This window comes from Moschus berezovskii, chromosome 13, assembly GCF_049115385.1.
Source record: "Moschus berezovskii isolate FMDL1 chromosome 13, NW_MosBer_1.0, whole genome shotgun sequence".
Taxonomy (NCBI): domain Eukaryota; kingdom Metazoa; phylum Chordata; class Mammalia; order Artiodactyla; family Moschidae; genus Moschus; species Moschus berezovskii.
This window is the reverse complement of record NC_142472.1, coordinates 74,383,534-74,527,712: the sequence shown is the minus strand read 5'-3', so window position 1 is coordinate 74,527,712 and position 144,179 is coordinate 74,383,534. Positions and strand designations below refer to the sequence as shown.

Here is a 144,179-nt window from a genome sequence, read left to right as displayed (position 1 = left end):
AAAGCAGATTACTGTCTGTAATGGGGGTAGGCCTCATCCAATCAGTCAAAGGCTTTAAGAGAAATGCCTGAGATCTTCTTAAGAAGGAAGGAATTCTGCCTCCAGATTGCTTTTGAACTCGATGACAACATTGACTCCTGCCAGAGTTCCAAGACTGCTGGCCTGTTCTATAAATTTCAGACCTGTCAACCTCCACAATTACATGAATCAAGTCCCTAAAATAAATCAATAAATCTCTCTCTCTCTCGCTACACACACACACACACACACACACACACACACACACACACCTCCTATTGGATCTATTTCTTTAAGAACCCCAACCAATACAATTATTGATGTGTGTAATGGCTAAATGTCTTTGCTTCCTCACTAACATTTGCATTTTAACAAGGGCTCAAATTTAAAAAGTGAGGAATTGTGAACATTGCTAAGTACTGTTGGAGAGCAAGTAGAGGGTACGGAGGTCCTTCCCAGTGACTTTGAAATCATTTCATACAGGTGGCAGCCTATTCTTGAGATGGGCCTGGGCTAGTCCATAAATGGATTTATTTCCTTCTCCTCTGAAGTTATGCATGGACTATGTGGAAATGACTTTAGCTATAGACACATACCGCACACATTTATTTTAGTCTGGGTTAATATTTGGAAATCATCTATAAATAAAAGGTCTTCATATTGCTTTGTGCATCTGCTGTGAATGTCGGTGTAATTCACCTATTTATCATAATCATAACAGCAAGGTAAACATGAATCACTGTCTCCTTAAGAGTGGAAAGGAAACAAATATTTCTCTGAAATTTCTTAGAGGAAAGTCAATCTTCTACCCACTACATTAAGGCAGAAAAATCAATCAGCGCCAAATCCAAGTCCTTTTCTTTTTTAGTTTTTCATGTGAAAGACACATCAATAAATCTTCCAGAGGCGTCACTGTTCTTACAAAGGTAATATCACACACTTTCAGAAATGGCTGCTGCTGCTGCTAAGTCACCTCAGTCGTGTCCGACTCTGTGTGACCCCATAGACGGAAGCCCACCATGCTCCCCTGTCCCTGGGATTCTCCAGGCAGAACAATGATAATGTAAGGGCAAGGTGGACTTTGGGAAAGAAACGAACCTGCGCTGTGATAAAATACCAAATGCTTCTGGTTCCTACAATGCAGACCATTATTATGGCGATGATGCTTCCTCAGCATGAAAATGTAGAAAATTGGTATTCACTGATGGAAGACAGTTGGTGGCTCAGAGGTTAAAGCGTCTGCCTCCAATGCGGGAGACCCGGGTTCGATCCCTGGGTCGGGAAGATCCCCTGGAGAAGGAAACGGTAACCCACTCCAGTATTCTTGCCTGGAGAATCCCATGGACGGAGAAGCCTGGTAGGCTACAGTCCACGGGGTCGCAAAGAGTCGGACACGACTGAGCGACGGAACGGAACTGATGGAAGACAGTTACAGTATTTCTTCTTACGGTTGGTGTTTTGACAATCACTCACCCTCACCCATTCTTGCCCGCTTGCCTGCTCTCTCCTCCAGTTTCTGGTCCGCCTTGTGAGATCATAGATCTCCCATTCTCTAAGAAGCCGAGGTGGTGAATCTTATCTCAGAACAAGTAAAGCAGGCAACCTTCTCTGTGACAATGAGAAAGAAAGTCTGCAAAAGAGGAACAAGGGGTAGAGAAATATTAAGGAAAGTTTACTGCCTTGGGACCGTGACTCAAGTCACCCTTACCCTAGAGGTGCTTAAGAGCTAACTTTTTGGAGAAGCTAACTTTTTTTGAGAAGGCTTGACTAACCCTAGAGCTGACTGGGAGGTAACTTGTCTGGAAGCCACTGAGAAAGTGAATGTTGGTAAGGGAGAGGCGAAGTAGGAGCAAAAGGGAAAAGTGTAAAAGGACTGGGGGTCTGGTCCTCAACCTGATTCTAAGGGGATGTGTAGGGTATCACCAAGTGCCATGGGGCCCGTGAAGAAAGAGCAACTGTTGTTTGATTAGAAATAATATGAAAGGTGAACCGTTGATTCGAAATAATACATTGGGATAATTATGCAAAGGACTGATTAGTAAGTTTCTCCCGTATTTCTGCACTTCAAAAATCCCTTAGGTTATCTCCTGAATGCTCCCCAAACCTGAAGATAGAGTCATTCATGGGCCGCCCACAGGGGCAGCACAAACAAGTCTATACACACCGGGCAGAAGCTAAGGAGAGACGAGAGTTTGGAAACCAAGGCAGGACGAGTCTCCCCAGCTCTCACAGACTTCGGGACAGATGCCTGCAGTCAGGAAGGGGAGGAGAAGGGAAGAGAGGGAGGGAGGGGGAGACGGGAGGATGGTGCAGCTCGCCCTCACCCACAACAAGGGGCTTCCTTTGAGCCAACGGAGCACTCGCTGGATGCTGCATGGCCCCTGAGTGGTCCTTCCCGCTGCTCTCCAATGGACAATGCTCTTCCCCTGACTCAGTTATCCTCAGGGTGATGTGAAGGTGGGGACAGTCTACCTTCAGTGGGACTGAGAAGGGACAAGATGAATCTAGATGAGGCTTTCTAAATTTTCAGTTCAGTTCAGTTCAGTCGCTCAGTTGTGTCCGACTCTTTGTGACCCCGCCGACCACAGCACGCCAGGCCTCCCTGTCCATCACCAACTCCTGGAGCTTACTCAAACTCATCTCCATTGAGTCGGTGATGCCATCCAACCATCTCATCCTCTGTTGTCCCCTTCTCCTCCTGCCCTCAATCTTTCCCAGCATCAGGGTGTTTTCAAATGAGTCAGTTCTTCACATCAGGTGGCCAAAGTTTTGGAGTTTCAGCTTCAGCATCAGTCCTTCCAATGAATACCCAGGACTGATCTTGAGTATGAACTGGTTGGATCTCCTTGCTATCCAAGGGACTCTCAAGAGTCTTCTCCAACACCACAGTTCAAATGCATCAATTTTTCAGCACTCAGCTTTCTTTATAGTCCAACTATCATGTCCATACATGACTACTAGAAAAACCATAGCCTTGACTAGATGGACATTTGTTGGCAAAGTAATGTCTCTAGTTTTTAATATGCTGTCTAGGTTGGTCATAACTTTCCTTCTAGATTTTGGTATTACTCAAATTTAGGGTTGAATAAATTTTTGCTGTACCGTTGTTCTGTGTATTGTAGGATATTTAGCAATACTTCAGAACTCTACCTACTAGATGCCAGTTACACCCCCAATTTCAGATGAAATAACCGTACATATCGCTAGATATTGCCCAGTGTTCATTGGAGGGCATCAGTGGCTGCCAGCTGAGAACCCTGGTCACCACTGAACCAGTCTGAAATCTCCCTCTGAGCCGCCATGGTATATATCTATTTTTTAAGTATAAGGTTCTTTTTTAGAAAATCGGAGTTTAATGGCTTTACAACATTGTGTTCGTTTCTGCTGCACAGCGACATGAATCAGCTATGTGTAAACATGCATCCCCTCCCTCTTGGAGATCCCTTCACACTCCCCACCCCACGCCTCTAGGTCAGCACAGCGCACGGAGCTGAACTCCCTGTGCTGTGCAGCGGCTTCCCACTAGCTGTCTGTTTTACCCACGGTGGTGTATTTATGTCGAACCTTATCTCCCAAGCTCATTCCACCCTGCCCTTTCCCCCTGTGTCCGCACGTCTGTTCTCTAGGTCTGCATCTCTATTCCTGCCCGAGAACTAAGTTCATCTGTACCATTTTTCTAGATTTGTCCTACATGCGTTTAATATACGCTATCAAATTCTTTCTCTTCATTCCCCCTCTCTTTTTTCCTCTCTTGCTCTGTCTCTTTCTCTCCTCCCGTCCTTCCCTCCCCACCTCCTCTCCATCTCCACCACCTTAGTCTCAGATGCAGTCTCGTTCAGCCTGCACAGCTGCTATAGCTTCCTTCCTAACTGGTCCCATCACTTCATGGGAAATAGATGGGGAAACAGTGGAAACAGTGTCAGACTTTATTTTTTGGGCTCCAAAATCACTGCGGATGCTGACTGCAGCCATGAAATTAAAAGACGCTTACTCCTTGGAAGGAAAGTTATGACCAACCTTGATAATATATTGAAAAGCAGAGACATTACTTTGCCAACCAAGGTCCGTCTAGTCAAGGCTATGGTTTTTCCCGTGGTCACATATGGATGTGAGAGTTGGACTGTGAAGAAAGCTGATCGCCGAAGAACTGATGCTTTTGAACTGTGGTGCTGGAGAAGACTCTTGAGAGTCCCTTGGACTGCAAGGAGATCCAACCAGTCCATTCTAAAGGAGATCAATCCTGGGTGTTCATTGGAAGGACTGATGCTAAAGCTGAAACTGCAATACTTTGGCCACCTCATGCGACGAGTTGACTCACTGGAAAAGAGTCTGATGCTAGGAGGGATTGGGGGTAGGAGGAGACGGGGACGACAGAGAATGAGATGGCTGGATGGCATCACCGACTCGATGGACATGAGTTTGAGTGAACTCCAGGAGTTGGTGATGGACAGGGAGGCCTGGCGTGCTGTGGTTCATGGGGTCGCAAAGAGTCAGACACAACTGAGAGACTGAACTGAACTGAACTAGTTTTCAGTATCCCCTTCACTCTCCAAAAATCAGTGTCCACCCTGAAGTCATGGTGATTAAAAAAAAAAAAATCTCTGTCCTGTACTTAAAACCCTGTGGGCCTTCCCATCTCCTTAGCTTCCTTAGGATGAAGACCAAAGCCTTTGCCATTTGACCCGAGTCTATGCGATCAGGATGCTCTGCAGACTCCTCACTCCATCATCATCTGGGCTTCAACAACCCTGCCCTTTCACTTTTCAGGTGGACCGTGATTCATTCGACCACAGGGCCTTTGCACACCCTGTTCTTCTGCCTGAGACCCTCTCCCTCAGTGTAGCCTCCTGATTAACAGGCAGTGCTTCTCTATCAGCTCAATCATCACTTCCTTGGAGAAGCCTCTGTGAATGCTCAAAAGGAATCAGGCTCGTTCTGCCAAATGTCCTCGTATTGGTGGGAAAGCTGCTCTGTAGCAGTTATCACGGTTGTGATTTTACACTAGAGGGCGGTAACCTCATTAATCCTATCTCCTCCTTCGAGCTGTAAGATGTGGAGACTAGTGCTGACTGACTTCCTTCCTGCCTCCCTCTCACCTTCTTTCTTTCTTTGCATCTCCCTTCACTTTCTGTTGGCACAAGTCTGCAAGGGTCAACTGAGCCCCCGTCTGTAACCCCCACACTGAACTCTCTAGAATACTACCTCTGTTCTTTCTGTTATTTATATTTTGGCCAATTTCTAGCAACCTACCATCAACTCTCTGCCTTTTTTGTGGGCTAAGTGTTTTGAAGGAATATTAAGTTGCTGAAAAGATGCCACTCAAGCTCTCTTTGTGGGTCCCCTCAAAGGCGCCCCCCGGTCTTTTGTTCAAAGCAAAGGGAATCCTGAGCCTTCCAGTCATGTCTCAGCCATTGCGCTGCCCAAGCCGCTAGCCTATGCAGCTGGTAATAAAAATGTTTTCTTAAAAATCAGAGACAGGCAGAAAAAGGACTCACTGCATTTGTCAGGCGAACTCTGCGTTAGCCGGGCTTTTGACAGTAGGCAAGAGAAAGCACAGTTAATGGCAATGACTGATAGCAGTATTGTGATGGGTCGTGAACTTATCTGGCTCCTCTGTTTCTGGTTTGTGGTTCTATCCCAAGTCTGTAATGACATATAAGATAATAGACTGCTTATCCCCGTCCTTCTCCTTCATCGCAGATCACATGTCTGAAGACAGTACCTGACATTTCCAGGATGTGAACTTGTCACTAAGCATGTGCATCATTCAGTAGGTTGCTACTGAATCAGGACATCACACCTCATGTTTAACTTAAACCTATTTCCTCCACCTGGTTCCGCTCGAAGCAAACTGTCCTTGCTTCCCTTTCATCTTTCTTCGGGCTCTTGAGACTGTTGAAATTCACTATTTTCGGAAGAAAAGGGCATTACTCTTTAGAGTAATGAGGCTGTGACCTCTTCCAGTCTTAACAAGACAGTGCTGGATATCTAGTAATCATAAGGCAGGGATATCAATGGGGATTGTTACAGGTCTCGACAGGGAGGAGACACTTTTCATGTCCATTATTGCATTGCAATGGTACTGGCAGGATCCAAAGAGAAAACTCAAGGCCCCAGGCAGAGACAGGAGAGATGTTCACCTCAGTCGGAAATTCTGTCTTACTAGGATTTCTACTGTAAACACCTGGAGCCACAGTCACGTTTGCTTTACAAACTCCAGGAGAAATGTTCACTGAGAAAATTCATAGAAGAGCTAGAGGGGAGAATTGGGCTGCTGTCCTGGTAATTGGTTTAAGCTCCATAATTGCAGCGACCGTCTGTTTTCTTCAACATCACATCCCTAGAGCCTAGCAGAGTTAATGTTCCCAGCAAATACCTGTCGATCTTCTGTGTGTATAACACAACAGGGAGATGGGTGGGATGCTTCCAGTGTTTACGGGAAGCAGGAAAGGAGAAAATGTGGAGAAAGAGGGAAAATGACAACAAATAAGCTTACATTTGTGTAAGCTTTATTTTCTTTAAAAATATTTCTTCTACCGTTATATTTTCCTGAGAATGTCTTTAAGATGCCTTCTTATATGACAGTTAGTATTTCCATTTTCTTTTTTTATAGCTTGAGAAGGAAAAACACAAAGTGTAGATTCCCTTGGGTCATGTGGTGAATCTATTTAACTCTCTTTCTGCTTTAAAATATGCTTGTTTCCTGGTTGATCTTAAGTAGGTTCATGTCTGTCTAAGATTATTTGTGTTGTGAAACAGGGACAAAAACCGTGCTACTGAAAAGTTTAGTCTAGTCTCATGTACCACAAGGTTACTTAGATTTAAGAAGAGTCAAGAGTTATTTGCATAAAAGGGGCAGCTACGATTACAAGAGTGGTCATTTCTCAACTTGAGTGAACAAGTTAAAATTCTCGTTTTGACTTTCCATGACACCAGAGGCCCTCGTTCTGCTGAAAGAAGTTTCCTGAGGTTTGGGGATAAAGGTTTATCCACCTTTTGTTTTCCTTTTCCCTAGCGTATGGTAGACAACGTAGCAGGAATATGTTGTAAGTTTTTTCTTAAGAAAGGAGTCTGTGAGGAGCTTTCCTGGTCGCTTAGTGAAGAATCCACCTGCCATTGCAGGAGACACGGGTTAGATCCCGGGCACAAGAAGGTCTCAGGTGCCGCGGAGCCACAATGGTTGTGTGCCACAACTACCGAGCCTAAGCTCTGGAGCCCACGTGCCGCAACTGCTGAAGCCCACATGCCTTAGAGCCCATGGTCCCAGCAAGAGAACCCGCCTCGGTGAGAAGCCCCCATCCTGCAAGGAAGAGGGGCCCCCACTCACCGTAACTTGAGAAGGCCCGTGTGCAGCACCAAAGACCCAGCACAGCCAAAAAGAAATAAAATTATTACAAAAAAGAAGGAGGTGAGAAAAAGACAGATATAATAGGATATCACTTAAATGCAGAATTTTAATTTATGACCAACCTAGATAGCATATTAAAAAGCAGAGACATTACTTTGCCAACCAAGGTCCGTCTAGTCAAGACTATGGTTTTTCCTGTGGTCATGTATGGATGTGAGAGTTGGACTGTGAAGAAAGCTGATTGCCGAAGAATTGATGCTTTTGAACTGTGGTGCTAGAGAAGACTCTTGAGAGTCCCTTGGACTGCAAGGAGATCCAACCAGTCCATTCTAAGGGAGATCAGTCCTGGGTGTTCATTGAAAGGACTGATGCTAAGGCTGAAACTGCAATACTTTGGCCACCTCATGCGACGAGTTGACTCACTGGAAAAGACTCTGATGCTGGGAAAGGTTGGGGGCGGGAGGAGAAGGGGACGACAGAGAATGAGATGGCTGGATGGCATCACCGACTCGATGGACATGAGTTTGAGTGAACTCCGGGAGTTGGTGATGGACAGGGAGGCCTGGCGTGCTGTGATTCATGGGGTCGCAAAGAGTCGGACACGACTGAGCGACTGAACTGAACTGAACTGAAGCGTATGGTTCCCTTGTTGAGCTGCAATGAGGATATGAAGCTAAGTATCTGGCTGGGGACAGGATATTTGCATAATAACAATGTTGAGGACTGACTCTACTTTCTGTCTACTTGGCGTCTTGCTGATGGTCTCTGCCACTCAAGCTTCTTACATCTGTCACTTACATTGCTTCAGCTTCCTTCTCTGATCCAATTCCCAGACTACGTCATGGCACTAAAGATACAAACTCCCCCTCACACAATATACACACAAGCAATTCCATGGCTATTCTTTTCAGATCTCACATTTTTTATTGCATGACCTAGCAGTAGTGATTACACTATTTTTTTTCAACAACTTAAAAAAATTTATTGAAGTGTAGTTGATTTACAATGTTAATTTCTTCTGTATAGCAGTGACTCAGTTATCCACACATATATATGTATAGTCTTTTTCATATTCTTTTCCATTATGGTTTGTCACAGGATATTGAATATAGTTCCCTGGCTACACAGTAGGACATGGTTGTTTATTCATCCTATTTTTGCTTGTTTGTTGTTTTTTAATTGGAAGCTAATTACATTAAGTCTGAATCACTCATTGTGAAATTGCAGGGTGATATCATTTAGATCATTAATCTCTCTGTGTCCATTTTTTTTACGTTTGCACCTTGAGAATGTTCTTGTTTACCCAACAATACGGGTCTAGAAGACTTCCCTGGTGGCTCAGATGGTAAAGAATCTGCCTGCAGTGCAGGAGACCAGGGTTTGATTCCTCAGTTTGGAAGGTCCCTTGAGTAATGGCTACCCGCTCTAGTATTCTTGCCTGGAGAATCCCATGGACAGTGGAGCCTGTGGGCTACAGTCCATAGAGTCACAAAGGGTCAGACACGACTGAGCAACTAAGCACACAGGTGTAGGTCCAGAGGAAGAAATACAAGGAGATACAAAGAGGATGAAGCAAGTCATGTTTCTATTCCCAAAGGAAATCCAAGTAAGTTTTCAATCGCTACCATATTTTTTTGAATCTGCCACCCTTAATTTTTAGCTGAGCAGTATTTCTGTATCACTAAGAAAAAACAGGGCTTCCCTGGTGACTCAGTTGGTAAAAAATTCACGTGCAATGCAGGAGACCCCGATTCGATTCTTGCGGGAAGATCCCCTGGAGAAGGGATAGGCTACCCACTCCAGTATTCTTGGGCTTCCCTGGTGGCTCAGATGGTAAATAATCTGCCTGCAATATGGAAGACCTGGATTCGATCCCTGGGTTGGGAAGATCCCCCGGAGGAGGACATGGCAACCCACTCAGTATTCTTACCTGAAGAATCCTCATGGACAGAGGAGCCTGGAGGGCTACAGTCCATGGGGTCGCAAAGAGTTGGACACGACTGAGTGGCTAAGAGCAGCACAGCAAGAAAGAGCAAGAAATGTTGCCAATTGAACGTGTTTTCTTAAAACATCAATTTTAAGATATGTATCAATGTTGGAGATGCTAAAGCACGAAAAAAGTTGACAAAACATGCATGTTCGGCTTATATCATTAGAGCCAGTGGTGTGCCATGAACAACCCAAGCCACATTTCAAAAATCATAAGGTAGGCATTACCGACTATGTGTGTTTCTCTTTTAGAAGCCCTTTTTTACTACAATTATTGTCATGTGAATCCTGAAAGAACTGAAAGCACAGAACTTCTGGGAGCTGTTTTCATGGGCAGTGGATGGACACCGTCTAATGCTCAGTATTTGACTTACAGTTTTATTCAGCTTCTATGACCCATTTATTTATTTTAAACCCAACATTCTTTCTCTGAGAATTTCTTTTAAAATAATAGCCACTCTTTGGTGCCTCCCACAAATAACCATCCTTGCACGCTTGCTGCTGACTCGGCACTGGCAGTTAAACACAGTCTGTTTCCCAGGGCTGTGTCGGCTCTCCCATCCAGCAGGGGGACGCTGAGACAGCCTGGGCCACAGCACTGTGACTCCAATTGGCCTCGGTTGTACAAGCTCATCAATCAGACTGTTGCATTGAAAAAGTATTGGGAGGTTTATACTTTCCAAGAGAAAAATCTAAATGTGTTGCCTCATCCTTTTTTCATTTTATAATACGAATCTTTGCTCAGTCAAGAATATACACATTCAAAGCTGTGAAAGGTGACTTAGGAGCCACTGTGACCATCTTCATAATGAACTGTAATATAATTTTGATGGTCTGCTTACACGTCAATCACTCCAATGTTTCTTTGAAAGCAAGGTAAGAGTGATCAAGACAGATGGGAGGGGTTATAGAACATTCTATATTCCTTTGTTAATATGTGCAACACTATTTTCTAAGTACTTCCTATGTGTCAAGCACTGCTGAAAGGAAATTAATAAGCTCTGGTGATTTATTTCTTGCAACATGTATACATCTCACAAAGAAAGAAACTGAATGTTGTATATCAATCTGCATCCCTTCAAAATTCATATGTTGAAGTCCAAACCCATGGTACGATCATATTTACACACAGTCTTTAATGAGGTACAGTATAGTGTATACATTCCAATCCCAAATTCCAACCCCAAAAAAGGCAATGCCCAAAAATGTTCAAACTACCACACAATTGAACTCATCTTATACACTAGCAAAGTAATGCTCAAAATACTCTAAGCCAGGCTTCAACAGTATGTGAACCGTGAACTTCCAGATGTTCAAGCTGGATTTAGAAAAGGCAGAGGAACCAGGGATCAAATTGCCAACATTCATTGGAGCATCAAAAAAGCAAGAGAGTTCCAGAAAAAAATCTACTTCCGCTCTATAGACTACGCCAAAGTCTTTGACTGTGTGGATCGCAATAAACTGTGGAAAATTTTGAAAGAGATGGGAATACCAAACCACCTGATCTGCCTCTTGAGAAACCTATATGCAGGTCAGGAAGCAACAGTTAGAGCTGGACATAGAACAACAGACTGGTTCAAAATAAGAAAAGCAGTCCGTCAAGGCTGTATATTGTCATCCTGCTTATTTAACTTATATGCAGAGTACATCATGAGAAACACTGGGCTGGAAGAAGCACAAGCTGGAATCAAGACTGCTGGGAGAAATATCAATAACCTCAGATATGCAGATGACACCACTCTTATGGCAGAAAGTGAAGAAGACCTAAAGAGACTCTTGATGAAAGTTAAAGAGGAGAGTGAAAAAGTTGGCTTAAAGCTCAGCATTCAGAAAACTAAAATCATGGCATCTGGTCCCATCACTTCATGGCAAATGGATGGGGAAATAGTGGAAACATTGGCTGACTTTATTTTTCTGGGCTCCAAAATCACTGCAGATGGTGACTGAAGCCATGAAATTAAAAGACGCTTACTCCTTGGAAGAAAAGTTATGACCAACCTGGACAGCATATTGAAAAGCAGAGACATTACTTTGCCAACAAAGGTCCATCTGGTCAAGGGTATGGTTTTTCCAGTGGTCATGTATGGATGTGAGAGTTGGACTATAAAGAAAGCTGAGTGCCAAAGAAATGATGCTTTTGAACTGTGGTGTTGGAGAAGACTCTTGAGAGTCACTTGGACTGCAAGGAGATCCAACCAGTCCATCCTAAAGGAGATCAATCCTGGGTGTTCATTGGAAGGACTAAAACTCCAATATTTTGGCCACCTGATGTGAAGAACTGACTCATTGGAAAAGAGCCTGATGCTGGGAAAGATTGAAGGCGGGAGGAGAAGGGGACGACAGAGGATGAGGTGAACGGATGGCATCACCAACTTGATGGACATGACTTTGAGCAAGCTCCGGGAGTTGGTGATATACAGGGAAGCCTGGTGTGCTGCAGTCTATGGGGTCGCAATGAGTTGGATACAACTGAGCGACTCAAATGAACTGAACACAACAGTGCGTGCATGTCCAACTTTTCAACACTGTGGGCTGTAGCCTGCTAGGTTCTTCTGTCTGTTGGATTTCCCAAGCAAGAATAATGGAGTGGTTGCCATTTCCTTTTCCAGGGGATTTTCCCAACCCAGGGATGAAACCTACGTTTCTTGCATTGCAGGCGGATTCTTTACCAACTGTGTCATCTGGAAAGAGGTAATCAAGTTAAAATGGGATCTCTAAGGGTGGTGCCTAGTCCAATAAACTGGTGTCCTCATGAGAAAGGAAATCTGGACTCAGAGACAGGATGAAGGGAGAGCCCCATGTGAACATGAAGACAGCCATCTACAAGCCAAGGAGAGAGGCCTGAAATAGACCCTTCCCTCACAACCCTCAGAAGGAACCAACCTTGCAGACACCTTGATTCCAGAGTTTCAGCCTCCCAAACCATGAAACAATAAATTTCTGTTGTTTAAGCAACATTCATGGTACTTTGTTATGGCAGCCCTAGTAAACTAGTCAAACCAAACGAATGGAGGTAATGCAATTTGCCAAAGATGGCTCATAGAATGGGGTCTGTAGCTCATATTTGCATTTCTGTACCTGAGTCCTGGGCTCCCCTTACCACCACTCCCTACAGCCTCTACTGAAGAGAGTGGACTCTCTTCCCTGGGCTTCATGCTCTGCAAAAACGGATGAGCCCATCAGTGACAGGCTGGTGGATCCTGTAAAACTTCTAATGTCACACAACCATTATTGCCCTGCCATGCCATACTACTGGTGAAATGCTGGTTATATTATTACTCCCCAGGGAAAAGTGAGAGCCAAACTGACCCAATCCATCTGTCCTACAGTCTGACAGTGGGGCCAGAAACAGTCTTCAGGGACACTCTTGTCCAAGTCATCTCCTGAGTCTGATCGTTAGGGTCTGCAACTCAGGGACACTGCCTGAAGATACATCAAATCTCAAAGTCCTGGTCGGGCCATTCAACTGCTCAGAAACCTGGATGACCATCTCCTGCCAGACTGTGTGGAATAAAGTCACTAATCCTCCAGCTCACGTAGGCTTTACCCTGGCCTGTGTTTCCAGACCTCAGTAGAGCACTGACCCCGTTCCTCCCCACATGTAGGCATGTGCAGGTGTGTGTACACACAGAGACACATCTGGGCCCACAGCCACGTTGGCCCACCCCCTTCATCCAGGACTCTCCATGCACTCTCTCACACCTGGGCTGTCAATCCAGGTCCTTCCTTGATCTGAAATTTCCTTCTTTTCCTTTGTTCATCTGTTGACACTCTGCTCATGACTGGCAAAGTCCAGTTCAAACCTCACATTAGCCAAAGACATTTCTTCTATCCCTTCAAACAGAACTATTTCCCCTCTAATTCAAAGTCCCAGGCCTATTTCCCAGTCTGTCTTCAAATGGGGATAATTATGAGTCTGTAATCCCATGAAATCTTAGGGGAGAGAGACTTTATTGTTTTGATTTTTCTGTGTCCTCCACAATACCTAGAAAGGACATCTTTACACAGTAGGTACTCAATTAGTTTTTGCTGGATTTACTGTAGGCTCCTAGGTTATCTCCATAAGGCTTCTAAACTAGCTCCAAAAACTTCACCAACCTTCAGGAACAAAAAGCAAAACCCTGGAGTCTTGCCCTTGGCTTTCATTTTAAACAGAGCCAGCTCATAAGGGCAGAGAAACTCTTTCTCATGTTTTTCCTGGAAGACAAAGTATGGGCCTGTGATCGCTAACTATGCTTTGTGGTCTCAAGTTCATTGTCTACCAACTCACAACATTTTATTTTGTTCCTAGACTTAACTACTTCGAACTCTAGGAGTTGGTAGCACAATACACCCAACAATTCCTTCCATTTAGGTCAGGTGACAAAATGACAACTCAGGTAACATGGTGGCCGCAAACAGAAATGACATGCAGTGTCAGAGTGGAAGCTGCATATGGTCAAAGTCTATGTCATTTCTCTAGGTTGCTTTCTTCTTAAGAAATGTGAAGAGAGCACAAAATAAATCCATTTCCCAGCTCACAGGCCTCATTGAGGCTGACTGTCCAGTTTAAAATCACACCAATTACAATTGCAACAACTTCATGAGCAGCATGACGAGAAACTTATCTCTTTCTCCTGCAGTGTGTTGCTTTTGAACTTGACGGCAAGCATTCAGTTCTCAATGGCACTTGTGCGTGTTCAGTTGCCCAGTCGTGTCTGACTCTTGGTGGCCCCATGTACTGCAGTCCACCAGGCTCCTCTGTCCATAGGGATTCTCCAGGCAAGAATGCCGAAGTGGGTTGCCATGCCCTCCGCCAGGGGATCTTCTCAACCCAGGGATCGAACCTAGGTCCTCTGTGTCTTCTGCTTTGGCAGGCAGATTCTTCACCACTGCACCACCTGGGAAGCTCTCAGCGGCATCTGGGTATAATTGTTCATTGCATGGTACCTGTAACCATCTGCCTCCAAACAAATCCTGGTTGTAGCACTAACTAAATCTTAGGGATCTTTGACTTTCTGGGCCTCAGTTTCATTATCTGTAAAATGGAGGCAGAGGACTGTTTTAAAGGAAAGTATGACGGCCTATTAACCGAGTCAATAAAGAGAAAGTTCACTGACTAGTAGCCAGAACATAGTCAGTGTTGGGTTTAATGTTCACTGTTATGATTTCAAAATGTTCCCTTCACCAGAGGCAGGAAGCAGCAGAGAATGTTATTGGCTTCTGTTATGCATGCCATCTCAAACTTCTTTCCTTCTGCTTTTTTTTTTCTTTCCAGAATATGTTGGAAGTTATAAGCAAACATGCAAGTGATGCGTGTATATTTTGTTTCACATACAACCTCATTGTTAGTTCCTGGCGTGCTTCCAAGGTATCTTACAAGTTATCAATCTCACCATGACAGAGTGTGTTTTCTGACCACTTCCCCTTTGCAATTAAGGACTCTGACCACTCGCTTACGCAGACTGAGACCAGCATCCGTAACCCCAAAGGAGGTCAGAAACCCCCAGCTCTTGCCGCCGAGGGGGCTAGCTGAGAACCCGACACTCTGTGTTTCAGGGCTGCGGCTACGACTGTGACCGTAGGAACTGGGAACACCCACCAACACCCTGTTTCCCCCAGCCCCACTTCCTTCGCTTCAGTGCCATTAAGTATGGTTGCAGTGCCTTCGTGAATGTTTTGAGTGGAGTTAGGTTTCTGGTGTTTATTATTGAATTGCTAAAGATTTGGAGAGAAGACAAACAGACAGTAAAGCAAGAGACAGAAGACACCCTTGGCGGACGAGCACTAAGTGCATATCTGGGGTCTGTGAAGGTCTGGGCTCTCACCAGAGCCCCAGGGTTTTGTCAGTTGCTCTGCAAATAAAACCTGCCCTAGACACACAGAGAGAGGCTCTATTTGCCTAGGAAACCTGCTACTCTGGCCCTGCAGATAGCAGGTCATAGTCAGGGGGTGGTGAGCTTTCCTGTTTACCTTCCACCTTCACAGAAGTATTGAATGCGGGGCCTGGGGAGGCTCTGGGAGGGTCAGCTCTTCTCTTTTCCAGACTGGGGTTTCGATTAAATCCCAGGCGTTGCCTCTTTGCTCTCTGTATCGCCTCTCCTCAACAGCTTGTTGAACACAGAGAAGCTAAACTCACAGAGACTTCTCTTCTGAGCATGTGGGAGGGCTTGAGAGTCGGGCTGGTCAGGCTGGCAGCTGAAAGGCCAGGCTGCACTGTGTCGTCCACAGGCTTTCCCAGCTGGGCAGGAAGCTTCCCCTCTGACTTCTTGGCGCCTCTTACACAAACTCACTCAGCCACAGGAACTAAATCCACGCAGGTGGAGGCGGTGTCTATGCTCTGCCATTTGCAATCCCAACATCTACCACATATGTGCCCGACACATATCAGATTCTTCGTGCATGCTCGTTGAATAATAAATAAATGTCTATTTTTTAACTTTTTATTTCATACTGAAATATAGTTGGTGATAGTTTCAGGTGTCCCACAAAGTGATTCAGTTATATATGTACATGTATCTATTCTTTTTCAAAATCTTTTCCTATTTAGGTTGTCACATAATATTGAGCCGAGTTCCCTGTGCTATACACTAAGTCCTTGTTGGTTATCCACTTTAAATACAGCGGTGTGTACATGTCAATCCCAAACTCCCTAACTATCCCTTCCCCTCTGGTAAGCGTAAGTTCTTCTCTAAGTCTGTGAGGCTCTTTCTGTAAGTTCATTTGTATCATTTATTTTTAGATTCTACTTAAAAGTGATATTGATAGCAATATCATGCAATATTTTTCTTTGTCTGACTTACTTCACTCAGTATGATGATCTCTAGGTCCATTCATGTTGAATAAATGTCTACTAATACAACTGTGATCTCCCAGATGTTCAAGCAGGTTTTAGAAAAGGCAGAGGCACCACAGATCAAATTGCCAACATCTGCTGGATCATGGAGAAAACAACAGAGTTCCAGAAAACCATCTATTTCTGCTTCATTGACTATGCCAAAGCCTTTGACTGTGTGGATCACAATAAACTGTGGAACATTCTGAAAGAGATGGGAATCCCAGACCACCTGACTTGCCTCTTGAGAAACCTGTATGCAGGTCAGGAAGCAACAATTAGAACTCGACATGGAACAACAGACTGGTTCCAAATAGGAAAAGGTGTACGTCAAGGTTGTATATTTTCACCTTGCTTATTTAACTTATATGCAGAGTACATCATGAGGAACGCTGGGCTGGAAGAAGCACAAGCTGGAATCAAGATTGCTGGGAGAAATATCAATAACCTCAGATATGCAGATGACACCACCCTTATGGCAGAAAGTGAAGAGGAACGAAAAAGCCTCTTGATGAAAGTGAAAGAGGAGAGTGAAAAGGTTGGCTTGAAGCTCAACATTCAGAAAACAAAGATCATGGCATCTGGTCCCATCACTTCATGGGAAATAGATGGGGAAACAGTGGAAACAGTGTCAGACTATTTTTTTGGGCTCCAAAATCACTGTGGATGCTGACTGCAGCCATGAAATTAAAAGACGCTTACTCCTTGGAAGGAAAGTTATGACCAACCTAGATAGTGTATTAAAAAGCAGAGACATTACTTTGCTAATCAAGGTCCGTCTAGTCAAGGCTATGGTTTTTCTTGTGGTCATGTATGGATGTGAGAGTTGGACTGTGAAGAAGGTTGATCGCCGAAGAATTGATGCTTTTGAACTGTGGTGCTGGAGAAGAATCTTGAGAGTCCCTTGGACTGCAAGGAGATCCAACCAGTCCATTCTAAAGGAGATCAATCCTGGGTGTTCATTGGAAGGACTGATGCTAAAGCTGAAACCGCAATACTTTGGCCACCTCATGTGACGAGTTGACTCATTGGAAAAGACTCTGATGCTGGGAGGGATTGGGGGTGGAATGAGAAGGGGACGACAGAGGATGAGATGGCTGGATGGCATCACCGACTCAATGAACATGAGTTTGAGTGAACTCTGGGAGTTGGTGATAGACAGGGTGGCCTGGCGTGCTGTCATTCATGGGGTCGCAAAGAGTCGGACACGACTGAGCGACTGAACTGAACTGAACTGAACTGAATAGACACAATTTGGTCATCTGCTGCACATAACTGAGTCACTTGAAAAGACCCTGATTCTGGGAAAGATTGAAGGCAGGAGGAGAAAGGGATGACAGAGGATGAGATGGTTGGATGGCATCACCGACTCAATGGACATGAATTTGAGTAAACTCCGGGAGTTGGTGATGGACAGGGAGGCCTGGCGTGCTACAGTCCATGGGGTTGCAAAGAGTCAGACACGACTGAGCGACTGAACTGAACTGAATAGACACATACACAACAACCGATATAGTCTAGACTTAAGATACCCAGTCCCACTGTCTTCATATGTACATTTATGTACAATCATGCTAGATTTTTGGTTTAGTCAGTATAGTCACTGTGTCTGTTTTCTCTTTTTTATTGTTGAAATGGGGATGGCAACCTTCCAAGGGCTGGGGAGAGAATACATTTGAGAGCATCTCATGATTTCCTGGGAGAATGGACTCCAAAGGCTTTCCATCATAGCTGAAAAGTCTTGAAGTGTGCAGGCTTCTGCGTCTAAGATAGACTATATATGCCCTGGGAATCTAGAATCTTATCATTCCTTTGAGACGGGATTAATGTTAAAAGAAACTGAAGTCACTGGATCTGGTGGGGGGGAAACTGAATGGCACACTTTAAGATTATGAAAGATCATGCTCTTTGAAAATGATGTTGGCTGCAAGAGTATAAATTATAGCTTAAAGAGCCTTAAAATTTTATCTTTTCATCTAAAAATTCTTCTAGGAATATAGCCTAAAGATATAATATGGAAATCAGCAAAAGATCCATACCCAGTAAAGTTCATCACATCATGACATATGAGAGCCAAAACCTGGAAACAATTTTAAAGTCCTGCAAGGGGCAATGGCTATGTAAATTATGGGGTGTAATCATTAAAGTGGATGACAGAGCACTTCTTTGTGGTCACGGATATTTTCTGTCCCTAGAGAACAAACTACTCAATTCATAATTAAAAAAAAAAAAGTGATGTACTTAACACTATTCCATCTCTGGAACACTACTTCTTCCTACTCTGACCCTAACCCCAGGACTTTAGGGATTAGGTGGATTTTAGAGATAGAATAAACCTATTTGATAATTACACAAATAATCTGTAATTTAAAATCAAAAGCTTAAGGATTTATTTTTAGTGTCACCAGATAGCTGTGGATGTTAAACGTGACAGCCAAAAAAAATAGGGTCCAACTTTTACTTATCAGGGTAATATTTATTTACGAAGAGGATTTATTCATTTGGGCTTCCCAAGTATCTCAAGGGCTCCCCTGGTAGCTCAGATGATAAAGAGTCGGCCTGCAATGCCGGAGACCTGGTTTTGATCCTTGGGTTGGGAAGATCCCCTGGGGAAGGAAATGGCAACCCATTCCAGTATTCTTGTCCAGAAAATCCCTTGGGATGGAGGAGCCTGGCAGGCTACAGTTCATGGAGTCTCAAAGAGTGGAACACGACTTAGAGACTAATACTTTCACTTTCACTTTAAAGTGGCTCAGTGGTAAAGAATCTGCCTGCCAATACAGGAGACGCAGAAGACAGGGGTTCAATCCCTGGATTAGGAAGGTCTGCTGGGGAAGGAAATGCCAACCCACTCCAGTATTCTTGACTGGGAAATCCATGGACAGAGGAGCCTGGTGGTACAATCAGTCCATGGGGTTGCAGAATTGGATATGACTGAGCAATCAAGCATGCATGTATTTATTTGTAAAAAGGAATACTTAAAACAATATCAAGAAAAAAACAAGATACATATGCACATGCAATGCAATCTAAATAATGCAGATATATTTATATGAGTATACAGATAGTCACATGCTAAATTATTTACGTGAATTTCATCAGTGAGATATGATGAGTGATTACTTTCTTCTTAATATTTTAATGTATTTTTTCATATGGGACACATCAGTTCAGTTCAGTTCAGTCGCTCAGTCGTGTCCGACTCTTTGCGACCCCATGAAAATTTATAATAAAAGTATTAAAATGACAGTGTGCTGGATTGAGTTAACTACCAAGGAGAATATATTGATGGAAAATGCTTTTAAATACTTGAAATGAGATCCTTGGGTAAAATGTGTGGCTACTTTCTCTGGAGAGTTATGGAAAAAGGATGCCCACTTTTCTCCCTGAAAGTTTAGTGAATCTGAGGGGTGGGTAATCTAGATCACTGATACTCTTGTGTTCTAAATATCTGTTAAATTACAGAGACAGAGCAAGGATAGTTTCGCATTGCAGCGTGCAATGATTTTTCTCTTGACCATGGTTTTTCTGGCAAGTGCTTTACTACTGACATGGCTTGAAAATTTATCCCAAGGACATAGCTCTATTGGTAAGTTCTCTATTGTTTCTACATTCAAGTCCCCTTTCAGTAGAAGCCTCTGTTATAGATGGGCTTCCCTGGTGGCTCAGATGGTAAGAATCTGCCTGCAATGCGGGAGACCTGAGTTCGATCCCTGGGTTGGGAAGATGCCCTGCAGAAGGACATGGCAACCCACTCCAGTGTCCTTGCCTGGAGAATCCCATGGACTGAGGAGCCTGGTAGGCTGCAGTCCATGGGGTTGCGAAAAGTCGGACACGACTGAGCAACTTCACTTTCACTTTCATAGATGGTAGAACCCTTGAGGGTTGAGTTCATCTACTTCTCCCAAGGCTTCCTATGCATTGTGCAGTGTGAGGATTAGATGGCAGCTTTAGATAACAAAGCCAGAAGCACCTTAAGCTGAATGTTTTTTTTTTTACCTTGCAATTGGCTGCGACCTCTACTCTGAAACCCTGAGGTCCAGCTTTCTCCGGGATATAGACCCAGACTAGGATAGGCATCAGAAGAGGACAGAAGAGTCTCCTAAAGCTTTCAGTTGCCTTTGAGGTTCTCAAAATATGGCCAGCTCTCTTTGTGACCCTCTGGACTATAACCCACCAAGATCCTCTGTCCATGGGATTCTCCAGGCAAGAATACTGGTGTGGGTAGCCATTCCCTCCTCCAGGGAATCTTCCTGGCCCAGGATAGAACCCGGGTCTCCCACACTGCAGGCAGATTCTTTACCATCTGAACCACCAGGGAAGCCCAATATGGCAACACTAAATAACAAATGGAATCACATACTTGGGCAAGAAAATACGTATCTCCTGAATAAAGTTAAAGGCAATATCATTCATTTCATTAATAATTTCGATTATTTGGAGACAGGACATGGAAGAGGGTGTGTTATGGAGCAGGAATTTTATTCCTGGGGATCCTGACAAAATACCACTTGGACCAGAAGCAGCCCATGGCAGTCTTTGTTTTCCTAAAGTCAACTTTGGGAGAATTGGCCTGAATGCTGGGGACCCCTCAGAGCTTCCCTGGCCTCTCCGGTGACCATCTGGATCCTGAAGATGCTTCCTAATTTATTCTGGACAATGGGAAAAGAGGGAGCCAAGGGGGAGAAGTAGCAAATAAATTGTTGTAACTGATTTGTGACATTTTGGATAAAGGTGTCCAGGGGAGGAAAAACAGTTCCCATCTTGGGCAGAGGAGTGCCTTGGTGTTTCTTCTGGCTGTGTGTTCATGATAGTAAAAGGAAGATGGCGGTAAAGAGGTCATATCCCTCCCAAGAAGTCTGTGGCCCTATACGGAGATGGAGCTGGAAGAGGTCTGTGATCATTTACTGGGGCTGCAAGGTACCATGCGGAGAAGGCAAAGGCAAGCCACTCCAGTACTCTTGCCTAGAAAATCCCATGGATGGAGGAGCCTGGTAGGCTGCAGTACATGGGGTCGCTAAGGGTCGGACACGACTGAGCGACTTCACTTTCCCTTTTCACTTTCACACATTGGAGAAGGAAATGGCAACCCACTCCAGTGTTCTTGCCTGGAGAATCCCAGGGACGGGGGAGCCTGGTGGGCTTCCGTCTAAGGGGTCACACAGAGTCAGACATGACTGAAGTGACTCAGCAGCAGCAGCAGCAGCAGCAAGGTACCATGAACTAGAGGCTTAAACAACAGAAATCCATCTTCTCACAGTTACAGAGGCCAGAAGTCTGAGATTAAGGTGTCAGGAGGGTTAGGTCCTTCTGAGGGCAGTGAGGGAAGGATCTGTTTCAGGCCCCTGGCTTTGGCTTCACACATCTGCCCTTTGTATATATTTGTATCCAAATTGTCTCTTCTTATAAGGACCCCAGTTACATCAGATTAGGGCCCACCCTAATAATTTCATTTTAACTTAATTACCTCTCTTCAGACCTTCTCTCTAAATATGATCACATTTTGAAGTACTGGGGGTTAGAGCTTCAAAAAATACGAATTTTGATTTGGTTTCTCTTCCATTCTAAGTAAGGTGCTTTTTTGTATAAGAGACTCATTGGAAAATACCCTGATGCTGGGAAAGATTGAAGGCAGGAGGAGAAGGGGGTGACAGAGGATGAGATGGTTGGATGGCATCACTGACTCAATGGACATGAGTTTGAACAGACTCCAAGAGGCAGAGAAGGACAGGGAGTCCTGGTGTGCTACAGTCTATGGGGTCGCAAAGAGTGGGACACGACTCAGAGACTGAACAGCAACTTGTAAATACGCTAGAGTAGAAGCACAGTGCCTTAGAAATACTGTTTTTCTTTTTTTTAAATGAAAACATTTTTATTTTTCCCAAGATGTAAGAGTTTTCCAAACTGAATAAAATTAGTGCTCTAATCTCAAAAAAATATAAATTTGGGAGGATATACAATTCGAGCCATAACGAAGCCCATTCATTTCTGGCTGTGGTAGACTCTGGCAGAGGAATATTTCTCAGTCTTTAGAGCCTATAGGTCTGGGGTTCTCCACTCTTTATATTAGTGGGAGAGGATGGAGAAAACCAACCAGCAAACACATCGCATGCTGTGTAAAACTTCAGTCTTACAACAGGCACTGCGTGAACCACCCACTCAACCCCAGCCTAGACTGGGGACCTGCTCGCCTTCTAAATGGAGCAGTTGCAGAAAAAGCAAAGTTCTATGGTGAATCCAAAATAGTCCGAAACTATGAAGCTGGGCAGTTTGGCTGTGTGGTGGAGCCCATTAATTATAGTGTGTCCTGATCCTGTTTATTTGTCTAAACTCTTCTCGATGTGGCAGAACCGCCCTGCTTAGGCATTAAGCAACAAGAAAGTGAGAGCCCGTGTAGTGATAGTCGCCTGCCCGCGGCTGCAGGTCTTGGTGGGGAGGGGTGGGAAGGCATGCTGCATCTCACTGGGCTGGGGCCCTGGGTGACAGAAGTTCAAGGGTCCCCTGGAGAGAGATGTTCCTGAGGGCTCTGGTGGGTTGCCCGGAGTGGTTGCCAAGACCAGCTGCCATCTTGTTTATCATCAGTCAAATGCTTTGCGAGCAAAAGTGATGGGTTGTGAGCCAGGGGGTTGGGTGACGAGGTGAAAGGAACACAAATCCTTTCCTAAAATGCCTTTTGTCCCTGACCCAGACTGCGGTAAAAGAGAGCAAGGACCAGCTGGCCAGACTTGTTTGTTTAAGCTGTTGACTAATCTCTGAGTTCATGGGCTGAGTTGGTTCATGAAGTTCTTGAACTTTTATTATCCTTGGACTTTTGGTGCAGTAAGAATGAAATAAGAAACTGGTGCTTTTCTTTAAAAGAAATGTATGGGATGGAGCGAATGAGATGTTTGAATTCAGAGACTCAAGGGATTCAAAGAAAATGTGCATGATGTTTCTCACAGATATGCTGTGTCAGGCTCCGTGCTAGGATACAGAACTGGAGTCAAGCTGAATTTTCTTCTCAACTCGGTCAAGAATTCTACTCATGTGGGCTGGCTCTAGAGTTATTGGGTCATAGCGATCCTGAGTTTCTGTGAAATGTTTTAAATGTAAAACACTAAGAAGCATTTCTAAGTCAGTGTTAAAGAAAAATGAATATAGATCTTTACTTTCCAATATGGTAGCCACCTATCTCAGTGGCTCATGAGGGGCTGAAGAAACTAATTTCCTCAATTGCACTAGCCACACTTCAAACGCTCCCTAGCTATACCTGCCTGCTGCTGCTGCTAAATCACTTCAGTCGTGTCCGACTCTGTGTGACCCCATAGATGGCAGCCCACCAGGCTCCGCTGTCCCTGGGATTCTCCAGGCAAGAACACTGGAGTGGGTTGCCATTTCCTTCTCCAATGCATGAAAGTGAAAAGTGAAAGTGAAGTTGCTCAGTCGTGTCCAACTCGTAGCAACCCCATGGACTGCAGCCTAGCAGGCTCCTCCGTCCATGGGATTTTCCAGGCAAGAGTACTGGAGTGGGGTGCCATTGCCTTCATACTTGCCTAATGGCTACCATATTGGATGACACAAATCAAGAACATTTCATCATGGTTGAATGCTCTGTTGGGCAGCACTGGTGTAGACAATGAACAAAGAAATACAGATTCATACGGAATATTTATCACTTCAAAACATTTTGCCAGCTATAGCCTATGACATCTCAAAAGGCCAGGTAAGATTTTACATTTATATCTCAAGACTGGAAACAACTTTAAAGATTACCTAGATCATCTGCCTAGCTGATGATTAATCCACTCTGCAACAATCCTCTGTCTATTATGGGCTTGAAAATTTTGAGAATAGACAATTGCTTTACAAGGCATTGGATTTTGTTCTGTGAATTCCCCCTACTCCAAAATGGCTGGTATAATTCAGTACAAGGCCCTTAGCAATGTTACTCTTTTCCTTTTAAAATATTAAAGAAGTCCATATTCTTATTAATACCTTTTATAGATGCCTCACACAATTTCATCACAATAGTGTATAGGAAGAATAAATGTCAAACGCAAATACAAATGTCAATAATAAAAGGAGATTATGCATCAACAAGGACCTACTGTATAGCACATGGATATCTGTTCAATGTTATGCGGCAGCCTGGATGGGACGGGAGTTTGGGGGAGAATGGATACATGTGTATGTATGGCTGATCCTTTCCCTGTTTGCCTGACACTATGACAGCATTGTTTGTTAATTGGCTATTCTTGTATACAAAATTAAAAGTTTTTTTTTTTTAAATGAAGTTATGCAATTGTCTGCTCTGTGTCCTATGATATCAGTTCAGTTCAGTCGCTCAGTTGTGTCCGACTCTCTGCAACCCCATGAATCACAGCACGCCAGGCCTCCCTGTCCATCACCAACTCCCAGAGTTCACTCAAACTCAAGTCCATTGAGTCGGTGATGCAATCCAGCCATCTCATTCTCTGTTGTCCCATTTTGCTCCCGTCCCCAACCTTTCCCAGCATCAGAGTCTTTTCCAGTGAGTCAACTCGTCGCATGAGGTGGCCAAAGTATTGAAGTTTCAGCTTTAGCTTCAGTCCTTCCAATGAACACCCAAGACTGATCTCCTTTAGAATGGACTTGTTGGATCTCCTTGCAGTCCAAGGGACTCTCAAGATTCTTTTCCAGAACCACAATTTAAAAGCATCAATTCTTCGGCGATCAGCCTTCTTCACAGTCCAACTCTCACATCCATACATGACCACGGGAAAAACCATAGCCTTGACTAGACGGACCTTGGTTGGCAAAGTAATGTCTCTGCTTTTTAATACACTATCTAGGTTGGTCATAACTTTCCTTCCAAGGAGTAAGCATCTTTTAATTTCATGGCTGCAATCAGCATCTGCAGTGATTTTGGAGCCCCCCAAAAATAAAGTCTGACACTGTTTCCACTGTTTCCCCATCTATTTCCCATGAAGTGATGGGACCAGATGCCATGATCTTTGTTTTCTGAATGTTGAGCTTCAACCCAACCTTTTCACTCTCCTCTTTCACTTTCGTCAAGAGGCTTTTTCGTTCCTCTTCACTTTCTGCCATAAGGGTAGTGTCATCTGCATATCTGAGGTTAATTGATATTTCTCCCAGCAATCTTGATTGCAGCTTGTGCTTCTTCCAGCCCAGCATTCCTCATGATGTACTCTGCATATGAGTTAAATAAGCACGGTGACAATACACAACCTTGACGTACTCCTTTTCCTATTTGGAACCAGTCTGTTGTTCCATGTATAGTTCTGACTGTTGCTTCCTGACCTGCATACAGGTTTCTCAAGAGGCAGGTCAGGTGGTCTGGTATTCCCATCGCTTTCAGAATTTTCCACAGTTTGTTGTGATCCACACAAAGGCTTTGGCATAGTCAATGAAGCAGAAATAGATGTTTTTCTGGAATTCTCTTGCTTTCTCCATGATCCAACGGATGTTGGCAATTTGATCTCTGGTACCTCTGCCTTTTCTAAAACCTGCTTGAACATCTGGGAATTCACGGTTCACATATTGCTGAAGCCTGGCTTGGAGAATTTTGAGCATGACTTTACTAGCGTGTGAGCTGAGTGCAATTGTGTGGTAGTTTGAGCATTCTTTGGCGTTGCCTTTCTTTGGGATTGGAATGAAGACTGACCTTTTCCAGTCCTGTTGCCACTGTTGAGTTTTCCATATTTGCTTGCATATTGAGTGCAGCACTTTCACAGCATCATCTTTCAGGATTTGAAATAGCTCAACTGGAATTCCATCACCTCCACTAGCTTTGTTTGTAGTGATGCTTTCTAAGGCCCACTTTATTTCACATTCCAAGATGTCTGGGTCTAGGTCAGTGATCACGTTATCGTGACTATCTTGGTCGTGAAGACCTTTTTTGTACAGATCTTCTGTGTATTCTTTCCACCTATTCTTAATATCTTCTGGTTCTGTTAGGTCCATACCATTTCTGTCCTTTATCAAGCCCATCTTTGCATGAAATGTTCCCTTGGAATATCTAATTTTCTTGAAGAGATCTCTTGTTTATTCTGTTAAAATTCCTTCATTTTTCAACGGTGAAATATTTTTGAAAAAGAAAATCATTGGGAAATGTGTAAGATCAGTATTAGTGGTAAGTCATTTGTTTGGTCGTTTGTGTTAGTATTCAAACCTAATTTTAAGTTGAAAGCATACCATAGGACCTAGTCTGTTGTTTTCCTCTAGGTTTGACATACTAACACGAATGACCAAACAGATGACTTACCACTAATACTGATCTTACACATTTCCCAATGATTTTCTTTCTCAAAAATATTTCACCACTGAAAAACAAAGAAATTTTCCAGACAAAAAGTTAAGAAGTTTTCTTTTTACAACTCCAACATCATCAGAATGAAAAATTCAAGCGTGATGGAAATGTTTCCGTAGAATGTCTAGGCTTAATTAAGCAGGGCATACTGACACAGCCAACTTTCTATGAGGGTCAGCCCTGGAGTACTGACCCTGGTCATCACACCCCCGAGGCTCACTAGCTGTGCAGCTCCGCAGCCGCTCTGCTGTGCAATCCTTACTTGTTCAGTCATTCTTCCAACTCTTTCACCGCTCTCACCAATCATTTCTAACTGCGCTTGGCCATCCTGTGCTACAAGGGAGATTTTCTTGTTTCAACGCTTCTGTGTCTTTTCACATGCACAGAATTTATGTTTGAAGATAAGAGCCTGAAACCACGATTCTTCTAAGATTGCTGATTACTGCTACTAAATACAGTGCGTAGGCTTTGGGACAGCTCTTTTTCCTACTGCCTGTCCTCCTACGTCCAGTCCTCACTGATGATGACGGAAATCTCCCTGGCTGATAAAGGATGCTGCATAGAACTCACAGCGATAATATCAAAAAGAGAGGAGGAGGTGAAGGAGAAGGAGGAGAAGGAAGAGGAGGGGGAGGCCAGGAGGGCTGACGGGGAGGAGCAGGAGGAAAGAAGAAGGAGGAGGAGAAAAACAGCAACATGCGTGGCACCGCTCACTTGCAGGAGACAGAAACCTGTGGGTATCTTTGACTCGGCCCCTCTTCCTCACGGTCAGCAGCCAGCCAGTCACCAAATCCAGTGCGTTCCATTTCCTAAATGGCTCGGGAACCCATTGCTTCTCTCTTCTGCTCTTGCCATCACCTGCGTACCCAAGTGGGCAATCAGAGAGGAGACCATCTGAAGACAGTATTAAATGGACCGCATCCACGCAGATAGAGAGAACACACGGACAAGGGCGGGGGAGAGGAGAGAAAGGGTGAGATGCATGGAGAGAGCAGCAGGGAAGCATCTATACCACCATATGCAAACAGACAGCCGAAGGGAATGTGCTGTGTGACTCGGAACGCACACTGGGGCTCTGCAATGACCTAGAGGGGTGGGAATGAACAGCAGGTAGGAGGGAGGTTCAAGAGGGAGAGGACGTATGCACGCCTGTGGTTAATTCATGTTGATGCATGACAGAAATCAAACTGATATTATAAATCATCAATCAATTAAAAATAAATATTTTTTAAAAGCAAAGTAAAAAAAAATTAGCATTAAAAAAATTAAATAAATAAAAGGACTCCATCCGAAAAAGGGCTTTCGGCCAGAGACAGACTGTGGTCAGAAGACAAGGGGATGTACTTATTAGCTGTAGAAACTGAGGGGGAGAATTATAAATATTTAGCCAGAGGAGGGGGAACAATGGAGGCAGTGAAGTTGGGGAGGGGGATAATGCACATTTTTTTTCTTTTTGCACTTATTAGGCTTCTGTTCTTTCAATGTAACTGTGACATCTGCCTTAGAATGTAAGCTCTATGGGGACAACATCATCCCTCCTATGCCTACCACAGTGCCAGACTCATTGCTGGTGTTCAGTAAATGCTTGTGGCATGAATAATCATCAGCATGAACAAAAATGCAGGGCTTTGAAATAAACAGCACAGTGCATAGGGAAATTATAACTTATTCTCTGTGTTCTACAACTAGAACTTTCAGTATAAGGCAGAGAGTGATGGGAGAGGAGGCTGAAGGCACAAGTGGGGAAAATTAAGAAGGCGTTTGCAGAGAGCTCGGAGTTTATCTTAGTGATCATAGGCCACCAACCGGTTTCAGATGAGAGAATGACACAGGCAGCTGCACGAGATAATTAGATTCTTCTGGAAACAGGCTTAAATAGCAGAAGGTTGGTGCCCGAAAGGACGACAGGGAAGCCATTTCAGTACGACAGGCAAGAACTGATAAAAGGCCGATTCAGAGACCAAGAGCAGGGAACAATCATTCTGGGATGATGGCAGCAACAGCAAATGTTTTTGTCACCCTCTGACTCTCTATAAAACAGATAATATGCAGGAGGTTTACCTGAAATGTCACATCCTGAGGACTCAGCAGAGAAGCATGGGCTAGTTTCTGGACGAAATGACTTATGGCAACGTGTAGGACCCGAAGAATAGAATTGAAACTGCTGAAAAATGAAAACAAAGAGCTAGAAGATCAAAGTGCATATTCACGATGAAAAGTAAAAATAAAACAAAAGAATATTACAAATTAAAGGATCGTGAGATCATTACAAGGGATCATGAGAGATACATCTGAGAGACCCAATATAGTAAAAATAGGATTTCCAAAGGGGAGGAAAGGAGAAATGATAATTACTTTCTGAGCAAAACTGAAGAGGGGAAAGATTCAGAAAAAATTTAGGAGATAAATACAGTAAGGTTCTTCACTATCATTAATCCCATTTGATGATGTTTTCAGAAACAGCCACAATCCCTTTGATTAATTCCTGTATTTCCCAAAACTTTAGTTAAGAAGTCTAATACGTCAGATGATTTAATCTCAGGAATAAGTCTGAGATGATGTTAATTAGTTAAAGACCTATCAAACACAAACAACAAGTTCCCACTGCACAGCACAGGGAAATGTATTCAATATCCTGTGAGAAATCTTAATGGAAAACAATATGAAAAAGAACATAGATAGATAGATCTCAGTCACTTGTTATAGAGAAGAAATTAACACATCATAAATCAACTATACTTCAATAAAGAATTGTTTTTAAAAGCCCTGTCAAACACTGTTGCTTCCTAAAAAGCTGGAGGTAAAATTACTTTAGAAAGTTCCAGCATTGTGCATCAAGGAGATACACCGCTGCAGGCAGGGATACTGCCTTTGTACATGATCATGATTTTTTTTCACCTCCACTTTCCCATTCAAGATTCCCTAGAGTCTCATAATTTACCATTAGAAACGCACTCCTGGACTTTCCTGGTGGCGCAGCGTATGGGAATCCACCTGCCGATGCAGGGGACACAGGTTTGACCCCTGGTCTGGGAAGATCCCACCTGCCGAGGGAAAACTAAGCCAGTGAGCCACAACTACTGAACACTGCACACTCGAGAGCCCGTGCTCTGCAACGAGAAGCCACGGCAATGAGAAGCCGGTGCACGCAAGCAGAGAGCAGGGCCGCTCTTCTCAGTTAGAGAAGGCCCACACACAGCAACGACAGACCCAGTGCAGCCAAAAAGAAATAAGTAATAATAACGTGTTTTTAAAAAAAGAAATGGATTCCTCTAGGGATATGGCAGTGAATTTCACGACCGAATGCAAACATAAAAGCTTAATTCAATCGCCTTTTGACACAAATCAATGTTAACTTGTTATAGTTTATTAGTTCATTTGTTATCACAAGGGAACATGATGAGAACAGATTGCTTATAAAGGGTAATGGAAATGATAGGTTAGATTTTTAGGGAAGTCAGACCCAGATAGGGGATTTCAACAGGTCCTCAGAGAACCATTGAAACAGCTTGGACCTGAGATCAGAAGAGGCAGGGATGCTCAGGGGAGAAAGAAGAGCACGTCCAAAATAAAACTCACCATTTCTTTTTGCCCCAATCTACCTAACACCTAATTTTTCTCTTGTGTTCTCTTTCTTTAAGATTCACAGTGACTTGGGAGTTCCCTGGTGGCCCAGCGGTTAGGATTCTGGACTTTTACTGCCTTGGCTCAGGTTCAATCCATGGTCCACACAATACAGAAAAAAAAAGAGAGAGAGAGAAGAGATTCACAATGTCTGACTTCATCACTAAAACTTTTTATATTCTTTATATTCTGGGTTTAGGGCACATCCACCCTGCTACCCCAGCCAATACTCCTGCAAGCCACCTTTCACATTCAGTCATCTAGTTCTATTTTCTCTTTTACATATTTAAAAATATCTCCAAGACCTTTTGATCAAGTGTTTGCCGTATCTAACAGAACTAGGCTGTACTATGTACAAAGTGCCAAGGTGTGCCTCCATCCAACAGATTAGTGGTTCTCTAAATGTGGTCCTCAGACCTCTGAGATTTCTGAGACCTTTTCAAGGGCTCCTCAAGATCTAAGCTATCTTTATAGTATTGCTAAGATCATGATTTGCTTTTCTACTCTGTAGGCATTTGCATTGATCGGTAAGATGACTGAGCCATAGCATAAATCAGCACAGTTGATGTGGAACGTGGGTTAGCAGTCATGCGTTCTTCACTGCTATACACTTCAGAGTTGTTTTGTGTTTTTTTTTTTTTGACAGTTTCACTTAAGAATATCCTTGATGGAGTAAAAACTATTATTTTTACTGCCTTAATACTTGAATACACATCCTTTTTATATTACATGGAGCAAAATGGGATGTATGCCGTTAAGCACTTCTGCTACATAACTCACTATGACTGTCATGAGAAAAAGCACTTAACTGATTGGTTTGAGTTGCAAGATGAATTAATGGCAAACATTATGCTTTTCAGACTTGGTTATCTGGCACATACTGTCTGAAAAATGAACAAAGTGAGCCTGTCAATCTAAGAAAAGCAATTGACAGTATTTTTTGCCAAGACAATGAAAGCTTTCAAGGACAAATTAGAATTTCAAAAAACTCCTATTTGCCTCTCTGAACTTAACAGCTTCCCAATACTAAAGACTTTTCTGGTAAAATCAGTGGTGATATTATAGAATGCACATTTTTGGTATTGTATAATGAAACAGGTCAATACTTAGAAAATCTGTGGAACTCAGTGAATGAATATTTTCCAAATGACCAATGCCTGATGTTACAAAATCATTCCTGGGTAAAAGACTTATTCAAATAAAAACAGAGCTAAAGATAGCCTTGAAACAGAGAAGGAAAATTTCACTGAAGGTTTTAGATTCTATAGTATAGACAAAGGCTAAGAAGTGACCAGTTGTTGAGTTTGGCAGTAGTAGAAAAGGAAAATACCTTGTTTAATTGTATCAGGAAAAGCAAATAAAATATTCCTCTTTTTTCTAACGATATGTTTGTGTGAGGCTGTATTTTCTTCATACACACTGAGGAAAAAAACGTGCCACATCAGAGCACAGAAGCACTTAAGAAACTACAGGTGTCTTCTATCAAAGAGATTTGCAAGCATAAACAATCCTATTCACCTTTATCTTTATTTTGAAAGTGATACATATTTCATAAATGATGTTTTATATTGTTACCACAAATGAGTAGGCACTTCTCTGAATTTTTAATTTGGTAAATATTGACAGCTACAGACCACATTAAAAAAAAATGCTTTTGGAAGTTTCCATTGTAAGAAAGTAAGCAAATTCTGAGACCCAAAAGTTTGAAAGCTGCTACAGTATAGATAATTACATAAAACTGAAAGTCACCCAAGTTCAAATTTTTTTAAGTTCTATAAGTTTGATATTAAAATTTTACAAAATCATCATTAAAATTTCTATATGTGTGACTCCTTATTGTCCAGGTATGATAGGCCCTTACATTTGCTGTGTGTTTCCCCAGTTAAATTAGGTTATTGGTATAATTAGACAGTGATGTTATTTGAGGCAGTTTCCTATTTAACACTTAGTGTCCTCCCTCCTTCAGCCCTCTGTTATCGGAATTAAACATATTATATTCTTTTACTTATTCATTCATTCCACAAACCTTCATGAAGCACTGTGGGAAGGCAGAAGAAATACAAAGGTCATGACTTTCCCTCAGGCAGCCTGCAGTCTAGTGGGTGAGACAGAGAGAAGAAAACGAAAGATCATAAAAAGAAGTTTTACAAATATGATAAACATAAGCACACTGTGTCATAAAGAATCAGAAGTAGCGCTCAGCCTGGGGGTGGTGGACTAGCAGAAAAATCTTCCTAAGGACAAGGGACCTTAACTGAATGCTTGAAAATAAGGCAATAATCAGGTGAAAAAGTCAGGGCAGACCAATCCTGGCAGATGACATTGAATGAGCGAAAGGTATAAAGGCATGAGGAGCTTTCCACGTGGCTCAGTGGTACAGAATCTGCCTGCCAATGCAGGAGATGCAGGTTTGATCCCTGGGTCAGGAAGATCCCCTGGAGGAAGAAATGGCAACTCACTCCAGTATTCTTGCCTGGAGAATCCCAAGGACAGAGGAGCCTGGCGGGTTACAGTCCATGGGGGTCGCAAAGAGTCAGGCTCGACTGAGTGACTGAGCACACATAAAGGCAAGAAAATGCGAGGGTGCAAGCAGTCATGTGTTGCCGGGGCATAAACTGTGAGGCTGGAGGGGAAAACATGAAGCAGGAAGGAAGTAGGAACCAGAAGATGATCTAAGACACGGTAAGCAGCTTGAGAGTTCACCAGATGGGCCAGTGGGGTTTAAGGGTGCTCTAAGAGGCCCTGGCAGGAACAGAAAACCGCAGGTCTGTGGAGTAACTTGGACAACCAGCATGATGCTTTAAGAAGGATTTGTACTGTACAGAGCAAAGAACTCTGCTTGATACTCTGCAATGACCTAAGTGGGAAAAGAATTTGAAAAAGTACAGAGACAGGTGGATGTAAATTGAATCATTTTGCTGTACCCCTGCAACTAACACAACACTGTCAATCAACTACACTCCAATATAAAATTACTAAAAATAAATGGATCTGAGTGCTTTTCTCCAGTTTGACACGATCGTTAGTATCCTCGTGGTCTTGTTCTGGTCCCTCCTCTTCCTGTTCCTTTGGTCCCTCTCAGTTCCCCTGGCTACTGACTATTTTACTGACATTCAGGCCATTTTTGTTTCACTGTCCATTCGTGTCCTATAGATGCTTTTCATCTGTTTTTTTTTTACCCAACTTCGTTTCTTAAACCCTTGGTATGTGAAGCCTCCCTTCTCCTGGAAAAAAGATGAGAACTCTTTGGAAAACAGAGAATTCCAAATCCCTTTATTGGAGATTTACAAAATACATGTGTACATTAATGCCACCGATAAGATCTGTGTTGAACAAAAAGCAACTACTGTAATTTTGTTTAATGCAGAATTTTCCAAACGAAGCCAACCATGGGACCACCCCACTTATTAGGTGAATGTCAAGTAATTAGGGGGTGAAATGTTGCCAAATGAACAAATAAATTAATAGGTCAGAAAGTTTCATTACCACTGAAGAAGCAACACGTGGAGTGACAGTGGGGTTTCCAATCCAGCCTGTGGATATGGGAACACCATGGGATGGCATCTTTGGGATAAGAAAGGAAAATAACTGCCATGCAGTTAAGAGTGTCACATGAAGAATTCTGTAGGAATGTAATTTAGGGGCCTATGCTTGAAGCTGCTGGGTCAAGTATTTGTCATTGTTGCTGTTTAGTCGCTCAATCGTGTCCAACTCTTTTGTGACCCCATGGACTGTAGCCCGCCAGACTTCTCTCTTCATGGGATTTCCCAGGCAAGATTGTCGGAGTGGGTTGCCATTTCCTCCTCCAGGGGATCTTGCCAACCCAGGGATTGAACCTGAATCTCCTGCATTGGTAGGCAAATTCCTTACCGCTGAGCCACCAGGGAAGTTTGGGCCAAATGTGATTCAGAGAGTGGAGGGAACTCCTTGTAATCTGAAGAGCAAGATGCCAAGGAATAAAAGACTTGTATAAAGCATTGAAAAATGGGACTTCCCTGGTGCTCCAGTGGTTAAGAATCTGCCTTCCACTGCAGTGGACACAGGTTCCATCCCTGGCCCAGAACCTAAGATCCCACACACCCAGGGCATCTAAGCCTGCACACTGTAACTACTGAGCCAGCACAGCAATGAAAGATCTCACATGCCCCAACTGACAGAGCTGAGGCAGCCAAAAAGAAAGAAAGATTTTAAAAAACACTGAAAAAGAATGGATAGGGCTATATATTAAAATCACTGTGGGTTTAGTAGTTATCACCCATTTAAAAACTCTTTGAACTCAATATTTGTAAAAAGGATGAAATATAGAATTGTTTCCCGAAAGAAGAAAAATAATGAAGAGGAAGAGAGGGAAAACAACCCTGATTTCCCAAAGTGAATAAACAAAAAGTGGGAAGAAACCCAGGACCTCGTGAAACAGATCCGTGTTTGCTGTTTCTCTACTGGAGTTTGAAAGCTGTTTTCCCGTTTCCCCACCAAACTTGAGATGCATATACCTATACATGTCAAACGCAATTTTAAAAATTTGCTTAGTTTTAATTGGAGGACAATTACTTTGCAATATTGTGTTGGTTTCTGCCATACATCAACATGAATCAGCCATGGGCATACATACGTCCGCTCCCTCTTGAACCTCCCTCCCACCCCACCCCACCCCCCAGGTTGTCACAGAGCACTGGGTTTGATCTGAATTGGAACAAGTCATTTCATTTGTCTGGGTCCTTTTTCATCCATCATGGTTGCTCTTCTTCAAAGCATGATGAGTTCTAAGTGTTCAACCGAGAACACGAACTTTGGTGACTCAGAGATGTGCCACTGTGAAAAATCTCCCCTCTTGGAAGTGTCCTTTCGAGAACTATGCAAAAAGAGGATACAAATTGAAAACACGGACATAAACTGAAAACATCTGAACTTTATAACTGTGTTTGCGTTGGCCACCACCTCCATTCTCTCCCACTGAAAAAGTATCAAAATCTGTGAGCAATGTTCATATTTTCATTTTCTCGCCAAGGGGTACAATTCTGAAGAGAGACTTTTGCAAAGTCCTAGAAAGTTTTCCTTAGCAAGGAAACCCAACATTTAAGGCCACCTCAGCTTTGTGTAACATTCTCCTTTCCTGATTGGCAGCTGGATGAGCCCTCCTGGGTGGCCCACCTCCGGAGTGTATAGTCTTATTTTTAGGACATTGAAGGAAAATAACTGCCAAGCTGTAAGAATGGCATATGACCCAACTCTCTTAACATCTATGGTCCTATATGTGATGTTACTGGATCGTCTCTCTGTACCATTTTCTTTTTTTTTTTTAAGTCTGACTTGGTTTCTATAAGCTTCCTGCTGCCACATTAAAAATCTGCCTCATTTAAAGCCAATTTGAGGGTGCAGAAACCAGGGTCTGGGGAAGAGGGTTCTGGTTTCCTAAGCTTGCCAAAATACATAGAAGCTATATTTGGACCCTGTATGCTAGAGGGTGTACCCTCAGTATTCCTGAGGGTGCTTCCTGTAGAAAAAAAATGGGGGGGGGGGGTGTCGTGGGAGGGAAGAGGAGGTGAGACAAGCAGGAAAGGCCTTCAGACATCACCAAGTCGGACTTTTTAAATCCTGTAGGGGAAACTGAGGCTCAGGGATGCGGACTGACTCAGGAACGTCGGTAACGTCACCTTCATCCTTGACCAAGCCATTCCCTCGCCGCGCCCCCTACCCAGCTCTTGGACTTTCAGAAAGCCCACCTCCTGGAGCTTCAGACGGCTGGCAAGCGGTGTTTGGGAACCGCTGGACCAACCCACAGCCTCCACCCCCGAGGGCCCCGACGGGGAGGGAGGAGGCCTTTCAGTGCGAGAGGCAGGGAGGGAGGGCGAAAGGAAGGAAGGGGAGCCCGGGGTGGGAGTGGAAGAGGCAACTTCGCCCGGGGCGGGTTGGCTCGCGGGGCCAGCCCTCCCGAGGCGGTTTATAAGAGTTGGGGCGGCCGGGAGCCCTCCCCGCCGGTCCGCGCGCCCCCGGAGCAGCGCCCGGTTCCGAGCGCCCCGCGTCGAGGCCCGCCTGGCCGCGCGCCGGCTCCGCGCCGCCTTCGGACTCGAGCGCGCGGCAGCGCAGCCCGGGAGGGAGGCGAGCGCCCGAGCCAGGGGCCGAGCGCCATGCGCCGCGCCAGCCGGGACTACACCAAGTACCTGCGCGGCTCCGAGGAGATGGGCGGCGCGGGCGCCCCGCACGAGGGCCCGCCGCACGCCGCGCCGCAGCCCGCACCTGCCGCGGCCGCCGCCGCCTCCCGCTCCACCTTCGTGGCCCTCCTGGGGCTGGGGCTGGGCCAGGTCGTGTGCAGCGTCGCCCTGTTCCTCTACTTCCGAGCGCAGGTGAGTGCTCGCCCTCGGGGCGCGCGGCTGGGGCGCGCCCACCTCCGCCCTCCAGCACTCGGCCGGCGGTGGAGTTGGGTCCCCCCGGCCGGGCTTCCCCGATCTTGCATATTCCGGAGGGGAAAGGGACTCTTAAAAAAAGAGAGCGCGTGAGGCCCCGGAGCGCTGGCCTCGGCCAGGCTGATGCGCCGAGGCTGGGCTCGCCCGGCGTGGTGCGTTTGAATTTCCCCCGGCGAGACCGCATTGGTCGCTCACCTCTTTTGGAAACGATTACGCACTTTTCTCCCCTTCTGTATCCTCCTTGGAGCAAAGAATCAACTGATTGATGTTCACTTAGGAACAAAATGGAGCGCCTCCAGTTAGGCGTCACCGACCGTTTCCCTTCCCACCCACCCCCCGGAGGTTGTGGGGTCCTGGGGCTGGTTGCTTTGCACCGTGCCGGGGTGCGCGCGGAGCCGAAGGTCGCAATGCGTGCGCTGCCCGCAGCTCTGGAGCGTCGGGTGGCGATGCCCAAGGCACCAGATGGACCGAAAGACACAGCGCGGCCAGGGACGCCTAGTCTTAGGAGAGGAGCCCCGGGCTCCTCTCGCTTGGGGTGAAGGAAGAGAGAAAGGCCCACATGCCTTCCCACGAAGGTGGGCGGAGGAAGGAAGCGAGACGTGTGTGGCGGTGGTGAAGTTCTCTGCCCTGGCACAGCCTGGCGACGATCTAGCAAATAACCAAGCTTTTCAAAGATGGGGAAAATGGCTAGGCACTGCAGAGAGATAGTAGAAAGGAAGGGGTAAATTTGTAACATTATGCTTTCTGGTGGTTTGTGCTCTTGTGTTTTCTTGGAAATTGCTGTGCAGTTGCTTGGATTCATTCAAATATTCTTGTCTGGTGCTGTGAACTCTTTCTCAAAGGAAGTGGGGGGCTGACTGTGCATTTTTTTTTTTTTATGGGAAAAGAGAGTTGGGTTTGGACTTCATTGGTTTTCAGATTCAAAGGTGATTACTAAACCAGACTGGATGCATGAAACATGGCATTGCCTGGGTTGTACAGGTTTTTGACATGTGCCAGAGTCCTGAACTTGTAATCATAGACTGTTTGCTAAGTATTCAGTATCCACTAATTTGCATTTTGTAGAACTAGTTTATGAACTGAGACAGAAGTAGACATACTATGCACAGTATTTTAGAAAATTTGTATTTGTATATTAATAAAAATATTTTCCTATCGAGAAAGTTTTTCTAAAACTACAACTTTCAGGTGGTTTACTTGCAACGTTGTTCAGTCGCTCAGGCCTGACCCACTCTTTGCGACCCTATGGACTGCAGCAGGCCGGGCTTCCCTGTCCTTCATTGTCTCCCTCCCGGAGTTAGCTCAGACTCATGTCCATCGAGTCGGTGATGCCATCCAAACATCTCATTCTGCGTTGCCGCCCCTTCTCCTCGTGCCCTCAATCTTTCCCAGCATCGGGGTCTCTTAGATTACACAAATCTGTGTGAAAGTGATGAAACATTTTTCTTGCATTGGACTGTGCTGCAGCCAAGAATGACTGATTTGTCCATTTTCTCATCCGGTATATGGTCCCGCCCCGTCCCCCATGTAATACTTATATACTGAGTGCCTGCACTGCACATGACACTATTCAATGGTACGGAATACGAGTTAAGAATCATTTAGTCAACGTACAGTGTCCACCTGCTGTGTTGCATGCATGATGCCAGGTAATGATGGGGACTATAACAAAAGACTTTAAATTCCTAGTCAAATAAGAGAGAAGCTTTGAGAAAAGAGAAGATGCAGTAGTTCCCTCTTTTTTAGTTTAATTAATTTTTACTTCTTGGTCCTGGGGCATGTGAGTTCTTAGTTCCCTCACCAGGGATCAAACCCAACTCCCCTGCATTGGAAGGGTGGTGTCTTAACCACTAGACCATCAGGGAAGCCCCAGTACTTCTCCATCTCTTATCTCTGCTAACACCTTAGCGTTATGGCATTTTCATAGCAGGAATTGAGAAGTGAGTATTCAGCACTGAAAGAGCTCGGGGATGAATGGCTTGCAGGGACCAGGCACAGCTTAGATGGACAGGAACCATGGAAATGTGACCATTTCAAAAAGAATGACTTGCTGGGCTGTTGAAGAAATTGTTTGACTTCTTTGTAGGGAGTCCCAGTATTAATGGTCTGGTGTGCCGAGAAGTCTAGCCTCTCATGATCGCTTAGCAGTCTTGATGTCACATGGATAACAGTGAAAACTTTCAACAATTTTTTCCAAAGTCCACATGTAAGTTAGTAAGCCTGGCTAGAAAAATTTCATGTGGAGAATTTAATGTCATCGAATTTCTGGGCACAGTTTTCCTAGAAGTCATGAAGATTGGGATTCTCCAAAATTTTTGCAAAATGTATTAGCCATTATGCTGAACCCAGCTTTGGGCTGCATTTTTTTAAAGTGGCCTTCTTTGGTAAAGAAGTAATATTTGGAGCAATGGTTTCATAGGAATCCCCAATAGATGTGGTTAGGTTTTGCTGAGGATGGTAGCTAAAGGAGTCCAGACATCTAGAGATACATTCAGAAGAAGTTACAAATGAAATAGAATGTTCGGGATTTGTTTCAAAATAATAATGTGGTTGCTTATAGATGAAACAGGATGCGCTGGTAACTGTTGAAACTCCATGGTCAGTACCTGTAGGTTCAGTCTAGAATTCTTTTCCCTTTCACATTTGCTGGAAGCCTTCTTTGAAAGTTCTAGCTGAGAGAATAGACCCAGTTTGACCTGACACTGGTTGAACGTTTTCACTTAATCAGTTCCTTTGGATGAGAACTTCGTACCAAATAAGAGATAGATTTTTTTATTTCCACTCAGTTTGTGGGTCACTTACTTGGGATTCCTGAATGCATTTGACTTAGAATGAAATCATCTAATATCAGGTAACGTGTTTGCAGTTTATCATAAAAAAAAAGAAAAGAAAATGGATCCAGTTGTATTGTTTTTGTTTAAACGTGAGAGAGGGAAGTCCTGAAATCCTCAAGAATCACAACATTGTTAATTGGCTATACTCCATTAAAAAAGTTCAAAGAAAAAACAGTTCAATTTAGTTTTAATTGCATTTAGAAAAATATCCCCAAATAATGTAAAAAAAAATTATAGTGACTTAGAACAAGTTTCCCTTTCTCAACTCATGTTTAAATAGTTAAAAATGAATCTGCCTCCCGAACGTTTGCAGATTGCTTGTGCCTAGATTAAGAAAAAAAAAAGAAAGAAAGTACTAGATCCAGTGTAGATTGGCTTTTCCCCCACCAACCTTGCCAAAGAAAAACTAGCATGTGGTTTGTGCTATATATTTACCACATAGTATTCATACTTTGGTTTACAAAGAAAAAAAAACCCTTCCAAAAAGTTGCTTTTAAATATTGATGTGTATTTAGACACTCACACACACCACACACAACATCCATATAACCACATTCAAAGTTTAGAACTTAGCTATAAGATAAGTTTTTCAGAAAACTCAATCTCTCTTCCCTTTTAACTGTTTCCCCAAACCCCCAGCATGCACACCAACCTCCCTGGGCTGTTCTTTACCCAGGAAGGAGAGCCGTCACTACCAAAAGTCTGATGTGGAGGTGTGTGGGCTGTCGGCTTGAAAAAACAGAAAACGAAGTAGCACAGATGGCAAGCATCCTGCCTCATTTAACCCTACAAGCGATGAAGTTTCAAGGAGGCTTTCAGACTGAGTTACTTTCATATGAACCACACCATCTGATAAATGTATTTTTGAAGTCCAGTTTAAATCAGATATTCAAGACTCAGTTAATATTTTCAGTCATTTCTAGGTACAGTTAATTCATTTGTAATCACTTTACTGTGATTTGGGGATTCCCTGGTGGCTCAGACAGTGAAGAATCTGCCGGCTGTGCAGGAGACCTTGGTTCGATCCCTGGGTGGGCAACACCTCCTGGAGAAGGGCATGGCAACTCACTCCAGTGTACTTGCATGGAGAAAGCTGTGGACAGGGGAGCCTGTTGGACCACAGTCCATGGGGTGCAGGGAGTCAGACAGGACTGAAGCAACTTAGCATGCATGCATGTGGCTGGCCCTGCGCCCCTGCCCCTCTGCTCCACCCTTTCTCCTGGTCCCCATCTGCAGGCAAGGAGAGTCGCAAGGGCAGCGGACTGACAGAGACATTTGGTTGTAGATTAAAAATAAGTTCCTGAGACACTCGCACCACTATGTTCACAGCGGCGCTGTTCACATTAGCCAAGACATGGAGACAAATGTCCATTGACAAATGAATAGATAAAGAAGATATGGTACATGTAGATAATGGAATGTTACTCAGCCATAAAAAGAATGAAACAGTGGCATTTACAGCAACATGGATGGATCATTCTAACTGAAGTAAATCAGATAAAGACGAATACCATATGATAGCACCTGTATGTGGAATCTAAAATATGACACAAAGGCACTTATCTGTGAAACAGAAATAAACTCAGACATAGAGAACAGACTTGTGGTTGCCAAGACAGAAGGTATAGGAGGGATAGATTGGGAGTTTGGAATTAGCAGATGCAAACTGCTATATATATATATACACTCACACACATATATGTATACATATAACTGAATCACTTTGCTCTACATTAGAAAATAATACAACATTGCAAATTAATTCAATAAAATAAAATTTAAAAATAAATTTCTAATGTATGACCCTTAAGGAAACAAAATCAGTGAGTATAATATCAAACTTAATGATGTCACACTTTCATTTGGGAAAATAATTGGTAACATTTATATATGTTTAGCTGTAAATATGCTTCCCAGATGACTCAGTGGTAAAGAAACCGCTTGCCAATCCAGGAGACACAGGTTTGATCCCTGGGTTGGGAAGATCCTCTGGAGAAGAAAATGGCAAACCCTCCAGCATTCTTGCCTGGAGAATCCCATGGACAGTAGATGGTGGGCTACAGTCCATGGGGTTGCAAATAGTCAGATATGACTTAGCGACTAAACCACAAACAAGCCCTAACATGACCGTCTGAAACAGTGGTTCTCACTTGCACATTAGATACTCTCGGGGAGAGAGATTCAGTTGACCTCAACTCTTAGGGATATTGAATAAGTTGGCCCAGGGTGGGACCTGGGAAGGACTGTTTTTTAAGAGAGAAGAGACTAAAATCTTCGCATCATATTTCTCTTCATTAAATCTTTAACCATCATTGACCATATCAGTATTTTTGTGCTAGCTGGTATTACTTGTGAAAAAACTTTAAAGTGGGTGTCCAAGGAAATTTGGAGACATTTTAATAGTAGACAGTTGATATTTGTACTTTTGGTATTTGACAGCATCACTTCTCAAACCTTAACGTGCATGAGAATCACCTCTAATCTGATTTAGAATGCAGTTTCACAGGCACTGCCCAGGGTGGGGCCTGGGCATCTGCATTGCTGACGAAACCTGGCTGAGCTTGTAACCCTGAAGATGACAGGACTATACTTCCCATAGCAAGAGGCTACTGTTTTTGTTGATGGTGCTCAGCTTGTCAGCAGGGTTGGAGCTTAACCAATCAATGTTAGGGTCCCCCGGCATTTCCCCACTGATACCACACTGTCCCTTTAGCTCAGTGGCTTTCTGGTGGTGAGCCAACTGAGGCCTTCGCAGGAATCTTCTTTCTTGAGGTCTAAACCCAGTGACCCTTCACATCAGCTGCCCAAGCCGCTCTGGTTTTGTGGGAAACTTACTGGTGTAAGTGAGCTTTTTGACAGAACTATGGAATTGAAAGCTTGCCTTATGTGAAATCTCAGATATTATGATTTGTACTCATTATCTTAAAGACATAAAAGATAAATATGGGTTGCAAGTAGTTTTGAGTCCTGAGTGACACCTCTCCCGTGATTATAGATACCAATCCTTTAATTTACAAGAGTGGAATGATAAAATTCACATTGGTGGGTGCGCATTTGTTGAAAGGCTATCATTTTGTTTTGAGAGTTTTGGATATGGGTAGGGTATTTAGTTTACTTCTGATAGCTGATTAATAAATCTGCACATCTTCCACTGACTTTTAGAAAGATAATTAAACCAGGGATTGAGAGACCTGGTATTAATTGACTGTGCTTTGGTTATTGCAAATTTACGTAATCTGCCCCCACCCCGGCTTTTTTTAATCTAGCCTGTACCTAAAAAGCAAATGCACATGAAGTACCTTGAAGTTTTTGAAAGAAAAGAATGATAAATTAAGCCACTATTATTAAAACAATTAGGTAGCTAATTACCTCTCCTCTTTACTTGGCAGTTGAAACCACTACAAAGACTCGTCAGAGCCCCAGGAGGAGTTGGCAGACAATTTTAAGAGTAATACTCAGAGAAGTGCTTGTGCTGGTACCTGTTGTAACTAGGCGACCAGCTGATAACTCTGTGGGGATATTTTGAGTGGGGCCATCCCACGCACTTCAAGAATTTTAGCATTCCCTCAGCATGAATATGTATAGGTTGCTCATGAGCCCCCTTCACCGCAGCTGATACCAAGCATCACCAAACACGTTCAGTCACCTTCTGACAGATGTAGCTCTCCCGTCTAAGAAAACTGGTGAGAGGTTCAACAAAAAGGGAAACTGCTTCTGGCTTCAGGTTTTCTTTGGGGCTAGGAAATGGATTTCTTCGGCTGATTAAAACACACATTGATTAAGGGAAAAGGCTAGGCAAACATGGCAGCTGAACATGATGTTAATTTCGCCTGATTTATGTTGGTTTCATGCTTTGAATATCCAAGTGGGCTTCATAATCCCACATAGCGTGCTGCTTAGGACTTAAAAGGCTTGCTCTTCCTGTACTGACCACCGGTAATTTTGTCGATACCCTTCCCCTCAGTGAGGACTTGAATAATGTCAGACAATTTTGATAATTTCCCCATGAATCACATGTGTACACGTGTGTTGTGGATGATAGAGACTCATAAAAACAAATTAGAAGTCAATGTTTGCACCAACTCGAGGGTAACTGTGTTCACTGTTAGTTGTTGGGGACCTGCATTCGTTCTTGCAAGAATGAATTCTGTTGTCTTAGCCACACTTGACCCAACAATAGAGTGATCAGTGATAACCACTCTGTGTCCTCACACTTTTTTCCCCTCTCAGATGGATCCTAACAGAATATCAGAAGATGACACTCACTGCATTAATAGAATTTTCAAGCTCCATGAAAACACGGATTTGCAAGACACAACTCTGGAGAGTCAAGACTCAAAATTAATACCAGATTCGTGTAAGAGAATTAAACAGGCTTTTCAAGCAGCTGTGCAGAAGGTGAGTTCACATTGAGATGATAAGTCAAGGGCTCTCACTGACTCTATTAATGCTGAAAATTAAAATTGGCTAAGTGCTGTTGACTTTGTTCTTTTTTATTTTAATAATTTGTAAGAGAGCTAAAGAGATTTTTTTTTTTTGAGGGATTAGCAGAATCCTTTTGAAGTTGGTAGTGGTTAATTGGGCTTCCCTGGTGGCTCAGATGGTAAAGAATCTGCCTGTAATGCAGGAGACCTGGGTTCCATCCCTGGGTCAGGCAGATCCTCTGGAGGAGGGCATGGCAACCCACTCCAGTATGCTTGCCTGGAGAATCCCACGGACAGAGGAGCCTGGAGGGCTACAGTCCATGGGGTCGCAAAGAGTTGGACATGACCGAGTGGTTAGTTATAGTGACCGGTGGTGTTCATGCAACTATTCTTTCCTTTCTTTATCTCTCTCCTCTTCCTCTCTCTCTCTCTCTTATTTTGGAGGAGGCATTTAAATTCACTCTTGAAAGGAGGACAGCGATGGTTTGTGGTAGTCAGTGAGTCAGTATGCTAGCTTGAATTCCCTGCCTTAGAAACCGTTCTCTCTGCTCAAGGATTCTCTACTGGCTACTTCCTTTATGCTGTGTTTTGGAATGGGAAGACCCCCTATTCCCCATCTGTGGATCCAGGGTTCTGAGGAGAATAAGTATTAGCTGGTCCTCTGTTGTCATCTGACTTGTGTGGGGAAGCGAAGCAGAGCAGGAGTTGATGTTGGGGGAGAAGAGATTCTCTGGACTTTTTCTGATTTTCCAGGAGGGCTGAGTGAGAAGGGAGGGGATGGGGACACAGAAGACAAATGACTTCTCTACACTGACAGCCTCAGTGGAGAAATGCTGGAATAACTGCCCGTTTTCTTTTCCTGGATACAGTCCCTTGAGAATTCTGCAGCCTTGGCATTGTTTTACTTACTGACTCCAGCAAGCACTGGGTAGAGCCCCCTGACTCCAGGGTGTGCACTTGTGTCCACATTGCTGCCTCGCATAACACATCTGCATGGGTTCTTGCATCTGCTCGGACATAACAACCTCTAGTTTGCAGCTCCCCGGGCTGTCTCTGATCATCTCACAGTAGATTCTAAATTTCTCAAATGCCTCAAACCTAAGTTGAAATTTGAGTTTCTTTTTAAAAAATTCACAAGTAGCGATCGCATTTTTAAAAAAGAGGCTATGTATTGGGTATAGAGGTAGGGAGAGATAAAACTGTTTTGTATAACCCTTCAGGCTGGTATTTGCTATGTTTCAACAAATTTAAGATACCACAAATTTTCAACTTACTTTATTATTTCATGCATCACAAAGAGAGAAAAAAAATTGACTAAAGAATTAAACATAATCATTATAGATTCTAGTTGCATCCAGTTCAGAGATTCTGAAATATAAAAAAAATATGTGATAGAATCAAGGAAGTATATATCATTCTAGTGTCTATAAGAATGTTGTTTAAAAAGATTGCATTTTCATTGTATTTAGTGTGTAGGTGCTTAGGTTTATGCAGTAGATGGCTATTTTAAAATGTAGGTTTAGATCTGATTTTTTGATCTTCTATTGTAATTTTTGAGCTATATAGCAACAGTAATTCCATTAGTCTAATTCATTTATAAATGTTCTATAGCATTTTTTTTCTGCTTTGCAAAAAATTAAACTACTAAAAACAAGAGAAAAATGAATAACTTCTGATTTTTCACTATTAGAAGCAATTGGAAATTGAATGACTGCTATACTGTATTTACCTCATCTTAGGTTAGGTGGCACAGCGGCAAAGAATCCGCCTGCCAATGCAGGAGACATGGTTCAGTCCATGAGATGGGAAGATCCCCTGGAGAAGGAAATGGCTAGCTACTCCGGTATTCTTGCCTGGAGAATCCCATGGACAGAGGAGCCTGGAGGGCTACAGTCCATGGGGTCACAAGAGTCGGGCACGACTGAGCAGCCAGCATTTTCACTCTCACTTTCAGGTCTTTCCAGGTGGTGCTAGTGGTAAAGAACCCGCCTGCCAACGCAGGAAATGTGAGAGATATGGGTGGGATCCCTGGGTCAGAAAGATTCCCCTGGAGGAAAGCATGGCAACCCACTCCAGCATTCTTGCCTGGACAATCCCATGGAAAGAGGAGCCTGGCGGGCCACAGTCTATAAGGTTGCAAAGTGTCAAACATGACTGAAGTGACTTAGCACGCTCTCTTACCATTTTAATCATGTATATTTTGTGGGAGAAATTGTAGCATGTGAAGTCAGACTTATGTCTGAATAAATGTGATCTTGGGAAGGTACTTAATATTTCTTCACTCTGGCTTCCTCATCTTTAAAAACTAGAGTTCACAATCCCTCTGTAATAGGATTGTGGTTGATTTGAATAAAAGATGTAAAGGACTGAGCACAGTCCTGGAAACAGAGTATGCACTCATTAAATGTTTATATATTACTTTACCACCATTATTACTAATTCATTGTTATTGTTGATGATTTAATCAAAGACATATTTTAAAAGTTTAGATAGGGCATGTTTGATCATTCTAAAATTGCATTAAAACAATGCAAACACTGAAACTGGTTGCAGAAAACCACTGTGATGTTTTTATTACTACAACAGTAAATGTGTTAAGTACATATTATCCTTAGGAAACTTCCAAGTCTATTTAAGACTTGGACTTGATTTCAATAATGCAGTAATTTAGAATATAGAGAGCCTGATCTTAAGGTATTTATAAGCTGTGTTGTGAAGGACAGTATATTAGGGGAGGGAAGACGTAACATTTGCAAGACCCTTAATTTAAAATTCTCTTCAGAAATTCTGATCCACACTTACTGAGGGGCCTTACTGAGCTGTACGCTGTGAAATCTAACAGTCAGTTTGCTGCTGAAGTACAGTTGATTTAGAATGTGATGTTAGTTTTGGACGTACAGGATGTGGTTCAGTTATTTCCCCCACACTGTAGCCCGTTATAGATTGTTACAAGCTGTTCAGTATGATTCCCTGTGCTGGTTTATGTAGTTTGTATCTGTTAATCCAGCACTCCTAATTGCCCCTCCTTTCTCTTATCCCACATAAGCTTATTTTCTGTCTTTGAGTTTATTTCTGTTTGTCCATAGATTTATTTGTATTGTTTTCTAGATTCCATGTGTAAGTGATATAATATTAAGAGAGAAATGAAATGCCGCCATTTGTGGCAACATGGATGGGCCTCGAGAATGTATATGGTGAAGTAAGTCAGACAGAGAATGACAAATTCTAATTCATTTTTCTTATTTTGTTCTATGTTTCATTTTTGTTAGTCTGCTTTTAATCCTGCCTCTGAGATATTGCGGAGAAGGCAATGGCAAGCCACTCCAGTACTCTTGCCTAGAAAATCCCATGGATGGAGGAGCCTGGTGGGCTGCAGTCCGTGGGGTCGCTAAGGGTCGGGCACGACTGAGCAACTTCACTTTCACTTTTCACTTTCACACATTGGAGAAGGAAATGTCAACCCACTCCCGTGTTCTTGCCTGGAGAATCCCAGGGACCGGGGAGCCTGGTGGGCTTCCTTCTATGGGGTCACACAGAGTCGGACACGACTGAAGCGACTTAGCAGCAGCAGCAGCAGAGGCATTGGAGAAGGAAATGGCAACCCCCTCCAGTGTTCTTGCCTGGAGAATCCCAGGGACGGCGGAGCCTGGTGGGCTGCTGTCTATGGGGTTGCACAGAGTCAGACACGACTGAAGTGACTTAGCAGCAGCAGAGGTAATGTATTAGTTCAAAACTGATCCCCTAATTAAGGTAATTCTCGTTAGGATTGCTTCCTAATTTTCTATTTAGATCAACATATATTGAATCTCCTTACAATGGAAAGAATACAAACTTTTAATTTCACTGGTACCCTGGTTCTTAAAAATTATACTTTGGGTTTCTTCTGGAAAAATGAGTATGTAAAATCAGCCAAGATAATTTAGAAAATAAGTAATATTAAGAACTGCTGCTGCTAAATCACTTCAGTCTTGTCCAACTCTTTGTGACCCCATGGATTGCAGCCTACCAAGCTCTTCCGTCCATGGGATTTTCCAGGCAAGAATGCTGGAGTGGGTTGCCATTGCCTTCTCCGAATATTAAGAACAGATACCATTGATGTTTACTTATGGGAATGCAAGGATGATTCATTTTAACAAGTCAAAGAAGAAAAACAGTATCATTTGCTAGATACTGAAAAGTGAGTGACAAAATTTTGCATGCATTTCTGATGTTTAAAATCCATTAGAAAGTAGAACTAGTTGAATTATTGATGTTATCCTAAATAGCTCAAAATAAAAGGAAGCTAAACCGACTCTGTGGACATGAGTTTGAGTGTACTCCGGGAGTTGGTGATGGACAGGGAGGCCTGGCGTGCTGTGATTCATGGGGTCGCGGAGAGTCGGACACGACTGAGCGACTGAACTGAACTGAACTGAACTGAATGATGAAAAATAGGAGCATTTCTCTGTCAGGAACACAACAAAGATATCCACTGTCCCCATGTTATTTAACATTGTTCAGAATGTGCTAGCAAATGCAATTACATATAGGAATGAAATAAAATATATAGAAGGTAGAATCTGAATGTGACGTGATTGTATACTTGGGAAAATTCAGAGGAGCTGAGAGGCTACAAGAAAAATAAATCAGTTTACAAAAGTCATCGCTAATAATCACTAGCTGTCCCCATTTCAAACAGTAATTGGAAAACATGAATGAAGGATTTCATTCATAACTTTTAAAAAGCCTGAAAAATCCATTTAACAAGGAATATACAAAGCTTCGGAGAAGGCAATGGCAAGCCACTCCAGTACTATTGCCTAGAAAATCCCACGGATGGAGGAGCCTGGTTGGCTGTAGTCTGTGGGGTCGCTAAGGGTCGGACGCGACTGAGCGACTTCACTTTCACTTTTCACTTTCACACATTGGAGAAGGAAATGGCAACCCACTCCAGTGTTCTTGCCTGGAGAATCCCAGGGATGGGGGAGCCTGGTGGGCTTCCGTCTGTGGGGTCACACAGAGTTGGATACGACTGAAGTGACTTAGCAGCAGCAGCAGCATACAAAGCTTATGAAAATAAAAGTAGAAAACCCTCCAGAGACGTTTAAAATAGGATTGGATAATGTAAAGATGGAACTGTGCAAAGTCGCAATCCAGAAAAGAGAACAAACACCTTAAAGTAGACCAGTGCATGTGTGTGAATGTGATTGTGTATATATATAAAATTTAATATAATATAAATTATTTTGTGTAAGTGGGTGTAGTTTAGATTATTAAAAAATGGAATTAGGACAGTTTGTTTGCTATTTTTAAAAAGTGATAGTGTTACCTCATGTCTTGAGTGCATGCTAAGTCACTTCAGTCGTGTTCAACTCTTTGCAACCCCATGGACTGTAGTCTACCAGGCTCCTCTGTCCATGGGATTCACTAGGCAAGAATACTGGAGTAGGTCGCTGTTTCCTTCTTCAGGGGATCTTCCCAACTTAGGGCTTGAACCCGGGTCTCCTGCACTGCAGGTGGATTATTTACCATCTGAGCCACTGGGGAAGCCCATGGGATGAGTAGAACTTTTTATTAATTTCACATTTATTTTTGTTGTGCTATAGTATTTTACCTGTTATTCATCGGTAACAATGTTACACACAGGTAATCCTTTTTAAAGAATAAGAAGCTGTCATAATATACCATTGTGTGTTTAAAAGCAGAAGATGCCATTTTTCCCCCCAGACAAATGACTCTTTAGGCAGAAGATGCATGCTGTTCATATCTTATCATTAGAGTCAAGCAGTGTTCATTAAGGGTGCTACTGTGCTAGGCACTTTGCTATAACTTCTCCAATAACCAAGCATTTACCTTTACCTTGAAGTGAAGTGAAGTGGAAGTTGCTCAGTCATGTCTGACTCTTTGTGACCTCATGGACTATACAGTCCATGGAATTCTCCAGGCCAGAATACTGGAGTGGGTACCCTTTCCCTTCTCCAGGATATCTTCCCAACCCAGGGATTGAACCCAGGTCCCCCGCTTTGCAGGCAGATTCTTTACCAGGTGAGCCACATTACCTTGGCCAAATAGTGATTTCCCAAATGTGTTCTCCTATGACAGGGATTATTGGTTAATGTGACAGCCTACACATCTTGCCAGAATAATCAGATTTTTCATTTCTCTTGCTGATGCTAAAAATAGAATAGCTGTAGCAGGCATGCATAAGTAGCTGTGTCTCTTAGTTTTAGTTCTAATGTAGATATTGGGTGAACCCATGAAACAAAACGACATTGGCGGCTGCAGTCATTACTGAGAGCTCGCCCCATCCAGTGGTAAGAAATGCTAGACATAAGCACAGTATCACATTCTCTGTGTGCAAAAACTGGTGTTTACCCAGCCCGTCTTTGGTCAGACTAGTAATGCTGTTTTTCTCCCTTTTTTTGTTTGTGGCTGGGTTTTCTTGGCTTTTTTCCCCTTTAGCACAGAACTCTGAAAGCCTCTTAGTGATCCAGCTCTACCAACCACAATTTACGAAGTCTGTCATAACAGTCTATGACAATAAAGCAAACACTAGCACAAATACGGTGTCCAATTTATAAAGCAGTTCTTGTTCCGGCTTTGGTGGCCTCTCTGGCCTCTGCCAGGCTGAAGAGCGATGTGGGCACTCAGGCCGGAGCAGGGGTGCGTGGCCCACAGACCTCCCGGCCAGGCTCAGTTTATACACTATTTATGTATCCTGAGACCTGGGAGGTAACTCGACTTGATGTTACTGTTAAGTGTTAGTCGCTCAGTCGTGTCTGACTCTTTGTGACCCAATGGACCGTAGCCCCTCAGGCTCCTCTGTCCATGGGATTCTCCAGGCAAGAATACTGGAGTGGGTTGCCATGCCCTCCTCCAGGGGGTCTTCCTGACCCAGGGATTGAACCCATGTCTGTTACGTCTCCTGCATTGACAGGCTGGTTCTTTACCATGAGTGCCACCTGGGAAGCTCTGATGTTTCTATGCTTGCTTGCTAATTTCATGTTGGGTACCTATTTGTGAAAAACTTCCCGAAACTTATTTTGAAATGTATCTGAAAGGGTGATACGGAGCAGAGAATCCATATACAAATCATATCAATTGCCTTGTTCTCCAGTGTGAAGGGTTCAGTGCCTTCAAGGTGACCCCCCAGGATGTGAGAAGGAAGGGTGGTGACTTCCATGAATGCGTGCGTGTGCTAAGTGGCTTTGGTGGTGTCCCACTCTCTGTGACCCTGTGGACTACAGCCCACCAGGCTCCTTTGTCCCTGGGATTCTCCAGGCAAGAATACCGGAGTGGGTTGTCATGCCCTTCTCCAGGGCATCTTCCTGACCCAGGAATCAAACTGGCGTCTCTTAAATCTACCTGCATTGGTAGGCGGGTTCTTTACCACTAGTGCCACCTGGGAAGCTCTTACATGTATATGTATTTTAATGTTAGCTTTAGAATATTTTTGTGAATATTTTATAATGTATCTAATATTCAACAATGTTTTAATACTTAAGTAAAAAATATGTAACTTTGGGAGGATTGAATTTTTTCCTTCTCTCAAGAAACTGCACAATCAGAAATGTTTAGAGCTCCTGGAACAAAACTGCAGCTCCATCAGGACGAGAGCTGTAGCCTTTTTGCTCACATATGAATATATCGCATCTGACTTAGACTCAAGATGGGAGGAAAAAAAACAAGGACTGGATGACTTCTTAAATTCCGTAAACTAATTTTTTAATTAAACCCGGGTCATTGATCGATTCATAAAGCCGTTCATAAAGTTATAAGCCTGATTTTCATTTACTGGTTGTCTTACCAGTGGTATAGTTGGTGAATGTTACTATTATAGCCTGAAGCAATGATGCCTCCATTGTTGCTGTTCAGTTGCTAAGTTGTCCAGCTCTGCGACCCCATGAACTGCAGCACACCAGGCTTCCCTGTGCTCCACTCTCTTCCTACTGTGCTCAGATACATGTCCATTGAGTTGATGATGCTATCTAACCGTCTCATCTTCTGCCGCCCTCTTCTGCTTTTGCCTCTATGCAATCATATTTTGTTGAAACTTATCTTCAGCTGAACTTCTTGCTTTAATCATGTTTTTGGCCCCTTCATGGCTTGTAACCTATATAGAGGCAGGGCTATAATGGGAACTGAAAACATAGCTCTGGCTTCCTATATGATCTTACAAAACTCTCTATTTCACCCCAGAATATAAAAGCCAATGGTGATGACTACCAATAAACTATGTTAGCACATTCCTAACTAACCACCTCATGGTGTCTGTAGGTCACTGAGCCTCAAAAGATTTACCAAAAATGGGGAGTCAGACCAGAGTCATAATCATCGAACAATTGATTCTTACCTGGAATTCTTATTTTCTTCCCCAGGAATCAGCACATTAGTTGATCTCCTTCAGGGTTCACAATATATGTGAAACTATCTCCTGATAACTGAGAACGATGTAGCCAGAGATTTGCAGTCCTTTGATCCTTGGTCATACGTTCACTGTTCTTTAGTACAGTCTGTGCTGCTGTAACCAAGAGACCCATCACTCAGTGGAAGCAATAAGATAGAAGTTTTTCCTCTTATGTGCAAAAATCTAAAGGTGCAAGTTCAGGGCTGGCAGGAAGGCACCTCCATCCTCAACAGGTACTTTCATCTCTGGATCCAAGTTGTCTTCTCCATACGTTGTCATTCCCAGAAAGTGGAAAGGGGGAAAGAAAGGGTCAAGGCGGCTCTTGGAAGCTGTGACATCGTCATTTCTCGAGTGTCTTACTGTCTGGAGCTTACTCATAAGCAGGCACTTGGATGCAAGGCGGGCTTCACATTGTCGTTTCTGGTTTAGCAGCTGTTGGCACCAAAGCTGGGGAAGAGGGCTGCCTGTCCCTAGTTGCAAAGAGGAAAGGATGGATTCTAAGAGGGCAGTGATTGGTCTCCAACATTCACTAAATCCTATTTAGGCAGGAAAGTGGGCTCACTATGTGAACAGGAGTTAACTCTATGTATATACAAGTATACAAAAAATTGGAACCGTCAAGATTTTATTTTCTAAAAGTTAAAGTACTTTAGGATTATTTAGATTCCAAAAGAGAGAGGTATGTGTAAGTAGATTTAACAGCGTACATCTTTCTGAGGAACTTCCAAAGGTTTGTTTAATCCTATGCATCTGAGATCTTTGAATAAATTTTGATTCTCACTTTCCCAGTTTTTGGTAGGTTTTGTGGGTTCAAGAACATAAATTTAAAACCAGAAAGTTCATCAGACTGAGTGGTTGTTTTTTCCATCTATAAAGCTGATTCCTTAGAATTCCAATGTCAATTATTACAGGAAACATATTTTCACTTTTAAAACTAAGTCCATAAAAAGCAAGTGAAACTGAGTAGATCTTAACTACTTAGGAAATTATAATCATTGCAGTTGTTATATAGACATTATTTTTCATTTGATTTTTGTTTAAATTCACATGACAAAACCTAGGGGAAAAATTAAACCCCATTCATTATCTCTTTGCCTTTGTATATAAGAGTATGTGTCCCAAGAAAGTTTCTTGTAAACCCACAAGGCAACTTGGGGTTTGGGGGCACTGACGTTCCCAAGTCAAGATGTTAGTCATGTAGTGGTTTTCCAATGGGATTTCATCTCTGCCATAACAGTTTTGGGAACTGCAATTCAATCAACCCCAATCATATCTAGCATTTATAAAAGCTGCCTTTATGGGAAAGCCAAAGCAGGACTCACAGAATTTTCCTACAACATCAAGCCATCTACTGGGTTTTGCCCAACAACGACCCATTAGCTGTGATGGGCTCAGTCACAGGGGAGACCCAGGGCAAAAGGTAGGAGGGTGTGCGAAAGGGAAATAACCTTGAGTGGTGTTGTAGGAGTTGGGCTTATCTTCATGCCAGAAGTGCTCCAGGGTGGAAGAAAAGGTATTCTGGCTTGACATTAAAAAAGAAAACAGAAGACCAAGGGCGTGCCTAAAAGAGGAGCATCTCATTATGTGACATAGGCTCTTGGGCTGCGATTCCAGAAGTCAGTAAGACTGAGGGTCCTCAGTTGGAGGGGACCTGGTGAAGGATGCTTGGATTGCTCCACCAGGAGTGGCTCATCCTAGGAGAGGGCCAGCCTGCAGAGCTGGAGAGAATGATGTGCCCTTGAGAAGCATTTCCAAAACCTGGCTTGATCTTAAAAATCACTTGGGGAGCTTGTTTAAAACAGAAATGAAAGGCTCCCAGATCTGTTACAAAGATTCTGATTTGGTGGTTCAGGAGTAGACTGGGAAGATTTGGGAAATCTTTCTTAGAAGGGCTGGTCTATCTTCAGGAAGGCTTCAGGGTAAATACTGACCAAGGAGGTGTTCTAAGCATCTTATGGAGGAGGTCATGGCAACCCACTCCAGTATTCTTTCCTGGAGAATCCCATGGACAGAAGAGCCTGGCGGGCTGCAGTCTATGGGGTCACAAGAGTTGGGCATGACTTAGTGACTAAACCACCACCAAGCATCTTAGGAAGAGGTGAGAGCCACTGGGGGACAGGGAAGCCACTGGTGAATGACTTGACTATATTTGAGAAGCAGGGTTCAGCCTGTGCGGTACAGAGAAGACAGATCTTGGAAGTTGCACAGGACGCTCCATATCTGAGAGGGGTGCTGCACTGTGCTCAGTCGCTCAGTCCTGTTTGACTCTCTGCGACCCCATGGACTGGAGCGCGCCACGCTCCTCTGTCCACGGGATTTTTCAGGGTTCTCATAACCGCCTCTGGTGATCTTCCCGACCCAGGGATCAAACCCAGGTTTCCTGCAGCTCCTGCGTTGGCAGGTAGATTCTTGACCACTGCACTACATGGGAAGCCCATATCTGTGATGACCAGGCAGCAAATGTTTGTTTGAACTTTTCAAGATTCATGGTCTGAGAGGTCCATCCTCACATAGCGTCTGTATCACTAGGGTGCTCCCTCAGTTCTCAGGTTTTGCTCTTTGAGAGCACAGGGTGGTGGTGGTGGTGGTGATGGTGGTGGGATTGGCGAAGATAGGGGTGATGGTGGTGGGATTGGCAAAGGTAGGGGTGATGGTGGTGGGATTGGCGAAGGTAGGGGTGATGGTGGTGGGATTGGCGAAGGTAGGGGTGATGGTGGTGGGATTGGCGAAGGTAGGGGTGATGGTGGTGGGATTGGCGAAGGTAGGGGTGATGGTGGTGGGATTGGCGAAGGTAGGGGTGATGGTGGTGGGATTGGCGAAGGTAGGGGTGATGGTGGTGGGATTGGTCATGGTAGGGGTGATGGTGGTGGGATTGGTGAAGGTAGGGGTGATGGTGGTGGGATTGGTGAAGGTAGGGGTGATGGTGGTGGGATTGGTGAAGGTAGGGGTGATGGTGGTGGGATTGGTGAAGGTAGGGGTGATGGTGGTGGGATTGGTGAAGGTAGGGGTGATGGTGGTGGGATTGGTGAAGGTAGGGGTGATGGTGGTGAGATTGGTGAAGGTAGGGGTGATGGTGGTGGGATTGGTGAAGGTAGGGGTGATGGTGGTGGGATTGGTCATGGTAGGGGTGATGGTGGTGGGATTGGTGAAGGTAGGGGTGATGGCGGCGGTATTATAGCAGAAGCAGCAGTAAAGATAATCATGATAATTAGAAACTGTAAAGCTCATATTCATCAGAAACTTGATGAACTCAGAATCTTCTCTCCTCCATGCATATATCTGCTTCTCATCTGATCTCCCCTTTCGTGGTGAGCGACAGAGCCGTCCCCTCCATCACCCCAAACCTGAAGCCAGAAGATGGTCTTGCAGGCTTCCTCTGACTTTTGTACCTCACCCTCGCCTTGTGGGTTCTGCCTCCTTCCTAAGCTTTCAAGCACTTCTCTCTGTGCTGTGTCACGACCGCTGGCCCCTCAGTACAGGCTCAGCATCCCCATCATCACTGCTTACCTGGACCACTGCCCCACTCACACTGCCTCCAGCCACCCTCTCTACAGCTCAGCGGTTTCTCAGATGCTGATTGGAACACGTCACTGACTTCCTGCTTACGAACATCCTCAGTGGGCCCTTGCAGTTCTCAGGATAGTCTGAGCTGCTGAAAATGGAACGCCAAGTCCTTTGTGTTCTGGGACCCTCCCTCCAACCTCCGCCTCCCCAGCCTCATTATCCCCTGGCTCCATCTCCTCGCCCTCCTCGGCCGTGCTCAGCAGCGTCCCCTCAGTAAACGGTTAGAAGTTCCCTAACCTGGGGTCGCGGAGAGTCGGACACGACTGAGCGACTGAACTGAACTGAACTGAACTGAACCTGGCTGTGCCCTTCCCCACCCGCCACTTCCTAGCTCCCTGCGGTGACTGCAAGCACAGTGAGGGCAGAGAGGATGTTTGGCCTCCTGCAGGACACCTGGCCCTTGCAGCCATTGGCGAGCTCTGTGGAATGGACGGACGGACGGACGGATGAATTAGAGGTCTTTCTGCATGTTCCGCCTGTGCCATTCCAGGCTTCTCTTTGTGCACAGTTTTTATTTGTCTTTCAAAATTTAGCTCAGCCATTTCTTCACACACAAAGGTGAAAGTGTTAGTCACTCACTCATGGCCGACTCTTTTTGACCCCCGTGGACTGTGACCCACCAGGCTCCTCTGTCCATGGGATTCTCCAGACAAGAATACTGGAGTGGGTTGCCATTTCCTTCTCTGAGGGATCTTCCCCATCCAGGAATCAAACCTGGGTCTCCTGCACTGACAGGCGGATTCTTTACCACCTGAGCCACCAGGGAAGCCCCCAGTGATGCCTGTCTGCCCACCTTTGGGGTCAGGAACCTTGTGGTGCACACCCAGGGCTTCTTGTATTCACCCCAGCATAGCATCGATGCCAGGGGCCTGGTGCTGGCCTGACACACCCAAATGCGAGCTTTCCAAGGGCAGAGACTCCGTGATGTTTTGTTTCTCTACCCAGTGGCAGGCGTGAAATTGGTGCTCAAGGAATGTTTAAAGAACCAGCCTAATAAATTTATCAGTGATCTGTGCTCAGCCCTGCTCTTGTTGTCATCAAGCAGCTGATGGTTTAATATTGCCAGAAGCTGGCCACATTATCAGTGCCAGGAAGATTCTCCTTAAGGGCTGGAGGGTGTTCCCAAGCGTGGCTTTTTAAGGCATGAACATGACAGGGCCTGTGAGGCTGGAGAACCCTCAAGGCCAACCTCCCCCTCTCTCCCTGGCCTCGCTGGTCCACAGTGGCTGGCCTGGTACCTCTGCCCCACTTCGAGCTCCATTCCTAGCAGTCAGAGGTACTGTGGGGAGAGACTATGCACATAACCTTCTTCGGGAAGGGGGGGGGCGGGGGGTGGGGATGAGGCTTTGTGGATGTCAGAAACTCTGCCAGTGTGCGGTGGCATGATTGTGTTGAAAAGTGGCAAAAGAGGACTTCTCTGGTGGTCCAGTGCTTGAGAGTCCACCTGCCGATGCCAGGGACAGAGGTTCAATCCCTGATCCTGGAAGATTCCGCATGCCATGGGGCAACTAAGCCATGCGCTGCAACTATCAAACCTGTGGTCTAGAGCCCAGGAGGCACGGCCACTGGAGCCCGTGTGCCGAGAGCCCGTGCTCTGCAACAAGAGAGGCCACTGCGGTCAGAAGCCCTCGCACCGCAATGAAGAGCAGCCCCTGCTCGCCGCAGCTGGGGAAGTCTGTGCTCAGCAACAAAGGCCCAGCATGGCCAGAAATAAATGATGAATTAATTAATCAAAAAAATAAAAGTGGCAAAAGAGAGCAGAGATGCAGTAAATAGCACTGTTAGGCCAAGACGCTCCACTGCAGTTAGTCGGCTAAGCCCTTAGATGAAACTTTGTAACAAGTACCCGAGTGCAAAACATTTTAAAATGGAGCTCTTTATGAAGACTAATATTGCTGTCATAAGGCTACTTTATGAAAACTCGAGGGGACCTTTAACTGTAGCAGAAACTTCCTCATTTAAACCATGAAGGTTAAACAATAAAAACTAATTTTCTATTCCCAGTATAGCCATTGCCCGGTCAGGAAGGCATCACTCTGCTTTAGGAAAACAAGGGCACTGTATTCTTCAACCCTTCGGTGGGTAGAGTCCATTATCTGTGTGCAAAGACATGTCTTTTCCAATCAGCAGCCTCTTCTGGGAGAAATGAGCCCCCGCTCGCCAACTGAGGGAGGAGGAGACTGCTCCACATCTTGGTAAAGCTCTTCCCTGAGAATTTCCAGGGATGGTCATGGCTGGGGTGGATTATTCAATGAGGAGACAGAGATGAGGAGATTCAGAATGGGGTGCGTGAGAGCAGGGAGGTAGAACCCCTGTTTGGCTTTGAGGGATTTTTTTTTTTAACTGGAGGATAGTTGCTTTATAGTTGGAAGGACTGATGCTGAGGCTGAAACTCCAGTATTTTGGTCCTCTTATGTCAACAGACAACTCATTGGAAAAGCCCCTGATGCTGGGAAAGGTTGAGGGCAGAAGAAGAGGGTGTCCGAGGACGAGATGGCTGGATGGCATCACTGACTCAATGGACATGAACTTGGGCAAGCTTCAGGAGATGGTGAGGGACAGGGAGGCCTGGCGTGCTGCAGTCCATGGGGTCTCAGAGCTGGACACGATTGGGCAACTGAACAATTGCTTTATGATGTCATGTTAGTTTCTGCTGTACTGCAAAGTGAATCAGTTACCTGTGCACCTAACATCCCTTCCCCATTGAGCCTCCCTCCCACCCCCTCACCCCAACCGTCTAGGAGAGAGAATTTTTTAAAGCAATAGTGTTTGGTTAAAAATAAAGAATTTTAGGGAACAAAGGGTAAAATTACAAATTCAGATCTGAGATGGCTCTTACTACCTTCAGTGTTAGTGGGGCGTCTGTCCTATCTCCTGCCCCCCCCCCGCCCCACCCAGACACGTGCCGGGCCCTGGACCCCTCCCCTCCCCACCCCTCCCCTCACCTGGGGTGGGTGGGGCTTCCCTTCCCCCTCCCCCTCCCCCTCCCCCTTCCCAGTGCTCCGGCCCTCTCCAGTCCTGGAACCCAGTACCCTGGGGGCTCTCGGCCGGGAAGCACGGACTCCACTCTGCCTGAATAACAGATGTTTCGGTGGCGGCGTGCAGTTACCCAAGTCGTGTCTGACTCTGTGACCCCGTGGACGGCAGCACGCCAGGCCTCGCGGTCCCTCACCATCTCCCGGGGTTTGCTCGAATTCGCGTCCGTTGAGTCGGCGATGCCATCCAACCATAGCATCCTCTGCCGCCCTCTTATTTTGCCTTCAATCTTTCCCAGCTTCAGGGAACCCCTTAATGGCTCCTGCCCTTAAAGTACTTTGCCTTGAGGCGTTTTCAGAGTGGTAACCATCGACTCTTCACAACAAGCCAGGAGGTCTCCGGCTCCATCCAGGTGCATACAAAGTGTCCCGCGACATCCTGTGGATTAGAAATTCCAAGCAAGCATTAGCGGAGGGACAAAGAGGGGCTGAGACATCGATTCTAAATCAACGCTAACCTTGTCTCTTGGACTTCCCTGGCAGTCCAGTGGTAAGACTCTGCACTGTCAGTGTGGGGGGCGTGGGTTCAATCCCTCATCAGGAAACTAGAGCCCACATGCCAGGTAGCTCAGCCTAAAAAATCCCAATCCTGTCTCTTTCGTTGTTCCATAGCATCTGGTAGTTACTCTTTCTGTGCTTTGTGAGCCAAGAATGCCATGGAAATAAAATCTTTGCAACTAAAGATGAGCTATCGATAAGACAGTAAGATCTCTCTCCCGGGGAGGGGCTGCATGCCAAGTCTGCGTGGATGGAAGCGCAGGAGACCTGCAGAAGGAGATGACTCTGAAGTGGTGCCATGTGGCTTGAACGCCCAGAGTGTTCTTAAGGGCGATGGGCTTTGGGTGTGCGGGGGAGGAATGGCAGGAGAGCCTGGGTTGGTAACCAGCCCAGTCATGCGCGGCCTCCTAAGCCCAGGTTAGGAATTAGACTTGTTCCTGACGTCTGCAGGCAGCCCCTGGAGGGTTTTCAGAAGAGAAGGGACTTCATCAATAGAGGAACGGTTGAAAATGTGGTGCATATACACAGCGGAATATTACTTTGGCCATAAATATTAATATTTATATTAGTTGTCCATATATATATTTGCATATAATTGGGCAATATATATGATTTGGTCATAATATTAATTGGCCATAAAAAGAATGAAATAATGCCATTTGCAGCAACATGGATAGAGGGACCCAGAGATTATCATACTAAATGAAATGTCAGAGGGAGACAAATACCATATGATACTGCTTATATGTGGAATCTAAAAAAAAGATGCAAATGAATTTATTTGCAAAACAGAAATAGACTCACAGACATAGGAAACTAACTTCCGGTTACTGTCATGGTCCGGGCGGGGGTTGGAAAAGAGTTTCCAGGCATGAGGCAGAATGAGAGGGACATAAAGCTTATTAGAGTGGCAGACGCTATTAGAACAGCGGGCCAGCTCAAGGGAGAACCGACATTGAACAGGGCTCCTTAGTCCACTTTCATACCCGGGATAGAAGGAGCGGGGTAGGGGTCTTGCGGGTCATTTGCTGATTGGATGAGGCGTGTATACTGTGTTGGAGGAAGAGTAAGGCAAATGTCTTCTCCCTGTGGGTAGGAGGGGAGACAGGTTATACAGCTCAGGAGGACCTGAAATCCATGAATAAGTTACAACACCGGGGAGGGAAGGATGATGAGGGTCCAGTTTTTCCATTCCTGCATTCTAGGACCCTCCTTAGTTTTATCTGCTGTTTTGTCCTTGGGTCACCACAGTTACCAACCAGGAAAGACTTGGGATTAACATAGTCACACTACTATATATAAAACAGATGACCAGCAAGGACCAACTGTGTAGCACGGGGAACGTTACTCAGTATCTTGTAATAACCTGTAATGGAAAAGAATCTGAGAAAGTTGATCCACACCTGATGCAAAGAGCCAACTCATTGGAAAAGACCCTGATGCTGGGAAAGGTTGAAGGCAAGAGGAGAAGGGGGCAGCAGAGGATGAGATGGTGGGATGGCATCACTGACTCAATGGACATGAGTTTGAGCAAACTCCGGGAGATGGTGAAGGACAGGGAAACCTGGGGTCGCAAAGTGTAGGGTGGGACTTAGCGACTAAACACACACATATATATCTGTGTATAGACATATAGCATCTGAATCATTTTGCTGCACACCTGAAACTAACACAACATTGTAAATAAACTATATTTCAATAAAATTTAGAAAAATTAAAAAATAGAAGATACGGGCCTTGCTCCCTTTTGGACTTTCTGATGCTCGCTCTAGCAGCAATGGGCTGGTTTGAGGAAGGCAGGAGCCCAGGAGAGGGGATAGGAGGCTATTATTGTAACCCCAGAGAAGGCAATGGTACCCCACTCCAGTACTCTTGCCTGGAAAATCCCATGGGCGGAGGAGCTTGGTAGGCTGCAGTCCATGGGGTCGCTAAGAGTCGGACATGACTGAGCGACTTCACTTTCACTTTTCACTTTCATGCATTGGAGAAGGAAATGACAACCCACTCCAGTGTTCCTGCCTGGAGAATCCCAGGGATGGGGGAGCCTGGTGGGCTGCCATCTATGGGGTCGCACAGAGTCGGACACGACTGAAGCGACTTAGCAGCAGCAGCAGCAATGAGAAATGACGACAGCTTGAAGGAAGGCAGTGGTCCTCTGGCTGGAGGGATGAGGATGGATTTCTGAGCTCTTTACAAGGTGGCAGCCTGCAGGATTTCTCTGCAGGAATAGGAAACTGGCTATTCATTTTCAGAAACAACCCGCATGTGGCATTCATGTGCTAACTTGGCTGATGAATACACTATTCTCGTAACTAGGTTGGAGAAGAATTACAGGAAGGGTATCATTAAGATGTTAAAATGAATGCATTACATATGTTAACAAGTGTATGAACCCTGTATTATATCTGGCAAACGGGGTGTTAAATCCTTGTTCAACCAGCCAGATGTCCCTGCAGCTGCCTCTGGGATTGCAGAGGGAGGCAGCCACCTGAGACCCCAGCTAGGAGCTGGTGTCAGTGGCTCCCAGAAGCATCTGGCTAGACAAATTGCTCCTCCTGCGCTCTGACTGACAGGTACCGCATGGATGGCACAAGTCACATCACAATGCACAGGTGGGCTCTTCGGTCTGATGAGACCAGACCCCAGCAACTCGACTTTTTTCAGAGTTATCTTTACAGTTAGGAGTACCCTCAGTGAAGATTTGTATCTGTTGATCCATATGATTTTATAAGACCAAATTAATAACGTTCACTCTTGAATTGGAAGGCTCTCAAAGTCTTGTTGGAGGCGGTTATCCAGCTGAGTTTGCAGAGGCTGGTTTAAGCATTTGCTGTCAATGTTTAAATAACCTGGAGCAAAATTCCCATGACTGCTCGAAAGGAGTTGAAAGTACTGACAGGTGTTTATATTTATTCTTATGGAGTACGATCTCTCCTAAGTGGATCTGATATATCAAGATTGAGCCAGTTCTGGGATGTCCCTCCCCCAATTCTCTTTGGCAAAGTGATCCAAAACTATTGTAAGATGTTCAAGGGCGCCTGGCAGAACAGTCTCCCCATCACACTCCCGGGAATTGTACTTAGATGTTGAATGAAGGCGGAAGTTGAAGAGAAGCCATCCTAGAGACCACAGTTACACAATCCTGTTGATCTCTTGTGTACTCTCTTTTGTGAAGGAGAAATTGTGAAATCCCAACATTTTTCTATGAGTGAAATAAAAAGTGGAAATTAAAAAGGAAAAATCATACCGGTTGTTTTCTTGTCTGTTCAAATGTACTGTGACGGCAAAGATGAAAAAGTCAGTGCAGTCTAAGTAGGAAAATACCACAAGGAGAAGCTTTTCAAAATGTTTTGTAATTTCCTCATCATCTATTGTTTTTGGAACTTTGTGGAGTTGGGTCAGAAGGCAGTTTCAAACCTGGAAGTCTGGCTTGTCAATGTTAGACAGTTTCCACTAGGTGGCAGCATGTCAGAGGATTTCTTTTATCCTTGAATTGGCAGTGATTTCTTTGGCTGTCTACCAGTAGTTCGGTTTTTCTTTTTTGTCCTGTTTTGAAGGGTTAAATGAAGCTCTCACTATTTAGGCGCAAATTATGCTTATTTAAAAATCCATAGATTAGCTGAAAAGCCTGCTTGTTATGGTGTGACCATAAATAAGTTCATTCATGCATGGGATTTTCCTAGGAACTTACAGGTAAGGATCCTACTGGTCCTGAGTAGGTTTTGGAAGCCAGGGGGTAGTTCTCTTTGTCCTTGAATGTGGCAGACGCTAAACATGCTCTCTTCTGAGAAGGCAGATCGCCGATGTTCCTGGGAACAGGACGGTGGTTCTCCTTAGGAGTTCTTGGCCGACGGAAGATAGCAGAGAGGGCAGTCTGCCCAGCTTTCTCACCCTGGAGACTGTTTCTGGCTTCTGCTGGAGGCTGTTTGCTGGGAGGTGTGTCAAAACTCTCTGCACTTCTTTATGCATAGCTGTGGGCATTCTGGATGACAGGAGGGAGACAACATATGATTGTATTGTGTGTGTCAACTTAAAAACTATTCACAACCTAGAAGTTGGGAATTATGTTTTATTCAGTGGGCATTTCTAGGACCTCAAGCCTGGAGACAGCATCTCACATGACCGTGAGAGAGCTGCCCAGAGGAGGTGAAAGGAGGAGCCAGGTTATACAGAAGCTTTGTGACAAAGGGCAGGGAGTCTGAACGTGAAAAAATTAATGCTAATTAAAGGAGACGGGTAACTGAAGTTAAGGCATTTAGCGCTTTCCTGTGTAAGGGAAGATGCAAGAGTCTGGGCTCACTCAGATCATTCCCTTGATATGCCCTTCGGCTGTGAGGTTTCCCTGGTGGCTCAGATGCTAAAGAATCTGCCTGCAGTGCAGGAGACTCAGTTTCAACCCCTAGTTCTGGAAGATCCCCTGGAGAAGAGAATGGTACCCACTCCAGGATTCTTACCTGGAGAATTCCATGGACAGAGCAGCCTGGTGGGCTATTGTCCATGGGGTCGCAAAGAGTGGAACACAATTGAGAGCTTTCACTTTTCACCCTGTCAGCTCTCTGGGGCCACGCTCCTGTTTTCCCATCCTGACTTTCTCACCGCAGGGCGTGGCTGCTGTCTGGTGGCTGCTAGACGGCAGGTGTTCTTTCCTTCCTGAGCTCCCTTGAGGCTCATCTGCTCACCAGCGGCGGTGGCTGCGATCGCCTGTGACTGTGAACATCCTTGTTTACTAATCCAGCAGGAACTATTCCACTTCTCAATGTGTATCCAGGGAGTTAACCTTAAAAAAAAATTTACAGCTGGGTTTAAAATAAGATGAAACCCATATAACATTCTTTAAAAGATCTCTTTCATGTGCATAATTCGTTCAGAGGAAAGGAGTTTGGATGTTCTTTGCAGTGTCTTCCCCAAATTAGACAGATCAGATCTTTCTGAATTCAGAGAAACCAGAAGCAGTGTCGGAATGATAAGATTTAGGACTAAAGAACTCCGCGAATTTTAAAACACTCTAATTAATGTGACAAAAGGAGAGGACGGCTGTGGATGAAAATAAATGTAAATGCAAAGCTTGGGAAATAAATAGAATTGTACTCCTTCAGAAGAGTCTCCTATAGTCTTGAAAATTAAGAATATTAGGAGGCCATTCAAGAGAGAACTGCATGGTACGCGCATAGTCAAGTATCTGAGCTTTGAGAAAACTGACCAGGGTGGCCCTGCTCTGTGGCTGGCGGGGCCTTGATGGAGTCACTATTGGAGGTGCGAGGCCCCCACGCCCGGGGCCCGCCTGGCTGAGTCTGGGGGCTCCACCGCCCCACAGGCAAGCTCTGAACTCATCTGGGCAGGTTCTCTGAAGACTGCCTTCCTCCATCCCAGGAATTCTGAAACCATATTTCCTGATACTGAGGTTCCTTTTTGTCAGATTCCCTGGTCAAGGTGGGCCTCCTTTCAGAATTACTATTTCCAGGAGGGAACCACCCTCCAAGGATTTCTTGACAGGAGTAGAGAGGGGAAAAAAAAAGACTTTTCCCTCTCCCCACTTAGATTCACCAGTTGGGGGGCATTCCTATAAATTAGACTGACAAAAGATAAGTTAATAAGAGGAGCCATCCCAATTTATTTAATGTAAGTTTTATGCGACACAGGAGCCTTCATAAGGAAATGAAGACCCACAGGAATAGTTAAGCTGAGGGGTTTTTATACTCAGTCTGATGAAGAGTGGAGAGGAGAAAAAAAAAGGAACAGGACAGGGTCTGAGTGAAGGCGGGTCCACTGGGGGAAGCTTAGCAAGGCCTGTTCCTTCATTTATTTTTTCATATTTAAGCTAGATCTTGCAGCAATCACTTTTTCTGCCAAATAGAAAAAAATAAGATAATGTTTTTATTAATCAACCTCTGACACAGCTCTGTAATATGATTTTTCCAATATTTGTTACCCCCATACTCTTTGTTCCTTTATACGAAAATTGTGTGACCTTTTTTTTTAAACTTTTTATTTTATTTTGGCATATAGTTGTTGATTAGTGAGGAGGGCATGGCAACCCACTCCAGTGTTCTTGCTGTAGAAGCCCCTGGACAACGGAGCCTGTGGGCTACAGTCCATGGGGTTGCAGAAAGTCAGACCTGACCGAAGCAACTTAGCAGGTTTGCACGCAGAGCCGATTGACAATGTTGTGATAGTTTCAGATCGACGGCAAAGTGACTCAAGCAGACATACACATGTGTCCATCCTCCTTCAGTTTCCCCTGGGTGTCCTCCCATCTTAAGAGATAAAGATGCTCCTTTCTTCCAGAGGGGTCGGTACCTCTCACCTGAGGGTCTCTGACCTGCTTCAAGGGAGAAGAGGGAGGCCACGTAGTTCTTCCTGCATCTGCCATTTCTCAAAATCATATGGTTTAAAACATTCCATTTGCTAAATCACTGTATTTGGGGGGCAGTGTGTCCAGAACTCCATCACAGGCCACTGATACTTTCCTGCCGGCCTCCTGGAGTATAGTCTTCTAAAGAGGAGCATGTGCGTGCTCGGTCATGTCCGACTCTTTGTGACTCCATGGACGGTAGCCCAGCAGGCTCCTCTGTCTGTGGGATTTCCTAGATAAATTGCGAGAATACAATAAATGACTTAAGAGAGTTCTCACCAAACCACCATTCACGGAAATGCTCAGATAGTGATGTTTCTCTACGCCTGCTACATATTAGAATCAGCTGGGGAGATTATTGTAAAAAACTAGCAAGTCAATATCAGACTAACCGAGTTAGACTGGCTGGAGTTGGGCCAGGGCACCTCAAACTGTAGTCTTTTTGTTATGTTCATGGTTAATATGTGTACACATAAATAAGAATGATCTTAAAGTTCAAAAGATTGGAGGTGGGGTAAGAATACAAGAACAGACATTGTGTCTACATTTTTTGTACTTTGCTTTTCACGTGGATGGTTTTTGAGAAGAAACTGCAGTTCTTGGATACCCAAAATTGTATAACATGAAAGCAGCATTACCTCCTGGGTCTTTAGCTTGAGTTTTAATTCATCCTGGGTCATGACACTTTTTTTTTTTTAAAGCAGACATTGAAATGGCTCTGGTTATTGCATTTTCTTGTAATAAAGAGATTCTGTGACAGCACTGACCTAGCAGCTGTTGATTAAATGGACAGAAGTTCATTCCCAGGTGGGAGAGAACAAACTTTCCCTGCCCACTTAATCAGTGACTTTTGTCTGCTGCTTCTCTGGCCTGGTCTCAAGCTTTGAGAAACTCTCAGAGGTGCGCATCTCTGAAATCTCTGAGGATGGGAATGGGATTGCTCTTGTCAAATGGAGGCCCCAGGTCAGCCATGCCAGCTCACCTGCGAGAAATGCGCATTCTCAGACTCCACCCCTGGGGAGTCAGGCTTCACGTTCAAGGCTGAGAACTGCGGAGCTAGCACAACGGTTCTTTCCTTGTCTTTCTCAAGAACACATGTGCTCTTCTCAATAGGAAAGCACCCAGCAGGTGTTCTCAGGCTGGTGTCACACTGGGAGCTGCTTCCTTCTTCCCTCAACCACTTCCTTCTCAACAGCTGGTTGTGATTTTGGGACTCCGGCAGGAGATGAGTGCGCGTCCTTCTATTCCGCCGTCCTGAATCCCGTTCACCCCTCTTCCTTCTGATGGATGATGAGGTCCATCAGGGCTAGAGGGAAAATGAGACGCAGCTTGAAGTCTCTGAACTCCTGTCATCCAGGTTCCAACTCCTGTCCCAGTCTTCTCAGAGGTAGTAATCAGATGAAGATACATTACAGACACCTATATAAATAGATAAGGAGATACACAATGTATAAAGATATATTTTATCATAAATATATAAAGCTATATACACTGTATAGTAAACATTTCATATATTGGGTTGGCCAAAAGGTTCATCCGTAAGATGGTACAGAAAAAAATCTGAACAAACCTTTTGGCCAACGCAATATGTATCTTCATTTTGTATTTATAAATATATAATGAATAAAGATACATTATATATGCAATATATTGCACATTTGTGAGAGATGTATACAGTGTATCATTGTGTATATATAAATGCATAAATACACACGCACTGTAAATTAGGTAGGTTGTGCATATATAAATCTTTGTTGAGATTGCAGGGAAGACTAGGAAATTCCAGAAGTCAGGGTCCCATTGGGAACCCAGAGATCATGAGAAGAGAGTCGAGGGATGGGCAGTCAGCAGGGGAGAGAAATAAATCTTGGATGGAGTGTGGAGAGGGAAGGGGCCTGGTGAGAACCACTGCACAAGCCCAAAGGACCAGCCACCATTTGTCCCAGAACTGTGCCAGGCAGTGCCCTGAGCAATAAGCGCAGGAGGTAGTCCTGGATGAGGCTGAAAAGTTTCAACTAAAAGTCAGAGAACAAATCTATGGATACCAAAGGGGAAAGGGGAAGATGGGAGGAATTGGGAGACTGGGACTGACATATACACACTGTCAACACTGTGTATAAAATAACCAATGAGAACCTACTGTACAGCACAGGGGACTCCACTTAATGCTCTGTGGTGACCTGAAGGGGAAGGACGTCCAAAAGGGAAGGGATATATGGATATGTGTTCATTTTGCCGTACAAGAGAAATTAATGCAACAGCATAGAGCAGCCATATGTCAATGAAATTTTTAAAAAAAGATCCCAATGAGCAAAACAAGAAAGTTAGTCACACTGTGTGTAACTTCTTTAGGCCATTAGAGCAGGTAACTGAAGACAGCCCTGCTGTGTCCTTCAAGGATCTTTAAAAATAAGATTCTCCATGCCTGCATCTCCTTTGCTGCCCTGCAAACAGGTTTATCAGCACCGTATTTCTAGATCCCACATGCATGCATTAATATGTGATATTTATCTTTCTCTCAGGGAAAGAAGGGAGTGGGACAGATTGAGAGCATAGCACGGAAACAGATACATGACCACATGTAAAATAGATCGCAAGTGGGAACGTGCTGTTTGACACAGGGAGCTCCACCCAGTGCTCTGTGCTGACCTAGAGGGGTGCGATGGGCAGGGAGGAGGGAGGGGTGTTCAGGAGGGAGGGGCCTGTGTGTGCCTGTGGCTGATTCATGTTGATGTGTGGCAGAGCCAACACACTACTGTAAAGCAATTATCCTCCAGTTAAAAAAAAAAAATAGAAAAAAAATGTAGCATAGATTCTCTTCTCTCTTGGGGGTCCTGAAGGAAGACAGAAGAATCAGTGTAATTTTATCACTTCTAACTGCTAGCAGTTGAAACTGTGTTTCTGCCTCTATCTACCCAACCTTCACCTGTCTCAAAGCCCTTGTCTCCAGACACCCAAAGAACTTGAGCTCTCTGGCCCATCTTTTAAACATTGTGGAGGGTGGGGTAGTTAGCATGGATCATCACCCCAATGACAAAGAAATCTGGCTTCTCTCCAGAGTGTTTCTAGTGTTAATATTACTAATTGTTTATTTTTAAAATATCTATCTATTTGTTGTCTGCATTGGGTCTTACTCATCGTGTCATGCAGGATCTTTCCTTGTGGCAACAGGCTGCATAGGGCTTAGTTGCCTCTCAGCACGTGGGATCTTACTTCCCCAACTAGGGATTGAACCTGTGTCCCCTGCATTGCAAGGCAGATTCTTAACCACCGAACCACCAGGCAAGTCCCTCTAGTAGTATTTACACGTGTGGCTTTACCAGACCTTTTGCTCAGTGCCTACATGTATGAACGCATTGAATCTTCACAACCACCTGTGATAGAGGCCACCAATGATCAAGGTGCTGTTAATATGCATGTTAGTACATCCAGGGGACTGGGAAGGGACTTGACCTGAAGTCAAAGCCTGAAGTTTCATCCACATCACTTTACTATTAAATAGGAGCTAAGGGCTTGATTTAGGTGGGCCTGCAGTTACCTGTCCGGAGAAGGCAATGGCAAGCCACTCCAGTACTCTTGCCTAGAAAATCCCATGGATGGAGGAGCCTGGTAGGCTGCAGTCCGTGGGGTCGCTAAAGGTCGGACACGACTGAGCGACTTCACTTTCACACGTTGGAGAAGGAAATGGCAACCCACTCCAGTATTCTTGCCTGGAGAATCCCAGGGACGGGGGAGCCTGGTGGGCTTCCGTCTATGGGGTCACACAGAGTCGGACACGACTGAAGTGACTTAGCAGCAGCAGTTACCTGTCAGAGAAGGCAATGGCAAGCCACTCCAGTACTCTTGCCTAGAAAATCCCATGGATGGAGGAGCCTGGTAGGCTGCAGTCTGTGGGGTTGCTAAGGGTCTGACACGACTGAGTGACTTGACTTTCACTTTTCACTTTCACACATTGGAGAAGGAAATGGCAACCCACTCCAGTGTTCTTGCCTGGAGAATCCCAGGGACGGGGGAGCCTGGTGGGCTTCCGTCTGTGGGGTCACACAGAGTCGGACACGACTGAAGTGACTTAGCAGCAGCAGCAGTTACCTGTTGGACCCTTCACTGTCAGGGCTCAAACGGAGATATGCAATTACCTGTACTCTTTGTGTGGGGTTTCTAGATAAATTGCGAGAATACAGGTAAAGAATCTGCCTGCCAGTGCAGGAGACGTGAGTTCGATCCCTGGATCGGGAAGATCCCCTGGAGAAGGGAATGGCAACCCACTCCATATTCTTGCCTGAGAAATCCTATGGACAGAGGAGCCTGGGGGGCTACAGTCCATGACACTGCATAGAGTCAGACACAACTTAGTGACTAACCAACAATGGTTTTTATGTACTTGAGCTCTTTCTGTTTCTGCCTTGAGCTTCCACACTTCTATTTGTGGCAATATTTTAAGTTAATTACTGGTAATCTAAAAGCTCTTGGACATCCATGTAGTACTTTAAATACACTGTGACTTTTAAAATAAAAAATTAACCACTGGGAGTCAGGCATCTTTCTCTTTCTTATGCGCTGAGCTTCAGCGTTATAACAGGAATTCACTAATGAAACAGACATAAAAAGAGCCTCCCTAAAGATTTAAGAGGGTCATATATTCTGTGGTAATTGTTATTTTCCTAGTTAACTCCATCTTCGTTTGTGTACCTGCTACAAATGTTCAATTATGTTTGGTGATTCCATGTTTTATAATTTACACTGTCTTTTATTTCCTCTTACTGTCCGAAGTATTCTGTTAGATAGTATGTGTGGAATCTATTTTTAAGCACATCAGATGCTTTGGAGATGAACTTCCCCTGATGGCTACTTAGAACATCAAGAAATTTTACTACCTATGTATTTTTGGCATATTTTGAGGGAAAGAGGATTGATTTATTGTATATCTAACAGTCCTAAATTCTTAGCTGCCTTATCAAAAGAGTGAGTGTATAAATAAGATTTGTTTTTCTTTTTATTGCAGGAAATGCAACATATTGTTAAATCACAGCATATTAGAGCAGAAAAAGGTAAGCATGGACCTGTACAAATATTTGAAAACCCCTAGAGTGACTCTTCCTTGGGTTAATGTGGCTTCTCTCATCTCCAGCCATGGTGGAAGGTTCATGGTTAGATCTGGCCAGAAGGAACAAGCCTGAAATTCAGCCCTTTGCCCATCTCACAATTAACGCCACTGACATCCCATCAGGTAAGTTCCATTTGCATCCAGCCTGAAAAATATTTCAAGAGTTATTTGTCAGCCCAACTGAATACTCAGCTATTCTTAGCCTGTTACCAAAATTTTGAAAGCCCATAACTTCTCAGTTCAGTTCAGTTCAGTCGCTCAGTCGTGTCCGACTCTTTGCGACCCCATGCATCACAGCACGCCAGGCCTCCCTGTCCATCACCAACTCCCGGAGTTCACTCAAACTCATGTCCACCGAGTCGGTGATGCCATCCAGCCATCTCATCCTCTGTCGTCCCCTTCTCCTCCCTCCCCCAATCCTTCCCAGCATCAGAGTCTTTTCCAGTGAGTCAACTCATTGCATGAGGTGGCCAAAGTATTGGAGTTTCAGCTTCAGCATCAGTCCCTCCAATGAACACCCAGGACTGATCTCCTTTAGCATGGACTGGTTGGATCTCCTTGCAGTCCAGGGGACTGTCACATAGGCTAGGTGAGCATAAAAAAGATTACAGAGAACCTTATGACTGTGTCGACTCCACATCGGCACTCGCAATCTGCCTCTACAAGGATAGAGCAGGTGCTGCCGCAGCTGTCGGCCTTCAACACCCCCAGAAAGGGGTTCAGGGTGCAGGTCAGGAATGAGGCGCTCTGTGCTCTGGGAAAACTGGCGGAACAGGTCTTTAGATAGATAGATATTTTCTGGATCTGATTTTATGAGCTCGATCCGTGCATCTTCTCATATCTAGGAAAGCACTAAATCCTTTCACGCTGACCTCAGCTCCTCGTGACTAACAGAAAACTTTTGCAAAGATACGTGCTTAATTGCACCGAACTCCCCCTTCACCAAAATCATATACATTGACCTTCTCCCTACCTCTTTGGAGCAGTTTTCAGAGCTGTCTGAGGTGCTGTCTCCCAGGCTGCAGTCCTCATTTGCCCCCAATAAAGCTCAACTTGCAACTCTCACAATTGTGAAATTTGTTTCAGTCAACAGTAGAGTTAACATGGGCTTCCCTGGTGGCTCAGAGGTTAAAGCATCTGCCTCCAATGCAGGAGACCCGGTTCGATCCTTGGGTCAGGAAGATCCCCTGGAGAAGGAAATGGTAACCCACTCCAGTATTCCTGCCTGGAGAATCCCATGGACGGAGAAGCCTGGTAGGCTACAGTCCATGGGGTCACAAAGAGTCAGACATGACTGAGCGACTTCACTACACTTCAGAGTTAACATGGAACATTACTATAGTTTTACTGTTTATTGAATACACACTGTGTGTCAAGCATTTTGCTTTGTATTCATTATCTCTACTTCTAATTATCTCTAATTCTGCAACCCTGCAAAATAGTGATTATCGTTCAGATTTTGCAAATAGGGAAACCAAGATGCACCTAGTGTAAGTGATCTGATCCAGGCTACAACGTGGCAGGCTTAGAAACTGAATTCCACTCTAGTTGAGTCCAAAGTCCATGCTTTTTACTCTGTAGATGATCCCAGAAGTAACTTGTGGCCAGCTGGCTTTGTCAGAGGGAAACACACTCGGTGCTCTTACGTTCCTCTTTTCCTGTAAGAAGTAGGTGAATGCAGTTTTAATAGCGGGTGTCTCAGGTCTGACTGCCTGGGTTTGAGGCCCCCTGAACTACTTCCTGATTGGGTGACCTTGTGTGTATTATCGAATCCTTTGTGTCAGCTTCTTCATGGGGATGGTAATAGTATCTACTTCCTGCAGCAGCTATGAAGATTTAACCAGCTCATGTACTAACATGCTTATGTGGAAATGAGCACAGAGTAAGCACTCAGTGAATGTAATTTGTTATTTAAAGTTTAATTAAATAATTATATTCTTTTTTTCCAAAAAAAATGATTCAAGGCAAATTTTCCTTGTGCTGTGCTCAGTCACTTCAATCGTGTCTGACTCTTTGTGACCCATGGACTGTGTCCCGCCAGGCTCCTCTGTCCATGGGATTCTCCAGGCAAGAATACTGGAGTGGGTTACCATTCCCTTCTCCAGGGCATCTTCCCAACCCAGGAATTAAACCTGAGTCTCCTGCATTTCAGGCAGATTCTTTACCCACTGGGCCATCTGGGAAGCCTAAAATGGTACCACTCCCATATCAGGAATTGAACCTGGGCCACCAGGATTAAAACCAGGAGTCAAGACCATATGGGAAGTGCTAATTTTTTAAAAAATCCAAGTTTTAATAAACAGTTTTGAAGCCACTATTCTATTTAATAGCATGGACCACAAAGGAGTTTTGCCTGACTACAGACATAGAAAGTGAGCAACCAACTCTGATTTTCAGAAGATTTTCCTCAACTGTCTCTCCTGTCCCAGATACATGCTTCATAAACAAATTTGCTCCTTCTCTGTCTCTCTCTCTCTCTGTGTATGTTCCTTATGGAACTTTTCTGATTTTCTGAGTGGAAATCTATTTTGCATGTTAGCAGAGGCAATCAAATTAATACTGATCCATCATCTGTGTGTGCTATGAATGTACTCTGCATTTATCTTTTCAGCTCATTTTAAATGGCATATGATAAATATTGCATTAGACTGTGTGCCAAAGTCTATTTGGCAATAACAAGCATGTTTTAGTTATAAAGCTCTCCCTTCAGGCACCTAGCATCAAATCATTGCCAAAAACAAGACAAAACTCCTGGACATTTTCTGATGGTTATTGAGCTTGAGACAGAATGAAATGAACTAGTGTATGCTTCTGTTTTAAAAAATAGAATTTGATTTTCTGGCTTGGTCAGTGACTCCTTGAGTTCATTTATCTCCTAGTTTGGACCAGGATTGGATACTTTGGAGAAAATGGCTTTACATTTGCATGTTCATTTGGGGTCTCTTTTTCATACTTGTGCTTAGTTGTTTAGTTGTGTCTTACTCTTTGCAACCCCAGGGACTGTAGTCCACCAGGGTCCTCTGTCCATGGGGATTCTCCAGCAAGAATTCTGTAGTGGGTTGCCATTTCCTCTTCCAGCGGATCTTCCCAACCCAGAGATCAAGTCCTGGTTTCTCACACTGCAGGTGGATTCTTTACCATATGAGCCATGGGCTTCCCTGGTGGCTCAGATGGTAAAGAATCTGCCTGTAATGCAGGAGGCCTGGAGAATTCTGTGGATAGAGGAGCCATTTCATACTTATTTGTACTTATTTACATATATGAAAGGAATCAGAATCTGCCTTATACTGATATATTTCAAAGCTTCTTGAATTTTCATTGGGGAGTATTTTGTGAGGTCGGGATTCATGGCTTTCTTAAGGGGGAGCTCAGGCTAAATATCTGGAGAGACTTCTCTAATAGCTAATAGCAGTGACTCTAGGGGTTGGGGAGGCTGGGAAGGCTGAAGGTCCTCTAGTGATAGAAGCTCAGGCTTGCGTGTGAGGTCTTCCAACCTGATGGGGGCGCTCTTCTTGTCTTTTCTCCCACTGGCATCTATTCATGAACCCTCCCTCCAGTTCGCACTGATGGTTTTTCTCCTTTCTCTCTGCATACTGTGTGCATTCCATTCTTTGCTCGAACAGTTTCTCTCGATCACAGTACTTTGCCTTTTCTCAGCCCATCCACATTTGATCCAAGTTCTCCCTGTTCTCTGTCACTGGGCTGAACTCACCCGATTGCCACTAATCTCTGCAGCTTCCACTTGCAAGTTGCTTTAACTGAAGTTCAACCATGTGTTATGTGACATGCAGAGATGAAAATGTTATATTTTTCATTTTGCATGCCCATTTCTTATTTTCTTCACTTCTAAGTCGTAAGTGCCTTTTGGGTACTCTGCTTGATATAATTCTTAATTATGGGTAGAATGAATGCCCATAGGAAGCACCAATCAAATATTTACTGAATGACTGAATTGATCAGGGAAAGGATAAAAGTAAATCTGTAAAGCAGGAAATTAGGATACTCCTTCCGCTTGAGGTAACAATGGGAGTGGCAGGTGGTCAAGGTTTCTGTATTATTCCCTGCCTTCCCAGACAAGTCTCCCAGCCCTTGGTCTAAGGCTAGCTCATCCATCCCATGGAGAGGATAGACTTCACCTTAGACATTCCTTTGCTCTCTGTTAAGGACCATCATGGAAGGAAGATGAAGTATAAGGCCAATAATTGATTAGATAAAGGATTGAATACGGGAGTAACCATGTGTTGATCTGAGATAAGAACCTTGAGTTTTATTAGCTTTGTCAATGGAGTAGGTGGCTGTTTACAAGCCCAAAGAAGGAACTTTGCTAGTGTTTATGAGAATGTGATGAGTAGAGTCCTAGAGTCTCATTTCTGACTCAGTTGGGACCATGGAATGATATTTATATTTGGGGTGCTTTCATCTGGGATGATCTGAAATAGGACCTTGGATGAAAAAGGGTGCGTCTTCTGCTGGTTCTGGAGGCCGCAGTGCCTGTGATGGCTTCTCAGACTCACTCTAGTGCCCTCCTGTGGATAAGATGTGCAGTTCAGGAAGCCTGCCCTATTTCTGAACAGAGGGATTGGAAGCATTGACTTCTTTGCCTTTGAGGCCTAAGGATGGGTGGCCCTACTGTAGCTTGGATCCTCCTGCATTTTTTTTCTTCCTGGTGGAGGAAGAGCCTGGTGTTGAGGTCCCCAGACCATATTCCAGCTGCCCAGTGGACCTCTGGAGGCGTTCTAGATAAAGATGAGGTAGGTGTTCAAGTTTCCCCAGGATTCAGGCCAGTCTTGAAAGGTTCTGATTCTACAGGGTTCGCCCGAGGACCCACTCTAACCAAAGGGTTGTCAGCTCTATGGATCCATGGAATCTACTTTAAGTGTAAATTCCATGGACTGATTTCTCTTGGCTGACAGGCAGCAAAGAACTTCTCCCTGGCTGCAGAAACTACTCCTAACCCCATTCTGAGACTCCTCAGCTCTGTTTTGCCGTGTTGGAATTCCAGCAGATGACAACCTTGATTTAGCATAAGTATTTACAAAATCCTCTGGTGGAAAACTTTGGATTTTCCACAGTATAACAACTTTTTTCTCCACTAGATGAGACCTTTTCCAGTTGGATAATGGGTATCCACATAAATATAAATATTTGATGGGGTTTATCATGGATTTATCATGTCACAATTTTTAAAGAAGGGCTTCCCTGGTGGCTCAGTGGCAAAATATTCAGCCTGCCAATGCAGAATACATGGGTTTGATCCCTGAGTTGGGAAGATCCAGTGAAGAAGAAAATGGCAACCCACTCTAGTATTGCCTGGAAAATCCCATGGACAGGAACTGGGTGGGCTACAGTCCATGGGGCCATAAAGCAGTTGAACACGACTTAGCAACTAAACAGCAACAACAAGAACAATTTCTAAAGACCTAGTAAAATACCGTAAAAGACCTGAAATATTCAAAGCATTGGACACATTTAGGAGACTTCTAGAAACTTCCACTACTCCAAAAACAGTGGCATGAAGATTGGTTGTCACGTTTCAAGTGTGAGAAGGGGCTAAAGGAGAATTTTGGTTCCTCCGAAGACATTTTTACCATCCTTTGGCCTTCACAAAAGACTGCATGAAGTTGTGAACCTGGGGAGGGCGATGCCAAGGATGTTTTCTCTGTGAACTTCTCTAGGGGAAGCTTTTCATTCGTGTGAACTTGGGGGGTGTTTGGGCTGTTGGAGGAGGGGAGAATCAATGTTGATGAGAATATAGTTTAAGAGTTTGACTTTTTAGTCAAAGTTGCTGTGACCCAGATTTTCGGCTCCTTCTATATACCTCTCTCCGTGAATTAAAAGAGAACGTGGGGACATGTGAAATCTGGATATTCTCTTCCTACACTTGTTTTTTGCTTTCTTGATTCAGCTGCCTTTGGCTGATTCTCTTCCTTCAACCTTTATGCTCTGTAGGCTGAATCCTATTACTTCTTTAGGTTATTAGGCTCAATAGGTGGTGGCTCAGTGGTAAAGAATCTGTCTGCAATGCAGGAGGCTCGGGTTCGATCTTTGGTTTGGGAAGATCCCCCAGAGGTGGAAATGGCAACCCACTCCAGTATTCTTGCCAGGAAAATCCCATGGACAGAGGAGCCTGGAGGGCTATGGTCCATGGGGTTGCAAAGAGTTGGACTCGACTGAAGCGACTGAGCACACAAGCCCCACAAAATCATTCTTGATCCTTCTGGAAGGAAGTAATCTCTTTCCTTTGAATTCCCTCTGCAACACCCGCACCTTTCTTACCTGGGCCCGTGCCTTGCTTCCCGTCTGAACATATGCCATGCTTATCCTTCGTGTGTTGTAGGCGCCTTGAAAAAGTGAGACTGTGTCTCTGTCCCCTCTTGGGTGCCCAGCAGGCAACACAGGGACATCTTAATGTACTTGTACTCTCCTTTTGGAAAATAAATTTTGAGGGGTCGTTCTCCCATTGGGACAATGACCGTCTCAGTACGCCTTTCTGCAACCTCAGAATTGTGAAGATACGCTTCTCGCTGCAGGAGTAAGTTTCAAATCACTTGCCTCTCCTTTCCGCAGGTTCCCACAAAGTGACTCTGTCCTGCTGGTACCATGACCGAGGTTGGGCCAAGATCTCCAACATGACCTTCAGCAACGGGAAACTGATAGTTAACCAGGATGGCTTCTACTACCTGTACGCCAACATCTGCTTTCGGCATCACGAGACTTCAGGAAACCTCAGTGCGAATTATCTTCAGCTGATGGTATATGTCACCAAAACCAGCATCAGAATTCCCAGTTCTCACACTCTGATGAAAGGAGGAAGCACCAAGTACTGGTTGGGGAATTCTGAATTCCATTTTTACTCCATAAACGTGGGAGGATTTTTTAAGCTTCGTTCCGGCGAGAAAATAAGCATTGAGGTCTCCAACCCTTCACTACTGGATCCAGATCAAGATGCAACGTACTTTGGGGCTTTTAAAGTTCGAGATATAGATTGAGCCCCATGTCGGGGAGAGTTGTCCCATGTTTCCTATGATGTATAAAAAACTTCCAAAACAAGCCAAGAAAGATGTATATAGGTATGTGAAACTACTCAGAGCTATGACCCCAGGGTACAAGAAGACCTTACCCATGCCTTTGACTCTGTAGGGAGCAAATATATTTACAGCCAATGGGAGATGTTGGGCTCAAGGTGTATAGAAGTCTAAGGGTTTTCTTACATAATGGTTCATAAATTTTGTAATGAATTCTTAGAATTAAAGCAGATTGGAGCAGTAATGGCTGCCTTTGAGAAAAACTGCCTTTGGGCAATGGGGGCGGGGCTGGTTAGTTCTCTGGCTCTACAATCTGTTGGTTATATACCACCATGCAGTTGAAGTGGAGAGGGTGTCTTCTAATTGCAAACTGATGACCATCTGAAGGGTTAAATTCTTTTGAATTGTTACATCTTGCTGGAACCTGCAAATAAATACTTTTTCTAATGAGGAGAGAAGAATATATGTATTTTTATATAATTTCTAAAGTTATATTTCAGATGTAATGTTTCCTGTGCAAAGTATTGTAAATTATATTTGTGCTATAGTATTTGATTCAAAATATTTAAAACTGTCTTGCTGTTGACATATTTAATGTTTTAAATGTACAGACATATTTAACTGGTGCACTTTGTAAATCCCCTGGGGGAAAACTTGCAGCTAAGGGGAAAACAATATTGTTTGCTAATATCAACTGTATTATGTTTCTCCATTCTTTTTAACTTAATAGATTTTTCAGACTTGTCAAGTCTGTGCAAAAAAATTAAAATGGATGCCTTGAATAATAAGCAGAATGTTGGCCACCAGGTGCCTTTCAAATTTAGAAGCTAATTGACTTTAGAAAGCTGACATTGCCAAAAAGATACATAATGGGCTACTGGGCTCTGTCAAGAGTATTTATATAATTATTAAACAGGTGTTTTTTTCTACAAGTGCTGCAAATTGTAAATTTTTTTAATGAAAAAATTATCTGGCTTACAGCAAAGAAATTCCATTTTTAATTTAGTGGAAGTTATTTTATACTATACAATAAAAACATTGCCTTTGAATGTTATTTTTTTGGTATGAAAATAAATTTATAGGAAAACCTTCCTTGTGATTTTGTGCTTCTCTTTTATGTCTGTCTTTCTCCGTGATCCTTTCTTGCCAGTATGGTAATGCGGCTTCTATCTTTCCAAAAGTTATTTCTCCCACTAGGGAGAAATGCAGACTTATTAAAATTAGGAACAGATTCAGTTAAATTAATGAAGCTCAGAATTTGAAAAATAATTTACAAGGGATTTGTATGCAAGACTGTAGCCGGATAGAACACAGAGACTTTACCACTCAAAAAAGAAAAAAATTGTTATGCTTACATTGTGAGAAAAAATTAGTGCCTTGCACAAGGCCCCATAGAACAATCATTTGACCTGGAGGAACCCCTGAACATTGTATCCTTCACTATGCTGAAGAAGCACTAACAGTGCTTGTTAGTGCTGTGAATAGGACAGGACGTTAACTAACAGGACAGATGCTTGTCCTCATGGAAATTTATGTGAGGGAGCCATCAATCCCATGTTGATTACTCCACATGAGACAGAAGAAAATGAACACTTGGGAAGACAAGGGAAGCTATAATTCAAGGCACTTGCCATTTGTGGATAAATGTGTCTTGATGGTTGTAACAGGATAGAAGAAGAAAAGAAATATTAATAGCAGAGTTTACAAAGAAAAAAATAGTAATTTTTTTTGATGGTGAGACATTGATAGTGGGACTTAACCATTGACCAAAATACACCTGTTGTTTTCAAACTGTCAGTAAGGCTGAGGTAGATTGGTACAGTCCCTTGGCCTGCAAGGAGATCAGTCAATCCTAAAGGAAATCCTAAATCCTGAATATTCATCGGAAGGACTGTTGCTGAAGCTGAAGCTTCACCACCTGATGGAGCTTGGCCACCTGATGCAAAGATCTGACACACTAGAAAAGACCCTGATGCTGGGAAAGATTGAAGGCAGGAGGAGAAGGGGACGACAGAGAATGAGATGGTTGGATGGCATCACCAACTCAATGGACATGAGTTTGAGCAAGCTCCAGGAGATGGTGAAGGACAGGGAAGCCTGGCGTGCTATAGTCCATGGGGTCGCAAAGAGTTGGACATAACAGAACAACAGCAAGATTGGTACAAAATGCCACTTCAGTGTTACATATCCCAATTGCTGGTCCTAATTATTCTTCATTTAATAAAATATTAACTTTGAGGGTCAGTTGGAGAATTTTTTCTCCACTGACACAAAATCTTGTCATGTAGTGAGATTTATTAGCTCCTTGGCTTCTAGAATATGATTCTTTTTCAAAGATGAATCACATTCATTCAATCGTTTGCAGCACCAACTATGTGCTAGGAATTTAACCAAGCACTGCGGATACCATAGGCTTCCCAGGTGGTGCTAGTGGTAAAGAACCTGCCTGCCGGTGCAGGAGATGTAGGAGACACAGGTTCTATCCCTGGATTGGGAAGATCCCCTGGAGAAGGGCATGGCAATCCACTCCAGTATTCTTCCCTGGAGAATCACAAGGACAGAGGAGCCTGGTGGGCTACAGTCCGTAGGGTTGCACAGAGTTGGACACGACGGAAGCGACTTAGCAGGCATGCATGATCTTGGATGTTCTTCTTGCCCTGAAGGAATCTTCATTTCACTGGAGAGCCATCCTAGTAAGAGCAGGGTGAGTTCCAGGGCTTGGACATCTACAGAATGCTGTAGGAATAGCAAGGAGGCCGTTGGCCCCAATCTTAGGGATCACAGAAGTTCTAGAAAGGAAATTAAACTGGGTGGGAGCGGGGCTGTACGACTCCAAAAGTGGATATAGAATATCCATCCCCACTTTTAACTTAGAGGCAAGTAACTTGCAGTCTCTCAAAGGTGAGACTAGTAAGAAGATAGATGGTGGCACCTGCCAGACTGGAGAACTAACGTGGCAGATTATGTGCAATGCTAAGAGAGTTGAGAGATCCTCCGGAGAAGACCTTGGAAACTGAGCCAAACTGTAATGTGAATTTCATGTATGTTGACAACCCGATAGGTCAGAGATTTTTAGAGCTTCACTGGAATAAATCTGTGACAATGAAACGTTGGCTTATGCCTTGAAGGAGGCAACTGATATGCAACTGATACGCTGGAAGCAAGTGGATGTGCTAGGAGGTGAGGAAAAGGCTTGTTCTCTTCTCCAGTGATGCTCAAGGCTTTCCAGGATCTGAATGTGAAGTGAAAAGCGAAGGTTGGTCTCAGTCATGTCTGACTCTTTCTGACACCATGGACTGTGGCCCACCTGGCTCCTCTGTCCATGGAAGACTCCAGGCAAGGATATTGGAGTGGCTTGCCATTCCCTTCCCCAGGGGGTCTTCCCCACCCAGGGGTCGAACCTGGGTTTCCCACATTGCAGGCAGATTCTTTACCATCTGAGACACCAGGGAAGCCCGTTTTCCCGCTCACATGCTACTTTTTACTCCTCCTGCCTTTTCTTCTCATTCACCCCCTTTTCCTCTTCCACTCTTAGCGTGTTAATCCTTTCCTTTCTTCTTTCCCCCTGGTCCCTGGCTCTGGCCTCAGAGGACCATTTAATTCTCCCAGGGCCCTCGGGGAACTGAAGGCTGCTGCACTTGTTTGCGATGGACCATGTGGGCACTCAGCACAGCGCAGTGCATGTTGTGGATGACACAGTATGTCAGGAAAGCAACACATACTGGATGCTATGGAACCATTTGCTCATTTTAACTACTCCATTTCATTTTCTTCCCAACACCTGCCAAATGCGAAGCAAGGGAAGCATGCCAAATTTGAAGTCATCTGTCTTCTTGAGTCAGTTTTCACAGCTATCCCAGGTCCATGCATCCTTGTGTCTTCCCCAAGACACTGTATGTGCAGCCATTCTTACCTAGCAAATTTTCTTTCTTCCTGCTTCCTTTTGTCTCATTCATCTCCATCAGGCCATGCTAGAGAACTTTCCAGAGAAGATCCATTTCCCCAGTGACTCAGGGGGGAACCTAAGCACCTCATGCTTCATCTTCTGTGTGTTTTATTACTGATGTGACTAGAGATGGTGCATGCATGCTCAGTCGTGTCTGACTCTTTGCACCCTATGGGCTGTAGCCCACCAGGCTTCTCTGTCCATGGGATTCTCCAGGCAAGAATACTGAAGTGGGTTGCCATTTCCTCCTCCAGGGGATCTTTCCCGACCCAAGGATTGAACCTAAGTATCCTTCATTGGCAGGCAGATTCTTTACCACTGAGCCACTTGGGAAATCAGGCTGGAGATAGTTGCCTGGGGTTATACATACACATTTCAGGGACTCAACTTTGACTCAACCTGCAGTTCCATGTTTGCCTGTGCAGTCACTGGGGGCTCTCCAAGAATGTGCTGATTTCCTATTTGGCTTTGTTGATAGATTCTCTAGCTTCCTTGCAATGAAATTGAAATATGCTCCCTAGTAGTTGCATTTATAAATGCTAATTAGTTATTGATCCACATTATTGTGATTTAACTGTGTGTCACTATGTACAATAAAAAATTTGTACACAGTGAGTGTTAGATGTTAACTATAAAACAGAAATCTATCCTTTTGATTAATAATACTTTTATGATACTTTTTTTTTAAAGTCTCCAAGTCTTATAATTTAAAAATCCTATTTCCTAATCATCTGTCCTCACCTTCTTCCTTCACCTTTGTTGACCGATTTTTTTCTTGTTTTTACGGCACCTTGACCAGCGCTCTGGCTATTTGTAGTGACAAGCACTTTGATATGATCAGATGTGGACCATTTACATCATTATTCATGTGCTACCGGCTTTCCATATCTATAGAAAACTTCTGAAGAATCTTCTGTTTTGAAACTTCAAAGAGGTCTCCCTTGCTGCTGGCAAAGGAACAAGCTGGAAGTTACTTACTCCACTGGTAGCACCCAGAGCTAAAATATTGGGGATCATGACTGACTTCAGAGACAATAAGTTCTCCTGATACAAAATAATAGATACTTCAGTCTCCCTTCTCAGGGTCTTAAAATCAAGAGATGTCATTCTGTTGGGCAAAATCCATTTTCCTCCTTTTCCTGTGGATTCTGAAGAAGCTTCATTTCCTCAAAAGACTGATCTCAACAATCCCAGGTTGGAATGAAAGCACCTCACAAAACATGAAGATATTTTGGAAGAAGAATCGCAGATGTGGGTATCAGCCAGACTCAGGTTTGGAATCTGAGCTCTGTCGCCTAGTAGCTAGGTTGACCACAATTTGAATTTCAGTTTTCTTCCTTGTAAAGCAGGAATCTCCCTGTGTGTGTTGAAGAGTTGTCAGGATTAGCATTGTATGCTGTGTGCTCAGTCGCTTAGTCGTGTCTGACTCTTTTCGACCCCACTGTCACCCACCAGGTTCCTCTATCCATGGAATTTTCCAGATAAGAGTACTGGAGTTGGCTGCCATTGCCTACTCTAGGAGCAATGGAGGAGCTCAAGTAGGAGCCACCACTTTTATCCTCTCATCCCATTTACTGTATCTTGAGTCCCAGATCAGGACACAGTCTTGTTTCTCTCTAGCTGCCCAGGCACAGCCTGTCTTGAGCAAAGCACTGTGCTCAGCACCGTGGGAGGCAGCAGGGGAGAGATGGTGTTAATCTCCAGGGCAGCAGGGTGGTCACGTTGCTGATGGCAGGAAGGGCAGGAGGGGTGAGGGCTCAGAACCATTCCCTATGGTCACCCTTTGGTAAGTTACCCATGAATCTTTGGTAAGTTACCAGCATCCTCATGAGTTCAGTTTTATTGCATTTGCATTGGGAACCAGTGGAAGGACAGCGTTTGCCCGAGCACTGTGAGATACAGAACAGAGCAGCCTGCAGAATCAGGAGAGGAGGGAAATGCGGGCCACAGCCATAACCTCAGGGTGGAAGTGCTGGTACTTTGAGGCGGGGCCCTTGAACCTTCTCCGGGTGGGGAAACCTGTCCTGAGGACATCTGATCAGGTTGAAGAAAGAGTATTCAGATTGAGGAGGAAAGCATCTTGACCCTAATAAGTAAAAGGAGATAAGTTCACACAGGACTCTAGAGGAAGCACAAATACTAAATAAATGTGTCTTAACAAAAATGTCCAAATGAGGAAGTACGTCATGAAATAGGCAAGGGACACCCAGAGGGGTTTATTCAAATCCAAGGGCTTCCCGGGGGGAGCAGTGGTAAAGAATCGCCTGCCATTGCAGGAGAAGCAGGAGATGTGAGCTTGATCCTTGGGTCAGGAAGATCCCCTGGAGGAGGAAATGGCAACCCACTCCAGTATTCTCGTCTGGGAAATCCCATGGACAGAGGAGCCTGGTGGGCTACAGTCCAGGGGGTCACAAAGGGTTCGACAAGCCCTGAGCATGCACATATTCAACCTACTAAATATTTCAAACCCCAAATCCCAACCATTAACTGGACCGGACGCTCTGGTATCCTCCTTTCAAGGGAAATGGCGTTCAGGGCGGGACTGGGAAGAGGCTGGGACTGGGAAACTGTAACTATAGGAGTGATCCAAATTTCCCAGATCTGTGACTTGCATGGAGGCAGATCCCCGAGGGGACAGACAAATATGAGACTGTTGCTGTGTTATGAAGTTGGGATTATGGATGTTTTCCTCTTTTCATAACTTCCCTGACTATTCTTACACTGCCACTGAATTCAGTAATAAAGAGCATTAAAGCTGATCTTTGCAATAGAGAAACAACACTGAAGCTTTTGGCGCTAAATGAGTCTAGAGCCCCATGTTGTAGCCCTGTGTGTGTTTTTTTTTTTTTCAATTGAAGAATAGTTAATTTGCAATGCTGCATTAATTTCAAGTGTACAGCAATGTGATCCAGTTATATATATATGTATATACATTCACTCCTTTTCAGCTTCTTTTCCGTAATGGGTGACTACAAGACAGTGAGTATATACAGTAGGTACACTGCACTGTACAGTAGATCCTTGTTAACCTATTTCATATATAATAGTGTGCATATGTTAATCCCAAACTCTTCATTTATTCTGCCCTCACCCTGCTATCTCTTGGAAACTGTAAGTTTGTCTGCTATGTCTGGGAGTATATTTCTTTTTGTAAATAAGTTCATTTGTGTCACTTTTTAAGATTCTACGTGTAAGTGACATTATATGATACTTAGCTTTTTCTGTCTGATTTAGCTCACTTAATACGATCATCTCTAGGTCCATGGGCTGTGAGTTTGAAATGGAATACCCTAGAAACTTGGGGAAGCTGCTTTAGAATGAGAAGTGCCTTCTTCGTAGTGTGTTGTCTCTGTGTTTGAAATTAGGGGCCAACATGCCCCACAGGAACCAGGCTTAGCATCCAACAGTCATTCCCATCATCCTGATTTTAGAAGACAAGACGAGGGAGCAGGACAGTTTAAGGAAGAATCTTTTCCTAAATGTGTTAAACCCAAGAAGCTTGAGTTAATTTTGTAAAGATGACTTGACAACTTGCTCATCTTGTTTTCTGCCCTCAACAAGGGACTAAGCTTGACAGACAGGGACAAGTTAATTGTAATGTTCCCTTAGCAGGCAAGCTCCTTTGGGAAAGATGGAAAGATGACATCCTTGTGGCATGGCTGTTTAATAAAGCGTGTGGGTTTAGTTTTTGTTGTTTTAAACTAGATTGCTAAGAGGAACTCAACAAGTCAGCTGAACACTTTTGTTCGCGATATAATAAAGATTGGTGATAAAGGCTTTTGTTATAAACAGAAACTTCAGGGACTTCCCCAGCAGTCCAGGGGTTAAGACTCTGTGTTCCCAGTGTAGGAGGGCACAAATTTGATTCCTGGCCAGAGAAGTGTAATCCCGCATGCTGCATGGCACGGCACAAACAAACACCAGAAACTTCACTGTTTTAAAATCTAGGGATTTTTATTTAAATCTGAAAAATTAGCTATAGAAGTCCAACCCTGCGAGCTGTAGTGTCTATAGAACATCTACTGGCCTGAGAAGAGGGTTAAGCTTCTGACCCAAGCACAGTGAACGAGTGAGTGAAAGTCTTCAGTTGTGTCTGACTTTTTGTGACCCCATGGACTGTAGCCTTTTGTCCCCTTTAACCATGGGATTCTCCAGGCAAGAATACTGGGGTGAGTTGCCATTCCCTTCTCCAGGAGATCTTCCCAACCCCTGGATCAAACCCAGATCTCCTGCATTGCAGGGAGACTCTTTACCATCTGAGCCACCAGGGAAACCCTTTGACCCAAAACCATTGCAAAATTTCTGCTTTTTCTATCAGTAAAAGCTGGCTAAAGGGAGGAAAACAGGCAAACATGGTAGAAAATCTTTCTTATCTGTGCTTTATCGGGCTTCCTTGATGACTCAGATGGTAAAGAATCTGCCTGCAGTGCAGGAGACCTGGGGTTCAATCCCTGGGTCAGAAAGTTCCCCTGTATTTCACCTGGAGAATTCCATGGACAAAGGAGCCTAGGAGGCTATAGTCCATGGGGTCACAAAGAGACACAACTGAGCAACTCTCACTCACTCATAAGGTAGGTTTCTTTTTAGGTTTTCAAGAGCCTCCTATATATTGAACATTATGCTAGGGCTATTTTACATAAGCTATTTTAACCCTTGATGCAATTCTATGTAGTGACTCTTATGATCCCATTTTATAGACTCATAAATAATAAATGATATACGTGTGTGTGTGTCTGCCTGTCTGTGTGAGTGTGATCGGGATTTGAGTATAACCATGTACCAGACTTTCTTCAGCACTCCTGCAGTCAAAGACATTGATGTCAGTCCTTCTCCCTGAAATGTCTCTCCTCCCTTTTTCCCTGGCCACATTTTCACCACCCTTCAGATCGTTGTGTGAGCCCCACCGCCCCCATGAACCCACCAGTCATCTTTTCCTTGTGAATTGAATTTCCATTATTTGTTGAAGGTGTGTGTGTGTGCGCACGCGCGTGTGTGTGTGTGTCCTAGTGATTCCTCCTCTCTCCTTTAACCTTGACTGGTATATACTGTCCAAATCAACTAATTCAGTCTAGTAATTCATTCATTTAACCAAGGATTATTCAGCACTGCTCTTTTTGTGTTTTAACCAAATCTAAGAGTCAGGTTTCTCAAGAAACCTGTATGCAGGTCAGGAAGCAACAGTTAGAACTGGACATGGAACAATAGACTGGTTCCAAATAGGAAAAGGACTACGTCAAGGCTGTATATTGTCACCCTGCTTATTTAACTTATATGCAGAGTACATCATGAGGAACACTGGGCTGGAAGAAGCACAAGCTGGAATCAAGATTGTTGGGAGAAATATCAATAACCTCAGATATGCAGATGACACCACCCTTATGGCAGAAAGTGAAGAGGAACTCAAAAGCCTCTTGATGAAAGTGAAAGAGGAGCATGAAAAGGTTGGCTTGAAGCTCAACATTCAGAAAACAAAGATCATGGCATCCGGTCCCATCACTTCATGGGAAATAGATGGGGAAACAGTGGAAACAGTGTCAGACTTTATTTTTTGGGGCTCCAAAATCACTGCGAATGCTGATTGCAGCCATGAAATTAAAAGACACTTACTCCTTGAAGGAAAGTTATGAACAACCTAGATAGTATATTAAAAAGCAGAGACATCACTTTGCCAACCAAGGTCCGTCTAGTCAAGGCTATGGTTTTTCCCGTGGTCATGTATGGATGTGAGAGTTGGACTGTGAAGAAAGCTGATCGCCGAAGAATTGATGCTTTTGAACTGTGGTGCTGGAGAAGACTCTTGAGAGTCCCTTGGACTGCAAGGAGATCCACCCAGTCCATTCTAAAGGAGATCAATGCTGGGTGTTCATTGGAAGGACTGATGCTAAAGCTGAAACTCCAATACTTTGGCCACCTCATGCGACGAGTTGACTCACTGGAAAAGACTCTGATGCTGGGAGGGATTAGGGGTGGGAGGAGATGGGGACGACAGAGAATGAGATGGCTGGATGGCATCACTGACTCAATGGACATGAGTTTGAGTGAAGTCCGGGAGTTGGTGATGGACAGGGAGGCCTGGCGTGCTGTGATTCATGGGGTCGCAAAGAGTCAGACACGACTGAGCGACTGAACTGAACTGAACTTAAGAGTCAGGTATCTCTTTGTCTCCCATCACCTTTGAAACGCATATGTGTTGGCCTCACTGGGCCTCTGTGGTTTGGGGCAGGCTTTCTCTGGCTGCAGAGAGTGGAGGCTACTCTCCAGTTGTGCAGTGTGGCTCTAGGCCACGTGGGCTCAGTAGCTGATCCAGGCATGTGGAATGTTCCCAGATGAAGGACTGAACCCGTGTCCTCTGCGTTGACAGGCAGATTCTTAACCACTGGACCACCAGGGAAGTCCTCTTATCACCTCTTGATTGTCTCCTAAGCTTTGGTCTTGCCTTCCAAGAGGTGTTTGAGCTTCTTCACTACAGGAGAGTCATTCTCTGTGCCTCCCCTGTATTCCCAAACATGTGGAGCAGAGAATGGGGGAAGGGTGAAAAGAATTTGACACAGGATTGTTGAGTAAATGATTTATGATGTCACTTGGGTCCTTGGTCAATCGTGAGCAGCCACAGCCCAACTTGTGTGTGTGGTTCTTAAAAGCTCTTTGAATTTTGGCCCCAACTTCTTGCTGAGGCTCCCCAGGACTGGGTGAGTGGTGGGAAGAGGAATGAAACCAATGCGGCCATGTCCACCTTGGGAGCTTGTTCAGGTGTAGTGCCTTCTCTTCAAATCCATGGCAGTGGGGAGATAGGACCGAATGGAAAGGACAAATTTGATGTTTCGAGATCAGAGAGACAGTCTTGCCTCTGCAATAACTGTCTCAAATTTTGGATCAGACACTTTTTGATAGCTCCACTACTGTATTCATAAAGTTAAAATAGTAATTGCCACTTCACCTATCTTGTGTGTTTGAGAGTTCAAGTCAAATGAACTCACAAACCTGTCAGAGGGAATAAATTGTACTATGGTGTGAAATGAAGGCAGTTAGACCAGTTACACAGCTGGACCTGATGGGCATCTAGCAGCTGTCCTGAAGTCCAGCTCATTCTCACCTTCTTTAGCACCATCTCCCGAGCAGGAATCATTTCCGGGGAAGATTTTAGGGGTTCGTGTGATCGGTTCCTGTGTTGGTCTCTACGTGGACTCAGATCTTCAAAGGAGTTCTCCCTCAGTTTGACACTTGAAGGGGTTTTTCTCTTGTTGAGCTCTGGTTTCATATCTCAGAGGCTGAGCTCATCTCTTCCCACCTTTCCCTTTCTAAACTGGAAGAGAAAGGAGGCAAGAGAGAGAGTGTATTTTCTCCATAGTGGCAATGGATCACTGTCCTTATCCTGCAGGCAAAGTAAAAATGTCCTCCAAGTAGCAATGAATTAGAGTCTCAGGACCAAATCCATCTTCTTCTCCCCTTCCACCAAGCCCTTTTTTACTTCCTTCTCTCAGCCTTTGGGAGCTGATCAGCCTTCCGGTAAAAATGAGGGGAGTCCATGGAGATAGCAGCCGAGACAATTCTTTTTCATTTAAAAAAAGTGTCTTTAAAAACCATCCCCATCTAAAATCCTCGTAAGCTTACAGTGTCTAGCATTTCATAAAGACTCAATAAAATATTGAACAAAATTTTAAACAATTTTTAGAAAAATAAAAAGTCTTAGGATTCCTGGAGATATGTGTATTACAATAGAAAGAAAATTCCCCAATAAAAAGAATAGCTTATAAAGAGAAGCATTTTGGTTAGAAAAGAAGTATTTTGTGTTGTGTCACTGTGTATTTGGGAGGTATAACTCAGGATACTTATATCTGCAAGTAACAAAAGACCCCCAACTCAAAGACCCCCTCAACATTGAGGGGACTACGAAATTTGCTTTTTTTGCATTGTAAGAAATCCAACAGATGATCAGGCCACAGGTACAGTGCGTCAAGGCTCCGGATTTGCTTCTTACTTTCCCTCTGAGCCGTTCTCCTTCATGTGTTGGCATCACCCTCTAGGTATCAGAAGATAGTCACAGCAGTTATGGGCATCCAATCCAGATACAACAGTGTTCAGAGGGGAAAATAAAAAGCACGACTGGCCCGGGTTTGGCCAGTGCCCGTGAGGGGCTCCCAGGGTGAAGGGAGTAAGTTTTGCAGTTCCCACAAATGGGCTTCTAGTCAGAAGCCAGATGAGAGCAGAGGGAGCTACATGCCCTGTTTCTGGAAAGCCATATTTCTAAGAGTTTTTACTCCACTGTTGCATACAGAAGGCAAACTGGAAGATTTCTCTGCAGCAAAGCCCTGAAGAGCACTCATCCTCACAGCTGTGTGACCTTCACCTGAACCCTTCCCTCCCTGCTTACTTGGCTTAAAAGTAATGCTTTGGGGCTGGATTTGCAGCCTGCACACATTTTTCTGAAATCTGAAATTCTCCTTCAATTTTCCGCTCTAGCCAATACACTTGAGGCTCTGGTACAAAAACTTCCTGTTCTTTGAACAGGCAACCTTCCTGGCTTGCCAGAGGCTTGTTCTTCCAAACCTATTTGGCTGCTCAGAACATGAACCCAGTAGTCGTTTCAATTCTGAGATGACGTAGCAATTGCTTTGGATCAACTGCGCAACTGGCCCAAAGGACTGCAGAAATTGGTCGTTTAGATGATGGAGGAGAAACACGCTTCAGCTGACTAACAGTCAGATTCGTGTCGGTGAGTTGATGTGGCCAAACCCCCATCTGTTCTTCCCTTTCCAGCCCCCACCTCTGCCGGCTTCCAATCCCCCTCACATCCTCACACAACAGGACAATTTTCTAAAACACGGTCACAGTCATGTCACTCACTGGAGCCATACAGTGACAGCGGATGAAGTGCAAAACAGCTCCTGGCATCAACCTCTTTTTCTGCAAGCCTTTCTCCTGAACTCTGTGTCCCCTGGCCTGTACAGGCTCTGCTCCCATCACACCAAAATGCCACCTGCCACCCATGGGGAATTCCCTGAAGGTTCAGTGGTTAGGACTCCACGTCCTGGTTGGGGAACTGAGATCCCATAAGCCATGCTGCGTGGCCAAAAACAAAACAAAACACACTTGCCCTTCACCATCTCATATCTGCCCCTCGTCCTCAGACATGCAGCTCCAACATCACCTTCTGCATGAAGCTTTCTCATGACCAGCAGCCAGCTGGTCCCTCCTGTGGGCCCCTGGGGCACTTTACGTTAGTGCTCAGAAGTTAAATTGTATTCCTGTTTGTTCTCCTCGCTTGAGCAAGGACTGTTTTTTATCCACCTCTGTGGGCACGGTACCCAGCCTGGTGACCAGCAATTAGGGGCTGTCCGAGGAATATTTAATGAGAGAGGGAAGGAAGGAGGAGGGAGGGAAGGAAGACGGAAGGAAGTGGGAACGAAGGAAGCTGGTCAACCTGCTGTTGTAAATGCTGCTGCTAAGTCGCTTCAGTCGTGTCCGACTCTGTGCGACCCCACAGACGGCAGCCCACCAGGCTCCCCAGGCAAGAACATGGAGTGGGTCGCCATCTCCTTCTCCAGTCCTAAATGCCGGTACTCCTCATCTCCCTCTGGAGTCTTATCTCTAGCCAAGAGTATAATGAGACTGCGGGTAATGCAAAGATCTGAACGGTAGCGTCTGGAGGGTGTCTGCCTGCCCCAGGCAGCTCTTTAGTAGCCGGCCTAAACAGCCCAAGCCACAGCCTTCTCTCTGTGGAACAGATGCTTCTCGCTTGCAAATGTTACACGGAGAATCTTTTCTGTGCTAGGCATGTGCCAAGTGCTATTAAAACATAAAAAGAATTAGACATGGCCTTTGGTGGCCTGTTTCAATTTAGTTAGCTCAGTCTTCTCTTCTGGATACTTCAGATTCCATCTGCTTTTCCGCATCATAAAATTCCCCTTCTCTTTAGTTCTGTGTCCTTTCCGAACCCTGGATGTCACAGCACAAAGTCCAGAAAAATGCCCCTGTTTTCACATCTCACTGAGTCTGAATGCAGAAGTCAGAGGGTCAGGCTCTGTTTTGTTTATCTTGGCTCTCCCTCCCAAATCGGCTTTTCACAGTATTTCTCTCTCCTCTATTCGCAGGACTCCAATTACACATACATTAGGCCGTTTGCTCTTTCCATGTGCATCCCACACTCCCTTCTGCATTTTCCATCATTTTTGGTCTCCATGCTCCAGTCTGGGTATTTTCTACTGATCTGATTCCCAGGTCTCTCATCCTAGCTGGCACTGTGTCTTACTGCTGCTAACCTCTTTCGAGGAGTGAATTTCAGTTATGGTGCTTTTTAGTTTTAGAATTTCAATTTGAGGTTTTTCATAAATAGTTTTCTGCTGAGCTTCTCCCCCTTGTCATCTATTTTTGAACTGATTAATCTGTGTTTCATATGTTCAGTACCTTCAATATTTGTGTAACAGCTCTGATTATTATTGCTACACACACACACACACAACCCACCTCAAAACTTCACTGTGTAAAGCAACCATTTAGCTGGAATCATTTAGAGATGTCTTCACTCATGGCTGGCCATTGATGCTGTTGGCTTGAGGGGCTTTCTGACAGCATGGCTGCCTCAGGGTGGCTGGATTTCCTGCATGGTGTCACTTTTGAAGCTAAATAGAGATTATGGGGACCAGAGGGTGGGAAAGCAAGTGTGGGGAGAACAGTCAGATGGCCATGGCTGCAGGGTCAAATTTCAGCATCCAAAATACTGACGTTCAAACAGTAAGTAGTAAAGGCACATGAGCACATATCTCATCACACACCCCACCCCATGCCAAGCTGCAAGAAAGTGAGAGATCGCATTGTAACAATAATTTATATACTATTACATACACATAATTAACATTTACCAAGTGATTACCAGGTACCATCAAGTCTGACATCCTCGCAAAATAATTGCTATTATTATCCTTACTTTAAAGATTTGGAAACTGAGGCAAGAAAGGTCAGAAACTTGGATAAGGGCGCACAGTAAGGGTCAGAGCCTGATTTCAAATCCAGGCAGTTGTAGTCCACAGGTCACTAGGCAACACAGTACTAGACAATACGACGGGCCAGGTACACACTGTCTTCCGTTTTCTATCCACATTCTGTCTGACACCAGGCAGCAGAAGTTACTGGGAGCTAAATGCAGTCATTACCTTTAGGCAGGAGAGGTCAGACTTCACCATCCCTTATGGTTACCTAATCAAGGCCCCCAGTGACTCCCAGTGCGGGAAGGATGGATTTGGAGTCTGGATTTAGTCACAAGATCTGGCTCAAGTCTGTGCTCTGGCATTTGCTAGTTCTGTGACCCGGAAGAAGTCATGTAAAATGAAGATACTAATCCTGTAAATGATAACTGGGCTCCCCAGGTGGCACTAGTGTAAAGAACCCGCCTGCCAATGCAGGAGACGCAAGAGGCACAGGTTTGATCCCTGAGTCAGGAAGATCCCCTGGAAGAGGACATGGCAACCCACTCCAGTATTCTTGCCTGGAGAATCCCACGGGCAGAGGAGCCTGGCGGGCTACAGTCCACGGGGTCTCAAAGGGTTGGACACACAAGCAACTTAGCATGCATGGAACTTAGCATTCCAACTTCATGACTGTGGAATTGTAGGAGAGAGACAAAGGGTGAACAGGCTCGCCCCCCACGGCTGGGACAGGCAGGGAGAAGGGCAGCCTCCAGCCGGAGGAAGACTGCATTCAGACAGAGATCCCTCTGACCACACAGCCGTGAAGTAGTAAATGATGCGGTGAAGTGTGTAAGAAGACGGTGCATAAGCGGACAGGAACTTTTTGCACAAAATGAAAATGAGGGAGTTGAAATCTTCTCTCCCCTGCCTGTGCCTGCTGGGGGCAGAGGTCAAGGGCTGAGGGTGGGCTTCTCCTCCCTCCCAATCCCCCCACAACCTCGTCACCATCAGGGTGTGTGTGTGGCGGCGGGGAGGAGGTGTACAGTGTCTCCCGGGAGGATGGGGCAGGGATGGGGGAGGCAGCGGCAGGTGGGACCGCGGGTGAGCCGACACTCCAAGCTCCCAGCTCGTGTTCCACTGTCCCATCAAATATTAGTTGTAAAGCAAAGCAATCCAAAGATAAAATTAATAAGAAGGGTAAGCCAGTGCCCGCAGAGCCTTAAAACCCTCAGCGGCAGGCCTGCATAGACCTGACCTGGCTAAGGCTCTGAGCAGCTGCGTTTGGGTGGGAGACTCTGCAGCAAAGCCGGGTGGGCTTGGTGGAGGACATGGGGCTGGATATCTGTCTGGAAGTCTCCAAAGGCAACGTTGCTGCTGCTGCTGCTGCTAAGTCACTTCAGTCGTGTCCGACTCTGTGTGACCCCATAGACAGAAGCCCACCAGGCTCCCCCGTCCCTGGGATTCTCCAGGCAAGAACACTGGAGTGGGTTGCCATTTCCTTCTCCAATGTGTGAAAGTGAAAAGTGAAAGAAAGGCAACGTTATAGATTGAAAACACAAAGGATTGTTTTATTAGGTTCCCTGCCTTGGATCTACAAGTTCAGCCACCTCTGCCCTCTCCTGACCAAGAATAGTCTCTGTATTAGCTTTTGCTGACCACTCTCTGTTGGGAAGGGGGCTTCCCTGAAGCCTCAGTGGTAAGGAATTTGCCTGCCAACGCAGGAGATGCAGTTTCAATACCTGATCTAGGAAGATCCCCTAGAGAAGAAAATGGCAACCCACTCCAGTATGCTTGCCTGGAGAATCCCATAGACAGAGGAGCCTGGCGGGCTATAGTCATGGAGTCGCAAAGAGTCAGACATGACTGAGCGACAATATAACAACCACCTATTTTGAGGAGGGTTTGAACACTGATGTTCTAGTCCTGAAGTGGTTATGCTAAGTGAAAATAAACGTTAATAAATCCTGCCTTCCACACTGGGGTCACATGCTGGCTTTAGGGAGCCATTTACATCCCTCTGTATTTTTCACCGAGGCTTACAGTGGAGAAGTAACACTATTCAACACGCATGTCATTAGACGAAGGACCGCTGAAAAACATCATCCTCCGGTCAGTTTTAACTCTTGTGTTGCCATACAAATGTGGCTAGTATCACCTTCAGGGAGTGCCTTGTTTAGACAGGGCCACTTTTTGGTTTTTTTGGATCTGATTCATTTTTTAAAAATGGCTCCTCAAAATAAATTGCTATAGAAATGGGTTCCAGATATATTCCAGATATAAGGATCAACTTTAATCTGACTATAAGATGCAGTCAATGATATATAATATAAAAACACAGATACATTGCATCTGGCATAAAATCCCATGGCTGTCTGTAATAGAGTATTCCTCAGACAGTTTAAATTTTATAAATATTGCCTAAGAATGCCTTCCTTATGAATTGTATATTTTACCTAAAATTGTAATGTTGGCTCTGGGACATGTTAAATTCTTAATTAATTATTAGAATTTGAGGGGGCTGAATTTCATTTTTTCTGGCTTTATTGAGATATTGACATAACATATGTAAGCTCAAAGTATACAAGATGATGACTTCATACCTGTATACATTGCAAAATTATTATTAGAATTTAAAAAATTAATATTTTTCTTTGGATGATTCATATTTCTTAAAAAATGTGCAGTCAAAATGTATCAAGTTCCCTAAAAGTCAGCATCTTTTGACAGAGAAATTCTATCATAGAATAACCAGTATGAGAGAGAAATATATGTAAAAAGATGTTTATCAAAGAATCATTAGTTACAACTGCAAAATACAGAAAAGTACTTAGTTATCCATTAAAGAGTTGGGTTTCAAACTCAGGCAAATTCAGTCAACTTTGGCTGCCTCCAAAGTTCATTTTTAATCTTGAGACTATACCGTTTTACTAATACCAAAACTTATGCAATGATTCTTTTGTTGGATAACTAAGTACTTTTCTGTCGGAAGATATGTAAGGATCTTCCTACTCTGCTATCTTGATCATGCCCCTCTGGGGGAAGTTTTTTAAATATAAAAATATTAAGCATTTGAGACTAATTACATGGGAAGGCAGATTTACATACCGAAACTGAAATTACAGCCCACTAGAGACATTACTTTGCCAACAAAGTTCTGTCTAGTCAAGGCTATGGTTTTTCCAGTGGTCATGTATGGATGTGAGAGTTGGCTGTGAAGAAAGCTGATCGCCAAAGAATTGATGCTTTTGAACTGTGGTGTTGGAGAAGACTCTTGAGAGTCCCTTGGACTGCAAGGAGATCCAACCAGTCCATTCTAAAGGAGATCAATCCTGGGTGTTCATTGGAAGGACTGATGCTAAAGCTGAAACTGCAATACTTTGGCCACCTCATGCGACGAGTTGACTCATTGGAAAAGACTCTGATGCTGGGAGGGATTGGGGGCGGGAGGAGACGGGGACGACAGAGAATGAGATGGCTGGATGGCATCACCGACTCGATGGACATGAGTTTGAGTGAAGTCCGGGAGTTGGTGATGGACAGGGAGGCCTGGCGTGCTGTGATTCATGGGGTCGCAAAGAGTCGGACACGACTGATCGACTAAACTGAACTGAACACTCTCTCCTTAAGGCAAGTAGTCAATTCTTTGAAGTGTTTGTATGTGGCATTCTCTTTCCAAGTACACCTCTCTTAAATAAGTCAGCCAGAGATGTACAGAAAAACTGTTACATAAAGCAGATCAGTGAAGTATTGCATACTACAGCCCTCATTGAGAAGCAGTGATTCGTTGGTGTGGAAGAGCTCTATTTGCAAGCTTGTACACACATTGCGTTGAGTATCAGACCCCCGCCCCCACCAAGTTTTAACAGGACACAGTGGTCTCCCACTAGCCTGACAATGGAGTAGTGAAGAGAAATGATGTGAGTGACTTGAGAGTCACACCCATAAAAGGAAAGGAATCACTTTCCTCCACTAGCCCCGAGCTGGGGTGCTGGTATGGTGCTCATGAGCGAACAGACCATTTGTCTACAGCAGGAGTCTAGCAGGCGAAGGAACAAAAACCAGAAGAGACCTGGGTCCCTGGATGATGTCGTGAACAGAGACACTTTCACGTCCCAGACTCCGTATTTTATGAGAGAAAATTTCAATCTATTTTGCAATATTGTATTTTGGGGTCTTCTGTAACAGTAGGTTAGTCTTGAATCATTAAAAAAAAAGACAACATTGGGATCAGAAATACTATCCTGCAGGGGTAAAAAAGAAAACGCACACTATATCACTTTAACAATTGTGTGATCCTTTAACAATTGTATTAAGGTGGGTCCTTTAACAATTGTGGGACAGGCAGTGAGATGATATTGCGGGCAGAAAGGCTGATGACCTTCGGCAAGCCATAGCGAAACACTGGTCAGACTGGTTCCTGTGATGACCTGGAAGATAGGTTACATGCTTACCGGTTCTGCTGCTCTGGGGTAAATAGCGAAACACAACTAGAATGCTGGTTTCTGATGGCTGATTCAGTTTGGCAAGAATTTATCAGTTTCCAGCTGAGACTGGAGGAAATACAACCCCAGTAGGGATGTCCCCTGTGCTTGGGGCTGCCATCTGAATTGACTAGAAGTCTTGTAATTTAGGCCTCACGGAGCTGGAAAATTGAACTGCTTCAGAACCATAAACAGAAAGAGATAAACTGTGTCTCGGAGCCTTTCTCCAGGGCCTGTTGTTAATGGAACCAGAGGAGCCAATACGATGGCAAATATAGAATTAAGCGTGTTGTTGTCTCACCCTAGCCTGTTATTTTCAATGACCTCAAAGTTGCTACTGAATTAGAGAGAGAATCGTCCAAGTTTAGAGATGAGTAAACAAATGCATTCACAAACTGAAGACTGATGCAGGCGAGATCGTGGGCTATCCTTACATGTTCATGGAAATGACTGGGAGCAGACAGTCTAGGAAACTGCTAAGAACTTTGAAAGAATTATGGGATCAAAGAAACCACAAACCTGGCCTGACGAAGCTGTAATTTTCTGGTCCCTAAAGCAACCCCCAGGAGAGTTGTGTGTCCCCAAGTAAGGCATGCTCCCCCACGCTCACTGTAGCTGTGGCCACAGAAGTTAATGGACAAGCAGAGTCTCTGAGAGGTCAGTGGACAAAGGGCTGTCTCCCAGAGAAGAGAAGCAGTGTCTACAGACCAAGGAATTTTCTTCTTGGCAGTGGTGGAGACTTGTCATAGCTCCTTCCCAGTAAGATTTCATCACTCTTAAGAACCATAATGATTTATTTTTCCTCCCATTTACCCTTTTTCCATTTGGTTTTGTTTTTAAATTGCAGCTATCTTGCTTGACTCCCCTGTTGAACACTGAAAGATGGGGAAGATGCCAGAAAACATGTCCATGAGTTTAAAATTTCCCAGATCTGGGCACCTCCAGCCCTGATAGAGAGGACTTAAAGCCACCCAGAAGTCTTGAACTATGAGTTGGATACAGCAGTTCAATGGTTTTTGAGGCTGTCCCCTTGGTGAAGGAGTGTCTGTTCTATGTGTGGTTAGCATAACATGGATGAGTGATCGAAGACTTGAGATCGGGCTGGCAGTTGCTCCCAGTATCCATTTTCCCCTTATATTTAGTAACAGGCTATGCCATACTGGCGGAGAAGGCAGTGCAAGCCACTCCAGTACTCTTGCCTAGAAAATCCCATGGATGGGGGAGCCTGGTGGGCTGCAGTCCATGGGGTCGCTAAGGGTCGGACACGACTGAGCGACTTCACTTTCACTTTTCACTTTCACACACTGGAGAAGGAAATGGCAACCCACTCCAGTGTTCTTGCCTGGAGAATCCCAGGGATGGGGGAGCCTGGTGGGCTGCCATCTATGGAGTCACACAGAGCTGGACACGACTGAAGTGACTTAGCAGCAGCAGCATGCCATACTGGAGTTTTACAAGATACATGGTAGGGCAATGGGGCGGTAGCCTTTCCCAGCCTCCCTTAGAACTAAATGTAGCCGTGTGGTTGAATTTTGGCAAATGGCAAGTGGGTAGAATTAAGAAAAGAACGAAATCACTACCAAAGCACATCCTTAAAAGAGGAAGCTGCTTGCTTTCCTCCTCTGTATCTCCTTCCCTTTGGTTGCCACGCGATGTGATGCTGTTGGGTCTGCTTCAGCCATGTGGACCAGTGATGCCTCAGGGATGTGGGCGCAGACCTGGGTCCCTGGGCAACCACAGGCGCAGAGCTGCCTAAGCCCCCTGGAAACCCTGTCCACCGCGCATCTATCCATGAAAAACAAAAAGGCAGGGTATCATGATGGAACCACTGCATTGGGGGGGTTTGTGGTAATAGAAGTCAAGCTACCCTAAAATCTCAGGATACAAAAGAAATCCCAAACCAAAACGTGACTGATGACCTCATATTAAATATATACACTATCATGTGTAAAATAGACAGCTGGTGAGAAGTTGCTGTATAACACAGGGAGCCAAGTCTGGTGCTCTGTGAAGACCTAGAAGGGAAGGGTGGGGAAAGGGGAAGGAGGCTCAAGAGAGAGGAGATATATGTATGGTTATGGCTGATTTGCATTGTTGTTGTATGCCAGAAGCCGACATAACACTGTAAAGCAATTTTCCTCCAATTAAAAAATAAATTTTAAAAAATGTATGCAGGCATAAAAAGAAGCTGAAAAGTTAAGTGTCAAAACACTTATTTCTGGACAGTGACAGTATGAATAATTATAGTTTCTTCTTTGTGTTTTTCCATATCTCCCTGCTTTTACTTTGCATAAATATTATTTGTATAATCAAACAGGCGCCTCTTGGCTATTTTTTTCAAGATCTATAACCACAATCACACGTTTCTCTCCCTCACTCTTCAGCACTCATATTTTCTCCAATGGCCAACGCTTTTTCAAAGCTGGAAGCATTAGACCAAAAAAATGCCCCGAGGAAACTCTAAGTGCTTTTCCTTATCTTTTAATGCCATAAGACCTGCTCAACGCTTGGCTGACATCTATCAGAAGACTTCAAATTTCACAGGAAAACTAGAAGAATAACCACCAGCCGATGGCCAGAGCTTAAAAACAGCCCTCAGACAGCTGCTAAGGCACCCCCAGACTAACAAAGCGGGCAGTTACAGGGAAGACAAATGGCCTATTGAAAATTTGCCCACATTTTCTTCCTCTTCAGAAGCCTATTTGGCAAACTTGCTTCTCATGCTTTATACATGACTGTCATGATTGTTTTCCGAAAGTATTTTCATGATCTGCTTAAAGTCCTTTCTCTCTTCATACACCCGATCATTCACTAGAAAGACTGCAGGTTAAATCACCTCTTTATCCCGCCCATCTTCTGTGTCCTTACCATAGGTATTTCGCATCAGTGGCACCAGCAATGACCAGCCTCCCTGCTTGCTGTCTCATCTCTTTCTAGTGCAGTCTCTACCCCGCAATCAGAGCTGTCCTTTTAAAAGACATGTCTGGTTCCATCACTGCTCCACTTAATGGTTTCTATTGCTTTTAAGGTCAAGTCATTAGACTTGACTCACAGATCCTTCACGATCCAAGCTGCACCTACATCTACAGTCCTCTCCAAACGCAATTCCTGAATCCCTCTGCCCCAGCAAACACACTGTAATAGTCAGTGATTACGATTGTGCATGCTCATTTGCTAAATTGTGTCTGACTCTTTTGTGAGCCCATGGACTGTACCCGCCAGGCTCCTCTGTGCATGGGATTCCCCAGGCAAGAATACTGGAGTGGGTTGCCATGCCCTCCTCCAGGAGACCTTCCGGAGCCAGGGATTGAACCCGTGTCGCTTGCATTGGCAGGCGGATTCTTCACCACTCAGCCACCAGGGAAGCCCCATCCTGCTCCTTAGTTACCTAGTAATCACCCTCGTGGTGCCTGTGTTGAAGTAATCCTTATTTTATATAATAATGTTCTGAAGGAAAATAAAAGCCAAAATACTGGTGACAGTTTGTATATGCCAAAGAGAAGCCATAAAGTGCTTCCTTTAAGTAAAAAGATGAGAGTTTTCAACTTAATAAGGAAAGAAAGAAAACTATGCTGAGATTACTGAGATCTAAGGTGAGAATGGGTCTTCTCTCCACGAAATTGTAAAGAAGGAAAAAGATACTTGTACAAGCTTTCCTGTTGCACCTCAAACTGCGAAAGATATGGCCACAGGGCATAATAAGGGCTTAGTGAAGATGAAACAGACATTAAATTTGTACAATAAGATATTTGGAGAGAGACCATATTCACATAACTTTGCCAGAGTCTATTGTTACAATCAGTCTATTATTTTTATTGTTAATCCTTTACTGTGTCTATTTTATAAACTACACTTTATCACAGGCATGTTTGTGCAGGATGAAGAAGTATTCTTGTACTCTTGCCTGGGAAATCCCATGGGTAGAGGAGCCTGGTGGGCTACAGTCCATGGGGTCACAAAGAGTCGGTCACGACTTAGTGACTAAACAACAATGTATAGGAAACAACAATGTGTAGGGGAAAAAAAAAAAAACACATGGTGTATACAGGGTATAGAACTATCCGTGACTTCAGGCATCCACTGCAGGACTTAGATCATATCACTCATGGAAAAGGCGGGGTGGCTATAATCCACTCTGCCCAGATACATCCCTGGAGAGCCAGGGAAACAGCACAGGTCTTTGTTTCTAAAAGAAGAAAAGTCCTGAGGTTTTCAGTGATGTGCTTGAACTCACCTAGTTGGAAGAGATGGTAACAGAGAACAACCTAACCCTCAAGAGTCTTGCCTGGTGTAACCCATCACCCTGCATACCCTCCGTCACTTGCTTGGTAATCAGTAGCTTTGGAGAACTATCCCACTGACATTCATCACTCTAGACTCCAGTTCTCGAACCATCCTACCAGACATTATTTCCTCTTTTTTAAAAAACAATAGTTGCAAATCTAAAGGCATTAAATAACTTTAATGTCACAAAACCACCAGGTTGGAAGTATTCCAAGGTCCTGTAATTTAAAGTGCTGTACCAGGTGATGTTGCCAACTCAGTTCTAAACCACTGCAACACAGCGCCCATTGCAATAAGGTGAGTCACGTGAATTTGTTGGTTCCCCGTACAGATACACATACATGACATATACATAGTTACGTCTACACTGTGCTATAGTCTCTTAAGTGTGTGATAGCATTATGTTTATAAAAACAATGCCCACACCTTAATTTAAAAATGTTTTATGGCTCAAAAATGCAAACCATCATCTCTGCCTTCAGTGAGTTGTCATCTTTTTGCAATAGTAACATTAATGACTGTTGATCACAGATCACCATAACAACTATAATAATAACGAAAAAGGGTGAAACGTTGTGAGAATTACCAAAATGTAACTTTGACACAGAGACATGAAGTGAGCAAACGGGGTCAGAAAAATGGCACTCATAGACTTGCTCAATGCAGGGTTGCCACAGATCTTCAATTTGTAAAAAATGCAGTGTCTGTGAAGCACAATAAAGCAATGTGCAATACAACGAAGTGCGCCTGCGTTGTCTTTAAACCCTCACCGTCCCACTGTGCTGTGCTGCCTTAAAAGACCATATGCAGTCTTCAGCAGCACAGTGAAACCCGTAGGGATCACTGAATTCTAAACCAGAGCCTGGATGAGAGGTAGAAGAATGCCAAATATATGACCTCTCTTATCTCTCCATGAGCTGACAAGATGATTTGATAGATAGAAGTGACATGTGAAAAGAAACTAGAATACATGTCAGCATGGTCTATGATTAGCATGAACATAGCCACATATGGAGAAGGCAATGGCACCCCACTCCAGTACTCTTGCCTGGAAAATCCCATGGACAGAGGAGCCTGGTAGGCTGCGGTCCATGGGGTCGCTAAGAGTCGGACATGACTGAGTGACTTCACTTTCACTTTTCACATTCATGGATTGGAGAAGGAAATGGCAACCCACTCCAGTGTTCTTGCCTGGAGAATCCCAGGGATGGGGGAGCCTGGTGGGCTGCAGTCTATGGGGTCGCACAGAGTCGGACACGACTGAAGCGACTTAGCAGCAGCAGCAGCAGTAGCAGCATCCCTTTATGCTGTTGTGAGGATTAAATGATACAATGTGTGGAAAGCATTTGGTGCCACATCCGGGCACATAGTGGATGGTAGATCTCAAAAAGTGTTGATTACAGGTGAGGGAATAGAAGGGATGGGGTTATGCCAAAGCTCAGACTTATTGGGATGTTCTCTTTAGGCCTTGAAAACTCTGTAGTCTAGTTTGTTACCATCTCTTCCTAACTAGACAAGTTTCGATGAATCGCTGAAAACTTCAGGATTTTTCTTTTCTACATTTTGACAAGGACCATGACATTTCTGTGGCTCTCCAGGCATCTTCACAAGTGGGGTAACTTATTAGCACCATATACAGGATTCACGTGAAGGTACCTTACAGCAATGGAAATGTCTACAAGATTTCCTTGTAGGGTCAGGAAAGAAAAACTGAGAATTCTTCACACTGCACTCCCTATGGCTTCCCAGAGTAGATTGTGTTTTAGAATAGAGAAAACCGCAGGGTGTAAATGTTCTCTGGGAACCACTTGCACGCACGTCTAGAAAGCGCACCAAAAGAATAAACTTCTCATATGCGGTCTTCAGTCCTTTCATCAATAATTTTAGCTTCAGCCCTGTCAGACTCAATTGGTCTGGCTGTAAGTATAGCTTTGCAGGCAAGCTAGTTCTGGTTCAGGCAGCAATAAATCACTGATAAGCACAACAGAACTCGGTTTTCTTCCCAGAACCTAGTCTCAAATCATCTCTTAGCACATGCCCTGAAACTGGCATATTTTAGCTGACTGCCAAAAAAAGAAGGATATATCAGCAAGCCAACTGGCCTCTGACCTGCACCTAGTGATGAAATCTCTGCCTCTAATGACTTTCATTTGAAGCTTGGAGAAAAACATAAATGTGAACAGAAAACGCAGTAACATAAAGATTGGCCATGCGAGAGAAGTCCTTCTCAACTGTCTTCAATAGTTCAGTTATCCTTGGACGCAAGCCCGCTGTTCAGAGCAGGAAGACCATAGATTGCAACTTCTTCAGGTTCAGTGCTTCGGGCTTCTTACCTCCTGTTTACTGGGGCAGAAGAGAACTCAGGAGACTGAGCGGCTATCTATTAGACAAAGATTTATACAGACTCTATCAGGGTCCTGCATGTCTATACAGACTAGATCAGGATCCTGCATGTTGTGGGTTATCACTGGCAGATTCCAAACCCCAGAAAGTCCTCCTCCTGCTCTTCACCTGCCTCCTTTCTTCCCTTTAACAGTAAGAACCTTAAAGGGAAAAAAGAGACTGCTTCTAATATAACTAAATTACATTAGAAAAATATGCCTTTGAGACAAATGTGCTAAAATCATAAGACAGTTCAAATTGTAGACAAGATCCAGGTGGCAATTATCTCTCCTAATAACCTCATTTTCATGGTCAATTGTCACTGTGATTGACAGCTGGCCACGAAACACCTGTATGAGTCAGAAAGCTGGGGAAATGCTGAGGCCAGATGTCTCTGAGCTTGCTTGGGACAATAGGAGCTAAAGAACATCCCTTGGATTACAGTCTCTCACATCATAAGAACTGTCACTTTCAGGACATGATACCTGTGTGTAGAACAGAGGCTGCTTGTCTGACAAGCCTGTTGCCCATTCCTGCTTATCCTAGCCCCCTGCCAGTCAGATCATGACCCTGTCTTAAATACAAGGCCCACATCTGACCACTGAATCCTCTGACCTAGAGATTGGCCAAAGCATAAATAACTCTCAATGTGGTGTTAAACTGGGATTTGGGTCTGGCTTCTGTTACTCACTGTCTGGGTGACCTAAAGTAATCTAGTCTGTGAGAGGGGGGACAAAATGGGGATAGTCTTTGCTCTGCCCAGTTTATGAGGTTGCGAGAGGCAAGTGAGCACATGGCTTTTATGTGTTTCGTGGATGAGAAGAGATGCAGGATGGAAGAGGTGATGGGGATGCTGAGTTACAGAGAGTGTTTGCGTCAACAGTTTCAGTACCAGTCAGACCGTGGGTGTGGGACACTGTTGTGCCCCTGTCTATTCATTTCAACAATACAGAATGACTCGTCTTTCATCTGTATTGGCTTCCCTGGTGGTTCAGGTGGTAAAGAAACTGCCTGCAATGCAGGAGACCCGGGTTCGATCCCTGGGTCGGGAAGTTCCCCTGGAAGGAAATGGCAATCCACTCCAGTATTCTTGCCTGGAGAATCCCATGGACAGAGGAGCCTGGCGGGCTACAATCCTTGGGGTCACAAAGAGTCGGACACGAGAGAACAACTAACAGTCGTTCATCAGATTGTTTTCCTTTTTCTCCTAGGTGCACAGCTAGACTGCATTTCCCATCCTCCTCTACCCTTCGATACAGCTACCTGGCAAATTCCTGCCAGCGGAATGTGGAGGGGATAGCCACAGTTACTAACAGGATGTGTGTGTCATTCGGGCCCTGCGAAACTGAAACCCTGGGAGTCTGATTGGACACAGCCACTCTCATTCCCTGTTGTGCGCTGATTGCCACATGCAAATGGCTGAACGCCTAGGTTCAAAAAGACACGGCATTACCAGTGACCCAGCATCACACTGCTGTAAGGTGTTCCTCTTTTCAGCCTCTCTTTCTCACAGCAAAAGAGACATCCATTCATGAACAAAAGCACCTTTGTGGGTATTGTTGGATCTAAGGTCATGAGCTCCAGGTCATGAGCTCCAGGACCTGAGAGGAATCCTGCCCACCCGTGCACCCAGTAATAGGCAGACAGACCTTGGTATGGGCTGTGGAATGAGGGGAGCCAGAAAACCTGCTCTAACCCCTCTTGTGGAATCAGAAAAAAAAAAAAAATGAACTCCTTATTGCCAAATTCAGACTTAAATTGAAGAAAGTAGGGAAAACCACTAGACCATTCAGATATGACCTAAATCAAATCCCTTATGATTATACAGTGGAAGTAAGAAATAGATTTAAGGGACTAGATCTGATACATAGAGTGCCTGATGAACTATGGATGGAGGTTCGTGACATTGTACAGGAGACAGGGACCAAGACCATCCCCATGGAAAAGAAATGCAAAAAAGCAAAATGACTGTCTGAGCAGGCCTTACAAATAGCTGTGAAAAGAAGAGAAGCGAAAAGCAAAAGAGAAAAAGAAAGATATAAGCATCTGAATGCAGAGTTCCAAAGAATAGCAAGGAGAGACAAGAAAGCCTTTCTCAGTGATCAATGCAAAGAAATAGAGGAAAACAACAGAATAGGAAAAACAAGAGATCTTTTCAAGAAAATTAGAGATTCCAAGGGAACATTTCATGCAAAGATGGGTTCAAAAAGAACAGAAATGGTATGGACCTAACAAGCAGAAGATACCAAGAAGAGTGGCAAGAATACACAGAAGAAATGTACAAAAAAGATCTTCACGACGAAGATAATCACGATGGCGTGATCACTCACTGGGATCAAGACATCTTGGAATGTGAAGTCAAGTGGGCCTTAGAGAGCATCACGACGAGCAAAGCTAGTGGAGGTGATGGAATTCCAATTGAGCTATTTCAAATCCTGAAAGATGATGCTGTGAAAGTGCTGCACTCTATATGCCAGCAGATTTGGAAAACTCAGCAGTGGCCACGGGACAGGAAAAGGTCAGTCTTCATTCCAATCCCAAAGAAAAGCAATGCCAAAGAATGCTCAAACTACTGCACAATTGCACTCATCTCACACGCTAGTAAAGTCATGCTCAAAATTCTCCAAGCCAGGCTTCAGCAATATGTGAACCGTGAACTTCCAGATGTTCAAGCTGGTTTTAGAAAAGGCAGAGGCACCAGAGATCAAATTGCCAACATCTGCTGGATCATGGAGAAAGCAAGAGAGTTCCAGGAAAACATCTATTTCTGCTTTATTGACTATGCCAAAGCCTTTGACTGTGTGGATCACAATAAACTGTGGAACATTCTGAAAGACATGGGAATACCAGACCACCTGATCTGCCTCTTGAGAAACCTGTATGCAGGTCAGGAAGCAACAGTTAGAACTGGACATGGAACAACAGACTGGTTCCAAATAGGAAAAGGAGTACGTCAAGGTTGTATATTGTCACCCTGCTTATTTAACTTATATGCAGAGTATATCATTTGAGGAACGCTGGGCTGGAAGAAGCACAAGCTGGAATCAAGATTGCCGGGAGATGTATCAATAACCTCAGATATGCAGATGACACCACCTTTATGGCAGAAAGTGAAGAGGAACTCAAAAGCCTCTTGACGAAAGTGAAAGAGGAGAGTGAAAAGGTTGGCTTGAAGCTCCACATTCAGAAAACAAAGATCACGGCATCTGGTCCCATCACTTCATGGGAAATAGATGGAGAAACAGTGGAAACAGTGTCAGACTTTATTTTTTTGGGCTCCAAAATCACTGCAGATGCTGATTGCAGCCATGAAATTAAAAGATGCTTACTCCTTGGAAGGAAAGTTATGACCAACCTTGATAGCATATTAAAAAGCAGAGACATTACTTTGTCAACCAAGGTCCGTCTAGTCAAGGCTATGGTTTTTCCCGTGGTCATGTATGGATGTGAGAGTTGGACTGTGGAGAAAGCTGATTGCCGAAGAATTGATGCTATTGAACTGTGGTGCTGGAGAAGACTCTTGAGAGTCCCTTGGACTGCAAGGAAATCCAACCAGTCCATTCTAAAGGAGATCAATCCTGGGTATTCATTGGAAGGACTGATGCTAAAGCTGAAACTCCAGTACTTTAGCCACTTCATGCGACGAGTTGACTCACTGAAAAAGAGTCTGATGCTAGGAGGGATTGGGGGTGGGAGGAGACGAGGATGACAGAGAATGAGATGGCTGAATGGCATCACTGACTCAATGGACATGAGTTTGAGTGAACTCCGGGAGTTGGTGATGGACAGGGACGCCTGGCGTGCTGTGATTCATGGGGTCGCAAAGAGTTGGACACAACTGAGTGACTGAACTGAACTGTACTGACTGATATATATATATAAAGAAGAGTTCTGACTCAGCAGATACACAAGCAGGAGACAGATTTGCAGAGGCTCAACCACCTGGGAAGGATATTCCAGCAAAACACTGGAGCCAAAAAAAAAATTATATATATATATGTATGTATATATATACTCGTGTATGGATATGAGTTCAGTTCAGTTCAGTCGCTCAGTCATGTCCTACTCTTTGCGACCCCATGAATCACAGCACTCTAGGCCTCCCTGTCCATCACCAACTCCTGGAGTTCACTCAAACTCATGTCCATCGAGTCGGTGATGCCATCCAGCCATCTCATTCTCTGTCGTCCCCGTCTCCTCCCGCCCCCAATCCCTCCTAGCATCAGACTCTTTTCCAGTGAATCAACTCATCGCATGAGGTGGCCAAAGTATTGGAGTTTCAGCTTTAGCATCAGTCCTTCCAATGAACACCCAGCATTGATCTCCTTTAGAATGGACTGGGTGGATCTCCTTGCAGTCCAAGGGACTCTCAAGAGTCTTCTCCAGCACCACAGTTGAAAAGCATCAACTTCTTCGGCGCTCAGCTTTCTTCACAGTCCAACTCTCACATCCATACATGACCACTGGAAAAACCATTGCCTTGACTAGACGGACCTTGGTTGGCAAAGTAATGTCTCTGCTTTTTAATACACTATCTAGGTTGGTCATAACTTTCCTTCCAAGGAGTAAGCATCTTTTAATTTCCTGGCTGCAATCAGCATTTGCAGTGGTTTTGGAGCCCCAAAAAACAAAGTCTGACACTGTTTCCACTGTTTCCCCATCTATTTCCCATGAAGTGATGGGACCAGATGCCATGATCTTTGTTTTCTGAATGTTGAGCTTCAAGCCAACCTTTTCACTCTCCTCTTTCGCTTTCATCAAGAGGCTTTTGAGTTCCTCTTCACTTTCTGCCATAAGGGTGGAGTCATCTGCATATCTGAGGTTATTGATATTTCTCCCGGCAATCTTGATTCCAGCTTGGGCTTCTTCCAGCCCATATGAGAATTGGACCATAAAGAAGGCTGAGTGCCACAGAATTGATGCTTTTGAACTGTGGTGTTGAAGAAGACTCCTGAGAGTCCGTTGGACTGCAAGGAGATCAAACCAGTCAATTTAAAAGGAAATCAATTCTGAATATTCTCTGGAAGGACTGATGCTGGAGCTGAAGCTCCAATACTTTGGCCACCTGATGGGAAGAGCCAACTAACTGATTCTGGGAAAGATAGGAGGCAGTAGGAGAAGGGGACAACAGAGGATGAGATGGTTGGATGTCATCACCAACTCAATGGACATGAATGTGAGCAAGCTCCGGGAGATGGTGAAGGACAGGGAAGCCTGGCATGCTGCAGTCCATGGGTCTCAAAGAGTTGGACACAACTGAACAACTGAACAGCAACAGCAAATATAAATAATGCATCCATGCTAAGTCACTTCATCCTGGACCCTGTGGGACCCCATGGACTGTAGCCTGCCAGACTCATCTATCCATAGGATTCTCTAGGCAAGAACCCTGGAGTGGGTTGCCATGCCCTTCTCCATGGGATCTTCCTGACCCAGGGATCGGAACCATGTCTATTATATCTTCTGCATTGGCAGATGGTTTCTTTACCACTAGTGCCACCTGTGAAGCCATGTATATATATGACTTTATCATAGTGGAGGTGGTGGTAAAGTAAACTTTCCAGCCACTTCTACCAAGGAACACTGCACAGAGTTTGATGCATATGGTGGTGGCAACCTCTCCCTCAGGAGAAAAGGATAGCAGTGAGTGAGTACCTGGCAACCCTAGCTGTGCTGGTCATGGCTGGAGAAACCCATTTTTCTCCAGGAGCACCCAGAGTGCTGAGTCAGAAACTCCATGACTAGAGGGCAGGGGAGATTGGGAAAGAGGCAGAAAAGGGACAAGGTTTCTGCTGACTGTGGTTGTCAGGACGTCTACCCAGGACCTTCTGGGGTACCATACTCAGGAATCTCCCCAGGCCTGTGGGCACCCCCAGTAACCAAGTGCTAATCCTGCGCCTCCTCCAGTTCCGTGGCTGACTCCTTGCACATGCAGCCATGTGTGGTGATGAGCACTCTGGTAGGCAGGGAGCATGCTCAGAAAAGAGGGCATAAGCTGTGGGCAAGAGAGAAACCACATACTTGAGCCAGAGCACCACCTTCTGGAAAACAAAAAGAATACTCCAGCAGCCAGCTTGGGTGACTTGAAAGAACCAGAGAAAATGTGAAAGCTTAAGAATCCAGCCACAAGAGGGAACAAGAAGAAGGGAACAAGAAGCCATACAAGGACAGATAAACCCATAGATAATACCATCAAACATAATACCCGTTCTGAAACTGTTAGTCACTCAGTTGCGTCTGACTCTTTATGACCCCATGGACTGTAGCCCACCAAGCTCCTCTGTCCATGGAATTCTCCAGGCAAGAATACAGGAATGGGTTGCCATTTCCTTCTCCAGAGGATCTTCCCAACCCAGAAACTGAACCTGGGTTTCCTGCATTGCAGGCAGATTCTTTACCATCTGAGCCACCGGGAAGACCACCTATTCTGAAGGCAACAAGCAAAGAGGAGTTGGGCTTCCCAGGTGGCACTAGTGGTAAGGAAACCACCTGCCGGTGCGGGCAATGCAAGAGACGCAGGTTCAGTTGCTGGATTGGGAAGATCTCCTGGAGGAGGGCATGGCAACCCACTCCAGTATTCTTGCTGGAGAATCCCATGGACAGAGCATGGCGGGCTACAGTCCACGGGGCCACAAAGAGAGGAATGCACACACTGTTTCTTCAAATGCAAGAGCAGCAATGCAAAGCTACAAGGAATGCGAAAGATCAAGAAAACATGCCATTGCAACAAGAAAAAGAGTGATTCTTGAATTATCATATTATTATCATAACTGAGCTCAAAGGCAAGGAATTCTGTGATGTGGTGATAAAGAATTCAAAATATATGTTTTGAAGAAACTCAGTAAGCTACAAAAAACTCAGAAAGATAATTTAATAAAATCTCAAGAAAAAAATACATGATCAAAATGAGATTTTTTTCCCCAAATGTCTAGATACTATTTAAAAAAAAAAAAAAAACAAGTAAAACAGAGGTCTGGAGCTGAAGAACTTGAAGAATGAAATTTTTAAAAAAGTGCAATAAAGAACATCTGCAGTACAGTAGAGCAAACAGAAGACAGAATTAGAGGATTAGAGGAGAGAAAATTTGAACTAGCCAAGTTAGAGGAGAACAAAGGACAAAGAATGAAGAATGCCTACATGATCTATGGGATCAAAAAACAAGTAGCTGAATATCCAGTATTACAGAAGGAGAAGAGAACAAATCATTTATTTAAAGAAATAGTAGCCGAGAACTGTCCAAATCTGAAAAGATAATCGGACATCAAATTTCACAAAGCTAATAGATCACCCTGTTGTATCAAAGACACATTATAATTATCCAAGACACATTATAATTGTTGTTCAGTTGCTCAGTCATGTCCGACTCTTTGTGACTCCATGGACTGCAGCACGCCAGGCTTCCCTGTCCTTCACCATCTACTGAAGCTTGCTCAAACTCGTGTCCATTGAGATGGTGATGACATCCAATCATCTCATCCTCTTTCGTCCCCTTCTCCTGCCTCCAATCTTTCCCAGAATCAGGGTCTTTTCCAACGAGTCAGTACTTCACATCAGGTGGCCAAAGTATTGGAGCTTCAGCATCAGTCCATCCAGTGAATATTCAATGTTGATTTCCTTTAGGATTGACTGGCTTGATCAATTATAACATAATTGTCAAAAATTTAGGATAAAGAAAGAATTCTAAATGCAGCCAGGGAAGAAAGACATTACAACCTACGAAAGAACTTCCATTAGCCCATCTATAGATGTTTAGCAGAAACCCTGCAGACCAGGAGAAAGTAAAATGACATAATCAAAGTGTTGAAAGAAAAAACTGCCAGTCAAGAATACTCTATCCAGGAAAGTTATTGTTCAGATATGAAAAGAAAAAAAAATTTTTTTCCTAAAAAAACCAAAAGCTGAGGCATTTTACCATACTATTCCAACTTTGCAAGAAATGCTGAAAGGAGATCTCAAGCTGAAATGAAAAGACATGAAAACATACAAAAGTATACCATACACTGGCAAAGGTAAATATAAATCAGACGTAGAAAACTTAAAACCTGTAAGAGGATAATGTGTTAACCACTGAACTATAGTATAAATATCAAAGAAAAAGACTATTAAAAACTATAGCTAGTGTACTGGGTCAAAGAATACACAATATAAAAAAGTAAATAATGAAATAAAACTATTAAAGGAGCAGAGTGAAGGGAAAAGATTCTGTAGATGATTGAATGAAATGTGCTATCAGCTTAAAACAGACTCTTTTATTTATGAGATGTCTTATGTAAGCCTCACGGTAGCCACAAAGTAAAAAATATAAAATACTTAGGAATAAATTTAACCAAGGAAGTGATAGCCTTTTCCCATCAAAGGAGCCAGGATGCTCTTCAGTTCAGAGACTGAACCAATATAGAAAAAAATCCTAAAATTTGTGTGAAATCATAGAAGACCCCTAACAGCTTAAGCATTCATAGAAAAAATAAAACTGGAGGCATTGCATTTTCAGATTTCAAGCAAAACTATAGTAATTTTAATAAAATAGAATGGTACAAATAAATAGATATACACACTAGTGATACAGAATTGAGAGCAAAGAAATAAACTCCTGCATATATGGTCAACTAATATTTGACAAGGAAACCAAGTCTCCTGCATTATCAGACAGGTTCTTTACCACTAGTGCCACCTGGGAACCCCTTGGCAAGGAAACCAAGAACATTCAACAAGGAAAGGATAGTATCTTCAGTAAATTGTATTGAGAAATTTAGATAGCCACATGCAGAAAAATAAAAGTTAATCCTTATATTACACCACTCATAAAAATTAACTGGAAGTGGATTAAAGACTTAAACATAAGACTTGATACCCTAAAACTCCTAGAAGAAAATACAGAGAAGAAACTCCTTGACATTAATTTCTTAAGCATGATAACAAAAGCAAAAGTAACCAGTGCAAAAGTCAGTAAGTGGAACTATATAACACTTTTGCAGAGCCAAAGAAATGAAAATGAAAAGGCAACCTACAGGATGAGAAAAAAAATATTTGCAAGCCATATATCAGGTGAAGGGTTAATATATATAATAACTCATATAATTCAACGAGGAAACACAAAACAATACAATTAAAAAATGGGCAGAGGAAATTAAATGGAGCTTTTTCCAAAGGAGACATTTAAATGACCAACAAGTGCATGAAAAGATGGTAAACATCACTAATTATTAGGAAATGCAAATCAAAACCATGAGATGTCACCTAACGTGTGTCAGAATGGTTATCATCAAGAAGACAAGAGGTAACAAGTGTTGGTAAGGATGTGGAGATCAAGGAATCCTTGTACGCTGTTGGCAGGAACATAAATTGGTGTAGCAACTATGGATAACAGCAGGAAGTTTTCCTAAAAGATTAAAAATAGAACCATCATAGGGTTCAGCAATTCCAGTCCTGGGTATATATCCAAAGGAAATGAAAACAGGAGTTCAAAGAAATATAAGTATTCCCATGTTTACTGCAGCATTATTCACAATAGGCAAGCTATGGAAAGAATGTAAGTGACCATCAGTGAATAAATGGATAAAGAAATGTAAGCCACACACACACACAGAGGAATACTATTCAGCCACAAGAAGGAAGGAAATCCTGACATTTGTGACAACATGGATAAACCTTGAGGGGACTATGCTAAGTGAGGTAAGTCAGATAAGGAGAGAGAAGTACCGTATGCTATCACTTACATGTAGAAGCTGAACAAGCTGAACTTGTAGAAACAGAGTAGAATGATGGTTACCGGGGGCCGGGTTGAGGGTGTGTAGGCGAAGTGTGGAGATGTTGTTTAAGGATATAAACTGGGAACTAGTAGACAAATAATTCCTGGAGAGCTAATGCACAGCATAGTGGTGACAGTCAACAATGCTAGATTATAAACTTCAAAGTTCCTAAGAGACTAGATCTTAAAAAACACACAAAAAATGATGTGACAGAGGCGTTAGCTAATGTTATAGTGGTAATTTATACTGCAATATAAATATGTGGCATGTCAGTACATCATATATATTAACCTTACACAATGTTATATGTCAACTGTATTTCAATAAAAATAATAGAGGACTTTAGAAATGACTAATGGTTTAATGACGAAACTGCAATTACCTTAAGCTAGCAGTTTTTGCAGTGTTCAACAAAGGCATTGTATAGCTATGTTTCCTTAAAATGTTTTAAATAGCTTGTGGCACCCCTGTGAATTCACTGCATCACCCCATGGCATGGCGTGCACACTTTGGAAACCATGACTCTCTTGTTTTTCTCCAACTACTAGTTAGATGGAAAGAATTTGAGGGCTTAGAGACTGGAACAGCAAGTTGGAGACTGGACCCCTGTGTCTTCATGGAAGGAGATGCATTCCAGAAAAACACTTAAAAAAGGAACTCCTGCTTCAGCCTGGAGCAAGAATGAGATATAATTGTTTTTGACATGCTGCTGCTGTTTGAGGGTTGTTTGTAACAGCAGTTGGCAAATGCTGACTCTTAAAATTTCCAAATTGATGAAACATCTGTAGGCCTAGTTTTGTAAATCCAAGCTTTGCTTCACATTGGATGGTTCATTCCTGCAGGGAATGAATGTTAGATTACTTAGTCTCCAGCCTTGGTGACTTGGTTTATCTGTAATGTCTTGGGAAAGCACATACAATACTCTGAGGAAGAGGGTCTTTCTCGAGAGACAGGTGTTCTCTGAGTCAACATAATAGTTGCAAAGTAAGCAAGAGTGTTCCTCAGTGACCACATTAGCAACCAAAATGCAAATGTTCTTGGGGGCTTTGGGGATGTTTGTTTTCCAAAAGAAGAAAGTATTGTTTTAAAAAAAAAAAAATCCGAAACCTGCTTGGGAAGATGGCAGAGGAATAGGATGGGGCGACCACTTTCTCCCCCACAAAATCAGCAAAAGAACATTTGAACGCTGAGTAAATCCCACAAAACAACTTCTGAATACCGGCAGAGGACATCAGGCACCCAGAAAAGCAGCCCATAGTCTTCGAAAGGAGGTAGGAAATAGTATAAAAGATAAAAAGAGAGACAAAAGAGGGAGGGACAGAGCTCCGTCCGGGGAAGGGAGGCTTGAAAAAAAAAGAGAGAGAAGTTTCCAAACACCTGGAAACACTGGTGAGTGGAACCTCAGAGGGCTGCATAACTGGGAGACAAAAGACATAAATAATTAAAACCCACAGACTAAGTGCCCAGAGGAAACTCTCAGCGGAGAAGTGGCGCAGACACCCGCGCCCTCCACTAGCAGGCGGGGGCTGGGCAGGGAGGCACAGGCGGTGGCGCTTAGAGGGAGAACTGGGCTTGAACGCCCCAGGGCAAACTGAGGGCGCGAACTTGAGATAGCGAAACAGACGCTGCAGCTAAAAGGCAAAAAGGCTGCGAAAAGCCCCAACCTAAGACTCCCCCAGCCCCGCTCACAGAACAAAGCACTGAGCAGAAGGAGCCGGCAGCCGGCGGCCCATCCCCCAGCCCCCGCCAACATGGGCGGGGAGGGCAGCAAGCACCAGAAGGGGCAGCCGTGGCCCCAGAGAGGCTTCCCGTGCCAAGCTGCAGGCAGGCTTCCTTGCTGGCTAGGACTACTTGGGTTCGGCCGGTCGATATCCACCTGAGAAACTGCGCCGGTTGTACTCTCAGAAAACCAAGCGGCAGGGACCGGGAAGGCAATAAGTCGCAACGACAGCGCTTGCCAAACGCCTGGTCACCTGAGCTGCTGGGACCGGGGAAGGCACAAAACGCAGGCCCAGCCAAGTCTGTGCCTTTGTGGAGTACCCGAGGACCTGAACCTGAGCCGCTCAGACCTGGGAAGTGCATGCAACCCAGCACCGGCCGCGGACAGCTCCCGGCAGAGCAACCTAGAACCTAAGCAGCATAAACAGGGAAAGCACACACGCCTTGAGCGTGAGCATTCCCAGTGTAGCGGAGACACTGCAAGCACTCCCCACAGACGACAGGGATATTTGTTAGCTGCGTTCCTCCCTCCCCACAGCAGAACTGAACAGGTGAGTCGGGAAAAAAAAAAGGGTTCACCACTGCATCCTGGTGTCAGAACAGGAATTAGACACTGAGGAGACCAGAAAACAGAAGAGCTTTTTCAACAGAAGGAACTGCCTTGGAAGTAACAGAGGGAGAAGCCTTGAGCCTACTGCAAGAATAAGACTGAAAACCAGAGGCAGAGGCTTAAGTCCAAATCCTGAGAACACCAGAGATCTCCTGTTCCAGAGAACATTAATTGATAGTACTCATCAAATGCCTCCATACATACACTGAAACCAGGCACCACCCAAGGGGCAACAAGGTTCAGTGAAAGACATACTATGCAAACTCTCCAGCAACACAGGAGAATAGCACTGAGCTTCAATATATAGGCTGCCCAAAGCCACTCCAAACCCACTGACACCTCAAACTCATTACTGGACACTTCATTGCACTCCAGAGAGAAGAAATCCAGCTCCACCCACCAGAACATCGACACAAGCTTCCCTAACCAGGGAACCTTGACAAGTCACCTATCCAACCCCACACACAACGAGGTAACTACATAATAAAGAGAACTCCACAAGCTGCCAGAAGACAGAAAGGCCACCCCGAACACAGCAATATAAGCAAGATGAAGAGGCAGAGAAATACCCAGCAAGTAAAGGAACAGGATAAATGCCCACCAACACAAACAAAAGAGGAAGATATAGGGAACCTACCCGATAAAGAATTTCAAATTTTCATTGTGAAAATGATTCAAAAATCTGGAAAGCAAAATGGAGTTACAGATAAATAAACTGGAGAAAAGGATTGAGAAGATGCAAGAAATGTTTAATAAGGAATTAGAGGAAATAAAAAAGAGTCAATATACAATGAATAATGCAATAGATGAGATCAGAAACACTCTCGAGGTAACAAATAGTAGAATAACGGAGGCAGAAGACAGGATAAGAGAGCTAGAAGATAGAATTGTAGAAATAAATGAACAGAGACGGAAAAAGAAAAACGAATTAAAAGATATGAGGACAATATTAGAGACCTCTGGGACCATGTTAAACGCCCCAACATTCGAATCATAGGAGTCCCAGAAGAAGAAGACAAAAAGAAAGACCATGAGAGAAAACTTGAGGAGATAATAGTTGAAAATTTCCCTAAAATGGGGAAGGAAATAATCACCCAAGTCCAAGAAACACAGAGAGACCCTAACAGGATAAACCCAAGGCAAAATACTCCAAGTCACATATTAATCAAATTAACAAAGATCAAACACAAAGAACAAATATTAAAAGCAGCAAGAGAAAAACAACAAATAACACACAAGGGGATCCCCATAAGGATAACAGCTGATCTTTCAACAGAAACTCTTCAGGCCAGGAGGGAATGGCAAGACATACTTAAAGTGATGAAAGAAAGTAACCTACAGCCCAGATTACTATACCCAGCAAGGATCTCATTCAAATATGAAGGAGAAATCAAAAGCTTTACAGACAAGCAAAAGCTGAGAGAATTCAGCATCACCAAACCAGCTCTCCAACAAATACTAAAGGATCTTCTCTAGACAGGAAACACAGAAAGGGTATATGAACTTGAACCCAAAACAATAAAGAAAATGGCAATGGGATCATACTTATCAATAACCACCTTAAACGTAAATGGGTTGAATGCCCCAACCAAAAGACAAAGGCTGGCTGAATGGATACAAAAACAAGACCCCATATGTGTTGTCTACAAGAGACCCACCTCAAAATGAGGGACACATACAGACTGAACGTGAAGGGCTGGGAAAAGATATTCCATGCAAATAGAGACCAAAAGAAAGCAGGAGTAGCAATACTCATATCAGATAAAATAGACTTTAAAACAAAGGCTGTGAAAAGAGACAAAGAAGGAAACTACATAATGATCAAAGGATCAATCCAAGAAGAAGATATAACAATTATAAATATTTATGCACCCAACATAGGAACAATGCAATATGTAAGACAATTACTAACAAGTATGAAAGGGGAAATTAACAATAACACAATAATAGTGGGAGACTTTAATACCCCACTCACACCTATGTATAGATCAACTAAACAGAAAATTAACAAGAAAACACAAACTTTAAATGATACAATACCAGTTAGACCTAATAGATCTCTATAGGACATTTCACCCCAAAACAATGAATTTCACCTTTTTCTCAAGTGCACGCGGAACCTTTTCAAGGATAGATCACATCCTGGGCCATAAATCTAGCCTTGGTAAATTCAAAAAAATTGAAATAATTCCGAGCATCTTTTCTGACCACAATGCAGTAAGATTAGATCTCAATTGTAGGAGAAAAACTATTAAAAATGTCAACATACGGAGGCTGAACAACACACTGCTGAATAATGAACAAATCATAGAAGAAATCAAAAGAGAAATCAAAATATGCATAGAAATAAATGAAAATGAAAACACAACAACCCAACACCTTTGAGACACTGTAAAAGCAGTGCTAAGGGGGAAGTTCATAGCAATACAGGCACACATCAAGAAACAAGGAAAAAAGTCAACTAAATAACCTAACCCTACATCTAAAGCAACTAGAAAAGGAAGAAATGAAGAACCCCAGGGTTAGTAGAAGGAAAGAAATCGTAAAAATTAGGGAAGAGATAAATGCAAAAGAAACAAAAGAGACCATAGCAAAAATCAACAAAGCCAAAAGCTGGTTCTTTGAGAAGGTAAATAAAATTGACAAACAACTAGCCAGACTCATCAAGAAACAAAGGGAGAAAAACCAAATCAATAAAATTAGAAATGAAAATGGAGAGATCACAACCGACAACACAGAAATACAAAGGATTATTAGAGAACACTATCAGCAATTATACAGCAATAAAACGAATAACTTGGAAGAAATGGACAAATTCCTAGAAAAGTACAACTTTCCAAAACTGAACCAGGAAGAAATAGAAAATCTGAACAGACCCATCACAAGCATGGAACTAGAGGCTGTAATCAGAAATCTTCCAGCAAACAAAAGCCCAGGTCCAGACGGCTACACACCTGAATTCTACCAAAAATTTAGAGAAGAGCTAACACCTATTTTACTCAAACTCTTCCAGAAAATTGCTGAGGAAGGGAAACTTCCTAACTCATTCTATGAGGGCACCAACACCTTAATCCCAAAACCTGGTAAAGATCCCAGAAAAAAAAGAAAACTACAGGCCAGTATCACTGATGAACATAGATGCAAAAATCCTTAACAAAATTCTAGCAATCAGAATCCAACAACACATTAAGAAGATCATACATCATGACCAAGTGGGCTTTATCCCAGGAATGCAAGGATTCTTCAATATCCGCAAATCAATCAATGTAATACACCACATTAACAAACTGAAAATAAAAATCATATGATTATCTCAATAGATGCAGGGAAAGCCTTCGACAAAATACAACATCCATTTATGATAAAAAACCCTCCAGAAAGTGGGAATAGAAGGGACATATCTCAACATAATAAAAGCTATATATGACAAACCCACAGTAAACATTTTCCTCAATGGTGAAAAACTGAAAGCATTTCCCCTAAAGTCAGGAACAAGACAAGGGTGCCCACTCTCACCACTACTATTCAACATAGTCCTGGAAGTTTTGGCTACAGCAATCAGAGCAGAAAAACACATAAAAGGAATACAAATTGGAAAAGAAGAAGTATTTCACTATTCGCTGATGACATGATCCTCTACACAGAAAACCCTAAAGACTCTACCAGAAAACTGCTAGAGCTAATCAATGAATACAGTAAAGTTGCAGGATATAAAATCAACACACAGAAATCCCTTGCATTCCTATACACTAATAATGAGAAAATAGAAATAGAAATTAAGGAAACTATTCCATTCACTGTTGCAATGAAAAGAATTAAATACTTAGGAATATATCTACCGAAGGAAACAAAAGACTTGTACATCAGTTCAGTTCAGTTCAGTTCAGTCGCTCAGTCGTGTCCGACTCTCCGCGACCCCATGAATCACAGCACGCCAGGCCTCCCTGTCCATCACCAACTCCCGGAGTTCACTCAAACTCATGTCCACAGAGTCGGTGATGCCATCCAGCCATCTCATTCTCCATCGTCCCCTTCTCCTCCCGCCCCCAACCCTTCCCAGCATCAGAGTCTTTTCCAGTGAGTCAACTCGTCGCATGAGGTGGCCAAAGTATTGCAGTTTCAGCTTTAGCATCAGTCCCTCCAATGAACATCCAGGATTGATCTCCTTTAGAATGGACTGGTTGGATCTCCTTGCAGTAAAAGGGACTCTCAAGAGTCTTCTCCAACACCACAGTTCAAAAGCATCGATTCTTCGGCGATCAGCCTTCTTCACAGTCCAACTCTCACATCCATACATGACCACGGGAAAAACCATTGCCTTGACTAGACGGACCTTTGTTGGCAAAGTAATGTCTCTGCTTTTTAATATGCTATCAAGGTTGGTCATAACTTTCCTTCCAAGGAGCAAGCGTCTTTTAATTTCATGGCTGCAATCAGCATCTGCAGTGATTTTGGAGCCGAGAAAAACAAAGTCTGACACTGTTTCCACTGTTTTTCCATCTATTTCCCATGAAGTGATGGGACCAGATGCCATGATCTTTGTTTTCTGAATGTTGAGCTTCAAGCCAACCTTTTCACTCTCCTCTTTCACTTTCATCAAGAGGCTTTTGAGTTCCTCTTCACTTTCTGCCATAAGGGTAGTGTCATCTGCATATCTGAGGTTATTGATATTTCTCCCAGCAATCTTGATTCCAGCTTGTGCTTCTTCCAGCCCAGCGTTCCTCATGATGTACTCTGCATATAAGTTAAATAAGCAAGGTGACAATATACAACCTTGATGTACACCTTTTCCTATTTGGAACCAGTCTGTTGTACATAGAAAACTATAAAACACTAGTGAAAGTAATCAGAGAGGACACTAATAGATGGAGAAATATACCGTGTTCATGGATTGGAAGAATAAATATTGTAAAAATGAGTATACTACCCAAAGTAATTTATACATTCAATGCAATCCCTATCAAGCTACCAACAATATTTTTCACAGAACTTGAACAAATAATCTCACAATTTGTATGGAAATACAAAAAACCTTGAATAGCCAAAACAATCTTGAAGAAGAAGAATGGAACTGGAGGAATTAACCTGCCGGACTTCAGGCTCTACTACAAAGCCACAGTCATCAAGACAGTATGGTACTGGCATAAAGACAGAAATATAGATCAATGGAACAAAATAGAAAGCCCAGAGATAAATCCACGCACCTATGGACACCTTATCTTTGACAAAGCAGGCAAGAATATAAAATGGGGAAAAGACAGTCTCTTTAACAAGTGGTGCTGGGAAAACTGGTCAGCCACTTGTAAAAGAATGAAACTAGAACACTTCCAAACACCATACACCAAAATAAACTCAAAATGGATTAGAGAGCTAAATGTAAGACCAGATTCTATAAAACTCCTAGAGGAGAACATAGGCAAAACACTCTCCGACATAAATCACAGCAGGATCCTCCAAGACCCACCTGCCAGAATATTGGAAATAAAAGCAAAAATAAACAAATGGGACCTAATTAAAATCAAAAGCTTCTGCACAGCAAAGGAAACTATAAGCAAGGTGAAAAGACGGCCTTCAGAATGGGAGAAAATAATAGCAAATGAAGCAACTGATAAAGGATTAATCTCCAAAATATACAAGCAGCACTTGCAGCTCAATTCCAGAAAAATAAATGACCCAATCAAAGAATAGGCCAAAGAACTAAACAGACATTTCTCCAAAGAAGACATAAAGATGGCTAACAAACACATGAAAAAATGCTCAACATCCCTCATAATCAGAGAAATGCAAATCAAAACCACAAATAGATACCATTTCACACCAGTCAGAATGGCTGCTATCCAAAGTCTACATGCAATAAATGCTGGAGAGGGTGTCGAGAAAAGGGAACCCTCTTACACTGTTGGTGGGAATGCAAACTAGTACAGTCACTATGGAGAACAATGTGGAGATTCCTCAAAAAACTGGAAATAGAACTGCCATATGATCCAGCAATTGCACTCCTGGGCATACACACAGAGGAAACCAGAATTGAAAGAGACACATGTACTCCAATGTTCATTGCAGCACTGTTAATAATAGCCAGGACATGGAAGCAACCTAGATGTCCATCTGCAGACGAATGGATAAGAAAGTTTTGGTACATATACACAATGGAGTATTTTTTAGCCAACAAAAAGAATGCATTTGAATCAGTTCTAATGAGGCGGATGAAATTGGAGCCTATTATACAGAGTGAAGTAAGCCAGAAAGAAAAACATCAATATAGTATACTAACGCATATATACGGAATTTAGAAAGATGGTAACCTTAACCCTATATACGAGACTGCAAAAGAGACATAGGCATATAGAACAGTCTTTGGGACTCTGTGGGAGAGGGTGAAGGTGGGATGATTTGGGAGAATGGCATTATAGCATGTGTATTATCATATGTGAAATGAATCACCAGTCCAGGTTCGACGCATGATACAGGATGCTTGGGGCTGGTGCACGGGGATGACCTGGAGGGAGGATATGGGGAAGAGGGAGGTGTGAGGGGGGTTCAAGAAAGGGAACACATGTACACCCGGGGTGGATTCATGTCAATGTATGGCAAAACCAACCAATATATCAATGTAAGGTAATTTGCCTCCAATAAAATAAAAAAAATAAGTAAATTGCAATAAATTATCACAACATATTAAAAAAAATGCAAGTAGGAGAGTTGGTCTGCCCTTCATTCGTGAGCAAGAACATGTGCTCTGGGTGATGATATGTAAAACACACCATCACAGGAAGTGACACTGGAGCAAATTGACAGTCTAGCTCACTCGTATAGCAGCAGCATTGGAAGCTGGTGTGCACAGCTCAGTGCTGGGGACTTAGGGGCTCTTTCCTCTGAAGTAGGTCACATTTTCAATTTAGGTCTTGTTTTCTGACCTACTGTAGTTCAAAAGCAGGTAAATGTTTCTGGGAAAGTTTCCATTTGATTTTAACCTTATTAGTTACAGTTCTGAGAATCCCTCCCACTTATCCTGGAGAAGCATAGAACTAAAAGGATGACATTCTTCACATTCTTGTAGATAATTAAATGTCATTATGCTTCTAGAAACCTCATGGCATACATACATCTACAACATCTTGATGGTTTTAAGAAAAATACTGAGGCTCTTTGATTTCACAAGTTTAGCCCAGATCTTTCCCCTTTTCACCTGTTTATCAACTTACTTCATGCCCAGACTTCTGAACAGAGGTCATTCACTGCTAGCTGTGGATGGAAAAATCTGGAATGGACCTCCTTGGCCCCATGACTTTTAGAAAATATTACAGAGAATGTGTGGTTCTTTGCAGGTGTTTTCATGAAGATGATTTGAGAGTCTGTTTGCCTTAGACCGATTCACACAACTGAAACCTGCTTCCATGGTGTCTCCCAGAAGAGAAAATATGTATTGTACCTTTTGATTGCTTTCATCTTTATTAAGGTATAATTGACAAATAAATTTGCAATATATTTAAAGTATACATCATGGTAGTTTTGATGTCTACTTTTTTAATGTTGTAAAATAAAATTTAAAAATAGCTGAATTTTTAAATCTTTTTTTATGGATGAGTATTTTATCTGTGAAACAGATACAGACTCACAGACTTAGAGAATGGTTGCTTGGGGTAAAGGGTAGGGGGAAGGATAGTTAGGGAGTTTGGGATGGACATGTACACACTACTATATTTTAGATGGATAACCAACAAGGACCTACTGTATAGCACATGGAACTCTGCTCAATGTTATGTTCCAGCCTAGATGGGAGGAGAGTCTGGGGGAGAATGGATACATGACATGTATATGTATGGCTGAATCCCTTTGCTGTCCACCTGAAATTACCACAACTAGCTAATTGGCCATACTCCAGTATAAAATAAAAAAGCTTTTTTTTCAGACTCACATCTCTGTGTTCTGAGCTGTGCTCAGGTTTTCAGGAATCTGGTACAGCTGGAGGGTGGGATACAGGGAGGAGGTGGGGAGGAGGGCAGAGACTGCTGGGCACTGTTGAGAGCCTGGTAACTGGGGGTGGAGCTGGAGGTAGGGGAACATATTACTTTGACTTTGGTTGGCATTGCCTGGAGTTGAGCCTCTCCAGATCAGCATCACATGCCTTGGGTTCTGGCTTACATCTGTCCACAGTTACAGAGGTTCCAGCAAGGCTGGGGGAGCTACCTTCCCCAACAGAAGCCACAGGGCAGGAAGCTTCTGGGGAGACACAATGGAGAAAGAGATGCTTCTCTCCCTAGTCTTCTGCACCAGCCTCTCCATCATATACCCAAGGTGCCATGGTGGTCTCCACAGCAAGCATTGAATTTTTTAAAAATATTTTCTGAGTTTTATTTCTCTTGCCATTGAGTCAAATGAAAAGATGGCAGGTCAGAAAGCAGGAGGCTGATGCTGAGGCTGGAAATTTGACTGAGTAGGATCTAGAGTGCTTGGTATGGAGATCACTCATCTATCAGAAATGAATAAAGGACATGGGTTATTGTTGCTCTGTTCTTGGACATTTAGATGACCATAGTTACTTCTCACCATTTTCCGTTTCCCCATTTGTAATAGGTTAAGTGGAAGAACTAACATTGTTATTCCACAGGACACATCATGTGCTCAGCAGACTTTTTGCCTCCATGACTTTTATCATCTGGTGTTCTGCGCTTGAATGTGCTCTGTTACATGGCAAAAGGGACTATGCAGATGTAATTAAGTTACTAATCAACTGACTTAAGGCAGAAAATGACCCTGAGTTACCTGGTTAAGTCTGATACAATCACATGAGCCCTTGAAAGCAGAGCTTTCTCCCAGCTCCCAGCAAAAGAATTCAGAGAGAGTTGAAGCACAAGGATTTAATGTGCTGTTGTCGGCTTGAGGATGGAGGGGCCCATGTGGAAAGTGAGAAGGGACTGAATTCTGCCAACAACCAGTGGCCTTTGGAAAGGACCCTGAGCCCCAGATATGGACTGCAGCCCCAGCCAACACCTTGAGTTCAGCCTTGTGAGACCACGAGCAGAGAACCTCTGACCTACAGACACAGAGGTAAAACATTTGTGTAGTTTTAAAGCATTAAGTCTGGGGTAATTTATTACATCAGCAAGAGGAAGCTAATACACATCATGAAGTTCTTTTGGATCACAGATTACAGCCATGTGTTAAAGGGGAGGGTTGCCTCTCAGCTTGTTGAGGACATTCATGAATGTAGAGATGGGCAGAGGTAAAAACAAATCGATTCTTTCTGCTTTTCTATCTCTCCACTAAGTTCCATTTGTCATTTATTTATCACTACTATGTGTAAGGTTACACCAAATGCTTCCCATGCTTTCTTTTGTTTAATAGTCATGATTACCCTGTAAATAATAATTTACCTTTTACTTAAGAAATGGAGATTCTGAGAATCTAGATAATCTGTTCAAGTTTCCACCCATAGCATTTGTGAAATTTGAACCCAGGTATGAGTTGGACATGACTGAGCGACTTCACTTTCACTTTTCACTTTTCACACATTGGAAAAGGAAATGGCAACCCACTCCAGTGATCTTGCCTGGAGACAGGGAAGCCTGGTAGGCTGCTGTCTATGGGGTTGCACAGAGTCAGACACGACTGAAGTGACTTAGCAGCAGCAGCAGCATTACTGTACTGAGCTAATTTCCTGAATCTGTGGGGGTGACCTAAATATTAGTTGACAATCAAGAAGATAAATAGAAATTAGCAAAAAAGGAACTATGGCATCCTTATGTTAGTTAAAACTATTGACTTTATGTTAAAGTCCATCTTTATGGACTATGGTAAATGCACTAGATCAAAAACTTTGAGATTCTTCAGCATGTTTGAATATTTGGCTCTTTGTTAGCTGCCAGAAGCTGAGGAAAACCCAGAATTCTTATTTCTCAGTTGCTGGCTTCCAACAGTTATTTCCATGGGAACGTATCAGAGCTGCAAAAGCAAGTTAAGTGCCTTAATATCATCACTACCTAATGGCTAGAACTTCCCCTGTTTCAGTCTAGGTAGTATCCATTTCTAACGGGAAAAGGGTGGAGAATTGGAACCATGGACTTTACAGGAAATGAACTTATTTCGTCTCTGTGGTCTCTTGCTGGCCAAGAACAGAATCTTTGCTTTCTAATTGGCATTTGTGTGCATGCACAGTCACTCAGTTGTGTCCGACTCTTTGTGACTCCATGGAATGTAACCCGCCAGTCTCTTCTGTCCATGGGGTTCTCCAGGCAAGAATACTGGAGTAGGTTGCCATTTCATCCTCCAAGGGATCTTCCCCACTCTGGGATCGAACCTGCATCTCCTGTGGCTCCTGCATTGGCAGGTGAATTTTTTACCACTGAGCTACCTGGAAAGCCCTCTAATTGCCATTTTAGGTAAAGAATAAGAAGAAAAGATGTCTGTGAACTCTGTCTCAGGGGATAATTATCAGGAATGTTCTACTTCTTTGTATCATCATTCATTGTTACTGGCTGACATTATTTGTTTATTGCTATGTTGATGAAAAATTCACCAGCTGATCTAAGAAAAATGGAAAATTTTACCAGAACCAAATTTTAACATTATAAGATGGGAAGAGCATCTCAGAAAGCTCTGAAAACTGTTCTGCCCCTTCTAAGTCAAGGCAGTTATGTAAGGTTTTGGTGACAGAGGGCTGTAGACAGTTTACAAAATCCAGATTTAGGAATCATCATGGCCTTTTACGAGATCAAGAGGGAATGTTATGTTTTAAGGCTGTGTCTTGTTTATCCTAAGAAAATGCTGCTTGTTGTCTGTGAGCAGGTATTTCTGCCCATGGGAGAGGTTTGGACGTTACATAATGCAGATACACGACGCACCCTAAGGAAGAGAGAGGAGTCAAAGGGCAGAAAAAAAAAAATTATGTTTAAAGTTTTCTTGTTGTGCCACAAAATATTAATTTTATTTCTCAGCTATAAATGTCAAAGATCAATTTATGCACTCCAGACATTAGACACTATAAAAGTGTTTTAAAATTAGAATGATTACCATTGGCCAATGAGAGTGAAGGAGGTTTCCAGGAGAGAGAGAGTCAGAGGTTTCTCTTAACAGCCTTATGGATGTCACCAAAGACATACACAAAGGAGGCTCCATGTCCTCGGTCATTGCTCCTGTTCTGTAGAGGGTTAGATCACTCTCAAGCCACCGTAGGAGGGTTAATCAGACAACAAGTCTCGAAGGCTTTAGATGCTCACAAATTGGCTTTCTCCTAAGAAGGCTTGTAAACAAATACTGTGTCGTTATAAGACCATTACAACGTCTTGGGTGGGCTTTGGCTTTCTGCCCAGAGTTTGGAAGAAGAGATAATCAGCAAGTGTGATCAAACCTCTCTGTGGCCTGTGGGTTCCTGAGGCTGTTGAAGCTCTCATTACATCCATCAGCCGGTGACAACTCCGGGGCACCCACTGTGTGCAGAGCACTCAGCGCTCTGGGAAGCATTTGAGCAGAGAGAAGATGGTTCTGCTCTAGAAGAGTTTTGACTTTTCTGGGGCAGTCAGGAGCACACACATGAAAATAAGTAAGAAGATAAAAGAGAAACAACCATTTCGCCACACCAAAAAACTCCAAACCACATTTTCCTGACAGTTACCTGTGGTCAGCTTGACTCAAGTGATTGCATGGTCAGAGTTAGATGGAGTTAAAAAGGGAGGTAGATGGAAATGTGGATATTTGGGGAGGGTATGGGGAAGAAGGAAGAGAAGCAGCAGCAGCAGCATTCACAGAAGGAGTAGAGGTTAGTGTAGGCTCTAAGAGGTAAGAATGACAGGTGAGAATGGAGGAGGTTAATGAAGGTTGCTTGGGCTTCGCGGGTGGCTCAGCGGTAAAGAAACCGCTGGCCAATGCAGGAGATGCAGGTTCGATTCCTGGGTCGAGAAGATACCCTGGAGAAGGAAATGGCAACCCACTCTAGTATTCTTGCCTGGGAAATCCCATGGACAGAGGAACCTGGTGGGCTACATTCCATGGGTTGCAAGAGTCAGACACGACTTAGCAACTAACCAACCAGCAAAGGTTGCTTAGATTAGTACCATGAAATCAACACTGGGAGTGAGGACAGCTCAATGTCATGGGGACAGTCAGTTACGGAACCCAGCATCTTGAAGTTCAAGATCAAGAATTTTCTTTTGCTTTGAGGAAATTAGGTATTACTACAGGTTTCTGAGAAAGGGCCAGACTTCACGGAACAGAGCCAAGAATGGAAGCAGAACAAGAAGAGATGCCATCTTCTGGATCACCCAGTGGATACCATTTGGGTCCCAGATCTTCTGTAAAGCCTGTCATGCCTCATCTTTTCTCTGAACATTCATCATGTTTAGAGGTTATACTACATAGTCTGTCACTTGATCATTCTCTTGTTTAGCTTGTTCATATAATATGAAGTCAAAGTTAGGGCCATGGTTGACACAAATGTTATGCAATTAAATAACTGTTACCATCAAGGAAGTTTTTTCTATAGGAAACAAAGGGCTATGCAATGATTTTTGAGGTTAGGCTTGCTTGTGGGTGAGCACAATTCACTTCTGATTACAGTGTGAACTTCGGACCTCCCAGGTGGCGCTAGTGGTAAAGAATCTGCTTGCAATGCAGGAGACAGAAGAGATGCAGGTTTGATACCTGGGTCAGGAAGATCCCCGGGTCAGGAAGATCCCCTGGAGGAGGGCATGACAACCTACTCCAATATTCTTGCCAGGAGAAACACATGGACAGAGGAGCCTGGTGGGCTACAGTCCGCAGGGGTCGCACAGAGTGGGACGCGACTGAAGCAACTTAGCACGCACGCACAGAATGTAAACGTCACAGGACTGAGGCCGTTCATTAACTTGCATACTGGAGCAAGATGACGCTGCTGGCTTTGGTCATTTATTTGCTTCTGACTGACATTTTAAACATTAGCCATGACTCCACTGTCTTCTACTCTTGCTCTCAATTGCCATGCTACCAGAGAAGAGTGAGGGGCCCGAACCCGGGTTCCTTTGTCCTGTCAACTTGAGGCTCTCTTATGACGTGGATTGTTGATTTAACCAGAAGACGACCTTGGTTAAAACAAATTATTGTAGGGAAGGGAGTGGTACTCTGTAAGCCTGGATCAGACCCTGGGGAGAAAGGGAAGGATGGAGGAGAGCAGGGGTTGGGGGGCAGGGTAGCTGGCCAGATGGTAACACTCAGAAGATCTGTGGGACAGCCTAGGATCTCATCTCCCTCCTTCTGCAGGTAGATTAGGGCCCCAAGCTCTTTGGTTTGAAATACAAATAATCCATGCAAATGTGGAACAGTGCTTAACCACACCAAGGATCCAATAAGTGGAAATTCAAAAACATTGGGCCATTTTTGAAAGGTTTTTGAATGGGAGGGATTTGGTGAGAACACTTTCTAAATGACAGCACCCTTGGTTTGATTTGAAATTTTAACTCAGTGTTGAACTCTCTAGGTATAGCTTGCAATCCAGATTTCTAACATGTTACAAACATTATCAATATATGTTTCTGTACTGATACCACTCTAATAGCAGAAAGTGAACTAAAGAGCATCTTGATGAAGGTGAAAGAGGAGACTGAAAAAGCTGGCTTAAAACTCAACATTCAAAAAATGAAAATGATGGCATCTCATCCCATGACTTCATGGCAAATAGATGGGGAAACAATGGAAACAGTGACAGATTTTACTTTCTCAGGCTCCAAAATCACTGCAGATGATGACTGCAGCCAGGAACTTAAAAATACTTGCTTCTTGGAAGAAAAGCTATGACAAACCTAGACAATCTATTAAAAAGCAGAGACATCACTTTGTGACAAAGGCCTGTATAGTCAAAGGTATGGTTTTTTCAGTAGTCATATATGAATGCAAGAGTTGACCATAAAGAAGGCTGAGTGCTGAAGAATTGATGCTTTTGAACTGTGGTGCTGGAGAAGACTCTCGAAAGTCTTTTGAACTGTAAAGAGATCAAACAAGTCCATCCTAAAGGAGATCAACGCTGAATATTCATTGGAAGGACTGATGCTGAAGCAGATGCTCCAATACCTTGGTCACCTAATGTGAAGAGTTGATTCACTGGAAAAGACACTGCTGCTTGAAAAGATTGAGGGCAGGAGGAGAAGGGGGTGGCAGAGGATGAGATGGTTAGACAGCATCACTGGCTCAATGGACATGAGTCTGAGCAAGCTCCAGGAGATGGCGAAGGACAGGAAAGCCTGTCATTCTGCAGTCCATGGGATTGCAAAGATTTGGACAGGACTTAGCAACTGAACAATAACAACAACTGAAAAATGGCACGAAAGACCAGCATACCAAAATCTGCTCGCAATGACTGCCTCTGCAGATTCAGCTGAAGTCAAGCACACCTAATTCATGTTCCTACTGTCCCTGATAAAAACTGCCAACACTCATCCTGTGCCACCATGTCTTAACAGGTTATTTTTGATTTTCACCATGATCCTGCAGTGTGGGTTCTTTTCCTTTGTCTCTTTTCCCAGAGGAGGAAAGCAAAAATTTAGAGAAATTAAAGATGAACCATATGAAATTGCTAATATTCAACTGGTTTGGAACTTCAGATATGGCAGTTTCATATGGTTCAACCTGATTAATGGGTCCAAGGTCACATGATGGACAAATGGTGAAAATTAGCCAAAGCATCTAACTCTCAAGCCCTGGGGCCTTATCCACTAGACAATACTGACTGCATGTAGCTGAAAGATGAAAATGAGTGAGCCAGGGGTCAAGATTATAAGATAAGCCTTTGAAGGCAAATCATTTCAGGGCAGTTCAGAAAAAAACTATTTGTGTAAAGTCTAGGGAAGCAACATGAGTCAGTGTGTGTTAGCAACAAGGTTGGATTAAGCAGAATTCTGACCACTCAGCTTTGTATTTGCCACCAAATTGCTGGAAGTGACTTCCTCTTTAAATCTCATATTGTTCTGTTAATGGATATGATACCAATGGTCCTCTTGAGGGATGCTTTCAAAGGGGTACCTAAGCTGAATGGACCAGGAGACAGGAGCCACTCAACATTTCCAGCAAAGAAAGTTCAAGCCCTAAGGATGCTTCCCAAGAGGTCAGCCTCACTGAGCAGGCTTATCTTAGTATTCGGCAGGATGGATGAGCAACCATTTTCCCTTTCTAGATTGTTTGCTCCTTCAGAGCTGGAAATCTACAATGATTCAAGAGTTCTGACTCATTTTGATGAGCCTGCTTGTCATTAACACAAATCAGATGAAGTTGAAAGCCCATCTCAACATCACGAGGTCAAACACAGACTGCTGTTACTGGAAAAACTCCCCAGGCACTTGCTTTCATAAGCGTTGTTAGGAGGAAGAGGTTCAAAAAACGTTAGGCAAAAGAATGTTTGTACTTCCCATGGTGTATGCAGCCAGGCTACAGATGAAAATGATGGCAATTTATTTTGAAATTTGCTCTTTAATTCTGATGGATTTTCTAAGCAAATGATTTTGAATCCAACAGCTGCTGGGTGAGCAGGACGTGCTAGAATAAATCAATCTTCTGCTACCTCCAGAGTGGTGAATAATATGTCTTGGTTAGTGCAGTAAAGATTCCTACATTCAAAATACAGAGCACCAGGCACAACTTGCATGTGATTGCAAATATTCAAATGACATGTACGGATCCTGCAAAGACTGAGTAATAAATCATACAGCAGCCAAACACCTTCCTATTTGCATGGATTTCTACTGACTTGAAAGAAAAAAGAAACAAATGAGGACAAGCATAATCAAAAGCCAACTCTGGGTGTCTCTTACTGTTTTTGGCCTGGCTTGGTCTTACAAACGTGGGACATAGCCTAGTCTTAGAAAAATTTAAATACAGGGTAACGTGGTCTCTGCCAGGGGAACAGCTTATTGAGAGGCAGGTCCTAGAACACTCCCAAGCCTACTCCCACCAGGGTTCATCCTACAGGCTTTGGGCAAGGAGAACATGCCCCTAACACATCTCCAAATGGAAAGGGATATGATGTCCTGCTCTCCTCCTCCAAAACAGAATCTTGGAGTGGAGGGAGTGATGGGGGGAAAATGTGCTCAATGTAAGGAGGAGAAAATAAACAATGGTCAATGGGAAAGAGGAAAAATCAAGGAACCAGGACAAGGAGGTGGATTTTTAATAGTAAGATACCTAAGTTTTTACAATGCAAATGCTCATAAGACTAAATAAACACAACATAATAAAGCACTTATTTATTTACCTTAGAAGTCCCTCTGGATTTAGTAAGTATAGGGTTTTGCTTGTTTATTCATTTGGCTGCATTGGGTCTCAGCTGCAGAATGTGGGGCCTTTGCTCCATCACATGAAGTCTTTCAAGGCCCTGCACAGGCTCTCCCTAGTTGTGGTTCAAGGGCTCAATTGCTCTGCACCACGTGGGATCTTAGTTCCCCAGCCAGGCATCCATCCAACCTGCATCCCTTGCTTCAAAATGTGGGTTCTTTACTCCTGGGCCACCAGAGAAGTCACAATATTTAGGATTTTAAAATAATATATCTAGTTATTCCTAGAAGGCCCACTGCCTAGGAATAAAAGAATATTCTTTTTTAGAAAGGCAGATGCCTTTACCCTTCCTCTGCCTGATCCCCTGTTATTTATCAGAAATCAGAAGGATGAGTAGAAGAATCCGGGGATTTGTGTTTCAAATCTAAACATTTTGATGTAAAAGGAAAAAAAAAGTGTAGGACTATGGAAAATAAATGACAAAAGGAATCATTGTATGTATTTTGAGCCTTTGGATATATCTACAAGATTAATCCAGGTGGTTGTAAACTTGCAAAATACAGAATATGTCTGTGTGTGGAAGCTAAACATGATGCCTTTCTTTAGGAAACCTATTACTCCAGGACCTGGGTGTTTAAAGTGCTCCATGCAGCTTGGGTAGATTGCTTTCCAGGCTCCTTTTTCTCAGTGACTGGGCAATCATGAATGTATCTTTGTATGGGAGGTAAGGCAGTTTTTTTGTGGCATCAACAGAAAGACTTGAAAAGGCTTCTACATATAATAAGAAACCATAATTCCCCATTTTACATTTCATGTCACTTCAATTGGATTGCTTTAGCCCTCCAGGTTCAAAAGTTAGATTGAGCAGCTGGTGTTCCTTCTCCATTCATCATGATTATAGAATCAAAACACAGATCTATCACATCTGTTACCAGATAAATAATACAAAACATACCCTGAGTAATTGGAAAGTTAGTGCTACCTTTGTCCATTCAACTGTCAGACTGTGCTCAGAACATGGTTGTGCTAAAGAATATTCAAGCATATCTGTACACATGAAGAGATTGTGATGGAAAATCGTAGATACCATGTATTGATCTATTGAGTTGGCAAAAAAGTTTCCTTCAGTTCTTAAAGAAAAATAAAAGACACATTTTTCATTTTCACAAAGAACTTTATTGAACAATGTATTCACCATTTTGTTCCACTACTTTCTGCCATTTTTTCAGGCAACTTCATAATTCCATCTCCCCAAAACTTTTTATTTTTTATGCAAAGAACTGTTCGTGGTGCCTTGTACAAGACTTCCAGGGAATTGAGTTTTTTTCCATTAAAAGAACCTTGCAAAGACTAAACCAAATTGAAATTCTGAAGGTGCAATGTCTGGTCAATACGGTGGATGAATCAGAACTTCCCAGCCAAGCTGTGACAGTTTTTGCCTGATCATCAAAGAAACATGCAGTATTGCATTATCCTGATGGAAGATAATGCATTTCTGTTGACGGATTCCAGATACTTTTCATCAAGTGCTGTTTCAGTTGGTCTAACTGGGAGCAGTACTTGTTGGAATTAATCATTTGGTTTTCTGGAAGGAGCTCACAATAGAGGACTCCCTTCTAACTCCACCATATACACAACATCACCCTCTTTGGATGAAGACCGGTCTTCGGTGTGGGTGGTGGTGGTTCGCTACATTTGCCCCCTGGTCTCTTCCATTAGTATCCATTTCTCACCACCCATCACACCTGGTTTTAAAAAACAGAATTATTTTCATTATATTTCAGTAGAGAATCGCATGAAGAAATATGGTCAAGTTGTTTTTTGCTTAACTTATGTGGAACCCAAACAACAAAGTGATTAACATCACTAAGCTGGTGCAAATGATTTTCAATGCTTGACTTGGATATTTTGAGTATGTTGGCTATCTCCTGTGTGGTGTAACACTGCTTGTTTTCAATTAATGTCTCAATTTGACCTCTATCAACTTCAACTGGTCTACCAACTGTGGATCATTGTTCAGTGAGAAATCTCCAGCATGAAACTTTGGGAACCACTTTTAACATGTCTGATCAGTCACAGCACCTGCTTCATACATTACACAAATCTTTTTGTGTTTCAGTTGCGTTTTAACTTTTTTGAAATAATAAAGCATAATATGCCAAAAATGTTGCTTTTTCTTCTTCCATCTGCAGTGTTAAAGTGGCTACACAAAAATTCACTAATTTTGATAAGTATTTTTAAAATGCACGCTGATATGACAGCTGTCACAATACAATCTAACAAAATTGTTTTGAACAAAGTTAAAGACAGCTAAATGCTACTCAGTTCAGTTCAGTCGCTCAGTCGTGTCCGACTCTTTGCGACCCCATGAATCACAGCACACCAGGCCTCCCTGTCCATCACCAACTCCCGGAGCTCACTCAAACACATGTCCATCGAGTCGGTCATGTCATCCAGCCATCTCATTCTCTGTTGTCCCCGTCTCCTCCCACCCCCAATCCCTCCCAGCATCAGACTCTTCTCCAGTGAGTCAAACTCATCACATGAAGTGGCCAAAGTATTGGAGTTTCAGCTTTAGCATCAGTCATCTTATGGAAAACACCGAACTTTTTTTGCTAACCCAAAAGATTTGGTCTACATTTGCATGCTGCTAACTCACCCAGAGATTCCAGCTGTAATTCTGCTGGATGTTTGAGCTTCTAAGTCTTACTACTTATAGCTTGGGGAAATCACTCACTGAGGCTTAGTTCCCAGGTGTATAAAAGAAAAAGCTCGGATTTCCAGACTTTAGACCTCATGCTAATGAGTCAGATGGTGCAGTGGCAAAGAATCTGCCCGCTAATGCAGGAGATGCAAGAGATGTGGGTTCAATGCCTGGGTTGGGAAGATCCCCTGGAGAAGAAAATGCAACCCACTCCAGTGTTCTTACCTGGAAAAATGGACACAGGAGTCTGGCGGGTTACAGTCTGTGGGACTGCAAAGAGTCAAACACTACACAGCTGAGAACAACAATGAGTTTATAGCAAACCTTTATACAGATCCGAATTTCTCTGGCTAATTGGGATTACTGTTGGGAAAGAGGAACCTCACAGGGACCCTGTCTGCCGCCTGGCCCGCACACAATCTATAGGAAATACTCACAAATCCTTTGCTCCTAAAACTGCTGGTAGTGTAGACCCATGGCAGTGTAGTCATCACTCTCCACCACTGTCGTGGGAAACTGGAACTTTCCCAGAAGGGTGTCAGCACTGCTCCTCAGGGTGTATACTTTCTAAGCAGTTTCCAGAAAGTCTTCTTCATTAGGCTTGAGGTGAGAGAACTAGCAACCTTCCTCCTGGAGGAATTGGAAGGGAGGAGTGTTGGAGAATTAGCACAGCAATTGTTATTAAATGAAATCACTTCAAAAGCTTCTCTTGCTCTTATATCCTTTCAGAGTTAAAGGGGGTTCCGAGAATATTGAAATACTACATGTGGGGAGGCTCTGCCTCATACTTTGGTATCTGAACTAGGAAGAAACTGATTTTAAGCTTCTGAAAAATACGTAAATCATTTCAATTTACATTAAAATCACTTCTTCAACTACTCTAAGAGATGCTCATTTACACTCAGAATATCTCCTTAGCAAAAAGCCTTCCACTACCAGGCTCCAGGATACTGGGGGTGGCAGAGGGTGAGATGGTTGGATAGTATCACTGACTCAACGGACACAAATTTGAGCAAACTCCAGGAGATAGTAGGGCACAGAGCAGCCTAGCTGCTGCAGTCCATGGGGTTGGGACTTGACTTAGTACTGAACAACAACAACCACAACCAGTCTCAAGATAACTATTATAATTTTTTTCAAAGACTTCCAAAAAACATAACTGATTCAACTAAGAACTGTGCTTCCATTCCCAATTAAAATAACACCTGTCAATTCAGTAAGCATGCAGACTATCCACAAACAAGCATTCAGAAAGGTCCCGTGTACTTCTGTATTTTGCAAGGATGTGTGTTGGAGAAGACTCTTGAGAGTCCCTTGTACCGCAAGGAGATCCAACCAGTCCATTCTAAGGGAGATCGATCCTGGGTGTTCATTGGAAGGACTGATGCTAAAGCTGAAACTGCAATACTTTGGCCACCTCATGCGACGAGTTGACTCACTGGAAAAGACTCTGATGCTGGGAAAGGTTGGGGGCGGGAGGAGAAGGGGACGACCGAGAATGAGATGGCTGGATGGTATCACCGACGCTGTGGACATGAGTTTGAGTGAACTCAGGGAGTTGGTGATGGATAGGGAGGCCTGGCGTGCTGTGATTCATGGGGTCGCGGAGAGTCGGACACGACTGAGCGACTTAACTGAACTGAACTGAACTGTTACTTTGTGCATGGGCTTAGTATTTCTAAACTGGTCTTGCTGTCATTCCTCAAGTTCTCTAGAAGTGTGACATTCAACCATTTAGAGGGGTACATAAAAAGGCACAAGATCAGTGTGAATGATGCTGGTGATTATTGCAGAGACGTGAACGGAGGACAAAGCCTCCTTATTCTGTATTCAAATTAAACAATCTTCACAAGAGGAGGAGAGTGTAATTCCTTCCAGCAGAGGGGTGCAATGAAATAAACTGATGTGACAGATGGCCACACCATAATCCACCCTAATTACCATTCATTAGGATACCAGGTTATAGCTTGATCAGGACTGAACACAAAGCGTGTGCAGAAACAGCATTTCCATTAACCCCATCCAGAAAACATGCACTTCTTCACCTTGGTGGGGAACTTGGTAAGAAAACGAAGCCATGATGATCCATGCTGAATCCAGTTCCAAGAGCAGACAGGGTTTCAAGTTCAGGCTGAGCCCACCCAGAGAAGGGCAACCATTTCCAAAGAGAAGCTGCAGCTGTGTAGGACATAGAATAGTGGACCTTAGGGAACCTGAAGGCCCTTAAATGGGGAAAGGTTTAGAAGGAGAAAGTATTGCTTTCATCTTTGTACTTGAAGAAAGGCCATTTCCTGATGAGAGGACAAATCTCCTTGTTTGTGTATCATTTCAGTGTATCTATGCTGTCTCTGCTGTTAGTGTGAAAAGCCTTTTAGCTTGAGTTGAAAAGAAACCAGTGGGGAGAGAGAAAATAATAGAAGGAAAATGAGTGTACATGACCACCTGCTTTCCTGGGTAGATAGAAAGCGTCAAAAGAAAATACATGTGAGGTGCTTGGGGGCATAATAAATACATGGCTTTTTTTTTTTTAGTACTGTCCTCCAGGATGCTGTTGAAAGAACGCTTTCATCTCCTAGGGCTGTGTGATCATCAATTTAAGGGAAATTGCTTCCACCAGCTGATGACGCCCAAATCCATATCTCTAATTTCAGGCCCCTCTTTGGAGCTTGGTGCCCATATATCTAGGGTTTTATAGGATACTCATTCATACAGGCATCCAACAAGCATTTCATAGGGTATGCCATGTGGCAGGAATGGTGTAGTGAGGAATCCACATTGTTCATCACTTAGTGTGGGGGAAAAAGTAAAAAAAAAAAATAATTAAAACTTATAAAGCTGGGGAGCAGAGAGAACAGAGTGCTAGGGAGTGACGAGCAGGAGCCTGACCTGCCTGGGGTCGTGGAAACCATGGAGGAAATGACATCGAAGCCAAGACCTGAGATCTGAGGAGGGATTACTCAGGGAAAGCTCAGGAAGCAGAGGCCACGAAGATAGAGGAACAGGGAGGGGACATAGCCTTTGCAAATGCCTAGAAGGAAAAGTTATTGTGGGATATTGGGGGGAAAAAAAACCAGGGCAGTTTGGTGTAGCAGGAACATCAATCATGCTTTAGGTCTGGCCCTCCTTCTGTATCTCTTTTCTTGCGAATGACATGACCATCTTCCCAGTCACCCAGGGCATCTTCCTGTTTGCCTCCTGCAAGTCCAATAAATCATCACCTTTCTTCTGAGAGCCTTGCAAACGGGTTTCCTCCTCCCCAAGCCGACCATTTCTCCCCGAGCTGGCGGTGGCTGGCTCTGTGCTCATCCTCCTGGTGTTATCTTGTCTTTCTTCTGGCGGTGACTTACATCATTGACACAGGGCTGGCTCTAGAAGGTGGACGGTACCATCTCTTTTCCCACCAATGAATAATCATGGCCCTCCAGATTAACACCTGCTCCATCGTGGGCCAGATGGAGGTCTGGTGTGATTTGCTCTCTGTACAACCTTTCAGATCCCACTATGTGGAGCTGCTTCAAAAGTGTGAAAGTGTTAGCTGCTGGGTCATGTCTGACTCTTTGCGACCCCATGGACTGTAGCCAGTCAGGCTCCTCAGACAAGAATACTGGAGTGGACAGCCTTTCCCTTCTCTAGGGGATCTCTCTGACCCAGGGATCGAACTTGGGTCTCTGGTATTGCAGACAGATTCCTTACTGTCTGAGTCGCCAGGGAAGCCCCGACCAAGGAGCTGCTTCATGTGAGGGTTGACTTTATGTGTTAACATGAGCAGGTCACAGGTGTGCCCAGATATTAAGCTACACATCATTTCTGGCATGTCTGTGAGGGCACTGGGATGAAATTTGCATGAAAATCAGTGGACTCAGTAAAGGTGAGCCTTCTCCAATGTGCATGAAACTGGTCCAATCCATTGAGGCCCAGAATAGAACACGAAGGCAGAGGGAGGAAGAATTCCAGCCCTACCTGCCTCACTGGGGGATGAATTCCCCTGCATTCTTGGTTTTGGGCCTTCAGACTAGGACTGAATGATACCAGTTTTTCCTGGGTCCCCAGCTTCCAGATGGCAGATCACAGCGCTTCTCAGCCTCTGTAAGTACAGAGCCGATTCCTTAGTTTCTATCTACTTACACAAATAGACTATGTCCGACTCTTTGTGGCCCCATGGAATGTAGCCCACCAGGCTCCTCTGTCCATGGGATTTCCCAGGCCAGAATCCTGGAGTGGGCAGCCATTCCTTTCCCCAGGGATTCTTCCCAACCCAGGGATCAAACCCAGGTCTCCTGCTTTGCAGGCAGATTCTTTACCGTCTGAGTCACCAGGGAAGCCCGAGATATCCTGGGAAATAATAAGCACAAAAAGTGAAACTTGAGAGTCTGGCAAGACCTGGTAACTGAAATATATTAGTCAAGGTTTTCTAGAGAAACAGAATGAATATTTTATATACATAGCTCTCAAGTTTCATGTGTCCTGCTTTTTCTTTCCAAGATGTCCCCACATTTCCTGTCTAGCTAACTCTATTTATTCTGCAATTCTCAGTAAAAACATCGCCATCTCTGAACAGCCCGCTTTGGTACATCCATCCCCAGTCTGGGTGGGGGGCCCTGTGTCCTTCTGGGCAGTCTGTGCTTGCCTCTCCCACAGCCTAAGTCACAGCGTATTTCTTTACTGAGTCTGTCTGCCTTCCTCACTGGGTTCAAAGTGCTTTGGGGGTAGGTATACATTATTTAATCTCATATTAACTTGCGCACAGCATGGTGTCCCCAAGCATTCTCTAATTCTATCCTGCTTTCCTGATTGTCACAAGACATGCTTCTATGTATTGTCTGCTACATTATGGGGCAGGCTTTGTGACGCCAGGGAGTTTGTCTGTTTTGTTCAATCTTCAGCTTTCACAATGATACCTGGCACAGAATAGGTGTTCAGATCATTGTGGATTTATTGAATGAATGAATGAAGTTAACATTCAAGCCCATATCCTGGCTTTGGTTCATTATTTTTTCAACATGGCAAAACACTTTTTTCCCCCCAGTTTTCTTTGACATGAGATTTTCTAGTAACTGACTGTGTGACTTAGGATGATCCTTCTCTGGTTCAGTATTCCCATCTGTGTCATCATGATTTTTTTAAATAAAGTTTTATTTGTCTGTCTCACAGGGGTGGGGATGTGTTTCCCAGCTTTGCACCCTAGCCATGATGCTTGATAAATATTTATTGAGTGAATGAATGAATGAGGGAGGTGTGGCATCATGCTTATAAAACAACCGCCTTCATTAAACTTTCATTAAATGAGTTTATAGATGTACAACATTTAAACAGTGTACGGCACATGGTAAATAGTTGATAAGTGTCAGCTATTCTCTTCCTCATCAAAATTATTTCCATTTTCACTATATATTCCCTAATCCTTTCAAATCACACCTCTGCAGGGTTTCTCCTATTACAAGGCCTTCAAATAACAGTTATCTCAGTAGTTTTAGGGGCCATAGGACTGTCTCACGCATAGCTCCCAGCACAATGCTTTGTTGCTGTTCAGTCGCCCAGTCCTGTCTGACTCTCGGCAACCCTGCAGCACACCAGGCTTCCCTGTGCCCCACCATCTCCCGGAGCTTGCCCAAGTTCATGTCCAGGGCTAGGTGGCTGTTAAATGCTTCAGCAGAACAACAGTTTGGAATCCCTTTTAAAATACTTGCATCTTTATACACAGGTCATCTTTTTAGACTGCCCACTACTGAACCAATCTGCACTTTTCAGTAGAAAGTGAGTTTTGGTGAAACAGGTTTTTTGTGTCTGTTCCTCCCACTTTCGTTATGAATAACAGTTATGATCAGGATAACAACAGCATTTCTATTTTTATACATGACATTCATCCATCTGCTTTTCCAAACCTGGCACCTGAGCAAGATACATTTCATCCTAGATTTAGAAAGGAGCTGAAATTGGAAAAAAAATATCCTCAGGTGCTCCAAGAAGCAAATAAACACAAGGCTGGGCTGTAGCAGCCATTTCCATAGAGATGTTAAAAGGCCAATCTGAGTGTGCAATTCCAGGTACGTTGGAGAGATGCAAGTCACACTATTTTTAGAGCTGGTGGCGTGCAATCCTATGGTGCCAATAAAAGTTTTCATACCCTGGAAATTTACTACTAATAAAAATGAGATCTTTCTGGTGTCTGTGATGAGTGCTGGTGGGTACTGAGTAGGTTGTGTGATGCTGGTTTGTGTGACTGTCTATAAGCATAAAGTTTAAGCATCGTCCAAAAGATGGCACTGTTTATTTGTGTTTTTATCACACTTAATTACAAATGTTGTATCATGCAGGCACATTAATGAACTAAATGAAGATGGAACAGAGATATCATCCGCCACACAAATCAAACTGTCATTTTACTATAGGTCTTTTCTAACTCTTAATCTTGTTCCTTGGCAAATGAATATGCCCAAGCTGTTAAGTGTAGTAATTGCAATGTCAGCAAAACTTTTACTTATTAAGTACTTTTTTTTTCCTGTCTAAAGGGGATTCTAGAATCCACTTTTGAAATCAGTACAGATGCATTATAGAAGAGGGGTAATCAAGACGTATTTAACATTTTAATCCTGAAAAGCTTGATTTTCAAACATGAGTTCTCTAGTGATCACAGGAAAACCAGAACTGGTAGCTGTGGGTCACTGGCTATTAGAAAGCATTGTTCTCTTTTTTTTCTAGATTCCACATATATGCTTTAACATACTGTATCTGTTTTTCTCTTTCTGACTTACTTCACTCTGTGTGACAGACTCTAGGTTCATCCACATCACTAAAAATGACCCAATTTCCTTCCTTTCACAGGTGCTGATGAACCTATTTGCAAGGCAAGAGCAGAGGCGCAGTTGCAGAGAACGGACTTGTGGACGCAGGGTGAGAAGAGTGACTGGAATGTACTGGAGTAGCACTGACATTTTACACTAGTGTGTGGGAAACAGGTAGCTGGTGGGAAGCTGCTGTACAGCACAGGGGCTCAGCCCGGGGCTCTGAGATGACCTCGAAGAGGGGGGGGAGGCGGGGTGAGAGTGAGCCCCAAGAGAGAGGGGATATATGTATACTTGTCTCTGATTCACTTTGTTTTACAGCAGAAACTAACACAATATTGCAAAGCAACTATAGTCCAATTTTTTAAAAATAAAAAGAAAGCATTGTTCTTTGACATTCAGTTCAGTTCAGTTGCTCAATCGTGTCTGACTCCTTGCGACCCCATGAATCACAGCACGCCAGGCCTCCCTGTCCATCACCAACTCCCGGAGTTCACTCAAACTCATGTCCATCGAGTCGGTGATGCCATCCAGCCATCTCATTCTCTGTCATCCCCGTCTCCTCCCACTCCCAATCCCTCCTAGCATCAGACTCTTACTTGTGAACAAAAGGTCACCTTTTGTTCACAAAACAAAAGCTCTAAAATAACTTTTTAGAACAAATAGGCAATTAGGCATGATGACATTGGTTAAATCCCAAGATATATTGGGGGATAGTTCCTTGTAGGAGTGTGGCACATGGTTTTTTTAGGAGCATTTCTGACATTATGACATATATATATATACACATATATATGTAAGGAAATATATATATATATTTTTTTTTTTTTTCTGGCCCAGCATTTCTTTAGAAAATCACCTTCCCCATTCCTGAGTTACTTCTATTTATTTTCAGTTTATTAGTTAAGGCAAGTCAAATGACAACCTCACATTTAATGGGGTAGACAGATTCAGAGTGGCTGTGTCCCTGAGGGGAGGAAAACCAAATATTTTGATAATGAGTACTATTACCTAAAATTTGAAGGGGACCTTCACAACGTTTGAAAGCAGAAGCCAGTGAGTGGTTTCAATAAGCTGGTGGGTGGGGGGTTGAGGGGAATGGATCATCATGTGTGGAAATGAATAAAATTCCTGATAAAAGCTTTTTTTTGAATGAGCACAGAATCATAGTGGGAAAGTACACTGAGTGTTCATTAATGCACATAATAGGGTGGGTAGGAATGGTTTTTACTCCAATGCCTTCAAAGCCACTTGTCACCAGGGCTAGATCAGAGCTTTATAGAGTAGAAAACATGTCCCCTGTACACAAAAGGAAACACTCAGGAAACTCGTCTCCTTTCTGATACAAGCAGAAAGCAAACAGCATTCATATGTCTTTATTATGGTAGGTAGTACTTGAAATACATCAATTGTTCCCAGAACTGCAAGAGAACAGGCAGGTGGTCAACTGCGGGGATGGGTAGCAATTAAGAATTTCCAAGAACCAACAAAGATGCCTCCTATGTGCACTTAATAACAGCTGAAATTTTATAGGAGAAACTTTAATTGTGTCTGTTTTTCTTTGTCTTTTACTTCCTATTGCATCCTTCCATATTTGTAATACTGCATAACGTGTTCTCAGTGGTTTCCACAAATGTGTGTGCTTAGTCGCTCAGTTGTGTCTGACTCTCTGCAACCCCGTGGACTGTAGCCCGCCAGGCTCCTCTGTCCATGGGGATTCTCCAGGCAGGAATACTGGAGTGGGTTGCCATGCCCTCCTCCAGGGGATCTTCCCGACCCAAGGATCGAACCCAGGTCTCCTGCATTGCAGGCAGATTCTTTATCATCTGAGCCACCAGGGAAGCCCAAGAATACTGGAGTGGATAGACATTCCCTTCTCCAGGGGATCTTCCTGACCCAGCAACCAAACCAGGGTCTCCTGCATTGCAGGCGGATTCTTTACCAGATGAGCTACCAGGGAAGCCCCATAATAACAGGTACTGAAGTTATCTAAAGAGCTAAAGATAGGACTCAGTGACATAGGGAAACTGCTTAGATGCAGATGAAGCACAGAAAAAAAGAAAAATACCTAAGAGACTAACTGGGGCAGGTTTGTTTTAATGGCAAGCCACTCCAGTACTCTTGCCTAGAAAATCCCATGGACAGAGGAGCTTGGTAGGCTGCAGTCCGTGGGGTCGCTACGAGTCAGACATGACTGAGCGACTTCACTTTCACACATTGGAGAAGGAAATGGCAACCCACTCCACTGTTCTTGCCTGGAGAATCCCAGGGACGGGGGAGCCTGGTGGGCTTCCGTCTATGGGGTCACACAGAGTCGGACACGACTGAAGTGACTTAGCAGCAGCAGCAGGCATATATGCAATAATGCTGCTGAGCATTTGGTTTCCCTTGATAGTACACATCAAATGAGAACTGTCTGATATGTTTTATAATGTACTTCGTTTAATCAGTTGAAGGTCTTAAAAGCAAAACTGAGGTTTCCTGAAGAAGAAATTCTACTTCCAGATTGTAGCATTAAGATCTGTCGGACAGGAACTGAGATGCAGATGTAGAGAATGGACTCATGAACAGAGCAGGGGAAGGAGAGGGTGAAACAAATTGAGAGAGTCGCGCTGATATATATACATACACACACACTACCAGCTGCGAAGTAGGTAGCTGTTGGGAAGCTATTG

At 43.7% G+C, this 144,179-nt stretch overlaps 1 protein-coding gene across 1 annotated transcript; it reads left to right on the top strand.

Annotated features, from left to right (window-relative positions):
* The first annotated feature begins 36,068 nt into the window (after positions 1-36,068).
* TNFSF11 (TNF superfamily member 11) lies at positions 36,069-78,798 on the top strand. The gene is made up of 5 exons (XM_055426813.2): positions 36,069-36,425; positions 43,550-43,717; positions 70,581-70,626; positions 70,707-70,805; positions 77,250-78,798. The coding sequence occupies exons 1-5, from the start codon at positions 36,210-36,212 to the stop codon at positions 77,669-77,671; spliced, it is 951 nt and encodes a 316-aa protein (XP_055282788.2). The 5' UTR covers positions 36,069-36,209; the 3' UTR covers positions 77,672-78,798.
* The last annotated feature ends 65,381 nt before the right edge of the window (positions 78,799-144,179 follow it).

Excerpts from the sequence above, each read along its gene's own strand:
- TNFSF11 (XM_055426813.2), top strand. The coding sequence starts at position 36,210 with ATGCGCCGCGCCAGCCGGGACTACACCAAGTACCTGCGCGGCTCCGAG. Across the intron at positions 43,718-70,580 it reads TTCAAGCAGCTGTGCAGAAG|GAAATGCAACATATTGTTAA; the intron begins GTGAGTTCACAT and ends TTTTTATTGCAG. Across the intron at positions 70,806-77,249 it reads CGCCACTGACATCCCATCAG|GTTCCCACAAAGTGACTCTG; the intron begins GTAAGTTCCATT and ends TCCTTTCCGCAG.